At 41.6% G+C, this 127,885-nt stretch overlaps 10 protein-coding genes across 17 annotated transcripts; 1 reads left to right on the top strand and 9 right to left on the bottom strand.

Moving 5' to 3' along the window:
- Window positions 1–29,460: 29,460 nt before the first annotated feature.
- On the bottom strand, window positions 29,461–31,181 carry LOC135494148 (uncharacterized). The gene is made up of 4 exons (XM_064781963.1): window positions 31,070–31,181; window positions 30,794–30,888; window positions 30,547–30,631; window positions 29,461–29,992 (listed from the first exon to the last, which is right to left on the bottom strand). The coding sequence occupies exons 1-4, from the start codon at window positions 31,095–31,097 to the stop codon at window positions 29,625–29,627; spliced, it is 576 nt and encodes a 191-aa protein (XP_064638033.1). The 5' UTR covers window positions 31,098–31,181; the 3' UTR covers window positions 29,461–29,624.
- A 304-nt stretch (window positions 31,182–31,485) lies between these two features.
- Window positions 31,486–35,033, bottom strand: LOC135494077 (multidrug and toxin extrusion protein 1-like). The gene is made up of 11 exons (XM_064781827.1): window positions 34,785–35,033; window positions 34,526–34,627; window positions 34,200–34,268; window positions 33,889–33,937; window positions 33,443–33,585; window positions 33,202–33,344; window positions 32,884–32,981; window positions 32,519–32,703; window positions 32,116–32,224; window positions 31,813–31,888; window positions 31,486–31,585 (listed from the first exon to the last, which is right to left on the bottom strand). The coding sequence occupies exons 1-11, from the start codon at window positions 35,031–35,033 to the stop codon at window positions 31,486–31,488; spliced, it is 1,323 nt and encodes a 440-aa protein (XP_064637897.1).
- Window positions 35,034–36,053: 1,020 nt separating this feature from the next.
- LOC135493385 (integral membrane protein 2C-like) lies at window positions 36,054–38,197 on the bottom strand. The gene is made up of 4 exons (XM_064780705.1): window positions 38,045–38,197; window positions 37,434–37,625; window positions 37,100–37,213; window positions 36,054–36,712 (listed from the first exon to the last, which is right to left on the bottom strand). The coding sequence occupies exons 1-4, from the start codon at window positions 38,045–38,047 to the stop codon at window positions 36,383–36,385; spliced, it is 639 nt and encodes a 212-aa protein (XP_064636775.1). The 5' UTR covers window positions 38,048–38,197; the 3' UTR covers window positions 36,054–36,382.
- Window positions 38,198–39,218: 1,021 nt separating this feature from the next.
- LOC135493475 (sulfotransferase 1C2-like) lies at window positions 39,219–42,976 on the top strand. Of its 2 annotated transcripts, none has more exons than XM_064780840.1 (3): window positions 39,219–39,306; window positions 40,765–40,946; window positions 41,237–42,976. In XM_064780840.1, the coding sequence occupies exons 2-3, from the start codon at window positions 40,778–40,780 to the stop codon at window positions 41,974–41,976; spliced, it is 909 nt and encodes a 302-aa protein (XP_064636910.1). In that variant the 5' UTR covers window positions 39,219–39,306; window positions 40,765–40,777; the 3' UTR covers window positions 41,977–42,976. The 2 variants fall into 2 exon arrangements, with proteins under 2 accessions (XP_064636910.1, XP_064636909.1); XM_064780839.1 differs by lacking the exon at window positions 39,219–39,306 and adding an exon at window positions 40,032–40,159 and having other exon boundaries at window positions 41,237–42,975.
- A 3,818-nt stretch (window positions 42,977–46,794) lies between these two features.
- On the bottom strand, window positions 46,795–102,246 carry LOC135493596 (myotubularin-related protein 6-like). Of its 7 annotated transcripts, none has more exons than XM_064781055.1 (15): window positions 102,165–102,246; window positions 84,608–84,724; window positions 82,593–82,758; window positions 75,206–75,226; window positions 69,154–69,308; window positions 55,910–56,038; window positions 54,109–54,243; window positions 53,366–53,419; window positions 52,118–52,250; window positions 51,112–51,344; window positions 50,488–50,741; window positions 50,148–50,282; window positions 49,692–49,818; window positions 49,113–49,526; window positions 46,795–48,715 (listed from the first exon to the last, which is right to left on the bottom strand). In XM_064781055.1, the coding sequence occupies exons 1-15, from the start codon at window positions 102,186–102,188 to the stop codon at window positions 48,521–48,523; spliced, it is 2,292 nt and encodes a 763-aa protein (XP_064637125.1). In that variant the 5' UTR covers window positions 102,189–102,246; the 3' UTR covers window positions 46,795–48,520. The 7 variants fall into 7 exon arrangements, with proteins under 7 accessions (XP_064637125.1, XP_064637123.1, XP_064637121.1 ...); XM_064781053.1 differs by lacking the exon at window positions 102,165–102,246 and adding an exon at window positions 99,679–99,831; XM_064781051.1 differs by lacking the exon at window positions 102,165–102,246 and adding an exon at window positions 95,344–95,549.
- Window positions 102,247–104,235: 1,989 nt separating this feature from the next.
- Window positions 104,236–105,629, bottom strand: LOC135493963 (neuronal acetylcholine receptor subunit beta-3-like). Its single transcript, XM_064781659.1, has 2 exons — window positions 105,088–105,629; window positions 104,236–104,758 (listed from the first exon to the last, which is right to left on the bottom strand). Exons 1-2 carry the CDS (start codon window positions 105,584–105,586, stop codon window positions 104,259–104,261), a joined length of 999 nt encoding a protein of 332 aa, XP_064637729.1. The 5' UTR covers window positions 105,587–105,629; the 3' UTR covers window positions 104,236–104,258.
- Window positions 105,630–106,033: 404 nt separating this feature from the next.
- Window positions 106,034–108,185, bottom strand: LOC135494076 (acetylcholine receptor subunit alpha-like). The gene is made up of 4 exons (XM_064781826.1): window positions 107,683–108,185; window positions 107,268–107,401; window positions 106,513–106,557; window positions 106,034–106,147 (listed from the first exon to the last, which is right to left on the bottom strand). The coding sequence occupies exons 1-4, from the start codon at window positions 107,768–107,770 to the stop codon at window positions 106,034–106,036; spliced, it is 381 nt and encodes a 126-aa protein (XP_064637896.1). The 5' UTR covers window positions 107,771–108,185.
- Window positions 108,186–108,194: 9 nt separating this feature from the next.
- LOC135494075 (neuronal acetylcholine receptor subunit beta-3-like) lies at window positions 108,195–111,836 on the bottom strand. Its single transcript, XM_064781825.1, has 6 exons — window positions 111,743–111,836; window positions 111,054–111,187; window positions 110,508–110,552; window positions 110,214–110,323; window positions 109,329–109,900; window positions 108,195–109,203 (listed from the first exon to the last, which is right to left on the bottom strand). The coding sequence occupies exons 1-6, from the start codon at window positions 111,834–111,836 to the stop codon at window positions 108,710–108,712; spliced, it is 1,449 nt and encodes a 482-aa protein (XP_064637895.1). The 3' UTR covers window positions 108,195–108,709.
- An 815-nt stretch (window positions 111,837–112,651) lies between these two features.
- LOC135493682 (NTF2-related export protein 2-like) lies at window positions 112,652–114,504 on the bottom strand. The gene is made up of 4 exons (XM_064781190.1): window positions 114,487–114,504; window positions 113,976–114,068; window positions 113,655–113,799; window positions 112,652–113,415 (listed from the first exon to the last, which is right to left on the bottom strand). The coding sequence occupies exons 1-4, from the start codon at window positions 114,499–114,501 to the stop codon at window positions 113,252–113,254; spliced, it is 417 nt and encodes a 138-aa protein (XP_064637260.1). The 5' UTR covers window positions 114,502–114,504; the 3' UTR covers window positions 112,652–113,251.
- Window positions 114,505–115,137: 633 nt separating this feature from the next.
- Window positions 115,138–121,422, bottom strand: LOC135493672 (ganglioside GM2 activator-like). The gene is made up of 4 exons (XM_064781167.1): window positions 119,908–121,422; window positions 117,439–117,643; window positions 116,882–117,062; window positions 115,138–116,347 (listed from the first exon to the last, which is right to left on the bottom strand). The coding sequence occupies exons 1-4, from the start codon at window positions 120,038–120,040 to the stop codon at window positions 116,213–116,215; spliced, it is 654 nt and encodes a 217-aa protein (XP_064637237.1). The 5' UTR covers window positions 120,041–121,422; the 3' UTR covers window positions 115,138–116,212.
- Between the last annotated feature and the right edge of the window lie 6,463 nt (window positions 121,423–127,885).

Here is a 127,885-nt window from a genome sequence, read left to right as displayed (position 1 = left end):
ACCCGAACGTAGCTACATTCCAATAAAATGGTGTAAATTTAAACCAGGTTTCAACATCTCTTTTGTTGTAGCGAAGCGCTTCAGAGAAAATTCGAAAACACCTGCAATCGCTGACTATAACGGGTAATGACTCACGGGTATTAGACCCAAATGGCTCTTCGCCTCCACGCATGCGCACTTTCCGGGTAATTAGGGTTTTGTTTTATAACCGGTGCTGCTAACACGATATTTCATAGCCTTGTCAGATAGGTGCAGTGGGACCTTGTTCATCCGTCCATGCATTACTGCCTTCGTATCAATCACCAACTGATTTTAACACTCAGGTGATTGGTCCGAAACTGAGTTAACTCATTCTGTATCTGATGTGAACTAATACATCTTCGGAAAATATCCGGCAACAAAAATGAGTATGCCCAGTCGAGATATGAGCATCAATCGAAGCATTTTTGTTTTGTTTAGTTTTTGATATCTTTTTCTTTGAGGTGAGAGATCTTTGCGGTCATGGGTTCGATCCTCGGTAGGACTATTTCCTCACGTGGAGGGCGACATGCGTGTACGTGTACATGTAGATTACAACTTTGAGTAATCATCTCATTGCATCTATCCCCCAGCTAAACTTGTTGACACATAGAGCTCGAAACTCAATATTTTCATCACGATCACCAATAAAACGCTAACACGGTTGTTTCGATAATCAAAACCCAGAATGAACACTGCGCATGCTCGAGGTCTCGGAAGTCGGTGTTTCACCGCAACAGTTCCTGTTAATTGCTAATAATTGGCGAGTGGTTCGTTAATTGTCGTTTGGTTGTCCGGCGATATCAACACAGGGTACCTGATCGGCCCTAATGAGCCGTATTGAGATCTAATCCACAGATATAGTCTGGTTACCGGGGACGGTTTCCGGCAACTGTGCGTTATTGTGATCTTTGCTTCCTGTGAGCAATTCAATACCGACGGAAATATCATTATTTATTTATTGGCCGATATTATGATGTCATCGGCGTAGAGTAGGTTATTAAAGGGACAACTGCCTCATAACCACTGGTATTTAGACGACCGTCGGACTATGTATTCAGGTTTACTTTTGCGGCATTTTTAGCCAACACAAGTACATTTTGAGATTCTAGTGTTTTATTTTCATTTCTCTGAAAAATCTCAAATGGGTGCATATTTGTGTTGGCCTAAAAACCTTTTAAAAAGCCCAACATTTTTTTCCAAAGAGTCTAACAAATACATTGTCGGCGTCAGTATCTGGGGACAGGCTATCATTTGGAGATCACTTTTTCCTGTCTGATAGCGTGATAATCCAGATCACGCGATTCAGAAAGCTCGTTTTACCCTCTCCACTCAAGTGGTGTAATCAGCCAGAGTAACATCTTCAAGCTACTTGACCGAGTCTGAAAGACAAATCAATATGGTAACAGGAGCGCTAAGCCTGAAGGAACCAACGACAGACTTCATGAGTAGGTTTGGCGGCGACCAGGACGACTCAAGCAATAGCGACCCTTCACCGCTTACCTTGCTACAGAGGATGCTCACTCGTTAACAAATCTAGTTTGCACTACACTTGTATCTTTCGGCGTTCCCATTCAATTCGGGGAACACTCAGAAACGGAAACAGTCGAAAACTTAACACCGGCCAAGAAAACTTTTTTTTCACTTGAAGTAGCAGTTACGTTTGGTCTTATAAAAGATTACTCTAAGTTGACTTTCTTTTTAAGAGAATGATATACTGTACATGCAATTTCTCAACTTTTTTTCCAATGTCAACAGTTTTACTTGCAACACGTCCAGTATCCATTGTGGCTGGTCACGCTCCGCCATTTTAATTTGAAAATGAAAACCTTTCAAAACACGTCAAGTGTCATTCCAAATAAACGATGAAGAAAAACTGCTAATTACAATTTCACTGCCTTGAGCCATGTGATAGCCACTTCAGAAAACGCTTTGTCCTGCTGGCATTGTTCTGGTTTCACCTTGTCAGATCCGTAGGAGTTTAACTAAACCTTGTATGCCATCAATGCCGTCGAACTGAGAGGCTGCGAAGAATCTAATATGAAATAGGATGAAGTATCAAGTTGGACACGTGCTGTGAACAACCACTTGGTGAATAGCAGCATTGATTCGCTTCTGTCGAGATTACCATGTCTAAATAGTGTAAAATTACGAATCTTGATTCTTATGCATGTTGTGTCAACCAAGAGTTGTCGATTTCAAAAGTTTCAAAACACGATGGCGACAGCCCGCTTTTCAAATGTGAGCGCCTCGTGACAATGCTATCACACGTGCTACCTTCCCGCGCGCTCTACCTCTTGCTTTTGACGCACCGCAAATTAGCACAATAAGAATTACAATATCCATATTGAAACAAGGCGCTCCGTGTCAGAACATTTCACATTTGCCCAGCTGCAGGTTACCAGAATTCGCCAAATCGATAACTCGATGAATAGGCAGAAATCACCCGGTTGAGTCTTGACCATTGTTTCTTCGCCTATCGATCTCAGCTATTCTGCGCTACCTGCAATGTTGTTTTACGGGGTCCGTGGGTCTTCGGGCTACACGGTTCAACCTCCCGGTGCGTCTAAATATTGACCTATCTCGCCGCGGCTTTCTATACTTGGTGATTAAAAACATAACGAGACTCACTGATATTTGGTAAATGCCATGTTTTTTACAAGTGCGCACGTCGACACGTTGTGTTGAGGGTATGGCATGTTTATAGTTAAACCCTTAGTGGATCCCAAACCTATCATCCAATTTTAAGACTTCCTAAGCTATTTAGCTATTTAGCGTCTCTACACGAAGAAAGGAAGGAAGTGTGTTACATGTGTTGGCTTGTCCCGCCCACTCTAGATCTGAAGTCATCATGTTCTTCTGACCCATCTTCACCCACCCATCCGCTCGGGGCATCTTCAGAATCTGACCGAGATCTTCCAGTATTGTCACCGCATTAATCCAACAAACACGGTGATAAATATAGGTCGAGATGACAATGGTTAAGTGTGGACATGTTGTCCTGCCCGGGGTGGAGTGTGGAGAGGTTACACTACTCGAGAAGCCGGATTACATGGGATATCCTTGCAGCCTTCAGCGTCGCACCTGCGTGGATTACAGACGCTTCAGTCCATTGATTCCTGGGGAAAGTAATTTGTCTTTTTTTGCCCAAATGCATTTTACGGCGATTACGATATTTACAACAAAAAGCTGTTTATATATTACATTTGTTGTTGTAAACGGGTCTTCTTATCAAACCATTCATCAGAAGTACAAAATAGTACATAAAGAAACTAAATAAGGGCCGAAAAAGGTTAGCAGAGCGTAGTTTCGATCTACGGACCTCTGGGTTATGGGCCCAGCACGCTTCCACTGCGCCACTCTGCTGCATTTGCTTACACTTTGAACCTTTAGACCCAAAAAGACATTGACGCTTATACTTATAATGATAACCAACTTATCATCACAATTTTCGATATTTTTTCTTTTTTCTTTCTTAATGTTAGCCAACCAATAATCAAATAAGTCATGGCAAGCCTTTGTTTTGTATTGGCATAGATACTTATCATGAGAATTAGACAGCAGAAGATTCTTAATTGCTGCACCACTTTCTTTCAGCATCTTCTCGAAAAATTCACAGCAGTTATCGGAACTTGTTTACAGGAGTGTTTTATTACCGAGTTGTGTCAAATGGTAAGGACAGGTAGTTGGGTAGTTGGGCCATCCGACGCCGTAAATTTCGCAGAGGACGGACGGTCAAACCCCTAGGAAACCAAGGACAGTCATAGCATGGCTGTATCCCTAAGAGACGGGTGGCGGCCGAACGGATCCATGGTGGTCTGCGAAGCGCAACAACGTCCAACCGAAACGCTACAATTGATCAATTTAAGATACATCCCATCAATCATAATACTATGAGTAAAAACAACGACTGGTTACTGATAGCGCCAAGCAAACCGTATCATCGGTCATGGCGGGCCAAATAAAACCATATGCACTCCCAGGGGACAGCGCCAGTTCGGCCAAATTGATTACGGACCCTGGACTAGCAATTACTCCGAGGGTGCTCTGCGATGATGCCGCCCGATTGAAACTGTCATCAACTAATAAAATAAATAATTTGGACAACCTCAGCTGGTTTATATGGTTTAGAAACTACGTCAAAAAAAGAAATAAGCTGATGAAAATCGACGAAAATGTTAGCAGAGCGTAGTTTCGATCTACGGACCTCTGGGTTATGGGCCCAGCACGCTTCCACTGCGCCACTCTGCTGCAGTTTGAATTCTCTCCTTTTCACCTTTCTCATATGTCTAAAACCACGAATCAGGTGTATTATGACTTTCATGATCTGAATCATTTTAACCACGCTCATATTCAAATTCAGTCACTCCCTCACTCCCTTGAATAGGCTAAATTATAGGACAAGCTTTTGTAATCGCCAAGATACACCGGGAGAGTTTTCAGTACATCCTGGAGATTATTTCATGCTATAGCGAAATACAATGTGCGTGTCTCCATTCTTTGATAGATTTTTCAATATTGGCCTTTTTTCAAAGTAGTGATGACGTTCAGTGGAATCGAGCACGAATGTTCTAGAATACGAGTTTCAGCACAATGACATCCACCGCATATAGCGACAACTACAGAAATCAGCGAATCGTTTTTACCGATTTTGTTTACCAACGGAACAAACTTTTTCAATTGTAGTTTCATTTGTATCATCATTTATTTTGCTTCATCAGCAGTGTTAACTAAAAGTTGCAGTCTACACCCTAGGAAAACCGCTTTCTCGTATCGAGATGCTACATTGTAACTGAAGAAACCTTGAGGAGAGGGTACCACGAGTCTATTCCAAAATGATTACGAAATAGATGGCACTTCGTGTATGAATCGAAGAGATGGGATTTAGTGGCCCCAGGCTTGACTGTCACATCACCTGCCGGCGATTTCGAAAGCGCTATTATAGAAATACACCACATTATCTGGTTATCGGGAGACAAATCGACCAACATTGCAATTTCTTAAAGATGTTGAAAGAGGAAGAGCATTGCTCGATACCATCAGCGGATGATAACCCAGGGTTTTATAGTTCTCAAAGCGAAATGAAATAGAAAATTACACGGTTGGATGGCATTTTACGAATCTGCTCCGCATGCCGTCCGATATTGTACAATGGTTTGAGCCATGCACTGTTCACCGGCGCGAAGGCATAAAATATGCAATCAATTTTGGCTTCGATCGACTGGGGGCCCGTAGGGAGCTGTTTCGGTTGAGATACTACTCTACGGATGGACATCAGAATGAGCGTGGATGGGTAGGTGGTGTAATGGCTCCAGTTCAGTTTTATATCCCGAGTGAAATTGGATTTATCGTGGATGATTTCCATTTTAGGATTGGAATCGATTTCAGTAGGGTTGGCGTAAATATGTTTCGGAATAATACTTTTAGGTTCATATTCAATATCAGCATAACATAATGGGATGCACTATTGAATCCAATGGTCATATCATTTCGGGAATGGTAAATTTGGCTGACGACGTAACCAACTCACATTTCGATATTATCCCACGTTTTGAGGTTTTGAAAGTAATTGACAGACTGGTTGCGTAAAACAAATCGTTCTCAAATAAAAACAAAAAAAAGAGTGCTGAAACCCTCAGTTTGTTTTTCGAATCAGCCAAGTAGTAGGTATTTCGGTCACCATGCAGGTACATGCATTGAGCCATGGCAATTTAAATTTAAGGAACACATGAATTGTACTCAGAAAATACTCGAGATTTCAGCAATCGAATCAAGCTGCCACAGCCAATGACATTAAGTAACGTCCCCTTAACTTCTCTCTGATTAGGAATATGAACTGAAATCCCCAGTGGTACACCGCCAACTCTCGCATTGAAAAGCTTCACAAATTACCTCACCGGTCATTGATTTCTCCTTATACGCACTTAAACGCCGTAACCATGTTTTTACCTGACAAACCCGCAATCGAAGAGTTAGTTTACCGATGGCTGTTAAGTTCTCACAATGTTTCCGGCATATCGCCGTGACAGGAAAGCTCTGAAAGCGCTCTGTGTCGAGAGGGAAGCATGGCTAATTGGGTATTCCGTTTGGTTGAAGGGGATTTCCTATTCGGGTCGTCTTGTGACAAATCTGCCATTTGATGGGCGAGGATTTTTTTCAGATTTTGCGGCAATCTGTGAGCGGTATTACGAGAGAAGTTGGAACGGCGTGATGATATCCAAAATCCGCCGACATAGCGACCGATGAAATACGTGATGATGCCCTCGGTTCTGATTTAGTAGAAGTCGCTAAAACGGAAGCGTGACAATCCACCTCGCACATTACGTTTATATGCCCTTGCCGGCCTAGGCTTATCACCCCCAACGAAAGCTCTTTCGTGGTGTCGATGTTATCAAGATTTTCCTTGATAAACCTTTGAGATAGGGTAGTCGGTATCATGGGCCGAGGTGAGAGCAGGCTTTGTTCAAAGGCAATAGACATCATGAATTCTTTTAACGGCGAGGTAAGGTGCAATAAATGTAGTGATTCCACATGTATCAAAAAAAGTATTTTTTCATGGAAAAACAACAGTAAGGTTCCCTCGATATGGAAAATTACTGGAAAATGAGATGCCCCGTGATTCTCACAATCTTTTTACTTTATTGATCGGTTCTTTTATTACATGACTTGGTTCTGTCTTTACGAGCGGCACCTGCCATTATAGCAAGGAACCATTTTAACCCATTCCTGGCACGAAACAGATCCGATCCAAAAAAGGGTAAAGAGATACAAGGAATGAATTGGTCAAGAGACGAGGAGGCGAATTGAGTATCCACTGTCAATAAAATCGTTCCTAGTTAGGATAAGCAGCAGCAGAGTGGCGCAGTGGATGCGTGCTGGGCCCATAACCCAGAGGTCCGTAGATCGAAACTACGCTCTGCTAACATTTTAAAGTTTGTTTTTCGTATCTAACTTCATGAATAGTCTGTATTTCGTTAACCAAATGCAAAATAACTGGACCCCGCGGCTCGAGCATTTTTTTCAAAATACGTGGCAAGGCACCTTTTGCTCAGACAATGCCACCTTAAGCTAATTGAAATGTACTTTTAAAATCTTTAGATGTATGAGGGTGCTTAAATCCATTAAGATATTCTTTAGTATGGTGGAAAAAGATACACTAAATGCTTGAGGTTACGTATGAATATGCGTTACTGGGAAACTTTACCTTTGAATGTCAGTATTTACAACATCCACCTTATTTTGAGTATATGTAAACCAACTCGAGGTGGTATTCTTTAATTCTCAAAAACGTATTAGTTTAAAAGTAATGCGTTTTCGGTAAACAACAGGTTAACATTTGCCTCAAACGCTAAATTGATATATCCTGCAGAACGTTTCGCCATAAGGTAACATGTACCTAGACTATTCAAACTGTTGACCTGAATACGTTTCGATCCATCGCAAAAACTGATCAGCTATGTCTGTTCGTCATGGATTTCTTTCTGGGGGAAAAGAGATGTGACATTAATGTAAAGATGACAGTCTACATCTGGACTTTTGACCACCGTCACCTCGACCACACGGAGCTTGCTGGATCAATCTACCAATTTTCCTATTAACACATTGTCTTAAGACATGATTTGATTACAGGCAATAACACAGTTAATGGCAATTGCCCATCTGTCGGAACTCCCAGGCCAGCCAGGTGGTCAGTTGGGTGAAGGTCTGCTTCTGACCAAAAAAATGAGGTCTTGGCCGCTATGAAGATGGTCATTCTGCTGTGGCCTTTGACTTGGTCTCCCAAGCAAACGGGCCAAGCGGTCATCTGGTTGCAGGTTGCAGCCAATACAGATGACATCGCGATGAAGGTCATCCACACATTCTCGAATATTATAGTAGAGTACAGAAGAATTAAAAGCACTTTTGCGCGAGGCACTGGGCAACTGAGACAAAGTTTGGTTGAGCAGCAGCTGACTTGCCATGAGAATAGTTCTAATTTTACAACGGATTTAAATGTTACCCTATCACAACATTTTGTTTGTTTGGAATCATCGTGGTGGTACCCAAATATTTGCTTTGACAGGAAATCTTCCATATGATCAAATCTTATTGGAAAAGAAACAGTTAAAGTACTGGAAATGCCATTTTTGTTTGGAAGGAACAGGGGACTGGAGGCTGCTTATAACATTTCATGCCACTCATCTCACCACTTTGTAATCAATCTCGTGAAAGATCTTACGACATAACGTATTCTGGTCTCGATCAGGAGACCGTTCACCCGTTGCGCTCTCGCTAATTCACTCCGCCACGCATGGGCAGTGGGGCTAAACTAGCACCTGACTTTTGATGATAATCAGCTTCGGGTCGCTGAAGGAAGTGGCGGCAGGGGAATCTTCTGATTAAACTTTTCCCTAAGGTAGGCGCAGTTTCTCTAAGAAAGCAGAGGATGCTACCCGTGAAACGAGCTCTCCGTTTCCAAGATTAGTGAAAGTGACACGAGTTTTGAATTCGCAAGTCTGTCAGTTCAGTTGCTGCAGTCATTTCAATTCAATGTGAAGGTCACATCATTCAATGACAGTAGAAGAAGTGTCGGAAATGTACAGTTTTTCTTCTTCTGCCATGTCTGCGCTCAACTGGTGAAACTTTATTGTAATGTGTGGATCTCTGTAGGGGCCCGATTTTTATAGCCCCGCCACTGGCTGGACCCTGTCGACTTCGGATAACTTTTACGGGCATCTACTGCCTGGGTTTTATATCAATGTTTTCCTTCGAACTGATTGGCGACAGAGGCTATGGAGGGCAGTCTCCCTCAAGAAGTGTGCACTGAAAACGATGATGACATCTGAATGTCTTGCCCACATTAATCATTGATGCCATGAAGCGGCGGGAGAGATGACTCGCTCACCATTCAAGGTCAAGCGATATTCAAGGGTTGGACTTGACACTGGGACTTGACCAGACCCTTATTCGGCGATGTTTGGCCCGTGCATTTGCCAATGGATACTTCTTGTTATCTTTCAAGACACAGTTGCTCAGTTTATGGCTTTTTACTTAGCGTAATTACATTAACTGTTCTTACTACTGGTTATTGTAAATGTTCATCGGCATATTAGTTCCAATACAAACTTGCCTAAACAACGCGGTGGTCCAGTGGAATACGACATTCCCGAGCATTAATTACCGATCCTACTTCGGCTCTTTCCGGTCGGAAACGAGGAGAAAAAAGCTCGTGTCAATAATGGAAGAATTAAGCAAAGTACAATTGGTCGCATGTAATATTCATTTACTCTTATTAGTTTAGCCAAAGAGCAATGCAATCAACACAGTCATAATTGGCGCGAGGGTTCATATGTCAATAACGAATGTTAGCTGGGGAGGCTTAAGTTAATTTATATGTGATGAAATATTAACTGAAGTCCCCAGGCAGAATTCAGTTGGGTATATGTGTGTTTTATAGCGGCTTGTAACTGGTTTTTGCATTGTGATTAAGACTCGCATTCGCTAATGATGGCACCAGTGGAGATACTTTAGCATCTAAACATATTATGAATCAACGGAACATTTTGTTTGACAGAGGAGAGAGATCAGGACGACCAACAAGCATCTCTGACTGGGCCGAGTGCACAGGCCACCGATCATACAATACGAAACTGTGACAGCCACATGGACTAGTATCATTTGTTTTGATACGTTACTGTCAACGTTTTCTTTTTAAACTACATGTATTTCCGTCTTTCCGCAAAATTTCAAATTCTACCTTACAGACCATGAATGTCATACGAAATAAAGTTCGCATCACATGATGTCACTCGAACGAATATACCGTTTATTGGTCACAATAGACTCGTCCGAATATATTATCATATGAATTTCAGAGGGGTGTATTACACCCCATGGTACCTCATGGCACCCCTCAAGTTCGCCAGCCACAAACGATTGGCCTGATCCATTGCTGAAACTAACAAATAAACAAGCCGTATGAGACTGGAAATTGCGTTGTTTGAGTATGGAGAGATGAATAGTCTCTCGGCAAACAGACGAAGGGAAGTAAAATATAATATGTCACGCCATTCTAATAAGAATAACTGTCCCTGAACATATCGTAGAAGTCGCACTTTTCTTCCAACGCGCGCGGATTCCATCATATCTCACGTCATCGCGAAGCTTCCGCTTGGCTCCCCCGGCTGCCTCGGCATGTAATTGTTTCGCCCTCTCATTTCATGCTGCCGTGCCCCATCACAATTCAACTGGAACACGACGAGGTGCTAACACACGGACCATTGACACCCGTTATCTTTATTGACCGATGATTCTGGGAGTTTTTTTCAGGGTCATGAAATATTACTTTGGGAATTGCCAGGGCGGAAAGATTGAGGAGTTTTCTTCATGGGCGGAGGATTCTGCTTTGATTTTAATCGGTTATAGTTTCCGTTTGAGAGGCAGTGTCGCGTCTTTGGAGTTGGCATTGTTGTTTGATGGGTAGATGAGGAAGAGGGGAGGGCGTCACCAAGTTACCACAGTGCCACAGCAAATCCACTTATTTCTATATATTTGAAGATGGTACTTTCAACATCAATGGCTGGACCATAATTTGAAAACGAAACACTAATTCCAATGATAATCATCCCGACATCCAAAGAGCAGTGATGATACAAGCGTATTTGATTTGTCATCGCGTCTGTTCAGGCAAGCGAAAAAAGTATAACCTTAGTTCATACTCGATCACCTTTCCTATCAGATGTGATACAAAATCTTTTACCGTTGGTGTGTTGATGTTTATCGGTGATGAAGATTGCTCTAATTGCGAGTCAGTGGGATAGAAGGAACAACTGGTCGGTTTCCCAGGCAGTCCTCTGACACCAAAGCGGGAAATGGTTTCTTCCACTTTGAGTGGCATTTCAGATGGCTCATCCTTTGCGTCTTTTTCGGCTGCAGATTACTTCAAGGTAATCTCTTTATTGCCGGCCGGGTATGTCGTGAGGTGTGGATGACAATGTATAAAGTATTCGTGACTTTCTGTATCTTCAGTTTGATTTGCCACCACACAAAGTACCACTCATTGTATTTAATACAATTCAAATTAAATCCCCTCACACTAAATATCATTGTCAAAATATCATTTGCACGCGTCGCGGACTCCACTCTAATATTCATTTTTACCAGTAAATAATTTGATTCCAGTCAATGGCTTGCCGATTTTCCACCGCGGACTGGCAAAATCCTAACTTTCAAAACAGTCCGCAAAGGAACCATTGTCATCCCTGCTCTTCGTTGTCAATTGCATCCTAGTTCGCCACTCACCGTGTGGCGGTGTATTGAACAGACTAGGCGTGTACGAGAGGGTGCTTTTAATAATTAATCCGACTGAAGCTCAACCCATCGCAGTGTCAGTGGCAATCCATTGGCATCACTGCATCAGGGAAGCACGGTTGCCGCGGGGTAAGTATAGAAAAAGAGAAGAATGCTATGACACGTTGGTTCTCAGACAAAAGCAGGCCTGGCGAAAAATCAAGGACACGTCAGCATTTATTTTCTTTGAGTTTATAGATGTGATGTTGGGAATAAATTAATGGGATTATAATCATATATTGATATATCGAGACAGAATGTATCATGAAATGATGATTTTGAACATGTAATTATACAGTATATTTCTTGGGTTAAGAGACAAGATGGGCTTGAAAGACCGAGATTGGTCTCCGTGGTGTTATTTCTGTATGTAATATTCTCTCTATTCATTTTCTGTGGGTATGATTTCTTTCTCTGAAAGGATGCTTTTTCAACATCTGAAAAAAGTTTTAGGGTTTTGAGACAGCACAAATATATACTCCCCGGGGGGTTTTCAGGAAATTCAAATACTGATTCCCACACTTAGCTACACCCGAAGCCCGTTGAAGAACGGTAAATGATGATAGAAACGATAAACTGTCTTCGTATACTTATGACGGCGGCTACTTGTTTGTTGTGGTCAAATTAGCCGCAGCTTTCAGAAAAAAGCCAGGAATGGTTTCCCCCATTCTCCACTTTTAAAACACAATACTAGTAGACATTGTATGCATAACGTACAATTTTAAAATACCTGTTTTACAATAATGTAAACGTTTCCTTTACTGTGTAAGTCTGATTCCATCACCTACCTTGTTGTTTGTCTGTTCAGTGTACTGTGGTTGATACAGCATCTGAAGAAGAAAATTAGAAATTTCCTTTCCTACTCGATTCGTTCAGAAATTTGAAACAAAATTCAAATTTGAAAATTTATAATTGTGTAAACATGCACTGACCAATATAAACGTATTTTGGGAAAATTTGACAAAAACCAGGAAATATTGTCACGATGATTTAGAATTGATTTCGACATGTCTGTATTATTTGCACTTCACGCTAAACATCATTTGGATCCTGTAACCTCTGTGAAAAATTGCGAAACTATGAATAAAAAGGGTTATTGAATAAAAAGAGTTATCAAAGCGAAACCCAAACAGATGGGGAAACCGAAAGGTACCTGCTGGTAGCATTGTAAAACACGTGCCATTCAAAAGAGACCAGCAGCAACCTCTCCATGCCGACGCCATTTTGTTTTGATACGTCACAGCGTGACACGTGACTGGCGCGCGCGGCCGACCAGACGACATGTTGTGTCACGTGGCGCACTCTAAACAATCCATGCTCGGCACGACATGACATATGTTGGTCTGAATCTCGATGTAAAAAATACCAATGATTATATCACTGTATCAATGAGACTGTTCAGCCTATTTACAAATGAAGGTATATCATCATGATAGTAGGGTCGCACCACCCCACCTCCTGATGTTAGCTTTTAGAGCTTTTAATTTGATTGGAAATTGAATGACCTACATGTACTCCCTGTTATTGAGACCTCATTCGTAGAATTGTGAGCACCGCATCTTTACTAAAGGACTGTAAATTCGGTATTTACCCCCATCATAAAACTGATATTTTAAGACCCATCCGGTATAAGTGTAATGTGACGACAATCGAAAAGTGAGAAAGACTCTCAGCCACTTTATACGCTACCATATTTTATTACCAATCAATTCGAAATCGCTCTCACTTTATTACCGTATTTATATCAGCTTTAATTGAATAAACCGAGAAAACAATGCAAGCCAGCCTCAGGGGTGTCGTAAACCTTGCGACTGGATGCCAAGGGGTTTCTCTGCGTCCCTTGGCGTCACGCTTACAACTGATTCATCCCATTAGCCACGCTGTCCCTCTTCTGCCATCGGCTCCAAAAGTGATAATTCAATATCGGATGATGTTATAACACTTTCAGTCGCCGGGTGGCAAGATTTCATTGCTGGTTCGCCCACGCAACAAATGTCATTCAGAAAGTGGACTTTGGTTCTGTTGCCATTTTAACTGTTTTTTGGCCCAAGTTGGCCTGTACATGTATAAGCTCCATACTCTTTTTTACGACGCTGGCGTGATTGAAACAAATCAGCAGGTCGATATACTTCACATGAACAATTTAGAATCCCATTCGCCCAAATGTTATGATAGGCACATTCTTGGTTTTTAAGCTTTCGAAAAACCTACGAATAAAAACTTTTTTGGCAAACACAAATAGAGGTTTTTCGGAAAAAAGAAAAAACCTAATAGGTTTAGTGGTTTCTGAAAAACCTCTTAGGGTTTTTAATTTTTCTGAAAAATCTCTACGGGCTGCACATTCGTGTTAGTTGGCCGAAAAAATGAAAGGTTTTGAAAAGCTGAAAAACCTTCATTTCTATGAGTGCAGGCTTCGAAATCCGTACGAAGAGCTACGATGTACGAAGTCTCTAAGTGTATTTTATTCCCCGATTCCTCATGCTAAAAGCTACACCTTCGAAGCAAACACTTTAAAACCAACATATTTGAAAGTTTAATGACTAAGGGGGTCTCGAGTATTTACTAACAGTTAGTCTAAAAATGTCAACTACATGCATGGATCAAAAATGTATAAGCGGAATTGATGATGACTGGATGTTTCAACCCCTTTCGTTGTATATTTAGCCAGTTTTCCGAAGTAGGGGAATAAGGTTAACCATTAAAAAAATTCTCTGACGAAGGGATGCCACTTGTAGCCAACACCTCAGCCCTCTGTCAGTGTGAGGACTCATGTACAGACAAGAGGCCTGATGTTCTTTGTTTTTGAGTTCCGAGTTTGCTGCTTCGGATTTAACACGAAATCAAAATTGCCCACTTCGGAAAACCATCCACAACTGGCATGACACGAATATATGAAATATGCAGAAGGAAGATTTGTTAATTAGTTTAGCTATTGGAAATATGGCTCTGTAGTGATTCCAAACCATTTCGTTCTGACTTCGGAGCGTTGTTAACATATTGTTAAATCTATTTTTGATATTTCTTTACTGACAACAACGTCAGCTAAAAATATTAGCAATAATGATTACTGCTGCTCGGTATCACGATATATTTAATTATAAGTACATGTTTTCTTATTTCAGTTACTTAGACTGTCAACGAGGGCCGGGGGATTGTCGCACTTTCCGATGGATCCGATGACAAACCCTTCTCACCGGCTGCGGCACGCCTGAGCGCCCCTACATTTCACCAGCCTCCCTTCTATTTACCCATCCCGCAAGGCGCTAAATCCTCTGATATCCACCTTAGATCGAGCCGGTTTCTTTGAACAGCCAACTCGGCTTACGACCATCGGATGTGAAATAGAGAGTAAAATGAAATGTTCAAATGTTAATCTTTTATTTGCATTTGAGGAGCAGGTTCATGGTTCAGTGAACTTTTATAAGGGATTTGTTTTTAGTGAAGGTTTGGTGAAGACAAAAATCGTCTGGTATCAAAAGCCGCTTTCTTTTGTCTTAGATTTAAAATTAAAAAGTTGAATTTGTGTTTTTTCAGCCATCAATATACTCTAAGTATTAATTCCAACAGAGCCGTTGTCTACACTGATATAAAACCAGTATGTAAGATAAGGTGGTAAAATTATAGCTTACATTGTGTGTAAAAAGTGTTCACAAGCGAATGCTTTACAATGCCCTGCCTTTGAACGAGTGACACAAAAAGGCCTGTGCTTGCGCATGGACACCCACATCACCACCTGACTTTATGGCTGGATATTTTCCTGAAGGAGCTGGCGGCTCAAGGCTGGTGAAAAGGACTCTCAAAGTGCCCGAAGGCCAATTTTCTGGATTTAAATTTGGACAAATGGTGGCAATGACCAACATTTTCAATATTCAGTGCAACGAGCAAGTACCTTACCATGATGTAATTATCATGTCAAAAATTAAGTTACTTATATTCAAGCATGCTTCGAACTGGGATAACCCTGCCCGTGATGAAAAAATGTATTTATCAAATTGCTTAAGCACTGGCAATATCGTGAATTCGAGAACTACATGTTGGCTGTGAAGAGGGCTACGACCTCCAGACAGTACCTTAAGGCATTTTCCCCTGCGAAAAACTTTATAGATATATGGATTTGTGTTTTCAAATAAGTTTTTGTTACAGATTTAACAACGAACTGTGTAAACAACTAATGAACATAGGTCTAGATGTAAAAATAAATTGTGACATTTTGAGAAATGGTAAAGGGGTACACCCCCTTTCAAACATTTGATGGACATTTTTATATTCGCGATATACACAATGACCATTTTGGATAACTATTAGTACTCCACATTAACTTTAAAATGTCAGAGGCAACTATTCATTCCATCGGTCTAACATGCAGTGTCCTTCGACATGGATAGATATACGTCTGTCGACGAGCACTATTCACAACGATAGCGCTTTTGCAACTGACTATAGCTGGGTCTGTATCAAAGCGCTTCACAACACCTGTCAATACATGTATATCTCCGCTGAGGCACTCTGGGGTATCAGTGGCAGCCGTCATAGACAGTAGATACCCGAGCTAGACTTGTGGCCGACAAAAAATAAGGAGAAAATATGGAATTGAATTTGGGTTGAGATCTGTAAACAAATTATCTTATTCAGCCCCAAACTGTCAATAACTAAAAAAACAAATACGTAAGCTTTACGTGTATTTATCAATATTGGGTTCAGAAAGATAAACTTTAAGTTTTCAGCCTAGGAATTTTTCTATGTAGGAAGATTTCTATGGATTTTTTGTTGGTATTTTTGCTATCTAACAATACGCTAAAAACTTCCCATTTTTCCAATTCTGGATTGAAGAATTTTACAATTCAGCTCCGCATCAAATATTCATTTTGTGTCACTGTTGTTAAATAGTAAACCAAAATGATGAATCATCGCTCAAAAGTGGCTGCGCAAAGAAACAGGGATGCTGTATTTAGATGTAAATGAAGGTATGCAGAGAAGGTTTGTCACATAAATTAGGTGGTGAGATCTTGTCCATCAAAATAACAAAATATAACATCATTTTATGTCTCTTCAGTTCTGTGGTCTCAAGGTAGATGCAGTTTCTAATCAAACTGCCAAAAAGTCAAATACATGTAACAACATATGACATGAATTATATTAATATACGTGTATATACTTGGATATTCTTATAACCCGCCGCTCCTAAAGCTAAATAATCGTGTTTTTTTCATTGGGATCGCCTAAATGAAAACTCTAACTTTAAGTGTGATTTCTGTGATCTTTTCTTGTCGCCAACATGTAGATCATGAAATGGTGACTGCATGGTAGAAGTCTCAAATATGGAAAAAAGGCCCCCTCTCCTGCTGTCTACTCGATGTCTGCCATTGACGGATTGCTCCCCATTGGTTAACCAACTATAATTTTGAAGATCTCAGCAGAGAGCGATTTCAAAGGTAGATAGAAACCACGTGGTATTGAAGAACGGCAAGCAAATAACAACGGCAAGACAACCAATAGTCCGTATAAGTCATGATGAGAAATTGTAAATCTCCAAGGTTTCTCGTAAAATCTTATATCAAGTGGACCAAACCGAAGACAACCACACAACGGACACAAGGGGACCACCGCATGGGAGAAATGTTTATAAAATGTATTCCTTTTTACTGTCAAGGCCAGAACTCCCAAAAGATCCGAAGAACATTTGCCTTTATATCGAAAACTGAAAATGCTACGTCGTCAAAGTTTAAATAGCCGTAGCATATTGAGAGAAATGCTATTCGTAACTAGCAAACGGCTCAAGCATTGTGACACTTTCGGTTAATTATTCACTCGTCGTGAGGACACAGGCTGTGAATTAATAAAGTGACAATTGTAGAATTGCTAAATTAGTAACTTGATACTAGTGCCAGAGCATTGAATAAATAAAGGAAGATTGAATGAAAATTTTACCTGATGCGGATGGTAGAGTCCGTAGGATGACATGTTTCTTGCCATTCCATGCATTTGTGCCGTCTGCATCCAAGCATCCGTTGTTAAATCACTTCTGTTCCGCCACAGCCGGGACCTCTCCTTTTGAATCCGTGAATCTTGCCGCGCGGCGGTGTAGAATTTAAAGAAATGTGCGCACGATATTTCGCCAGTAGTTACTCAGCAGACGATACTTTTAGCCAATTACCATAAATGAATTGATTGGAGAGAAACAAGAGAGTGACACTAGCGATGTCCCACTCAGGTGATTTCATGGCGCGTGATTCTCGATTGGTTGAATAGAAAATGCGAACCGATGGCGTGGATCGAAACTCGGCAGAATACTTGACGACGCGTGGAGAAGGGGAATGCCTAGTAACCAGGAATACTAATTCAGTTCTCGCTTGGCGTTCGTAGGTTGATTATAAATTCATGATTTGGGAAGCAGGGATTATGTGCTTGATCGACATATACTTATGTATACTAGTGTACGTTTTTGATATCTCGTACGATTATCGATTGCATCATATTTCAAATTGCTTAAAGGCTAACTCGACATGTATTTCATAAGCAGCGAATTTATTCAAAGTTGACAGTATACATTCATTAGAATGAGCGAAAATAGTCAGATACATTGTATATACTGTATGTATGTTTTCACGGTTTTTTTGTTTCTTGACGTCCTACACCTGCAGATGGATCTTCTATTAGCCCCAAATCAAAAAGAAACACCTGACGTAGGGCGAGCGCCGACAACTATCAACTATTCGGGACAAACTGATACGTCAGACGTGTAAAACCAGAACTTGATCGTCAGTCGTGACACCATCATTCAACGGACGTTTTTGTCGAAGTTCCCTGCAGGGAATGAAAGCGTACTCGGTAAAACTATGCTTCGAAATACAAAATTTCCGTGTCCAAAAAGTTTAAAACTCGCCTCCGACTGATGCCCATTTCCCCTCACGATCTATACATCAGCCACCAGGGCGTGCAGAAGCTCCACCACGTTATCGCTTCTCTCTCCACAGTCCTGAAATATTAACCAGACTTATTATTCCCTCTACAAAGCCACAGTCCCGTGGTATTCAGAACGAAGCTTCTTCTCGATATGCCATTCAAGATTCCACATCAGCGTCCACACTAGGATAAGTCTGGCGTATAGACGCGGACTCTTCTGGAAATGGTCTACATGTTTTCGCCAATGACAAAACCACAGATATACCGAGTTCCATTCAAAAGCAGTATGTGGGGCGACTTCCGGTCGTTTTTGCCAATCAAATGTGCTCAAATTTGCATCACCGGTGTATGAGGCAGAATTATTATTATTGTTTTTATCATCATCGATATCATTATCATTATCAATATTATCTGGAAGAATTACAAACTCAGTTTCACCAAGCACTCAACCGGGTAAGTTCACCAGTGACAAAAGCCGTTATCGCGTCAGATACTTGATCTGGGAGTATGCAGATTGGTGATCGCTCCCTGACCTACCCTTTCGACCTACCCTCACCATCTCCAAGGATCCTCAAGGCGTCCACACGGTCCCGCCTCCCTAGAACTCGCCCCGTGAGACCACCAGCGACAATCGCTGTTATCGCATTCGTTACCGGCGGTAATTGCTTCACAAAAACACATCTAACCAAATTAATAGAAAAGTAACGTGATTTGTTCCGATACACTTGCTCCTGATGATGGAGGAATATAGTCAACGCCAGAAGTAAATATTACATATCTTTCTCGGCTTTTACAAACTGGTGGATGGTCGGATACTGCAAATTCACCCCTCTGAGACACCCAAAATGGCCCCCCTGAAAAGAAAACTAGTGATTAGGAAACTGGAACTAATAGGAATGTGCTGGGTCGCCAAATAGGATTCAAGAAAACCGACCTCTGATGAAATCCTTTGGATGGTCCTTGCACAAGACGAGCGAAAAGGGTGTGAGACATTTGCTTATGGCGACGACTGTAGGAGTAAGTGAGCCGGAGGAGCATTAGGAGGAAGTGAGGCGGGCAGGGGCCAGCCGAGCGCGGGATCTTAGAGCTGAAGCAGGCGGGAGAAATTACCGGGAGAATTCGCGAGATGTGGTCTCCATAATTCATGAGGCAGACGTCAATCATTCACTCGTCGTATCGTCTGCTTCTGTTTGAGGCGCAGATTGCTTCTTGAGGAACGAAGAGCAAGATTTCAATGGTTGCCTGTCTTGCGACTTCAGCCATCCCGCTGTAACAAACATACCATTTCCCCCTGCATTCTATTCGCAATCCGTCCCTTGGCGCCCATCAACCCGTGCATTAATTTGTCATCCTCGTTACCAAGGGTTTTAAACTTCTCGTTAGTTGGTACAAGACGTTGGGGTGAAAATAAACTGAATCTTTGGGTGAAGAAAGTACACAACAACCATTTTCAGCATACCCCGCACTACGGTGCCCATATATAGCAGCAGAGTGGCGCAGAGGAAGCGTGCTGGGCCCATAACCCAGAGGTCCGTAGATCGAAACTACGCTCTGCTATAACATTTTTGCCTTCACAGTCACACACCTCAGGCATTGATCACAAATCTCTCCAGCTTCTCTAAAGCTTTTGGTAAAAAACCTAATGGTTCGTTTTCGAATGTCAATTGTTTTCCGGTGATTGCTTTTTTTGCCGTTCCTGATCTCAGACTGACAAATTTCAGAAGCAGGAAACTCATCCATGTCTTGACGTCTTACACTTTGTGGACTTCCTCACGAGGGAATTCCAGCCAATCGAGGGGATACATCTAGCGTTAATCTGATGGGTAATTTCTAACAGCAAATTACATGCTGTCGATGACGATTCGAGAGTCCTCAGAGGGAATCCCCGGGTGGTGATTGTCGCTAACATCAATATCAATAAACTGAGGAGATCCGCCAAGATATAGGACCAGTTAATTCTAAGATCATTTCCCCGCCACTGAGACCGCGCCAAATTAATGGTCATTGATCGTATGGGTATATTATCAAGAGAAATTGCTTTGGAACTGCGATGGTATTTCCAGGAGAGCCACCTTAAAGCGTGGAGCCCACTGGCCACCAACTCCGGCGTCCAGAGGGGTTCAACTGAACGCCTCTCGCCATTCTGAACCAGCAGAGGTACTCCGTCCGTAACCTTCTCTCAACGGAGTCCGGGTCGGCGGAGTCCACGGTGGATCCAAAACTTGAGGGACAAGATTGGCCTGAGTGCGCCAGAGTGGGCCGCAAGAGGATCCCAATGAGAGTATGGCTACCAAACACGGAATCACATTTGTCCGGCCTGCCGCCACGTCTCCTCACCGCCGATCAGAGACAAGGGGATATTGATTGAGATTGCTAAGATATTGGGATCAGCAGGAGGTCAAACAATAAGCTGTAATGATTCTAGTACCAATTTCACACTCAACAAATTGCCGCCAGTTCGTCAGCCGGATGACAAGTGCTCAATCTGGGAGACAAACTGTTCTGGTAATAGGAAATTTAGGGCGGTCACTTGGGAGGTTGGCTGTGACTTCATTATAGATTCTGGACGATATTTTGTCATTCGTGGCTCTGATTTGAGCTTATCACAAGTATTGTCATTCGATATTTTGTAATAGACTGGGGTGTACAGATTTTCGATAAATAGTAAAAAGAAAATATGTATCGTAGCCTAATAAAAGCATTAGCAGAGCGTAGTTTCGATCTACGGACCTCTGGGTTATGGGCCCAGCACGCTTCCACTGCGCCACTCTGCTTTACGACAAATGCATAAACTTGTTCACCGTTAGTGTCAGGATTTTCGTCGCTGCGGATGAACTTAGTCAGCCTTTCATAAGAATGATTCTTTCCCCAGAAAGGCCGAATCTCGAACGTTGTTTCCCAACTACTCTAAATCGTCGAATGTTCGTACCTCTTAATCATTGCGATTTGCGAAAAGTTTCTGAAAAAAAATCCCAATATTTTGGCGGGCTGTGACATTTCTTTCGGTTTTTGGAATCGATGTTATTCGCGAAATCCGCGAAAAGTAATCCCTTGTGCAGTCTACAGTTTGCTAATAATTTCAAGAGCTCAGCAGCACTAATCGAGACTTAAACTGATTTCATACTATCATAATGACATTGGCACAACTTGCTAATGCAGCTAATGAGCGAAAACTCGGAGGTTCATGGCGCACAGGGGCAAACAATTAAACATTATCACCGCTTGACCGGAGCATTAACTCAAGATATTTCAACAATTATGCCCAATCAGTCATGTTGAAAATGAATTTGGGGACATCTCTGATAACGCGGGTCATCATTTATTTACCCGAATAGGTAAATATGTGTACTGTTAATAATTCAAGTCCTCGAGAGGCTCATCTTTTCGCATTATCGCTTGCTCAGAGTGCCCCAGAAATATGGTCAAATCACCCGATGACTTCTGTGTGCGCATGAAAACAGGATAAGCGTTGCGCGATGAAAAATTAACAAGGTTCTATTTGGCTAGTGAGTCTGGAGATTTATATTGGATTGCTTAAGTCAATCTGGGCACGAACTGCCCAATAACACGGCATTATTTTCATATCAATGCATAATTTAGGTTCAAATATGAAATTATATCACGGACGGGCACGCGAGATGGTCGTCCTATTCTGTAAGATCGATGAGGATAGAAAGTTGGATGCCATTTGTCTTGAGAGCTGCCCCGCACTGACGGGTAAAGTGACGGGCCATTGCAGTTTCATCTGCTCCACTCGGAACTGACACGCACATGACGGAAAACAATCATGGCGTACTCATGTCCAAATATGGAGCATGATTCTCCCTCGGTGGAGATTTGTTTTTGTTCTTGTTCTTCCCGGATCGAACCCGGGGCCCTATTGCGAGGTTGCCCATCGGGCTGCTATGTTTCAAATTGATGGAGACTACGTTATGACTCTGTTCAAAATTTCTGAAAATAGTCATAATAGCCAAAATATATGTAAGCTCGCCTTATGTATTTTTGATGATAGTAAAGAACTGACATGTTTCTGAAACGCTTCTGACCATGTCAGTTTGTATTTTTCCATCCGATACCTTATGTATAAGGACTGCAGTGTTCGGAGTAAGAGAAAGAAATTGCTTTCGTTCTTTCCATTAAAAGGGTTGAGCGAGTTGAGAACAAGCGGGATACATAACTCATGAGCCATTAAGGTGTTGTCAATAAGTATAAAATAAGTGTGATTCTTTAGAAGAGGCTACGGCCTGGTGATCAATCTCAATTTCGACAAACCCGCTTCAAAATTAACCCAGCACAAACTCGTCACGTTAGAAAAATCACAAAAGTTACATCAGAGACGAAGGCTTTGACAACTTCACGCTGCACATCTAATATTTATCTGTTTATTGCGAAGATAAACGCATTAAATCCTTTAAAACTTTGACCCAATATTTTCATTAGCGCTCAATGACAATTTAAGACCAAGTAACGACGGGAGCTGTTAAAACATTCATGCCTTCGCGAGGAGGGACATCCATTTTAATTTCAGTCTCTGAGCCCCAGAAGACGGGATCATGTCGGTTGACGCCTTTTAATGCATCCATGAGCTACCGCTTGGAAACTTGTCGCTAGGCCATCACGTAAAATCAAATTTGTTTTTAAGAAAGTGTTACACGATAGAGGCGTGACTTGCGTTAATTTGCTGCCGCAACAAAATTCGCGTGATTCTCCCCATCAGCACAGCCATCTTTGCTTACGCACATTATTCCAAAATGGCCGGCGAGACTTCGTCAATGTGATTATTTGTCAATATTTCAATATGTTTTGATAAGAATATCTCTCGAGTTTTAAAGTTTTTGAAGTTTTTGGTTTATGTCAGTGTTTTCAAACTGAGATGATGTGTGGGTACTTATAAACTTAATGATATGCACTTTTCTGCTTTCAATTTAAGTTCAGCATGCATAAATGACATCTTAATAATGTTCTCTTACATGCAATCATGAATTGAAAAACTTTGGAAGCGAATCAGATCGAAATAAGTGTGATCACAAAAAAAATCAAAAGAAAAATGAATTGTGCATCGACAGAGAAATTAATTTAGCTGTGAAAATACGACTCTGATGTTATATTCCTCTTTGTTGCTCCTTTAAAGATCTAGTCAATCAATCAAATAATTTATCACTATGGCGTATCTAATTGATTTATAGCGTGAAAAGGGACGCAGATCATATCAACTGTATCGTAGCATCATTAGAATTAAATATTTACTAAACTTATTCCTATGATCGTTCTTCAGAATGATATTTATAACGGCATTCCATGCAGAACTGAGAAATGAGTTGTCGCGATATTAAGATTAATCAATTCAAAGATCATCACATGGTTAAATGATTATCTATGATGTTAACTCTTTGTAATGAGCATCGTGTAAACTGCGAATGTTTTGTGATGATCACAGTGTGATTAATACAACAAAATTATAAATCTTATCCCGATATCTACTACTATATGAAGGGTATTTTCGTCGCCTCCTAGCGACACCGTCTAAAACCAGTAAACAATGGCACCTGTCGGGACTAGCACAAGGGCAATGACACCCAATTTGTTTTATACCAAAACCTCAATTTCATGCAACGCACGTTCAAAGTCAATATCCATGTTTCAAGTGGGCCACTCTTTGAAACCGGTTCCCTGAAAACGGTTCGTTATGTTTATTATCCGGCTCTTCACCGTGGAATATTTTTGCCCAATAACACCAGTAAACCTCAGTTTCGATAATTTTAAGCAAGCGCTGGTGATTTAGCGGCGGGGAGCTTGTGTTGTGAAGTCCGGTGCTGTAGAGGCTGGGCCGGTCGCGCGTCCTGTACCAAACATAGGGCACTCGCCCGTGTTTGTCTCACTCTTCCGAACCCCCTCCTCCCGGTCTCGCACCAAACGCCGTTAAGCAATCAAAAGCTCTCATCACGATACTTTACGCAGCAAAACAAACACTTAGAACAGGTTCTTCATTCAAATGTCGAGATGTTGGGAATGGAGCATGTGTTCAATATTGATGCCAAGAATGAAAAGTTCGGATTCCGAGTCCCAGTGTTGAAAGTAAAGTTGACTCTGCTCGTCACTGCCATTGAGTCACGTGGGAACTGAAGACTGACGGCTCTTTGACAGTTCCGATCTCATTGAATTCTCAACAATCGGAATACAAGGTTTTTATTACGGACTTGCATCCAGATAAAACAAGTTCCCTCTCATAATCATGAGCGATGCCGGGTTTATTTCTCCCCACACTCCTCGATCTCCGAATTGAAAACTGTTTCCATGGTGTTAGGATGAACGATGGAAGCAGGCTGCATCGCGGCGACGGACGGGGGGTCCGTGTAGGACCGTAAAGAAAGTGTACGTCTTGAACGTTAGCTACTTGTAAGACAATATCCTTCTCAGAACCATTCATGATTCTGGCTTCAATGGTTCTGAGAGCGAGAGAGCTCTCTCTTGCATGTCTTATTATCCATGAAATGTAGCCACCGCCTGGACTGTCTCGTCGGCGTCCGTTTCTAGGTCAGAACAAAAGAATCGGCGACGCAATGAAGCAGCGATGCAACCTAATAGCATCCCGCGAAGTTACTATTTATAGCTCACAAGGTCATTTGCATAAGATATTGATGACGTTTTAGTCACGTGACAGTCGGACATCGACACTTATTTCTACGCATTTGAGCTTATTTCAAAGTCAATTATCTTTGACCCTGCATTGTTTTTAGCATGAATGATACCACAGAGTCAGAGAGAGAAATATTCAGAACAATTATGTAGTATTTCCAACACTCGGACATGTGCCCGATTGAATCTAACTGCCCTAGTTAGAAAGCCTGAATCCATTACGAAACCGCATGTTTGTCCGACATTGCCTGTAATTCAGCGATGGGGAAATAGAGGGCAGGAGCTGCAGTGACGTCATCTTCGCGGAATGTTATTGTGCATTGGTCATACTTAGCAACATTGATTAACACTTGAAATGAAATACTAGTACAATTCTTCGATTGCTTTGTGAGGTCCAAATTGAAACTATGGGCATCATGAGAATACACCCGACTGGTCACAGTTGTTACTCAACTTGCAGAAGTGCGATTATCGACTCTTTATACGGTTTAAAGTGGTACCTGTATTCAAAACTCCTTTATGAAGAACTCGATTACACAATGAAGTACATTTTGAGTATATTTTGGATTATTCAATGTGATATAATAAGTATATTGCAAAGTGATACTATAGTTACTAGGCGGTGGTCATGGACGCCTTCGATACTTGTGTCATCGTCGTTTGGAGGTCGTTGCCATAGACGCAAAGTATGACGGCAACGCCTCGGTTTTGCCAAGGAGACCGTTTTTCCCCAATATCAACTTCTATTTCGAAAGTAAAAGAATATCGGAGTCCTTGCCTCAGAAACAATCGTACAATCGTGTTTAAATATTCAAAAATATTCGAAAATGTTGCTAGAACCGTGCCAGATTTTGTAAGCTTTTATCTCCATGACAATATGATATCCTCAGTCAAAATATTCATGCAAACTTTTCAGTTCCTGACAGCTTTTATGGATTCCGTCTCCTTCAATTGCTCCACTTATAAACATCGCAGAATCCTCGAAACAACGCGAGTCCTCACACGGCCACGCGATACCGCGTGATTTCATCGAACGATTCACTTGTAAAAACCTCAACTAATTACTAATTGATAACTCTCCCTGTTGTTCGGTAGACCACGGAAGTTTTCAATTACGTCCTATCTCCGAAAAATACCCTCGAATGTCAGATGCCCCACGAATCGATCTAACTGGATACTTGGCTCGACACCCCTGTCAGACTTAAATGCTTCTAAAACAAAAACATGACGTATTTACCATTCAATAGCCTCTCAAATGGAGGGCTTTACCACTTTCAACATAACAATGTCCGCTATCATTGTCGAGTGTGCCCGTTTCAATTGTTTTAAACTTGTAAGTGAATTCTGTTCATTTCCAACATTAGCCGCCCACCACCGCACCGCACCGTAAAGTGGGCTATTTTTCAAAAATCGAAAATGGCGTTTTTGACTCATTTGATGCAGGGAAGTGAAATACAGCCTCAACAAGGTCGTTTTTGAACACATATCTCCCCGCCTGGTTGACTTGTAGGAACCCTCTCAACGAAAGTGAATTTTACGTGAATTTCAATTTGAAAATTAAATTACGATTACTAACATAATCTTATCAGATGAAACATATACCTTTACGGTCCGATTTATTATAGCCGGCGCATCTCAAAATCTTGTGTAGACATCTGTGAACAATCTCGTGAACTAACTTCCACACGCGCCGATTGTCCGCGGCGAAACATACTAGCGATATTTTCACCATCCAGCAGAAACAAAAGGATGTTGCATCCTTCGCTTACACTCAGCATACATGTAGCCAGGTGATGCGGTCCCTGTGCCTTTCCGAACTGAAGATTCAGTACAGAGAGATTCGGAAGCCGCTGCAGCCATTAGTGTCACGTCAGTTTGTTTCTCATCTTCTTCTAGTAGGCATATACATCTTATATCTTTAGAAATACTGTCTAGTCTATCAAAAGTAGGTACTGTCACTTGACAACCAACTCGTCATTATAGCTAATGCTTGTAGTGGAACATGGCCACAGCAGGATCATAGCAGTAGGCCTGGTAATGGCATGGTGTCAACCATCTACTTTTGAAGAATTCATTTTACCACGAATCATTTTCTCAGTTCGCAAATCCGTCAGACTCGTTTTGCGCTGATGCAAGGCGGCCATCTTCTTTTCCACTTCGCTGCGCCTCCTTTCGGCCGCCTCTTTCCTCAATTCCATTTCCAGTCGCCGCTCAGCTATTTCTCTGTCTATTCTTAGCCTTTCTTCTTCCAAAGCCTTTAGATCAAGGCCATCATGATCGAAACAGAACTCATCCACATCTCTTTGCGAAGCATTCTTTTCAGTCGAAGTTTGATCCTCATCAATGTCAACTGGGTCAGTAATGATTTTGTTCCCTTCCGAAGTCATATTGACGTACACGAATGGACTGAATGTATCCTTTTTCGTTCTGCACAGTATTTGGATAAATGGAATCCAAAATTTCCCCGATAAATTGGGATCTTCCTTTTACAAGCAAGCTGCTCATCTGTAGCCGAAAAATGTGATTTTACAACAGCGATCTCAAAACGCTACAAAAGGCGACCATCCGTACTCCTAGCCGTGTCAATGCCAGCGTCTCACCAACGTGAAAGCAAATATATTTTTACGCAAAAGATTCATTCAAACTGCCTCGTGCCGACTACTGTACGGCAGAAAATGTTTGTGTTGTTGAACGTCACAGCTAGAAAATATTGCAGCCTTCCTTAATATGATATTAATAAGAATTTATACCCATTGAATTGGTCACTGTTAGCAACCCGTAACGATAATCTTCTGACACACAACGTTCAAGTCAAAAGTAAATTGACAGGTACATGCATCGTTAGTAATGATCCCGTGGTTGAATATGATCTGAAGCATTGGTTTCGTGCTTGACGGTCACAGGACGTTGAGAAAATCCGGCATTCTTCCGTGCTGAGTTTGGTTCGGGAGTCATGTGTCCTGAAAAATGGCAAAAGCAAAATCAAAGAAATTCCGACGTATAATTTTTTGGCAGTGAAAACCACTTTTATAACCTAACTGAACATCGTTGCTGCAGAGACCCTTTTCCCCGGCCCTTATCTTACCTTCGATTTTCTGACACAACTGTACAAAATCCCTCACGGCCTTGCATGTTCGCTATCCCTTTTCAACATCATATTCGCGTACCCTGGGAAAGCATGTGTACTCCGTTGACACTGGTCGAGCTTCCACTCAAGCATCCTGAACTTCAGGGCCTTTCGCTCCGCACTAAAAGGATATGCGAGGGAAGGAGCACGCAAATGACCCCTGGTATTCGAGAAAAATTATCATCTCCTAAATGAGCTTACCCTGTCGTACTCCCCTGGCTCACCTACCTTATACTTCTCTCGTGAGGGTCTGTCAAACATAGTAGAAGATCTAATCCAATCGTGTCCATGTCATGTTTTCCTCTGAACCCTTACACCCCAAATTACGTTTACTGCTTGTCAACAGTAGGTTCAAAAAGATAAAGCGTAGGCCTATTAGCCGTTCTTGGTCAAGTTCAATTCGTTGCTTGTTTACGTATGATATCAAGTTTACTTACCGTTACGCCGATTAGCAAACTTACCGAAAACTCGTTATGTTGGCCGTTATTTATGGTCCTCACTGTTCTTGAGTCAGGCCTACTTGTCGATATGCCTACCGCGAGTTCTGAGAGCCGCCGAAACGCAAGTACGATATCATAGACAAAAAATTCAAGCAGCAAAATCATATCCTGACCATTGAGCATGACAACATACTGGTTCTCTATTCAACTGTGCTTTCTTCCTGATGAGACATGTTTCTGATCAGACCCAAAATGAGAAGACGAGACCAAAACGAAAATCAGACAAGTAATGAAAGTAAAAGCCTCAGCCCAGCCTTAATCCTTTGAAAATTCCTACGAGCAACAATTGTTATTCCAGATTATTCTTTAGACATGTATGCTTTCTCAATCTATATCGCCTCGAGGTTCCGTTAATCTGTCCAAACTATCAATTTTGATGACACAGATTTGTTTAATCCGTTAATGCTCTGCGATTCAGTGTTAACCCTTGTAAAACGATATATCCATTTGGCGAAAAGACGCTATAGATTGTTTGTGAAATGGGGACTTTTTATATCATAGGTCGATGATATCACAGACCTATGATATCACAAAGGTCTCGTGCAGGTTGACTTAAGTGCCCAATTAAAACCTACTGCGTGTGCCGCTGTTGAATTCAACATCTACAACGTTGATTCTCCTTATACTGATGTTGATCACAGTTTTCCTAATCAAAGTCTATTGATAGCTCTCACCGAGTTGTTGATCGCTAGCAGGCACTATTAATCAAAACAGGTTTTTGTAATGCGAGAGGTTGATAGATAGTGTCATAACGTCGGCGAGATATGGTCGGGTTTTCGACCAAACGTTAGCAGCAGTCAGACAAGAAGCCCCGCTATGCCCTTCTCACCCACAGAATTGACTGCACCTCCCATGTCCAGAGTCGTGTGCACTGAAGGATTCATGAACCAATTCAAAAATGTGTGCCAACATCTTTGTCTTTATTCGGCTTCATATTTACATTGACTAGTTTGTGCATGTCATTTCTAAACTTTGTAGCCATAAAAAACAGCAGCAGAATATCACAACAGTGCTACAAAGTCGGCTACAACGGAAACAGCTGCGCTCCTAGTGGAAAGCTTCAAGTGTGGAACCACATGTAAAATTCATTTTCTCTCCTTGATGTTGACATCTCATGTGGTTGAGTCCATGGACCAAGATGTTGACAGATTGTATAGTGTTGACGTCGAATTAATAATGAATGGAGCCAAGGTTGAGGTGTCCATTGTAGAAATTGTCGTACTATTTGCACTATCATGCCCAGGTGCCTCTGATATTCGGAATACTAAACCAATTACAAATGTTAGCACCATAAATAAGACGAATAACACGCGCGTGGCGATCAGTTTAATGGTCTTCTTGTCCAGTTTCTTGTGCGTAGACTCCGAGGGGTCACTGATGAGGTTGTGTTGGCTGCCGTAGTTTCCCATGTAGTCCTCGTACCATTCGCTCGAGATTGAACACGTGCGGCCCCTGATGCTTGATCGCCGGGAAACGATTGCTGAAGAAGGAGAGGGAGATGTCAGACAAATATTCCACAGCATTTTTCAGTTTCAGCGGTACATGTAAATTATAACACCGAGTTGTTCGGGAAAAACCTTCCTCAACCTCAAGGGTTTAACTTCATACATATTTTCAATATGCACTACGTGTACTATATGGATAATATGCGTCGATGAACAGAAATATATGCACTAGCTGCAAAAAAGAAGGACATTCCTCGCTTGTAGATGCAGAGTAGGTCTGTCAATTAATAAATCGATCACCCAATTAATCGATTAAACGCCAAGTCAACTGAGTCATCGGCAGCAACCACCAGCAGTCATACGGTGATAAAGTTATTACATTTCTCACTGACGGACTAATTCTGCATTCTTTTGCTTCTGATTTCAGCTCTACGTAGCAGAAAAGAACGACCTGCCTCGGACGCGAGTAATCGCTGATTTAGATCACGCACCCTGCATACCATCCTGAATCTAATGGTCAAATACTCGTAGCCGGGTATATCTTAATAAGATGCAAAAACATTGGTGGTCAAGATGCCTGCATACTTACAGTTCGTTCTCTCGCTGTGAGTCAGCTCAGGGGCTGGACCCAGTATCTCCATAGCAATCTGATCCGTGCCGGTTCTTATCCTTGCCTGAAAAAGATATGGGGGATGATGACGGACCTGGATATTTTTTATCTTTACCTTATGAAACCACTGGCTTTAATGGATTTAGTCATTCATCCTTACATTCTGGCGCAGGCAAGTAGGCCTAATCAAACGACAAGGATACAAACCAGAAAATGATGTTCTTACCTTCGCGACCTCTTTTTCCCAGTTGATGTACCAAATCAGGAAACAGAAGACGCAGACGACAATACTCATTCCAAGGATGAGACCAACGTAGTACCCTGAAAGTAATGAATCAGATCTAACATTAAAGCCCACTTCAATGATTGGCTTGCCCATATCTTTGTTAACACAAAAGATGGTTTGATACTCAGATTCCCCAGCTAGAAGAAAGTAGGCCCACTCATACCTGACAGTTCCAAATGAGTTCCGATGAGAGAAAAGGAAAGTAGGCCAACTTACCTGAAAGTTCCAAAGGAGTTCCAAACATCAGGGTCACCGAAATTGGAAGAGCGATAACATAAAAGCCTATGAACGTCACTACAGCACCGGCTACTTGTCGACCACATCCTCTCAATATCCCCGCACTCACACACTGTAGAATATAGCAAACATTGACGAGAAAGTTTTAAAATGAGGGCCTGTGAAAACTTTATGTCATTTAGTCGTTGTTTGGAAAGGAATCAAAGAATGATTGGAAAGAGGAAAAATTGAAGATGTCTTACTGACGAGCTTCTTTTTAAGCTCGGACATGGTCCGATTCCGAACAGTTTCAAAACTGAGTTAGCGCTGGGATGGTCGTTCCATCGCAGCTCGATGTCAACTATTGCGATACGAAGCAAAAGCAATGTTTCTTTAAGAAAAAGCACTGCCTTTCCTTATGGGAGTTTATGATAGTTGTTGCTCACCGCTATTGAGTCGAATACTTCATATAAGGCGACCATGAGAACAATGTAACCAGCGTAGTCTATAATCGCTCTGAAAAAAGGAAGTATCGTAAGAATTTCAACATTCAGCCGAAAGTGTTTTGTAGAGACAAAATGGCAATATGCTCTTGTCGCCGACCGACGTCGTTGCCGCTTTTCTACAACTGACCAAATGGCCAGTGAAAGGCTATGCCGGTGGCAGGTCAGTCGTAGTCGGTCATTGATCACAGTATGAATTCGTCCTTAGACGACATTTAGATGAATGTGATCTATACTTACGGGTCAGTGGTGAAGATCTTCGGAAGAAGTGTATGGAAAGCCACCAGAACTAACCCAACCACGCATTCACAGAAGACTGGAAAGGTTAAAGACGTATCGTTAGAATCGTTTTGGTTGCTCGGTTCTCTTCAAGACTTCAACTTGATAAAACGATGGACATTTATAAGTCGGAGGTAAAACCAATCACAATCTTTGGTGTCAATTCTTGTAGCCGTACAAAGACTAACCTGTCACCTATTGTCTTTCAACATCAATCGGAGAAAGCATCAGAGAAACTTAAAATCGGCACGGGGAAATACCTACCGGCCAACGCAAATGTCACCTTGATTGCCCGCACAACCTGCTTGTGGTCTTCTGCTCCGAGCAGGTGACCAACCCGTATCGTACTGGCAAGGGATATACCAAGAGGAACCTGAAACAACATGGCACTTTTATTGGGAAGTAATCGTTTCATCATTCTCTAAGTAAACGAACCTCAACCCCTAATGAAAATTCGGAGATTATTATCATCTAGAAGAAAAGATGTTGGCTATAACTGTACGTCATCTGAAAATATTGTGGGGTCTAAAGTAGCCCATCGAGAATTAAATATTTTACAATTTACTTCGACTACATCAAATAAAGAAGTAGGTTAATCGTGCATGCATTCCTCTACTCTACCGCCTCCTTGGTTGATATCCAGATTGGGAAGAAGACTTTCACCTACCATGTATACGACGGAGAGTAGTTGAAATCCGATCGACTGCGCCCCAAGAGAGACCGGGTCGAAAACACCTGAAATCAACGTGCCTATCTCAAAGGTCCACCACTCCATGCCCAGCATCAGCATGCCAGAGACAGCTAACTTCAGGAATACGCCCCAGTCCTCGAATACGTCCCTCAACTTCCACCCTGAAATCATACAAAAAGGGTCAAGTCAAGACATACCGAATGTCCGATGGTCAAGGTGCCTACAAATGAATCTAGCCTGAAAAGCGCGCGCCAGACTGTGCCCGTTTGAATGCGACCTGCCTCCAACTCACTACGATCTAAAGCTACACAATCACACCCTATGTCATTTTGTCAACTCACCTTCCCATGTTTCCTTGTAGACGCCCATATAGATTATGTAGGCAATGAGAGACAAGGCCATGAAGTTGAACGTGATAACTTGGGCAAGAGCAGAACCGCTGAAAGACAACAACAGTTAGAATACAGCGAAGAGTCACCTTTCATCAAGAATTGATAAAGACTAGTCTATAACAATTCTTGCTTTCATGGAATACGCTAATAAATCTAGCATTAGCAATGTCAAGACAACGGACGAGATGCCAAAGACACATTCTGACCATCGAAACTGATTATTGGGATGATGCATGGTGGCACTGAACTGATAAACGATGAACCTACTTGCTTCCCATTCCAACTACAAACAGCAACAGCGCATGCACGACTGCGTTGACCACCACCCCTGCCCCTCCGATCACGATCGTGGGAAAGATAATGTTCTGGCACCGTAAGTATTGCATCAGGATCTCCATGACGAACACACCCTACAAGAAAAAAATATGGATAACTTATGTATCCTATATTGGCAGGCTCTTGTCATGAGTGCACTTAGATTCAGCCAAGTTGGAGCCAAAATACGTACCGGCATGGCGGGCATGAAGTAAGCGATATATTCCCCTGCGATTCGGGCGACTTCTTTCTCTTGGTCGAATTTGAGTAGGAGTGCCTCGGCGTTCAGATGTATGGCCCAGCATGGCAGTATGAAGAGGAGGAGGATGATCAGGCCTGAAGCAGACAATGTGTTAAACTTGAAAGACCGAGACGAAAGCAAGGTGGTGACCGCCAATACGCAGATGAACGGGAAACGTATCATCATATCTAAGAAAAAAATCACACATTGCTTTTTATTTCATGGGAGTGATCGAGAAGAATTACAGATATTGCTTTCCTATGGAAAAAATGTCTATGAACAAAATCACAGATATTAGTCTGTCTGAACAAAATCACACATTGCTTTAATATTGCTTTTGCTATGAAAGAATCACATATACATGTTGCTATTTCTATTAAATATAGACAAATACTTACTGCGCAGAAGATAGAGACCCACCCGCCCTTTGTTGACACTTCCGTAAGACTGAAAGAATTACTATCATTAGCTCAGGTAGTACAGTTGTATCTATGATATAAAATGCATGTTTGTAGTATGTTTTCTTAACGTCATCAAAGATGGCTTGTGTTTAATTGAAGTAACCTTGGTAACCGAATGTGTGTGAGCTTTAAGAAATGATTTTGACCCACATTTTCATTTTACACTTCAATGAATTACTGAAAAGTCTGTCTGGTGTAGCCAATAAAATAACATAACTACAAATTATCATCATGAAATCTTCACTGACCTGTGCGAAAAATGTCCCACACGCCATGGCAAGCCCCATTGCAATTGAAATGCCTGTGACGTTGATGACCTGAAAGTGTAACGAATAAGATACCGAGAGAGAGGTGGTGAGATCAGTATGGGTATCGATTCACATGCTTCTGATAGGGTTATTGAAAGTGTTCATATCCATTTAGTCTTCGATTCTTTTTACAAATTATTTTTTACTTGGCAGTTTTTTTCTTCATGGTGTCAAGTAATTTTAAGGTCCTTCACGCGTATCAGCTTTGCTTTTTAGCCTACTTTGTCATAACGGGCTGATCAATTCATCTTCTGGTGTCGACCTACCGTTAAGGCCAAAGCGACTCCATCCATTGCCTTCGTACCGAGATGCCCACAGAATGCCAAGCTCACAGGACCGATGAGATAACTAAATACGGCAAGCAAGAACTGGAAAAAGTAACAATACATGTACTTGGGTATTGCAGGCATATCATGTCACAGGAAAGCGAAATTTTCAGCCAATATTCCCAGGTGACAGTTATCGTTTCTGCTGTCGGCTGAGATTTAAATACTATGCTTAGTAAACCCACAAAAAATCACTTACCATTGACCAAGAGAGTGACGCCATTTTCCGAAATTCATCCAAGAACCAATCAGGGCAGCACTTCGGCCAGCAGCCGCGGGAGACATCTTGGGCTGCCTCTGATACCGGACTTTCTTCGTCTTTGGTGGCACCATAGTTAGCTATATTGTCCGGCGAGTTTTCCGCATTTCTTATACTTTGGGTTTCAACATCTCTGCACCCCAGTGGGCTGTGGTAGCCGTCATCCTTCGAAAGCTCTCCAGATGCCATTGATCCAAAGAGGGAGCCCGGTTACAGAAGGAAACAGATCAGTCCAAAAAAGACCATATACGCGCAAAAGGTTTAGAGAAATATCTGAAATTCCCGATATTGTGGTGCTTATTTAATAGGCAATGACACATCTTCTGGCATACTGCGTAACTCTACGCACGCGCATCGTCACCAGTTTCATTGTCGTTATGTATGACGACGTTCATTCTATTTACATCATAGTCCAACGCTGATAAAATCTATTAACGCTGTTAGCATTTTTCCTAAATGCATTGACTGCCATAGCAATCGTACCTGTAATTATGTAATAATATCTACATGTATATATCTATGACATATATTAATATGAGACAGGGCGTAACGGGTCATTGAGAAAATTAGCAGTTAGCTCACCACGTGCGGCAGACGCGTGTTGTGTAACAAGTTGGTCAGTGATTACGCATGGGACACTGGTGTCAATTGACATAACTGCCTTTGTGAATCAATGGCTACTCAGAATTCACGGAAAATTGTCAGAGGGGGGTGGGCATTGTCCTTCTAATGAAGGAGGATGACACCCGAGACCGATCATAATGGCCAACTCCAAACTCCATCTTTGGTGGCATAATAATAAATATGAGAACAATACACTGATTTAGTGTAAACGTGTCTCTAACAAGCTGATAATATGTACTAGCGTAAATCCATCCTGGCACCAGTTGTTTTCGATACACTCCGCCTCTCGATATGTCATGACGTAGGAGTGAGTAACAAAAACTGGAGTCCCAGGATGGCATAAATCAGGCACGTGGATGTGGTGCAAGTCCGGTATCCTCCTTGATTGGTCATGGGCTACATAAATGTTGAGCAGGTAAACCATAATCCGTCAAAATACTATATTTTTCCAGAGGGACATATTTTACTTCTACACCGACATTGAGTCGCTTTCTACATCTTTTTTGAAGAGGTCAGATTGATAAGTCTCTGGCTAAATATGGCTCTGCCAAGAGTGCACACGAAAAGTAAAACTCAACGAAGTGATATGTTTTTGAATGTAATTTTATTTTTTCTTATCACAGATTTAGTAATCATTTTGATGGAATATCGATAGTATATCATGACAAGTCGCGTCTAGTATTCATTAAGAAGAGATAATCATGCAATACAATATTCAACAATAACACCATGGTGGAATATTTAAGGTCAAATTGGCAGTGTTCAATGATACCTTTACGTGTAATTCAAAACATTATCATCACATCAATGTACATGAATTAAGTTCTTAGAAATGAATGAGCTGATAACAAAATAATCTATTATGGCAGTGTCCTAGGAATCACATGAGATCGTCATAACTTGAGAATAAATGTTCAGTTTCCCTCTCCGCCAGAGCTGCTGGATGAACCACCTTTACCGCTCTTAGAACCAGCATTGCTGCTCCCACTGTTGGAGCCCCCGCTGACGCTTCCAGAGGCGCTACCGCCACGACCGTTGGTAGAAGCCGAGGCGCTGCCGGAGAAACCCCATCTCCTGAAGCGGCGGCCAGACATGTTGAGGGTGCTCTCCTCCTTGGAGATCCTTGCCCAGAAGGTTGGAAGGCCCTGGCAGAGTTGGGCGATCTGCTCTCCGACCTCAGCATCCAAGTTCACCATTTCTTCTTGGCTGACTTCAAGCATGACGTTACGGTTGGAGGGGACGGTCTGGAAAAGTGAAGGATAATGTTCATTTAGTAATGCAGACTCAAGCAAGTAAGCACATATGACAAGTTGTTTTTGATTAAGATTATCTTGTTTCATCTGTTACTCCTATTTTATTATAACAAACGGGACTACTGCCAGTGAGTACTACTTAATAGGAGACAACCATTGTTCTTTGTTCGTTCTTTTTCTAATTTCACGCTTCCTTTCTTAATTCGGTGCAAAATATACAAGTAAGTTGTAGACATAATGTGAGTCTATGTAACATACACTCTAATTGTACCGAAATCAGAAATGGAAAAAAGAGTGCTTTACTGATAGAAGAGTATCTTATCGTGCAATGCTGTTTCGAAATGCGGAGTCCGCTTTCAAAGAGACTTTGACCCTTACCTCGGCAGGTGATTTTCTGTCCTTGAAGATGAGACCACGGACTCTGGTCAACATGTTGTTCATGGGAATGACGATGCAGCGATCTGTGGTCAGATCCTTGAAAGCCGTCAGCCTCTGCAAGACAAGAAATGAATAGTTAGAATAATGGAGTGCGGGTGTTTCTCACAAATCCAATCCCGCAGCATTGGGCAGAATTCGAGTATGGGCTTTTTCTCAAGAATGGAAAATATGCTCTTTGACATTATCCTATCGATGATCGTTGTAAAATACTGCATAATACATGTAATCTGATTTATTCGATATGTATTTGTCTCATAGATTTTGCATTACTTACCATTTCAAAGTCGTGCATGATGACGGTATGGTCGGAGAGTCCTTGCCTGGGCACAACAACCACTTGCTGGTCCTCGCCATCTATTACAGTCTCGGTGTACTTCTTTCCATCCAGGCTGAAGTCCAGCTCGGTGATGTCTTGGGCAAAGGCGCCAACAGCGGCCAAGGCCAGGAGAAGGAACAGTTTCAAAGACTGAAATAAAGACAGTACAAAATAATAGCTTTGCAAATTGATAGAGAAATATGAAGTGACAAAGCGCGTTTCGGAACTGCAAAGAAAAGCCAACACTGCAATGTTAGCTAGCGCTAGCGAGCTCCAGTTAGCAAGTATCATCTTGGCTATGATGACCCAACAGAGGCTTAGTTAAGGAGATAGCTCTCCCAGAATTTCGTAAATTCTAAACTGTTCGCCATAGGAAAGTTTAACTTCAACCGGTTCCTCACAGGGACTTCGCTAGCGCGGCGTCATACAATATACTGTACATGTACCTTACGCTTTCACAACGTACGGCCACTGTCATTTTCCGAAGTGGTGAAGCCCCATCTCTTCTAAAATCTTAGTCGACCAAAAGAACCAGTAAATTGATTGAAAATATGAACTGAGGTACTCACCATGATTATGTTAGAGTGTCGAATATTCTTCAGTAAGTCAGAGTCTGTGTAGTTGTCTCTTGATGCTAGAGGCTTGGTATGATTTGCTTCATCCAGAGAACCGCTTTATATACCATGATTTGTTCCTGACCTCTGTCATAACACTGATTTCCAAAAACATTTGCTTGTCGAATGACTCAGTCTAATTCTCAGCCGAGGTCAAATTTCTGGGAATTGTTTTGATAGTTCTTAACGATAAAGCGGACTAGGCCTTGATATTTACGAACTTTAAAAAGGAGGTCAAGGAAAAACAATCAATTATACCTTCTTTATAACATTAGTATCGTACGCAATCATCCGGGACTCAGTATCTGTCCCGGATATTTGGGGAAAACCCTTGTCTTAAGACAGTGATGTGGCACAGGCCAAGGACACCCGTCACAACACAACAGGCTGTCACCCTCTGGTCTCGGAAACGGGTGATTTCCAAAAGGCGGTTATTTATCAGGTATAGAACAAAAAACATTTATTACGTCTTTCGATCCAGTCCTCTAAAATCACCGCATCTCGTAAGTTTTGTAGCAGACAATGTACTTTTGTTCTCGGGATGATCATTTAATTAGGGACAACCTATTAGGTGTCTCAGGCTCTACATTCCCACTTTCTCTCTCTACATAAGTATACTCAATAGACGATGAAGTTATTCTCAGGAGAATGTTTTTACGGAAATAATGAGTGAATGTGTCACACCATTTCAGCCCAATGCCTTTATATTCGCACACGTATTGCATCTCTATCATTACTCCATGGAGAAATGGGTCACCCAGATAATCATGACGACAGTCGCCAATGTACCTTACCGGTAACCCGGATTCGATGGGAAATCCCCAATCCACGTTGCTGTTTGTCTAACTGCAAAGTATCAGTGACCCAATTCATCGATTACTCGTAGATGTTGATCAAAGTTCTTGTGATAAAAGGAAATAGAAAACTTCTTAGAAACTTTCCGGTCTAAATCCGGTAAAAAACTGGCTTTCAAATTGGGAATTTCTCCTCTGATTGTCCTTTGAAGAAGCTGATTACTTTTTGCATGATTCATTTGAAAGAATCATGCCTTAACCGCCTCAGTGGATGATATTATAACATGAGACTATTGTCGTTTCAAATAGTTCGTTGATCTGAATGAAGGTCATCCTGACTCTCATGCGTTTGCGTCACTAGTATCGAGCTCTTGGGTGAGTGACTTAGCGATCTCAAAACATTGTGGGTCAAGATGAATGAAGGTACGCACGTCGTTTTATCGATCATGGTTTCAGTAGAATAGTTTGTTGTCCTCGGGATCAGAAAAGAGGTCATTTCTGTGACCGATATCAAGTCGGAGCAAAGACTGAATTATTTCCCGCTGACAGCCTTTGTGACTGGAGATAAAAACTGATCGACCGGTTTTATGTGGAGCCATACGATGAATACGTTTTGTGATTAAACTCTTTGAAATACGCGACTTGTAATAAGTATATTGTATAAGTTTATGATTTGTGAATGTGATATTTAGCAGTGACGCCATATCAATATCTGTTGATTTATTCATTTTCCGTATGGCTTGATTTGATCTTCTCTCAAAGGGTTCCTATGCTGAGGAGCCAGTCATGCTAGCCAGACCAACACATTACGTTTGCACACCGTCAATGCGGAAATATTAGCCCCACGGACGCGACACGGCAAAGGCCCATACCTGGGCCACGATGCCTTTTTGATGATGATGATGATGATGATAAAACATAGGATGTGTATGAACATGTTAGTGCTGTTATGTCGAATTCTCTCAAATCTATTTATTACTCTGCTGACTGCACAATAGGCCTACGTATATCGCGAACGCGGGGCATGATTTATTTACGAAGACAATTTCAAAAGTGTGTCAGGTTTTGTAATGAGAATTCGTTTTTTTGACACCACCTGTCAGTATGGGGTGGTAGACAATAGAGTCTACCTTGTAAGAGAGAGCAGACAGAGACACCAGGGGGAGACATTCCATCGTGTTCACTACCCTTTGCTCGGGAGTGACGGTCTATAGCGGTCGCTAGGAAAAAGAACGAAGAAGAAAACGTCACAGCCCTTCGCTGAAGAGGATTTTAGGTAAAACTATATTGTCACGTTGTAGAGCAGGTGTCTCATAATTCTTCATGCAGTTATGGCGGTATATTCCTTTTCTACATTCACCTGTTTACTGGTGTTATAACGATTTCACTGTCCGACCTTCAGCCTAAACAGTCATGGTTGTCATCTGATCTGGACTAACATTTTTAAAACATTGTTCATAAAAGTGGCGGGTCCTTGCGACCATTTCCTTTTAATACAAAGTTCTCAGTGCTGTAACGCCGACAGTAATCCACGCAGTTCCTGTCCTTTTTTAAAACCGATCGGTACCAGAGTCGGTCGTATCCTCCTCCCCTCGCACACGTTGCAGAGCAGCGGAGAATGCGACTTGATGCGATTTCTCGTTAATTTCACAATGTACATGTAGTGCGATTTCTGCATGATTTTGGCGCAGGGCGTCGTCGTGAAATCTCAAAGCAATCGGCTGCAAAATGCGTTTTCGCAATCGCATTCAGTGTAAACCTATCCTTGACTAGTTAGTTGTGAAATGAACCAATCTGGTATTTTGCCGCTCTGTACCCTGAACCCGTAAAAAGGGGATGTGGTCATCGTAACCTGAGGATTTGACCCATTCTTTCTTTCAGAAACTCTGGTGAGATGTCTCAGATAAATAGTCTTCCTGATGGAAATGCTTACAAGGTTCCCGGCCAGTACATCTACGAGGGTATTGTGATGGGGCAGTACACGCCACGTCATCATCTAGACAATGTCAAGGCCATGGAAATTGTTCCTGATGACGTCATTGTCTCTGCCTATCCAAAATCAGGCAAGTTATCACATCGATTTACATGTACATGATAGATGTATGGTAATTCTTACATTGCCAGCCTCATTTTGAACCCCAATAACGCAGCCTGGTCGGAAGATCTCCTTCGCTGGTTGGAAGATTGGTTCCCGCGACGACTATATAAGGCCTTCTTTTATCTTGAAAGAACATTAATGTGCCTGATATTTTACAGCTTAATAAAACTAAATGTAGGCGTGCGGTTTTTCTTGCAACTGGTCATTCCCGGGCGAGTTTACTTCACAATATCAATTCAATGCTTTCCGTTTCAGGCACAACAATGCTCTGCGAAATCGTCTGGCTGATTCTCCATGACGCTAACGTGGCAGAGGCGAACAAGTGCCAAGCACGGGAACGCATCCCGTTCATAGAGTACGTCTTTTCAGATAACGATGACGGCCTCGTGAACGCAAGAAATACGCCAAGACCGCGCTTACTCAAAACTCATCTACAGCGCCGTCTGCTTCCGCTTGCTGTAAAACCAATGAACATCAAACAAATATCCATCCTACGAAATCCAAAGGATGTTCTGGTCTCCAATTACTATTTTTACAAAAGCACTGTGACGTTTGGTAGATTTACTGGAGATTGGGACGAGTTCTTTGAGATGTTTATGGCGGATAACATCTACTGGGGCAATGTTTTGGATCATGTTTTGGAATGGTGGGAAAGCAGACAATTGCCGAACGTGATGGTGCTTTTTTACGAAGACATACTTCGGAAACCTTCGACAGAGATCGGAAAAGTTTCGAAGTTTCTTGGGAAGGAGCTTTCCGCGAAGGATATTGATAACATTGCCTTGGCAACTAGTTTCAAAACCATGAAATCGAATCCAATGACGAATGCGGAAAGCTGTCCGGATGAGGTAGACTGCACTATTTCGCCGTTTATGAGGAAGGGGACAGTTGGTGACTGGAAGAACCATTTCTCTGTGGACCAGAGCAGGCGAATGGATGAGATAATAAAGAGGAAATTGGGAGGGGTGGAAATAAACTACCAATACGAACTGTGATAATGTGGAGGATATCTTCTTCATTTTTTTGGACCAACACTAGGGGCATTTTGATATAACCGCTCAAAACTGTCCATTTATTTATTATTTATTATTTATTTCTATTGCTGAAAGGGAAGCGCAAAGTCACCACCCGACGATCTCACAACCCCTCATCCCTTAGGGTGGTCTTTGTTGTTTAATCTTAGTTTTCGCGGACGTTTATGGACATTTTTTTCAGGTTGATTGACTACCGGGGGAGGTGATAGCATTTTATTACTATTCAATAGTACCATCCTCCCACAGCAGACCTTTGAACCGTTTCATAACTCTTTCACTTGACCTCATATACACGAGCATGTGAAGGTCAGAATTAAGTCATTCCCCGGCAATGAGCGATCATCGGGCCTACATGTACACACCTCAACCTAAGATGATGTCAGTCACACAATTACACAGTTACACCTCTGAAAGTTATGCTAGTTTGCGGCTTGCTGAAACAGAGGTGATGAAAGTGGATTTAGGCCACCTTCATGTAGCTGCTGATACGGAATTATCTAATCAGAATAGGTTGCTGGGTCCGCTCTGTTCAAACAGCATTGTTTAGTCAATGACATTAAAATTACATATAATCAAGAGTTAATAAAGTCTTGGCGAACTTTTGATATAAATGTTTAGTTTAGTGTTGCAAATTTTAATGTCAACGGGTTATTACCGATTGAAAAAACACCCGATTTGTATTGAAACGTCCTGCATACCAAAAGAATATGATCAAGAGTCCCAACTTTCGGAAAATATAGCTTTGGTCGTTTGTACACAGTGCTCGTGCGCAATCGGAATGATCTACCGATCAGAGGAGATAAAAAACAGAGAAGTGATCGGTTGATCGTTCCGATTCGCTCACAAGCCTTTATTATGCTTAAATGTAGGTCAACAGATCTTGAGAAGGTATATTCAATCTAATTTTTCTTTTTCAATGCCTAAGGGTTTCTATCGATTGATTCTTTTCTCAATACAAGGCAATGTAAAGAAATAATAGCTGCTTCTAAAATAGGATATCGATAATGCACTTCGAGGGAGGGAATGTATTACAAAACCACTCGACATAGGATTTTTGCTGCAGTCGTATTGTATATTACGGTAATCATTTATCAATCAGTGAGGTTTTTTTATTAATGATGTCTCCAGCAGAAAGTGCTAGTTTAATCTGCCGAGCATGGGAAAATGCTCAGAAGAATTTGCGGCTGTAACAGACTCTCGTGATGTCGAAACGTGACGTAGTGGCCAGGTTGTGACTTCAGCGAAGGACAGGCTGTGATAGTCATTTGCAGCAAAGGGCTGCTTGAGACACCCGGGTGGACGCTCTGGCTTCACAGCCAAGACCAAGGTGAAGCCAAAGGACTAGCTGTGACACAATCAGCTCCTTTTCAATACAAAAATGTGATTCCTAACAAGGCGCATGCAAGTACCTGCGCTTGATTGCGTCTGTCGGAGAGCGCCTCTGCCACAGGGAGGCGACAGCGATCGATCTCCAGCGCCGGGAATTCGGCATGGCCAAGGACATGATCGACTTCAGCTCGATGTTCTGCCTCCACCGAGGATGCAAGTTGTGACTTCATTCTTCGACAGGTTGTGAGACCAACGAAGTCCATGCTGAGACAAGCACGATGTTCCACCTCCACAAACAAGACGAACAACTTGCCTCACTTCGACTAAGTTACCGAAGATGGCGCGACATTCTTTGGTGCGACCAACATTATTGTCCCCGAGTTAAACTTCAGGCAATGTGCACTGGCGCAGAATTAGATAATGTCCCCTTGAATATTAACGTGCCAGGTCCCATTGTATTCTGACGGATTATGGTATATGGCTCTTTATTGAATGCCCGCTGTTTCCAAGGAGCCCATGGCTGTCTATCCCCGAACATTCGAGAGCGAAGTGAATATCAACAAAAATGACCGATGTTGTCACAACCTGTCCAAGGCTACATGGAGTCACAACCTGCATTGTCTGGACGCATCGATCACTGGAGTCCCAGCCTTTCTCTTCGTCCGTTGAGAAAAGCATCAAGGGCCGGATGAATGACAGCCTGTCCTTCGCAGAAGTCAACCTGGTGTTGTCTGTGGAGAGTGACCATGTAGCACTGTTGCGTCTTTTGACTGGACAATTGGTGATATGAATATGAACTAGCAAATACTTTTACTTCAATTTCATACAGAAATGTCTAGTGTAAATATTCATATCACCCAATGTCACAGCTATAACTGCAGGCTTCTAAATTCTATAATACAATCAGAGGTCTTTATTGAAAGACTCTGATACAACAGACTGATACTATGATTTGATATAACTATTCCACTGTGATGTTTTATCGATCCATGGATGTGACCAAGCTCCACACTCAAGACCATCCTGAGACTTCATCGAAGGACAGGTGGTGACACTCTTGGCCTTGGATGCCTTTTTCCACTGACTAGGCCATGGTCCGAGTTGTAGCAAAGAACCGTTCGAAACACCCAGCTGGACGTTCTACCTTCACGGACGAGACATTGGTGAAGGACTGGTTGTGACCAGCCGAAAGTCCTGTCTGAAAAGGCGCTCAAGCCGACGTCAGGGTGAGACTCAAGCTCGATATGGTGTCTCCACGGGCGATTTACGTTTTGACTTCAGCCTTGGACTGGTTGTGACACCAGCTTAAAAGCATATGATGATAATCATTCAATATCAGAGCCAGACAATTTTGGGAACTTTTCATTACCAGCCATTGCTTCTCGACTGTGGAGGTAACAAATCCAGTTGGTGTCTGCACAACCCGTCCTGGACGGAGGTCAGAAGCGGTGTAGAAGTAAAAAATGTCCCCCTGTATGGCCCTATCGTATTCAGATGGTTTATGGTAAATAGTTCTTTAGAGGCCGTCATCATCATCAGCTCACAGATTAAAAGGGCATAATAGAATCCTTTCTTCCCCGGACATTCTACCCAAGGACATTTCAAACTCCTACACTTCTCCTATAGAGGTATAACATTTAGCTGGTGTCACAACTTGTCCCAGATTCAAGTCAGAACTAGAGTCCCGCCCTGTCGAGATTGAGGTCCAATCTGTCCGTGGCTGGGAACGTCCTTTTGTATCGGTTCCAGCTGATGATGTCGCAACCAGTCCTTCTCCGCATTGTCCGTAAATGTAGAGCGGCAGCTAGGTGTCTCAGACGGTCTTTTGTCACAGCTTAAACCTGGCCCTGTCTGTATCCATGGCCATGGGTGTCACAGCCTGTCCTTTGCAAAGGGTCCTGATGCTACGCTTCTGTACAAAGGAGCATATTATGTGGACCTAAGTATGGTACCCAAGTATACCATGCTGGATGTCACTGTCTTCAAGAGCACATTGAGACTACAACCATTGCAATTCGTACTGATGCTGTTCTTCTGTACCAACAACCATACTTGGACTCACATATGGTACCAAGTACTACACTTGGCCCCAAGAACATGCTTGTTGTGACTGTCTGGAATTGCACATCGAGACCACAGCTCTTTTCATTGCAAAGTGTCCTGATGATGTCCTTCTGTTCCAAGTGCTGTGCTTGTCGTGACGGTCTTCAAGAGTAGATTGAGGCTACAGCTCTACATCCAATGCAAAGGTGCCTGATGTTGTCCTTCAGTTCCAAGCATACCATGCTTGATGTGACTGTCTTCATGAGTGCATTGAGACAGCAGCTCTACATCCAATGCAAAGGTGCCTGATGTTGTCCTTCAGTTACAAGCATACCATGCTTGATGTGACTGTCTTCAAGAGCACATTGAGACAGCAGCTCTACATCCAATGCAAAGGGGCCTGATGTTGTCCTTCAGTTCCAAGCATACCATGCTTGATGTGACTGTCTTCAAGACCACATTGAGACAGCAGCTCTACATCCAATGCAAAGGGGCCTGGTGTTGTCCTTCCTTACCAAGTATACCATGCTAGATGTGACTGTCTTCAAGAGCACATTGAGACAGCAGCTCTACATCCAATGCAAAGGGGCCTGATGTTGTCCTTCCCTACCAAGTATACCATGCTAGTTGTGACTGTCTTCAAGAGCACATTGAGACAGCAGCTCTACATCCAATGCAAAGGGGCCTGATGTTGTCCTTCCCTACCAAGTATACCATGCTAGATGTGACTGTCTTCAAGAGCACATTGAGACAGCAGCACTACATCCAATCAAAGGGGCCTGATGTTGTCCTTCCCTACCAAGCATACCATGCTAGATGTGACTGTCTTCAAGACCAAACTGAGACAGCAGCTCTACATCCAATGCAAAGGGGCCTGATGTTGTCCTTCTGTACCAAGTACATGTACCATACTTCGACTCATATTTGGTACAAAGTACCATACTTGGCCCCAAGTACATGCTTGTTGTGACTTTGTTGAGTTGGACATCGAGACTACACCTCTAGAGATTCATTGCAAAGTGTCCTGATGTTGTCCTTCTGTTGCAAGTAATGTGCTTGTTGTGACGTTCTTCAAGAGCACCTCAACATATTAATCTGTTTGAAAGTGTCCTGGGGCTGTCCTCTGCATACATACCATACTAAGGATGGACCAAAGGACACCATGTTTGATGCGACTGTCTTCAGGAGAGATGCAGTCTCGCTCTTGCCACCAGTCTTGGATAGCACTGCTGTCTCTGCTTAGTATTAAGTTCCTGAAGACAGAATTGGGACAAAAAGGATTTTTGTAAAGGTTAGCCAAGGAACCACCCAGCTGGATGATCAGGCTGTGACGTCATCCGACAGGGACAAAGGGATGATTCATTTTAATCTTTTCTCCAGTCCAGGTAGAAAGGAAAGAAGTGAAGGTTGATGACCTTATTAACTAGTTTATTATACAATAACTTTACTTTCTTTCTACACTTTTTACACATAAGTCATTGCACATAGATAAGTACAGCGTCACTGTGCTGGATTGGGGAGATGCCCGGTCAAAGACAGCTCTAGGTTCAAGCCTGTCTTTCATCTTAGGCCACACCAATTTAATTCCTTGGGACAGCAGGCGAGAAGGCAATTTGTGCGGCCTTACTTTAGCCTGGACTTGTTGACCAGTCCATTGCCCAAGGTGAAATATTGCCAATTTGAATGACAGCAAACCTGTCCAGCTGACCATTAACTAGACCGGAAATCAAACACAAACTAGACCGGATTGAAGACAAACTATCTCATATAATACACCACAGTGACTGAGCGTTGCACAGGATTTGGAAATGAAGGTATCACCATTCCAAATCTCAATTCAACAATTGCCGCAGACTTATAGAAAGTATTTCATCGTGTAAATTGGAAAGGCAATACCCACACAAACCAGTTATTCTCTTACATTTATTCTCAACTAATCAAAAAGAACCCTCTTTAACACAAACTATTTCTGGTCCTTCAATGTTTATCATGTTTATATCATTTAGAAACATTATGTACAAAATGTGATTGAATAATTTAAGTATTAATCATTGTATTCAGAGGTTCACCCCTATCGTCTGCTCTCGCAGTCTTGATGTATCCCCACCGCTGTACTCTGGGGGAAATTTTTCACCTCTTCTCGCATGAGCTTTCCTATTCTTGTTCAGCATTTGCTCTGCACTTGGAGGTGTCCAAAGCGAGATGAGCTTTTTATACATCAAGATATGGCCCCAAATCATAACAGTGAGGATTTTATAGTACCCTGCAGAACTAAACATCAACAGTAAACACAACAATTTGAGCCAAGATGCCGACCGCTTTGAACGGCATCGCTGAGCTGTAATGTAGCTGACTAACACAAACATGCAGTGACAAAACAATTTGGTTTGACAAGAATAATTACAACTCAACCAAATACACTGATGACTCTTATTTTCGTGATCGGTACTGAATAGTCAAAACACTTCGACGTTTTTGTCGCAACGCACACAAGCAAAATTCAACACAATTTTGAAATGACAGGTAGACACTGAAAAATTAAGTATTGTCCCGAACACTCGCTCCCTGTTTACGAGTACATGAAAAGACAAATGCCTGCCCTGATACTTGAATCATGACATTACTCAAGAAGCATCACAACCTATTAGACAATGTGTGTCTTAAAGACTATCACATAACCCATTCTCCCCTCCCCGGGCTGGTTTGACTTGGCGGTAAAAATGTTCCTCATACAAGCGTAAATAGTGCTGATATACTATGAGATTGCAGAGACATCTATCACTGACCTATTCTGTTGATAAAGCCCTTTAACATTGTTCAACCAATCCACCTAATTCAGTAGAGTTTTATTTACCTTTGCAAATTCAAGGTAGTCTACCTTTCCCCCAGGAATGGCAAAGTTCCCACCCAGGTCGCAATGTTAGCTTAATACAGTATGACAATTGTGTGTTCTGTAGCAAAAGCACAAAATGGAAGTGTTCAGGTGGTAGATATTCTCGGATTTTCTTTGAAATTCACTGATGTCCTGGCACTTTCAGCCCAGTATGTGCCACCAAAACATCCTATGATAACGCCTCGAATGAGAGCGCTCAAGTCTGGGCAAATTCACCCGAGCCTGTGCCACTAAAACATCCTATGATGACGCCTCGGACGACTGTATGTTCTGCGGGACCAGGACCTGGAAGTCAGTTAGCGACGGTGAATGCTTGATCTCCTTGTAGCACGTCTTGCAGACGGGCACCGGGCGCTGGCTGTAGTGCCCGAGCAGTGGTACGTGTCGGGCAATGCAACGCGTGCAAAACACGCTGCCACACTTCCAACAGTGATACTGAAATGAAGAAGGAAATCACATTGTAAACAAGCATAGCGTTGAAAGTCCCCCGTCGCTGTTGGGTGTTTTTTGAAAAATGTGTAGTTTGAGTCCGTGTGGTGTTGTTGGCTGTCATTGACTGAAGTTTATGGTTCAGTTGGGTGTCCCAGTAACGTGACACACCAAATTTCAAGCCAAAATATTTTGTGGTTCAGAAGTTACAGAGCGGAAGGGAATTTTCATGATTTTCAGGAAGTGCCCCCTTTGTGCCCTTATATACGTGACAAAACCAACTTTTTCTCATGAGCCTAATATTTTTGCAAGAAGGGTACAATCGTCAACTTTAGAGGCATGATAATGTTTTAGCTTGATAGTTTTATCCTTTGAAAAAAGATGCTCTACTCGCCACTCTTACCTTCTTACTAAACGTATCAAACGGTGTCGAGCAGCTACACTGGCGAACATTCCTAAATGACTTCCAATTCACAGACACAGAATTGATCTCAGTCAGTAACTGTTCAACAGACAGCGTATCGGTGCTGGACGATCGCTGCAGGAACGTTGAGTTCTGTAACGATCCAGACTCTTCCAGCAACGACTTCCCCATTTGAGAACTCCCGTCCTCGAATCCCGACTCCGTATCACTTTGTTTCGTATCGTTTTCACCATTGACGGTGTTGTCGGTATTGTCCAGGGGACTAGTTTTATCCAATAAAGCACCTTCAAATGCACTAAGTGTGTAGAGAGATTCGGAGGAGACAAGGCCATCTAGCTTTCTCTGAATCGTGTCGTCTGGTTTGTCGAGGAGCTTGCATATACTTGTGACCCGCTGAAAGGGAAAGTTAGAGTTTTAATTTGTGGGACAGCGATCATAAATTTACATCAGAGGACATCAGGAGCTGCAGGTCCTACAGAGGAAGTGGACCTTAACGGCTGTCCAATTTGACAGCCCCAACAAAATTTCAACTGGATTAGCGTCTGTAGTAACATATACCTTTTCAAGCAGTTTGATGTGATCCTCCAGAGACGTACTGTGATCCTTCATGGCACTCACGATATCCATTACATTCTCTCGCGGATGAACGCCGTTCTCAAACCGGTTATACATGCCTCGCCAGAATCTGAAGACGAAGAGGTAACATTTAGAGGAAAATACAATAGCAAGACAAACCGAGTTTGCGCTTCCCGAGTGAGAAGAACACAGGAGTGATTGGTCTTCGGCCAGGAAACAGTTTTCTGTTTATCATATGCTTTAAAATGACACTGGCCATTTTTGACTCAGTCACATGCAAGGAGGAAGAGCATGTGCATGACCCTGGTATGCATTATGTCTGATGCATGAAATGTACTCCTGTCACACAGTTCATGGTCCCATTTTCTTGACTTCATTTCAATATGTACCAGCTTTTGCCTCTTTTTAAATGAACACCACTCTTTTGTCTGTACTTACGTGAAAGACTGTGGACTAATGTCAGGTTTAAGTATCATATGCGTAATCTCGTACTCCTTCTTGAAAAGAGGGTTAACGTAATCATTTATGTTCTGGTTGAGGTATCCCCATAGGGAATAGGTTCGATCGGCTAGTCTGAAAGTCAAGCATAGTTTTATCAAAAACTTAGTTCATCAAACCATTGTACTCTATAAGTTACCATTGTTTTTTAAAGATATTCCACTTTTACATGAAAGGGAAAAGGAGAAGTTGAAATGGAGTGCAGTAGTAGTTTATATTCATATTTGAGATCCTTGTTAAAGATTCTCAACCTATTTGCTAGGGGAATACTCGCACTTACCTTAAGTCTATTCGGTCCTTCTCACAGTTACCAATGAACGTACCAAACTGGCAGGAGTAGACGTGGTCATGGATAGTGAGCAAGTAGCGATCGTTGAACTGGAATGCGCACGGGAACTGCTGCTTCATCTGCCAGACACTCTCGATGAATTGCGTGAAGACCGGCGAGACTTCCTTGGCGTCGACCGTCTCCAACAAGCCACAGCGATCGGTGAATTTATGACCGAATGACAACCATTCTTTATCAATCAATGTCTGAAATGAGAAGTTTGAATTTGATAATCTTCGAACATCCACAACCTTTCTATCAAGACACTGCTTAGGGATCAGATACCAAGGTCTGAAAGAGATAGCCAGATTGCCGATGCGGAGAGGTGTACAATGGTATGAAACTTATTACTCAATGCTGAAAAGCTCTCAAACAGCATTGCCCACGGTGATGAGTTGGTGTAACTGGGCACCAAAAGAGAAGAGAAAGTTTTACATTCTGCACAGAACAGCCGAGTCGCTCATCAATTCAGTCCAAAACGTAATTCTTATCATAAGACTGAGAGCGATAACAACACTGAACAGGGTTGAGATAAACAAGTAACCTTCAATAAGCATACAAGCTTTTTCTACCCACCTGGAAACCTTGGATTGTTCTGTAATATGGGTCTAAGATAAGACAGGATATAGAGCACGTCTGCGCGGTCCGATCCCAACCATCTGAGCAATGAACCAGGGTACTAATGCCCCGCTCCGCAGCCTCAGCGATGAAGAGGGCCGTCTCGACCAGGGACCTGATGTGCTTCATCCAGCCACTGTTCTCCACACCATTTAGGAAGGCGCTGGAGGAAGGATTCTTTAACTCGCAAACTGAAATGGTAATTAGTGACATTTAGATCACAGAAGGAGCCTCATGGCCTAGTGGTTTACACTGCTGGCCACCACGCAATAGGGCCCGGGTTCGATCCCGGGGAGAACCCAGGATCGTATGTCTGGATGAACCGGCGTGGCTTTCAAGGAACTAAAATTCCTGGCTCTTCACAGTCCTTCGAATGAGACTCAAAACCGAGGTTCCTTGTAGCTGGTGTCTATGCCAGGGCAAGCTAAGACCCCACCAAGTGAGAAACATGAGTAGCTTGCGTGGACTCTATCTCTCTCGCCAAAGTCGGACCACTAGGCCAATAAACCCAATTGGCGCCTAACCGTAGTGGCACGCAGGATACGCTCATTCGCCTTGGAGGAGGATTACTCCTAGGAGAATGACCCCTCCAAGTGCAGAGCGAACGATGAAGAAGAAGAAGAAGATCACAGAGCAGTGTCAATGGTTCCATTTTGTACCAGATACATCCAGTTTTCTGTTACGGCTTTTTGGGCCAACTATATGGGTCCAGGGTGAGAGAAGGCCAATAATGAGACAGGTGATCAGTCCAAAAGTCTCTGTTCAATACGACAATCAAAGATTTGGCTTATTTCTCTTGATTTCAGGAGTTTTTAAGGATTGACTTGCAAGTTGTAGCGACAGAGGTCACTCATTCCTGAAGTAGTTTAGGTTCAATTTTCTAAGATTAAGGAGTATGTCGAGAAGGTGGACAAAATCTTCACCATTTGGCCTAACTTAGAGAGGTAACATAATTTTCAAATACCATCTGTAAGTTTCTGTAGACTGTTCCTCATCACGTGTATATTCTCTATCCCCAGGAACTGGAATTTGATGTCCGAATAGAAGTTTTCATTCTCGTAACCTTTTCCGGCTGCTTTATTTGCCATTGCGTTGATCTGGAATGAAACGAAGTCTGAGGTTAAAATAGAGTAAAATATTTTGATGATATTAACAATGAGATTCTGGTGACTGAAAAAAAATGGAGAAATCTTTTGAAAGTTTGTATCATCCCCATCTTGTCAGACTATGCCATGAAGAAAATTGGGCTTCTGTGCCTAAATGGCACTGCAAATGTCAGGAGAGACACAAGGTTCTATAACAGAGCTGGCAGAGGGGAGGGGTTGAAGCAAGCAAAAGGTGAAAATCAGCGATGGACGGTTATCTATTTCAGCATCACTAGGAGTATGGCTTCTGTCCATCTCAAACTTAGCTTTTGAAGGTCAAATAAGAAATTAAAACATGCTCAAAGTGGACATCGTTTACATTACTGAAGTGATTACTGATGCAAACAAAAACAGCACAGACTGAAATAAATGAAACAGAATTGAAAATTACATGCGATCACTGCATTGAGACATTCACATCAGGCAAAACTGTAGGCAGAACGGATAAAAAATAGCTGTACTGACAGTGACCAAGGCACATGCAGAAAAAAAATTGAAGCATTCTAATTATGCTAACAAAGAAAGCGATTCTGAAAGACCAGCGAGTGTGTGTATGTAAAAAAATACCCATAAAACTTTGCTGAGATTTTATGACAGTCAGTATCTTAGACAAATGTGGATCGAAATAAAGTTGAAATGCATTTTTTCTAAGATACTAGCTGTTCCAAGGGACACCACTCCAAATTACCAAAATCTGTTAAAATATTTATGATCCATAAGTAGCATAAATGAAATATGCCCCTTTACAAACATCCTATTAGGATGGAAACATATTTCAGTAGCAAATGCTTGAATGGGAAAAAATAAAACCGCAAAATTTTTGTAGACATATTTATTTCCATGTTTTTTGTGAATAATCAAGATTTGCAAATATGAATGCATGAAAAAAGCTTTTTGACCGAAAACCCTCCCAAAAATTCATAACAAGCCAAAATGAAAACCGCAACATTTTAAAGAGTGGCAAAAATTTAGCAGTTTACATTATAGTCAAAAATGTCTAGTAGTTTGAAGTCTGTCAGTACAGCTTTTTACATTGATATCGTGTATGAAAGTAGCCCATGACTTACAAGGGTCATGGTTTGGAGTGTGGTCCACATGGAGCTTTGGTCACTAAGGTTCTGCTGCAAGCAGAAAGAGCACAGATCACACCTTGGACCGACCTGCATGAATTATGGTATTCATGGTTGACGATTCCACACTAGGGATTCCAGCGCTAGAATGTTTTCACTCTCAGCGTATTTTTAGAAGGGAATCAATGCGTCTGAGCCCTCGGGAGTGATAAGGCCCATAACAAGGCTGGCGTAATATATCAGGTGTCCCTAGCGGCCCCGATCATCAGTCATACCGTGTTTTATGTCAAGATTCTGGCTGATTATTCTTTGTCGAGTAAAACTGATATGTCTATATATCAGCCCTTCTGACGTATTGTAAGATTCGGAACGGTTACTTATTATGATACAGAAGAACTTCGACAATATGGGCATGCACCCTCTAGACTGACTGACAAGAGAGGTCAATTTGAATGAAACCGACCAATTTGGGATCAAAACTTGTATCCTTGGTAGAGAAGATGTCCTTAAAAGAGAGGTGTCCACTAAGGGAGGTTTTGCTGTAACACCAGACTAGCAGGACTCTGCACCACAGTCAATACCAGCATCTGTCAGTCTCAAGGGTGTCCTCAATAGAGAGGTTCTCTTGTAGTCTGCTTCTAAATATTCTTGGCCAACAAATTTATGTGCAGATGAAAACGAGATGAAGACCAAATCACACAGTATATCAAAAGCCATAAAAACGAACAAAAGAAATCTACCTTTGGTCTCGTGTCCACGACGTACATGAACTTCGACTGGGGGTTGGCCTTGAGGATCGCTTGCAGCATCTGCTCATCCTCGACGCACCGGGCGCTGAATCCCGCCAGCGGCTGGCTACATCTGCAGATGGCGGCCTGGATGGAAACAAACAGATGGAAAACTGGAAAATATCTGACGGGAAATCAACCCCATTAGCAAAACTTCCATTAACACTGCAAAAAAGCATTTAGCAACAAGCTTTTATCAGAAACATTGCTGATTCTGACAGCAGCTGGCAACATCACCTTTATAGCGTGCCTTAAAGCGAAAAGATGGATATTTGGAAAAAAATATTGAATACAAAAATTGTTGTCGTAAGAAGTGAAAACTGTTCAGCATTGGAGATGTCAAACACTTTAAAAATCAATTCAGCCTGGGGGGAAAACGTCAGTAGGATTCTTAATTTTACTTGTCTGTGTTTCTGAGTCGATTTTTCAGCATTTTTTTATCTGCACAAACTTTAATCTGATTGACAGATTTCTTAGATTCTGTACATTACTTTTCTACACTGTCGATTTCTTTGAAAGTCCAAATACTAATCTATTGATCAGCACAAATAGAAAATATCTCATACAATATTGATATTTCTTTTTAGAAGATTATCAAAGCTAAAACAGAAAGATATTGACACTTGCATTAATTTCAACTTTCCATCACAAATTTTTTTTTTTTAAATTTTAAAAGTGCTGAATTTCTTTTTTCATAACTGTCATAATGTACAAGTTTGTGACAATGTTGAATGCCTTCAAAAAGATCTTATCAGTTCCGCCCTGAACTATTGAAAAAAAATTCAGACGATATTGATTGTCAATCTTCAGAAGATTTAGGGATAACATCACTTTTTCAATTGAGTGTTTGCTCAGCTGATGTGACTCATCTTCAACTGGCATTTCTCCTGTTTTTCCTGATACTGAAATGTTTTTGTAAAGTGATCAAAAGGATATTGATCAGCAGGTTTGAGCAAAATCTTGAATTATTCACTTGCTCTACTAAAAGTTGGTTTGTGGAAGTTTTTTCTTCACATTTCAAACCCTCAAACATTCTTCGCCTCATAATCAAAATTCACTCGGAAATAGATTGCATTTTTAAATATTGCATGATTAGCAGCTAAGATGTGGCAGTTGAAAGTTTTCTTTCTGAGATTGCGACGCATGACATCCCAAATTACTTTCAAATAATTCACCAACGGCTCCAACAAAGAAAGTTACACGACTTCAACACCACCACGTCCTCAAAAAACTTCGTAAACAACTAATAAAAGACATGCCTGTCAAACAGCATGTGCAAATTTCTCATTAATCTAAATCAAAGTTTGCATAATTAAAAAAAGACTGAGACAGACTCGAGGCAGAACGCAATCATCCTTCCTCAAGTCTTCTGCTCGAAAACGCGGAATTCTTCAAGCACATAATTGAAGTTTCAGCAAACATCGTCGCTGGCAGCATCTTCATGCCAAGCACCACTCTGACCTAATCATCTATTGAAACCCTCTCTAAACAAGACACACCGTAACTAATGAACTGAACATCAAAATCCTTCAATCAAGAAACTTCATTTTGATTACGACTATGATTCTGTGTGATCAGCCGTTCAAGGCCTAATCAACATATACTTTTAAGCCGAGTTTCTCAAAAACGTCTGGAAAATTGTGTTTTCAGAGTGTTCTATCAAAACGTGTCCATCAGGTAAGAAGTATCTTCCATTGTTTTCCATTTGTCCTTTGCCAAGTCACTTAACCTTGCTTCTGTCAATGATACGTACCCTATTTTTGCTGTGTAAGTACGAAAGGACTGGCAAGCGCCCTCGACTTCTAAATCGTGAACTACCGATTAAGACGGCGGTGGAGGCTGGCTGTGGTACGTACAAGTAACGTGGGTAAGTGTCACAAATCTGTAAAGATAGAAGGAAGGAGACAATGAAATTCTGAACTATGGATAAAGAATTAGAGACGTCACTTGAATGATGGATGAAGACGCTGAAATGGAAACTGAGCGAGTCTGTCTCAAAAATCTGTTGAGATGATAATCAAATCTCTTGACAATGTACCAAATGGATGGCGGTTGGCACTCAAATGTTAAGGCAGAGGCTGGAATGGAAATTGCTCTATCAAAATTCTCCATTCTAATTCATCAAAGAAGACATTCATTTTGTAGAAAGTAACGCTTACAACCAGGTTCTTGCACGAAACCCTTCAAATGAATACAAAACATTACTTTGATTACCTTTAAACTTTAACGGAGTAGGATGAATGGATTTAACTATTGATCCAACACATTTGAAATCAAATCAAGTTCTGATCAATCATCACAAATTTGGTCCATTAAATTGATTGAACTGGGAATATTTCAACCGTTTTCGAATGATTTTGTCACATTCGAATCACGGATATACAATCTAACCTTTCTGATGGAATCTTCAAGTGATAAATCATCTTGGTTGACAGTTTCCATTAAATTTCAGACGTAAATTTGCTAAAGTCATTCTGTTTGATTTCATGCGTACTCAATTGTCGAGACTTCACTGATTTGGTATGTTCGACTGGTGTGGCAGGTCAATTGCAGTTCTGCGTTTCGGTATTCAAATGGGCGAACTTCTGTGGGTAGAGGGCAGGGGGAAGAGGTTGGCAGAGCAAAGGGTGAAAAACAGAGAGTGTTTTTAGTACTTGGCACAGTGTTGAACAACTGCTGCAACTTTGATCTAGTGACAGGTTACCGGCAGTTCATTGAATGTTTCATGTGACCAGAAAGCGACATGCTTGCCTTGTCACAAGATCGCGTGCCAGCTATCCCTTTGAAGTCGCCTCGGAATACATTTAGAGACTGTCTGCGAGAAGTCTGATTCTCTTGCGACAGACGTGCATCAATTTCCACCAATTGTCACAACAGACTTATATGACAACTTCTCGGGTGCCAGCATGCCATAATTCTGACGCAGCTAGACGCTTATAAAGTTCCAATAGCACGCAATCCAAAGAAAGACCACAAATGTCGACCATTTTACTCTGAATAGATTCATTAGCATATTCTGATTGACCAAACTTTCTGTTTCGGAAGTTCCTAAATCCAATCGTACCTCATTCAGATTACTGTAGTGAAATGATTGATTTTCTCTGAAGGATGAGCTATTGGTGAAGATATTGTCAATCAAATCAGAATTAGGATTAAATAGGGATTTAAAGCGGATTCTAAAGTAATATTCTCATTGAATTGTCGGCCATTTTATAACAAGAATGTTTAGGTGAGATTCAGCTGCACTTCCACCTGATCGATAACACTGGCTACGAGTTTGTCTTGACTGTGATCAAATGTCCTAAAATGTGTCTTGGCTATTGTGCTGCTAAAGTTGGAGTCTGCAGTAACTCCATATTCCCACCAGTCCAAGTCACCCTGTTTCATTAAAGGGAAACGATACTATCTAATCAGGGAACCAATTCCAACATCACGATGCAATAACCAGGAGCTAGCTAGATCTCTCTTAATTAGTTTAACTTTTAATTGAATCAGACTAGAGTAGCTGTGATCTTGACAAGGGAGAAAATCAGCCAAAGGGTCCAGCACGGCACATCTATTAGCTTGAAGGAGTTTCTAATGAAGCTAGTAAACAAAGACAGTCACGTACAGTCCCAATCACAACTGACATCCCTAAATTCATGTGAGCTGCAACTTACCCAACCTTTTAAACAGTAGGATTGCCATACACGAAAGTGTTTTTCTGAAACCTATACACGGCAATATGCCTGCAGCCAGTTTACGCAGCACCAGAGCGTTGGTATAAGACAGCTTAATAGGCAGAGCAGAGGGTATGTCAATTGTGACTGGGACTGTACTCTCACCTCTGACTTTTACCTAATGAAGAATGAAGGAGTTAATTTAATTAAATCAGAATACTTGATTGGATTTGATTGAAAACGGCAGACGCAATCGATCAATCCAATAATGGCACTTGGCTGCACACGTCAATGATCTACATGTAGGAGGTAAACATCCAAATTGAGGGTTAAATCTATTATCCTTGATCACAGGGGAAGACAACTTCATCAAGTTCACCCTGATGAAGATCACGCATACCAACAACTCGATACCTTACTGAATTAAAACCAACATATCATTGAACCGGAATTCTCTTGGGAACAAGTGCTTTACTGATTAATCTAAATTGTAGAAGAAGTCATGGAAATCACACAAATTCTGAATAATAGATTGGATGAATCATCATTAGATGTTTCCCTGGTTCATCCCAGCACCCTAATGTGTGAGAGGATTTAATGATGTAGATAATAGATCGATATTTCACAATGCCGATTGGAAAGGCTACATGATCAACATCTCTTCATTTCAGAGTTGTGTATTGGATCTCGATGTGATCCTGACCTTGACCTGTACATGAATCGAATTGCAAAACTGATTATCAGAAATTCAAGGGTTTTTCGTCTTGGATAATATCTGTTTGAAGCAGTGCGGAGAAAGACCTCGCTGATGATGTCAAGATAGAACTGTGGTGAAATGGAGGATAACCTGAAGACTACACCCAGATTTGTAAGAGTTTGATGCTGATGCCATATGCTCCGTAGTAGAAGTCATGGAAAGCTGTAGACCGGTAGCTCCAGACTTCACCGACTATGACACCAAGCGGTCAGCGTTTGCATCTGTTCACTACATTAGTTTCTAACTGGGATGCTAACTCCACACCCATTTCCTGAATGCTGCATCCTTTGTTCCTCAATGTCAAGGTCAGGCTCCTCAATGTCAAGGTCAGGCTCGTCAATGTCAAGGTCAGGCTCCTTAATGTCAAGGTCAGGCTCCTCAATGTCAAGGTCAGGCCAGGGAAAGCATCATACGTAACCAAGCTATGGATTTCGTGGCCTAATTGCTTTGGACCAAAAGCTTGAAACTCTGACAAAATGAAGAGAAAACACAACCGCAGTCTTTCTGTTGACAAGGACAGAGCCTTGCTTCTAATGATGGTTTTGAAGCTGCTGCACCTCCCTGGAGAGGTATGGGGAACAAACACATCTGATGCCAAATCTCTTCAATCTATTTAATCAGACCAGGACGTGCCTCCTCAGGTCCGCGGAAAGTAAACAATGGTACATGCCTCAAACGGCAATGAGAGAAAGATATAGACTCGAAGAAGAGAATATGAGATGTGTCAACACCAGAACTACAGCAGAGTATGAAGCTGGTTGCCTAACATGATTTCATCCACAGATCCTTGGAGAATTGGTACAAAGCCTATTCCAAAACTGGACTTAGCCATTCTTGAAGTCGGGCCTTGAAAGAGAATGGTATTGGTAAGTCCCTGTAGGCCTTTTTTCAGATGTACCATCCCCAGCCAGAGGGGGAGGGGGAATTACAGCCTTCAAATGTAATCAACAACCTGAAGATCTCTCATATATATCACACTGGGGGTAAATTACTAGCTTCAAAAGTAATTAACAACTTGACGATTTCTTATATTGGAAAATTCAAAGCTAACAGTCAATACTTAAATCACTGATTACACGCAAGGCAATATTAAACTTCAACCAAACATTCTTCTATTACCCTCCTCAAGATTGAAATCAATCGACGCAAAAAGTAATAACATACTTTGAAGCGGGTAATTTGCGACGTACTAGCATTTTCAAATCACACCTGATTGGGAAGCGATTTAATCAGCAACACCCAATTAAATTCGTGTATCGGATTCTGGGACCGTAACAGTAATCACATCTAGTAGGTGAATCAGGATGGTGAAATATCAGGGATCTACACTTTTAGCCCAAAGCGTGATCCCCACTTGTCACCACCTTCCAACACTCTGCGCTTTAAAAAGACAAAAGAGGTCATTTCCTAATCACATCTTCCTGTTTTAGTCCCAAATGTGTTGTCACATTTCACTTGGAGAGCATAATGCGTTAGTCAATTAAATGATCGTAAACTTCTCTCGAAGTGGTGATATACCTGATGAAGTGAAGAAATCGACAATGGCTTGTCAGTCGTTAATGACCTGGCGAGCAACTGCTCAAGATATCGGTTCAAGGTCATCCAGTTATTCGATATTCAAACGAGGCAGTGAAAGCAACATGTTCAGCCTCTTGAGGACAACTGGAGTAAATTTCATTTTGGCAATTGCCCGTGACTTTGAGTAGAATTGATAACTCTCATAAACGGTGCCATGAAATCAAGGGACCTTTCACAGTCAGCAAGGTAGTTCTCTTTACGACGTACTGGTTGTTATAAAATGCTCAGAGATGCTATACCAAATAAGATGCAAAAGCCCTACAATAGCCATAACATTTTATCCATGGCCACAAGAATGAGTAATCGCAGCATGACTCCCTTGGCGGCTAATTAGGTGGATAATGTCCTGGTTAGTTTCTTTGATGGATCAGCGGCCAGGGATGTGGAATGACCGAGGGATGGAGAGAATACCGATCATGTCCAATATGGCATCACTATTCTACGTCAATGTGTAGGAAATTACCAATGGAGGCAGCTATTCCTGTTAATAGGAGGTGTTATCTTGTTGACATTGACCTCATAGTATAGGATATGGGCCATTGTCAGGCTTTCATCTGAAGGAGACTTACTCAAAAGCACAACTCGGGCAGTTGTCGCTGGAGCAGCCTTAGCTGACAAGGCATCCAGGAGATGGGAAATTCCGAAATAGAAGCTAGACTAGATTAGCCTTGGACAGAACTGCATCTAGAAGAAGGAAACTCTGAACTCAAAACAACTGCAACACATTCCCAGGCCTGGAGTCGTACCTGGGTTGCGAAGATGGAGGCACAGATCTTAATAACTTTATAACTAGATCGAGACACAGACCTACACCGTGACATATTCACCACAAGTTGATCAGGTGCAGTCTCGTGATGTATTGCTAAAAAACCGCATCCTTTTTGATAAAACATGATCTCCTATGAATTAGCTCGACTAACTGTCATCTGCTTTGTCTCGCACAACCAATTACAGAAAAAAACTCTGATAAAGGAAACGATTTCGTTCCCAGATAATGTCCCCATCAGATGATTCGTCATATTGACAAGACCTAAGAGAATATCTAAGGAATATCATTGGCTTGGTTTGAAGGTTCCACTATCACAAGCTATAGAAGTTCAAAAATCAATGTTTTTCAAATTTTTGTCTATAAACTACAAGACTTCATCAGGCAAGCTCATCAAAGCTCATCATCTTTCTCCCAAATATAGCATCACAGGCGAAAAGAAAGTTAAGATCACATTAACAACAAATATCTCATTTTAAGTATAAGCTATCAGGAGACAAAACCAATTCATCACTTCTGCCCTTCTTTTGGTGATTATGATGCACAGCGCATAGGAGGTGAGGAATAAAAAGGTTCATCATCAATTATCAACACAGATAACACATTTATCTCGGTAGTTGACACGTCGGGGTAGACAAGGGCATGAGCTCATTATCACGATGCACTTAAGTCAGGCGTGGGATTGAAATTCTCTAGTGTGGACGGATTCCGAAAGTAACTCTTGTCATTTTCCTCTCCCCCAAATACTCTGTCATCAGGACCAGCAGCGTTGATCAAAGTTGTAATAAACAACAGTTACATGCTGGAAAGAAATTTTTAAATAGATGATTCAACATGTTCAAATGTCATTATTCTTGCCAATGTTTACAAATTCTCCCCAATCTCTATTATGGTGACATCAGAATAACAGGACTATTTATCTTTATCTCCTTCAAACAGAGCTCACCATCGGAATCCCTTCGCCACAATCTGAGAGGGACGCTGCACCACACAGTGAACAATCCAGGTTTATACCTCCCTAAGGCAGCTTTCCTCCATTTGGTGGTGATGAGATTGCTCTTGGTCAATTGATCAATTCTTTGAGTTTATAATCATCATCACCATGCCTTGCCGCCAACTCATGACTCCACGTCCCATACATACCATTGGCAATCACTTCAGCATACGGAGTGATGACCGTACATTTGAGATTCTACTCAGACAAACTGAAATGCCATAGGCCACATCTGTGGTGACTGGTTTAAACACCAATGAGACGCCAACAGTGCAGATCCACACCGGATGATCTGTTTATTTAGTATGACCAATGACACATGACAACAGATATGATTTAGGACTCATCAACAAGCAATAATGTGTATCACCCAAGCAAACAACACGGACTGGATATGTTGATAGAGTCAAACCATTTGCTGTAAACTGCCGTAAGGGGCTGAGTTCAGTTGTGGCTGCTATCCTCTAGATTCTGCCAAAAGCAAAAAATCTCAAAGGGTCCATTGCTCAAATGGCATGCTGTGTTCCTTCCAAATGGTATGAGGGACTGCTTCTTCTTTCTGTCTAGAGACATGACATTGTTGACAAAGAACAACAAAAGCATACAGAATCGTGCCTTATCTGCTGGAGCAAAAGTTGGTCAAGTCAGGAAGGATGATGTGTCTGTCTCGGCGTTCATCTTTATCTCTATTGTTGAGGCATTATTTTTCGATAGCCAACTAGAGGCTAAAACGAAGAAGAAAGGTTCCCTCTTTTTTTTTTAAGGTGAGACATTGTACACATGTATTGTCAGTAGTCGAGAATTCTGTCTGTCGACCTTTCAAGAACTTCCCCACCATAATGTGAACAGTGCTATCAGTATAGCTTTGAAATGATGGATACAACTTAAGCCTTAAATGTCATTTCTGTTTCATTTTTTTACCATCCTCCTATTGAAAAAGTGTGAAAACTTGTTCATATCCAAGAATATGTTGATAATAGTTCAAACATAACCCTGACGCAGTATCAAGAACTGTCATAGAAGATTGTCAGCTATCGTCTTCTGCATCTTAAATACTCTATCGTCAAGAGCAAGATTGTATATCCATGTCAATGTGGATTAGTCACAAGGAGGGATCAAGGTTACTGACAAGGAAAATGGAAGCAAAGTGAAAGGATTCAAACTTGATTCGTACCAGAGCAAAATTTGTTATTGCATATTCAATGATAATCTATACATCCTTGAACTCGTTTCCCCAATCTATTGGAGTGAACAGTCTGGAAACCGATTATGATAACCAATATTTGAGCAATCACTCCTGCCTTACAAAACTAATTTCCTGCTAACGATAATTACCCTGTTCCCAAGCACAATGCGCTACAATCAGAGTGAAACTGATAACTGAACCTTAGACTATCAAGAGAACCCACTACTACCAGACATGTCATATAAGACAGAAACCGCCACTCTCTACATCATCCGTAGCCCCCGAAGTGAGCAGACATGCCAGATGCATTCCTTTCATTAAGGAGTCATCAAAGTGGAGAAAGTGGCTTGATTTGATCGTAGAATATGTTGGACCAATTGATCAGAGACCGCGATGAAATTAGGCAGAGTTCCTTCTATCGTGACGACTGGAACATGTCGCAATAAATCAGAGAGATCATCTCGTTTCCGTTCAGTGAATGTTACTATCAGGCATTGGACATGGGCAATTATGCCTGGTTATCCCCATGTGGTAGAGAGCAGCAGTGGTTAAACAACCAACAGCACATAAAGGCGATTTCGCATGGCCAGTGCTTTAGTCTCCTTACATTTTCTCCGCCTGAGCAAATGTACCTTCTCATTACCTGTTTGAAAGTCTGGTGCAGATCAGTTAGAGAGATTTGCCCTGATGAACATGTGGAGGGCATGGAAAAGGGTTTGAATCAGAAACTCATATATGACTTGATTAATCATCAATTGCTTTGATACCGACTGTGGTGCTGGGAGGGCAACAATATTGCTGAACCAAAATTTGTTTAACTGGCAGAAACCATGATTGGAGAACATATTTCACCAAATCACTGTCATTTCGAATCGCCTTAATCTTTTGTGTCCCTAAAAGAGGGGCACTGTCCATCAATTTGGCCTCACAAACGACTGCAAATGAATATACCGCAACAAAAAGCAAATCTGCTTAGTAATCCTACTCCCATCCTTCTTTCCTCACCTCATCACATAAATGAGAAATAGGCATAAGAACGTGATAGACAGAAAATATAACGGGGAATATAGTCTTGGATTAGCAACCATCGGAACACATTAGGTGATTACTTCTCCGTATTGACTATCTATGATACCACTCCTCATAAATACTCCGCCTCAATATCATTTTTCATTGCCCAGCAATCCCCCATATTCTATCTTCTCTTAGCCAGAAGATGATATCATTAATTTTATATACGACTCTCTGATCCATCAGTAGGCCACAACAAATATTTGTTTCTTTGGTCACTGGGCCAGACAAAACAGGATTTCTCATCTTTTTGGGGCAGTTTCTTCAACACGTCAACAATTTTTAAACAGAGATTTAGGGATAGAGCACACAATGATTCAAACTTTATCAAACCATGTTGCTGAATTTCTCCTGACACCAAAATGGTATTTTTCAAAAACATGACTTTCTGAGAGCTGCTTTGTACAGCATAATCATTATAACTCTGCTGCTCAATCCACTCTGCAGGCACTCCAGCAGAAAGAAAGTGGTATCACATGCAACTTTAATAGCCATCTCTCTCCCACACACTAGGATTCATGTTGAAACTGAGATAATTAGTTTGTAAAAGAGATCATAAAATCCTTTGATGAGGAGTTTAGGGGTTGAAGCTAATCAAAGACTCTACTTATAGCAGCATTCAAAAGCAGGACGAAAAGGGTACGCATGTGGTTCTTTGAGAAACTGTTAACCCGGCAATGTTCGCGCCCATTATATTTCGCAATTTTGTGAAATTTCAACTTTTGTGTAACTTTCAGTTTAATATTTTGAAAACCCTGTAACAGAAATTTGAGTTAGATTTTCCTTTTTCGCTGCCACACATTTTCACCATTACCTGTGGAAATAGGCACACAAAACGTTCCGGGCCGAATTTACGAAGGGTGTTTGAGAGTTAGACGCGTGTAAATTCTACATAATCAGTTTCAGGGCCTAATGCGGTTTTCATGAAGAAACCCTGCAAGGCCCTGACTCTGTCTATTCAGACATTAAACGCTGTTTTAAGCAAACACCCTTTGTAAATTCGGCCCTCCTAGTTTACAGTATCTAAAGACTAAGATTCAAGAACTTTTTTCAGCCTGATTCTGTGATGAAACCATCTTGGATGAAGCAGCAATCATGTAAGTGGGGAGAAGTGGAGTTGGTCTGAGGAGGGAGATTGTGACATCCAAGAGTATTGCTCGATAAAAAGAGCACGGTGAGATGGAGAGCAAACCTCTCAATCAACTATGATATCTGACATTCGCACAAAGGATGCTAAACGAAGCAAGATTTGATATCAGGTAAAGAATTGGTCTATAAGTAATCCGAGCCATTCCCACTAATGATGATTGAACACAGTTTACAAGACATTCACCATAAATGTTCAATAAATGTAGGCGTATCTTCAAAGAAAAATAATCTAGATTGTTGGTATTACCGGTATGACTATCATTATTTTCTCTGATCTGGATAATACAAAGTAGTATGGAGCAAATTAAGACAAAGTTGATAGTGTTGTACGGCAATTCATTACCTTTTTTTAAAGATAAACTTTTTTTATCAATCATATAATTGGCCAAATGATCGGAAAAAAACGTTTTTGGGGAGTTTTTTCAACACATTATCTGTAAGACAACGGTCATATATCACTTTAACGAGAATTTTAGCCATCAGGTGTATAAACTAATGGATCGAGCTTTCCTCTTTGATGAAAAAATTGAAATGGCCAATTCTTTTGCTCACAATCAGAATACATCAATTCTCATAAACAATACCATTGGAATCTCATGATCAAACATAATTTTTTATACAAAATTAATCATAACCAAAAGAAACTAGAGACGACAAGACGGCAAAACGAAAATGGCCATCGATCAAGCAAATCTTTTCGGCCATCCGATAAGGAATTGATTTACATAAATAATATTAATGGAATCCCATTGAACATCAATACTCTAGAGTAGGATATTGTTTTTATTGATAACGTTTAATAAATGTAGGGTTGCAGGTGTCAGATGATGGATCTTAGTTTTCCATTAAGAAGAGGTATCAATGCTAGAATCCTGCTGCCTAATGTCGTGATAGATTTCTTTTTATGTCGACAGTGTCCATAAAGGAAAGAATTCAAAATAAGATTTTTGCCATTGCCATTTATCTTGAAGATTTGTCAAAAAGGGAAGAGCTCATGCACTGACAGACCATGCCGCAGGTCGAAGTGATAAGGTTAGCTTTTGAAACACCAGATGTCACCACATTCAAATTTCGGCAAACTCATTACACAGGACTGGACCTGTCACAAAACGACTTCAATACATGCAATCTGGTGACACAACCCCCACTGTGTCATTCTTAACAGGCATTTTTTTCTTTTCCTTGCGCAAAAGAGTTCCTTTCAAACCATTTATACCAAAGACACAGCAATGTTACAAGCTAACGAAAGCATATTAGATTCAAATGAGATATTCCGCGGCCGCAGAAACACGTCCTTACGGCATTGACTCCGTTAGCACCGGAAATTGGTGTAATGTCCCCGGTTGCGAAAGAAAGACCCACGTCTTTATCATATTTGTGCACGAATGATGAAAAACTCTTATTCTGCAATAGATTATTCTTAATGGACATTCCCTGCGGAACGAAGAGGACTATCGGAGGTAGCAAGGACTGGTATTGGAAGGAATCGTCCACAATCTGTGACCGTTGACGACTTGTTCTCATAAATCATGTAGAAATGATGACGTTTATGCAGATGGCTTGGGTTTCATCTGCTAGGGGAAGTCGACTTCTTATTATGACACAACAATAACGAACGGCAGAAGGTTTATTGCAACAGTATATTGTGTCTGGATGTTTTCTTGACAGCTTTAGCACAGGGCTTCCGCTTTGAACCGGGACGATTTCCGGTTCTCTTAACGGTGACTTGGCTGGCATTGATGACAGCCAGGGGAGATTTTCGGGGCTGTACTAGTCGATATGAGGGACCATAACAGCATCTCAAAGGTGGGTCTCAAATGGAAAGAAGACGAAAAGGAGGGCGACCAGAAATCAATGAAGTCATCAGAGAACATTCATGTAAGAGCAGCAGACCATTGGGCTGTCCTGTGGGGAAGAGCATGAGCTGACTGTGACCTCATACCCTGCTCCAAACATGAATTAGGAAAGTGGACCGAATACCTCTTAGAACTCTGCACAAGATTGAGACAAGACCGCAGAAATGATTAAAATGTCAAAACCAACTAACTCTCTCTTAAATCATTTAGCGATTCAGTTTTTGAATAAAAAAGATATTCTTTATACCGTAAATATCGATGGATCAAAGTCGGAATTGGATCCAAAACAACTCGTGCATGGAAAGTCACAAGCATGTCTGAGAACATATTATAAAGGGTAGAATCATTTATCATACCATAATGGAAGTCGCAGAAGAGAATCCCAGTTGATTGATGGGATAATCGAACAGAAATAAATCACATAAAAGAACTTTTTATTGAGATTAGTTTAACTTTGCTATTATGGCCGAGAAGGAATTTCGACTACCTGCTAACTTTTCAACTCGCACTTAATTACTTTTGCAAATGTTGAAACAGGAACATCTGAGAAATTTCCCAAAAGACATCAGTACAATTAAAGCTGGCATAACTTCTTTGTGTGATTGGCTGATTTTTTGAAACCATGTCTCAGCCTGACAAGATTATGCGGAGATGTGACAGCAACTAATTTCAAGACGGCACATCTTGGAGCATTCTCTGTGGATTATTTTTCAAATTAAACCGGCACATGCCAAACAAAGACAGCATTTCTTTTGACCGAAATAATTGAAAAACTTCACTCAACAGTGTGTCACTACATTCTGACAACTTATTTTGTGGTAGGAAAGTCCTTTATGGACATAAATTTGACTTGAAATGAAAACGTTGCCTCCTGTGCCAAGTCAGCAGAGCTTCAGAGTGTTCCCACATGGAATTGTACTCTAGGGTTCACACTAGATATAAGGCCTTTCTACACGAGGACAGTTGGAACCAGCTTCGAGCCAGCTCGAGGCGGGTCAGGATAATTTTTACCGTGTAGAACGAAATAGAACCGTCTCCAAGTGACCTGACCCGAGGCGCGTTAGCACTGCAGTCTCGAGTCACTTGAGGCAGGTTGGAGCCACTTCAAGACGCTTAATCTCTCGTGTAGAACCGATCTGGCCTCGAGTCACTTTGCGCACGGTACTAAAATCGAGTATTGCGCACCGAAAGAAGAGTCACATGCGCCACCATGCGACGGGTTAGTGATTTAAGTGGCCTGAACTGACCTGGGGCCGGCGATTTGATCCGTCTCCGTGTAGACAGCGCAAAGCCAGTTACAGGTGATCTGGCTTCAAGTGGCTCGAGGTGAGGAGGGCTAAAACCGTCCTCGTGTAAAAGCAACTATAATCAGCAGTGTATACTGTAGCCAAAGGGCTTAACATTATCAACTGGGCTAATTACATGTAGGATTGTGATATTTCTCATTTTGGCCCCAAGCTGAAAAATATTGCCAAGGAGAGAGATATTGAGCCGTAAATAGATCGATGTCTGATTTCCAATTTCCAAAGCAATATATCCAAAATATATATGGCTGGTGTCAATTGTGTTATAACAGCTGTATCGTATAAAAGTAAGAGGCAGCAATATATCCAAAATATATATGGCTGGTGTCAATTGTGTTATAACAGCTGTATCGTATAAAAGTAAGAGGCAGCAATATATCCAAAATATATATGGCTGGTGTCAATTGTGTTATAACAGCTGTATCGTATATAAGTAAGAGGCAGCAATATATCCAAAATATATATGGCTGGTGTCAATTGTGTTATAACAGCTGTATCGTATAAAAGTAAGAGGCAGCAATATATCCAAAATATATATGGCTGGTGTCAATTGTGTTATAACAGCTGTATCGTATAAAAGTAAGAGGCAGCAATATATCCAAAATATATATGGCTGGTGTCAATTGTGTTATAACAGCTGTATCGTATAAAAGTAAGAGGCATTTATTAATACCTACCTCATAGTCTTTATTGATATGCGTGAGCACCCAATTCTCGTTTGGTACCCCCATCCGAAGGTATTCAGACTGAAGATCAAAGAAGTCCCATCCATACGACTTGGGTGTGGTGAGCTCAGGGTTCGTGTAGTGGAATGCATACAGGTCTTCCAAAGCTAAAATGATAAATACGAACAATTTGTTAGATATCGATGACGCTAATTGCTTTTTATGGAATAGCTGGATAATGCTTCAAGCAAATTGGATTCTGTGTGCAAAAGTTCAAGCAGATACAGACTGATAGACTGATGATATGTTGGTAAGTTGGCCTAATACATGAATGCGACAGACCCCTCCCATCGTAGCGTGACAGCGCTGCAGAAGATGGATTATAGTTTCTGTCTCGTTTCAATTAACTCATTCCCTGATTAATTATCCACAAAAGCGCCTCTCGGGAATAGATGAATTGCCAATGGACAGTTGACATGTTTTGGTGACAAGTATTGAATCGACGCTAAAGAGGAATCGACATGGCTACGCGCAAATGGCCTCGGAAGAGTTGAAGGGCAACAGAATTGGAAATGGTTGTCAACACTGCCAAGTGACCCTCAGGTCATCAAAGAATGTTATCACCTTTTACCATATCCGTTATGAAAACTATGAAACACAGAACTTTGCTGATAACATCCAAGAACCCAAGGCAAGAGATGTAACCAATGGTACCAAACTCCTTTACGGAAACATTAGTAGAGGAGATATCTAGGCACGGACAGGCCCTCCTCTTCTTATTCAACTAGCTCAAGTCCAGCTAAGATGGGAACATTTTCCAATGACATCTGAATGCTCCAAGCAAGAGAAAGTAAACATCTTAAACCTTTTCAAAAGCCAATAGAAGAACAAAGTTTGTTTCAGTTGGAAGAATCCACTTTTCCCTAGGAATAGCCAATCTGGTGTCTAAGATATTATTTTTCTTACAAATTCTAATATCTTGCTTGTTCTCTGGATATCTCCATATCTCTAGGCAAACACCAATATCCAATATTAGAATAAGATTTCTGGTCACAGACATCCTAGAGAACCGGTGGTTGGATTTCTCACCATAATATCCTCATCCGCTTTTCTTTACGAAAGATGTTGTTGTCTTTTAAAGCAAAACAGAACTTAGCCCTAGATCAGGTTACCAGGTGCTTCATATTGGTTTATCGGCTTAGTTAGAGGATGAAATAGTGACAACAACTCGATGATAAGTAGGTCAAGAAACATGTGCAGATGAATCACAAGCCTTAGGCATTTGAATATCAAACCAACAGCCCGTCAAGTTCCCTACCCGATCAGGTCACCTTCCCAACCCCCATAAAACCACCTCTGCATGCTGAATCCAGTAAAAGTAAATTGAGGGCTAAAGTAGTAAAATAATCAATCAATTTACCTAAAATTTCAAAGACAAGGAAGCCATATCGCGTATTGATAACTCGATCGGTTTTTCTTTGCTAAGTGTTGATTTCGCCTTGGGGATGAAGAAACCTTTCAATTATAATGGAATATTTAGATATTCAACTTAATATTGACTTTATGATTCGTTATCGGATGCCAAAAATAGCAGAGCAAAGTTTGAGCCAGACACTTACTAGAACTTTCTCGAATCGGTGAGTGGCATACATGCCTCCTTTAAAAAATGTCCTTTTTTTCTATTTTAAAAAGCCTCAGCCATTGTCATAATTACAGCATAGCTTTCCAACTATTACTTTTGTGCCTTGATAATAATTTTTGCAATTCGCAAAAACTTCATTCCATTTAGTACAGGTTCCACACAGCCGCCAAGGACAAAAAGTCCAAGAATGTTCCACAAGCTAACAGCAGGCCTCGGAAAATCTCACCATCCCATCTTTTTTTCCAAAACAACTCAAACAACTCAAGTCCTGCTGAAAAACATACAAACATTACAAACTAACCGCAAATAGGTTGAAAACCAACAACATAACCTGTATATTGTTTACCAACAAACATCAATCACTAAGCTATATTGATTTCATGGCTCAAGGCGGCACACAATATGATACCCAACACTTTATTCTGGACTCATATTGAAATCTATAATATTGATAAGGTACACATTCAATATTTCTACAAGAAATGGGAAAGAAGAAATTGTTGACATCACACCTCCAGTACCAATTAAGAAGAAACTGCCGATTGGGCGAGTCTGTTTCCAGAAGTGTTCTAATAAATGAGGCAGGAAACAAGTAGTTTGTAGTTAGGCCCCCCTCCCAAGAAATCTGAACCGCAGAAAGAAATTTTTACAGCCATTCTCATCAATGCTTATGACAGCAAAGTCACTGAATACAACCAATTACATTACCATTGATCTCATCCACAAAACACAACACATCGTAAATAGACTGATTGCATGTCAAAAATTGACGTGATCCACCCCACATACAAAACATCATGATAACACGAAAATCCGTAAATACTCCTAGAGCTGATACTGTATCACTCCCACTGATGCAGAAGATCAATTATCTGCAGGATTATTCAAATATTTACCATCAACATGACCCGTGCTTGTTTTTGATTGTATCATTCTTTCCGCTTTTATAAATAAGCCATCAATACGACATCACATTGGTTTTCCACCTCTCTGCTACGTGAATTTGTAACAGTCGCGTAATTTGATATGAACTTTGTTATTCACTGTTAATCTCGTTGAACTGTTTACCTATATTTTTAGAGGAGGTAATCAGTCGCATGAAAATGTACGTGCAGAAATCTCGAACACGCAACTGTCCTCAATCTAATCAGTTTGGAAAAAGCTCCATATTGCCTCTGAAAAGAAGGCTGGCAATCCTCATTGGAACTACTTCACTGTGCTGGTTGTACATTGCAGTTCTGAGGGTACAAAGGAATGATCTTGATCAGAATTGACAGTCTACAATTTAGCCATTTGTGGCAATTGGCGGTCCAAATTTCATTAATGGGAGAACTCGTAATGGAATCAATTGGGTGTATGTATGATAGCTGTTCGAAGCCAGTACACTCCTTATTTTGATCTATAAGGTAATGACAGTGCCAGACAGACATCACTTTGATTAAGAAACATGATGGGAGTTATCATGTCTAACATTTTCAAGGAGGCCACCTGCCTTAATTGGCCAAAAAAATCACTAATGATCATGATAGACTTCATATTTTAATCACTGAGGTGAGAGTGACTGTGACACCATAGCAAATGGCAAACATCTAAGTAATCTCTGGTCATTTCTCCAGCCCCAGCAAGGCTTTTCCTGCAGCAATCAGAATCTTAACCCTCTCACAAATCACACCAAATCTGATAGTCAAGGTGTATGATGCTATTTGGTGTCTAGAATTCCTCCCAGTTTATATCTCCTTTGATCTATCGCAGCCATTACTAAACCACCAATGGCCACGTGTAAGTGATCTATTCCATCAATTTGGCAAGTATGGTCGTAGATTGGAGATATTTCAGATAAATCAGCCGTGAAATTAGCCAATCTCCTCAGAGGAGCATAAGAGCTGCTTAGTTTGCTCAAGACTCTGAAACAATTACCCTGCTGGCCCCATCATCATTTCTCCTTTCACTTCCAAGTGCCATTTCAAAAGCAATGCGCCAACCAAAAAGTAAACAAATTTATCACTAAAAGTTAGACAAAGGCAAGCTGATCTATTGCTTTTTGGTTGAACCCCAATATTTGGAGCCCAGTCCTTTCCTCAATAACCGTCAATCTAATTTGAATTGAACCTATCTCTTTCTCCGTGTCCAATAAAAAAGTGGGAAGTCAAGAAAGCCAGTATTCTTTAGAATTCCTGGCAAGGTTTTCTTTAGTATTTTTCTATTGGTGACAGACTTAGAGATTATGTTGGCGACAAAAACATCAAAAGATCTGAAAAGAATATCAGAAAAATTATGGACGTACGTGTTCTATGATATCGCGATATAAATAGAGATTGTCGCAATGGGATATATTGGAGATGAGGTTACACAGCATCTTCTGGAACTGACCTTGCATGAAAACATCAGGGATTTGCAGCCAGGAATAGAATGGTAAGAGGAGAAATAGCCTACGTGCCACCACTGCACAGACTGATGCGATCGAATTCTGATGCCAAGTATCAGAATTAGGCTACTATCATGCATTGGGGTAAAACATCATCTCTTTGGGAATAAAATATCATGTCACGAGCAATACTGGGTTAAAAAATTATCAAGTCATATGTTGCTGAGGGAGACGTATAGCCTCCTTAACCTTGGCTGGCAACCTGGGATGGAAAACTGTGATATTAATCCTCCCCAGGATTGTTGAATAGGCATTTTGGGGTGGACAGGAAAGCTGGTGGCATGATGCAAAGACGATTAAGTTCCTCAAAGGTATAAATGAATGTCATTTCCCAGGCACGGCCGGTGATCTTGTTAAAAAGCGATCACCAAGAACTTGTTCAGCATAGCGTAGAAGTTTTAAACGTGCGACACCAAGAGTGCAACAAATCATTATTATAAAATTGCCTTTCAACATTGTTCAAGCAACAGTCTAGAAACTCCTCATGTCTATCATCAAATATTAAAATCTCAATCATATTCGAAAGCCAAGGGGAAAAGGAAAAATGACTTTCATTTCTTGATTTCTGACTGATGAAATATAGCCTCTGACGTTTCATACGTCCCACATGTCCCAGGGTAGAATGGCAGCTAGACCAAACAATTTTGCACAGACAAGAAGGCCTGAAAACATCTATTGACATCGACAGATTCGACATATCCAGTCTTCAACTAGCCTATAGTAGTACTTCTAGTCTTCTTTTCCTTCTTCTTTTTCTAAAAACAACGCCTACTACTTCAAGTTTCAGCATATCAAAGCACAGACAAGAAAGTCTTCAATATGATGATACTAAATGTCTCGAGACTAAAGACAAAATCCTCCAGCTCTCAAAGAGCTAGAATACTGCAACCCTGGGGTCTTCAAAATTCAATCCTTTCTAATCTCAGACAGATTAAGTAGTACTGAAATATCAAGAGAGATACCCAAGAGACTGATTATGATTTGAAGCAGAATTTTAAAGTTTATTTGAGATATCTCAATGGGTTCTGCTGGGTTACAGAGACATTTGAAGTGGTTAAAAGCTCTTTACTGAAGATGTTTTTTTCTCAGAACAAAATAGTGACAGAACACTGTGCAATAAAAAATCCTGGAAATTGGCATTGAAACAGTATTAACATCTACATCATCTTACCAGGACAGGGCCTCCATTTTTTCAAAACAAGCCGTCAGACTTATCAATAATTGACCTTAAGTAGAAACAAGAGTGATACACGCTATTGCCGTACATGATATTGCCATGTATGCCAAAGAAGAGCAACCCGTTAGTAGCTAAAGGAAAGGGCATTAGTAATGATCATGTACAAGGAGGGAATTTAGCCTTCTAAAGGGACATAGGCTTTATCATGCAGAAGGTGCGCTAACTTCTTTGTTGTTGTTGCCGTTGTTGTTGGTAAAGCCATGTAGCAACCCCCTCAATGATCCCCTTCATGACTTTTGCCCTTGTGTCAACAATTACATTTTAAGGTATGATATTGTTGACACCTTTCAGGATCCCAGATGTCAAGGCAGCTAGTTTGGTGCAGGCATGCAAAGTGAAGAGGACTGCATGCAAAAATATACTCAAGATGTCTAATATGTACAAATCAACTGTTTACATGAGATGCTGTTAATGTAAGGAACTGGGTCACCAAGAAACCCCGAAAAATGAGAAACTGTTTTACCAGTCACCATCAAATCATCCCCAAAAATAAAGATAAATTGACAAAAATATGCCTTGTATAAGCCACCACACCACACCATCCACTTCAAAGTGTGGAAAGGTGGTTTAAGAGAATGCAGACCATGGTAAAATAGTCATTTCCAAAAAATAATTGTTGTTTACCCAACACCAATTGTTACCAATGATAATTTTCAAGGATTCTATTTAAAAATCTTTTGGATTTTTCCGAAGCCTTATAGCATTGAAATTCTGATAAATGTATCTAAAGGTGCTAATTTCACAATGCGATAAAACTTACTTCTTGGGGTTTCACCTATTCCTGAAAATCAAGCACTAAATGGTTAGATTGGAATATCTAGCTAAAAGCGACATAGCCACCTTTTGCCCCCAGTTCAATATGACCAGAGTCTATGACTATGAGAAGTTTCTGACATTCTGAATATAAGTTGTCAAGAGAGTGTGCGTTGTGATCGATGGTGACTGATAATCAACCATGTTTCTCCTTCAAATGACACTATTTATCATGGAAATCTGAATATTTTGAAAACTTTCTGAGAGATATGATATCAGTGGACAGTATCCTGATATCATTGAATGGTATTCAACATCCATAATCTAATGTAAGTGCTAACAGCATTGATGGCGATAGATCAATCAGTTGTCTCGACACCAAACGATCACATCACAAAACTTTGCGAAGATCAATCGTGCTGAAGAGATTAGTGACTTGGAATGACACCAGTGATGTTGGTTCTAACTGAGTATTGACAGTGAGCCAATGTATCAATGTTACCACCTCAAGGATGTGGCCTGGTGGTGTCCGTAGGAGCCTGGGATCTGAAACTCCAGCAAGTGCCACAAATATTGCATTGGCTATTGGGAAAATGGCACTGATGATGTAGTCTGGCAGAGTGACATTGGTAAGGTCAGTTCTAATTCCTTACAAACATTGAGCTGTGGTGTCAATGTTTCCCCAAGGTTAGGCGCTGACATCTCAAGGGGCTAAAGTCAGAAACCTTTACAAGAAATGATACTGGTGATGTATTTCCTGACAGAGTAAGGAATCAATATTCCCCAGGCCAAGGTCGTGCCTGATGGTAGTGGTGTCCGCAATAGCCTGGGATCTGAAACCGAATAGAAATGACACTGACGACGTAGTCTTGGACAGGGCATTGGCATCAAGCTGAGGCTTGAATACTCAAAAGGTCAGGCCTGGTGGTATCTTGAGTAGCCCAGGGTCTGAAACTTCTGAAGTTGTTATACTCTGGTAGAATGAAACAGGTGATGTTGCTCCTGACAATACCTTACGCATAGTTGCCATCAAAGGTACCTTAGTTTCCAATCACAACATAATTGCCATCATCAGTATGGAAAGGGATCCTGTGAACACAATTCCCAAGTAAGTCCCAGAGAACAAGGAAGACAAATGCACCATAATGGACACTCCATGTTGGATGAACATGCCGGGAAGAAAGACAAACTCATGACATGCCAACAAGACCCATCACTTTGTTGACCATTGATACCAAGATGCAGTCATGTATTTAAGTGTAGAACATTTACTTGAAGAAGAATATGGAAAACGAACTTGAACTTTTTCTTACAGGCTTTCTCATTAAACTTGTAAATAAATCATATTCTTCATGGTGATCAAAAACAACACTTTCCACTCCTCACGCCACATAAATACATGTAATACTGCTAAAAGCTATTGTGTTGAAAGACTTAGATAAACTTCATAAATAAAGTCTTGTTTTGTATTTATATTTCATAACGAAAATTCCAAAAGGTCAAACACAATACTTTTGACTATATAGAAAACGTTGGCCTAAGGCAGGCAAAACAGAAACTGGTTAAGAGTATTGGGTTCCTTTGAATAGGTTCACGAGTGGGAGGGATATTAGTTTTCTAGAAAGTTCACCTTGGAGTTATAGATTTTTGCATCCTCCGTTTCAACTTACAAAGGGGTTGGCAAACAGACAGATTAATCAACTGAATTAGTAGTTTTTTGAAGTGCTTGGAGATCCAGAAAAGCAAATGTTAAACGAATTGAATCAATGATTGTCTCATATTATTTGCTTGACTAGAACAGAGTAGAGAGAAGTGGGAAGTGGGTCTGCAAACTTCATGAAGAACTCTATAGTCTATATCATGATTTGTTCCTATGAATATCTCATAAATTCAGAGCGAAAAACCATAAAATCTGTATTTGCTATGCACAAATGTTGTCACTTGCGGGATTTGGCTTAAAAAGTCAATCACCCAGCCACTTCTGGCCTGGATTTGAAGCCAGTGCCAAATAAGCTTATCTTCTTTTACCCAACATCCAGCTTTCAACAGGTCTTGGGCAGTTTAAAAAGGATCAAATCATCATGCCGAGAGACCTCTACCCGACCATGAATGGACCGTGTAGCAGAAAGTATTGATGCCATTCATGAGGTGAATCGACTTGGAGTTGGAACCTGGAACTGGTACAGGTGGGTTGACAAAAGAGTTTTCTTTGGGGATTTGTAGGCGATAAGTCTATACTGCTTGTATATCAGAGTGCAGCTTTGAAATCTCTGCTACATTTAGCGAGGCATTCATTGAAACATGACGAAATATACTTTGGTTAAACAATAAGCCCCTACACATGTAGAAAACACTCAGGATTGTAGTATCAGACATAGGGTCTATATTTGGGAAACACTTCAATATGAGATTGGGTTACAAACATTTTACAGGGTCTCATTTACATTTTGCTGTTAGTCGTTTATTAGCAAGTGTAAAGTTGCATGCTAAGAAGTGGTTTATCTCGCAATCGCTTTCCAATGATCGGTTGCCAAGAATGGAAGTAGTAACATAAGTTCTGCTTTGTAAAAAGAACTTCCTTTTTCATGAGCAGACGATACGTGACTAGCTCCAGTTGACAGACGCTATCACAGTGGAAAAAACATAACAACTCCAGTATTTTTCCATACACCAATGATGTCTCGCTCATTTATTCTACTTTCCCATGATCGTGCTGATCACAGGTGAACAGAGTCAGGTGAATCTCGATCAACTACACAAGCTTCTTTTCATCCGAAGACAACTCATTTCTTCTTTCTCAAACCTGGAACAGATAGCGAAGATGCTTTACTGAAGTCGAGCTGTCACACAGGAATGACTCAATTGCCTTGTCAAATCATTTCACCAATCCAGGGGCTGCACAGTCTCTTTCCTGTTGAGAGCGCGGTCCAGAGGGTTGTGTGCTCTCCAAGTCACTATATTCTGTGCTTTGTTTTTTCCCTTAGATTGCCAACAGTAATTCCTACAGAGGTCCCCACTTCCAAGAATGACACCCCAACGGACGCGAAGTGCCATGTTAACTGAATTATTCATTTATTGATTTAAAAGCTGCAAGGGAAGACACAACCTATCTCGGGAGCCCTTCGGGGTGTACAGCCAAGGGCTGGTCTACACTGTGCATACTGTCAACAGCGTCAACACTGTTGTGGAATACAAGTGAGAAATCAGTCAAATTACCATTTATCAACCAATCTGAGTACTGCGCCGACTTCAAGATGACTTCCTTATTTCCCTTGAGCTTCAATCAGCAATTGTAGGTGTTAGGTTCCACTGACTGGTGCATGATGGATCAATCGATGATCAATCTTATCTGAAGGAGAATGGTTGCTGAAGGCAGCTTCCCTACCCAATTATCCCTTTATATGTCGACGGAGGGCTGAAGTCTGTATACACAAACAAGTGTGGTTAGGAGCCACAGTGGACCAGTGGCTCCAACTTGGCTGGCGGTCAGGAGTCCCTAGTTCAAAACCCTACAATTGGCTTGTCTCTGCACCATGCAAAGTATATCTTTTAATCATTTGAGTTGATTAAAAGGTACATTTGACGATCCACCTTGATTTGTACCCGGCCAAACCTGTCATAATGATGTTCGGAAGGGCAAGGGCTAAAATAGGTAACAGCCGACAACACCAGGCAAATGAAGTTTCACCCATAAGTCAGTGAATACAGATGGTTCCTAATGGCAGTACAACCTACTTTAGAAAGCAGGATATATTGCTTACGGCACAGCTACTCACCAAGTGATTTTTGGTGGCAATCAGGAGCAGGTACAAGAGATGATGGGCGCTTGAGGCAGCTCCACCTACTTTGGTAGAGAGGACGATGGCTGAAGGCTGCTTCCATTTGCCTGACAAGTGGTCGACTTCAAAGGTAAGGCTTGGTCATAGTTGTCAATTTTTGTCACATCAACTTGTCTAAAGGTTATTAAGATGGAGTCTGTGTCAACTGAAGTAGACCAAAGATATTTGCGCTTCATGCAGAAGTTAAGCAGAGCGCTTTTGTTCAAGCGACAGATCATTGGTAATACTTTCTTCTCAAGGAACCAAACTTCGGAACCTTGCTGCTTGAGAAAGTTGCAAATGCGGGAGGCCATGAAGTTGAAAACCAGGCACAACTCTTGAGGAGCCAGAGGAGAAAGTAAGGTGCTGTTGAGACTTGAATGTTTAGAAAAAGTAGTAAGCAAAACCATTACTTGCCAACCCATCCAAACCAGGAGATTGGAGATGGCTTCCTGCGGCCATACTGAATATATGGTTCAAGCCCAAAATCAATGGAACCATGCTGAAATATGTTGCAAACGATCCATAAATCAATGCTTAAAGCCATCCTTGGGGTTATTTATTAAACCTTCTCTCATACAGGCTATTCACACAGTTACAATGGGAAGCATCTGCTACAGGCAAAGTTAATCAACACTAAATCTTTGAGGAATCACCTCAAAGAGTAAATGGGAAGTACCAAACAGGATATCCACATTGTCCGGTGATAAAAATGGTAACAAATTGATGGAGAAATCATGTGTTGCCTGATCAGGAAAAACGCTTCCAGAATGGGCAACATGTTTCCATTTCTGGTGATAAATGAATCTCAATTGCAATACGGAATTTCTTATATCAGGCATGATCTGAAGAAGCCAATAGTTTTCTTCCATCTGGCCGGGGAATACTTTGTAACCATCGCTTGAAATTACCACCTTCTCCCTATGAAATATGACCACATTAATTTGTGGAATATCTGGTGTCATCAAGGATTACACATTCAAAAGCAACTGCTCTTGGAAAGGGAGTTTCTTCAGACTGATCTCTCATATAACAACACAATTAGCTGATTACTGCAGAGATGACAGTCTTTTCAAAGCTTTGGATGGCAACTACTCGAGGCAGGAGCCAAAGTAGCTTCACTAAGGAATTATTCTTTGAGAAGATGTAAACAACTATTCAACTATTCGACCAGTTTTGCCAATGCAGCCATTTTAATGATACCAGAGGCGACTGACGAGATATTCGTCAACCTATTGCACACTTTGATGTCGACATCTGGCAGCATAGTTGTCCAGCCGGCCAAAATTGACATGACTGTACAAGCTCTTTAATGAGAATGCCACATTATCAGCTACATCTGACAAAATATCACCATCTATAACTCATTCCTTGCGCTGACCACTCTTTATGAATGCCATATTGACCAAACGACCGCCTCAACCAAACCTTACCCATTCAGAGCAGAGAATGACTATCAGAACTCATTACAGAGAACACTGTTACAACTGAATGACCACAATGACAATCACGGTACGAACATGAGATTATAGCGCCAAGACTGGTCGACTATTGCAATATCTGTATAGACACTACGGGGCAACCTGCCAGCCTCTTTCACCCTGAGTCAGGGCTTGTAATATGATTTATGATCGAAGTTGTCATTGTGACATCAAATAAGCCAGGACAAATAGCCGTGGTTGTGGACGAACTGACCATAATTGTCAATAGGTTGATTGACTCGGAGAACGTGCCCGGCTATGATAACGGTGGCCATTCAAAGAGTCCGTAGCAATAAGGTTGGCTTTGATAGCATTAGGGACTGTCCATGTCGGCTGTTGTGACAGCATAAGGGAGTCAGGGAAAGCTATGCTTACACTGATAAGGTTCTTTCTGACTTCCCTCTGAAATCTACAGGAATCCATGAATGTTTGCATGTGGAAGCCATTGATGTTTGTCATTTAGAACAGGAATCCATGGGTGTTTGACCTTTATGATTAAAATCAAGAATAGAATGGAATGGAACCTGTCTTCCAATATGGAGGCTGAAATAAATTGCACAGCAGAAGACATAAAAAACCTTACAAGCAACAAACCAAAGATAAAACACACCATTCATCGTACAGGTTATCTCAACCGAATGCAATTGAAATTAACCACCGCCCTAAAATCACCCAACTGAGAATACTATAATGAGCAAGAAGGCAGTTTTCAGCTCCCACCTGGAATGCATTGATAATCACTCTTCCCCCATTAACGCAATATCATCAATGACTGATCCACTTTCAATAATGAATTTTCATTGTGAGCGTCATAAGCAGCCTATTGGTTCATTGTTGCAACACAATGGCATTGATCTCACCTCACTGATCAGGCTTTAATGGTGACAAATTACCATTGCAGTTTGATGGATGACATAGACCAGGTCCATCAATATTATAACGGCTCCGTATTAAGGAGGATTCTTCTGCTAAACTAGTAAAAGTTACCAATATGAGAGTTGGCACTTCTAGCTTGATGTACTTTAAAACAAACAAACCTGACTTAAAATCAATTTTATTGTCCTGGTGTGATAGTAACATAGATATAATAGGTTTATATCACCTCTACAATAAGAGCCTCGAGTATTTTATGGATTGATTACTAAAGTACATGCGCAAAAGCAAAACACTAGCTCTGTAACATATGTTGGAACAGCGATGGCATTAAGGTTATCAACGAGTCCACCTAGCATGGGGCAGGTCTCAGATAGTTCCTAGACCACTTGGGCTCAACTCCCAGGCTCCCACACCAGCCAGATGGGACAGTATAAAACTGTGGTCCAATGTGGCCAGCGCAACTAAAGCACCCTGAAAGATCCTGGCAGCAGCCGCTGAAATGACCCTACAATATGTAGACTCCCAAGTTTTTTTCTTCATTTAATCAAGTAAAGTGGTTATCAGAACAAGATAATTTTCCAAGCATATTGTAATTATAATGCCACGCCCTGGAAAAAAACTAATCATCCATCCATGTGCAATGGGGCAGAGAACTCAATAAATTCATGTAGATGGCGCAACAGGGCTGTCAAAGCCCAACCTCATTTGGACAGAATAATGATCCCGACTTAGTCAAATTATAGTCTAACGCACCAGTATCTGAAATTGCAATCCAATACAAATCATCTGAAGCAATTATAGGAAAGAGAGTACTATCATCATTCAAACAAATTAAGGCACTTCATCGAATACCGATACCATTACCAATATTGCGGCAAGGGCGGCTGGCTTCTCATGGCTTTATTTTGCAAACTGTTTAGATGACGTCCACAGTCAATGATAGTAAGATTCACTCCAGTTTTCTGGATGAGGACTGAAGAAACATCATAGGCCAAACCCAACTACAAAAGGCATCAGCTTCAGTGATACCAGGGCTATTAATGCTTTCAGCCTAAGCCCTGGAAATTGTCTCAATACGTAATTTTGTTTATTTGGATTTAATAAATAATAATAATAAAAATAAAATCAGCTTCAGTCTCTTAAATGAGCACACAGAGATTTGACTTGGCCACCTCACTTCCCCTCCAGTGATTTCAACCAGAGAGTAAATAGAACTTACTGCCGGGCTGAGAGAGTTTGAGCAGTGTCGTGTAAACATCGTGACAGTCTCGCTCCCTGGGAATGATGAACGTCACACAGAGGAAGGTCTTGCAGCGTATCTGGAGCGGCGAGCCGGCGGTCGTCAGAGGAAGCTTCTCGACAGATGCTATGTGCATATGGAGGACCTGGAATACACGAGAAGGTGAGAGCTCGGTAAATAAACTTGGTAGCTCATACGATGCTAATGGCGAAAATGAAATATTGATGTCAAGGGAGGAAACGAAAAGTGTAATAGCTTTTTGTAATACCTTGATGTTGTTGACCAAATCATGAAAAACTGAAGCAAGGACAAACATGTGGTCAAATAACTGCCCAACTCTGGCTGATCCTCACAAATGATAGACATGGCGTTACTGACTTGGAACGCTACTCAACCAGGAGGGCAATATAATCTAGATTATTGACAATATCGATGGAGCAATGATTTACAGAGGTATGTCACTATGGTGAGCATGTCTGGACAAGTAGCAGTTATTTGGACAATACCTTTAGAAAGCAAATATGACCAACATGAAATGATATTGCTTATCCAACAAGATCCACTTTAGGTAATGTTCTTGATATAACATTGACATCATAAAACTCCAGCATTGAAGTATAAACTCCAGTCACAAATAGTGATGGCCTCAGCCGACCTGCCTGTCTAGCTGATATTTGGATACCTTTCAAAAATGATATTGGTCAGGATCCTGCAGCCACTGAAAGCTATTCCCTGACGTATGGATATTGCTAAATACAGTTACGGATGATATAGAGATGCAATGGTGCAGCTTCTTTATGTTGCCATGGCGAGCTTGGATACTTTTTACATTGACATATTGCGTGAATGATATTGGCAACCAATCTTTCTTGGTAATGACACATGGATGGTTTTGGTAAACACACTTGTTGCCAATATAGGAAAGTACAAGGAATGATCTACAACCCCACTTGTTTCTCAACTTATTCACCAACAAGATTAGACTGCTGATGAGAGACAGACTGCTGCTCTAAACCGTACAATGACGCAGTGCAATGAAAAGACAAGTGCTATAAAACATCTCCAGGGGCTAGATTAACTTATATCTTCCTTAGGAGGAAAAGAGCACTCATAAATGACTTGTAAGAGGACTTAGGCAAGATGTCATATGTGCTTAGCTCTCCAAGACAAATCGGAGAACATTTCCAATTTCGACTAGTGTCATCTCGTTGCTGTATGGATGAAAACGAGGTATCGCTTTATGAGATACAAGATGTAAGAGCGCTGTAATGGGTAAAAGGCAAGACGATGAGCAGGGCTTGTAGAGGAAGGCTAAGTCTCCCCAGCAGTCGGGCAAATAATGTCTGGTATGAGATGGTACAATCATGGTCGCAGCAAAAGATTAGGAATCGCTTCTGACACAATCGCTTCAACAGAATCGCCTAGTACACCATAAAAGAAGCTCTCAATGTCCTAATGGAACTTGGCCAACTAGCCGTCAGCCAAGTAATTCCAATAAACTCTGGCCCCCAATCAGATGAATCAGAATCCATTACTTGACAGAAAATGAATCAGGATAGATTACGAAGGCAGACAGTCTTGGTTCCTTTTAGGAGAAAACTGATATTCAATAATATTTTCAATGCGTCTGCAGCAATATTAGTATTTGGTCGACTGGATCGAATCACAATGAAAGCAAGCAATATCGGTGATATTGATGTCTGGCATCTTCAAAGGATATATTGTATGACCACAACCAATCGTTTTACCCATTTGGAAGTTGGTCAACCAACTAACCAACACAATATCCCATTTTCATCAAATACCATGAAAGCTACATTAGTGACTGAAGAAACTTAAGTAGGGACCTACATAGTGAAAGTTCTTGTGAATTGACTATCCAGATACAGACATCAGACAGTGAAAGCACTCTTGAGAGTCATAGTTAATTTAAACCTCCTTTGATTTAAAGACAGACCATCCGTTCCTGGAGGTTCAAGACCACTTCGACTTACCCATGTTTCTTTCTTCCCAGCCGGGTCCACGAATATCAGGTGGGTTGCTGTCAGGTACAACGTACCCACGGCAGGTTTCCTCGTGTTGAACCGGTCAAGGAGACGCACATTTTCAACCTGGAAGACAGGAAGGAGAAGAATGTTGTGAAAAACTGAAGAAGATGGAGATATAAGTTAAGATGGCAAGATCTGTTGCAATATCTTCTTGTGCTGAGATATGGATTTGGGTTCATCTATTCGGAATCTTCATATGAGGATAACAGGAGTCACCAAGGTTTAGTATGGGGTTTTGATGATTAGGGTCATCTCAGCCCCGTGGATTCTCCAATTCAGAGCTCGAAGACAGCAGACGATGGAAAAGATGTCTCATGTGATACCACTCAAGTGATCGCCAATGAAATGGTAATCGATTTTTCTGCTTGATTTTAACTGTGGCAAGAAGTAACAAATGACCTTTTTCATCCTCTCGAGATAAGTAATCGATACACAAGAGCTATCGATATCAGTGAGAGTCAGACTGGTGGTTTCTAATACATCAAATAGGATCAATACTCCACACTACCATCACACAGACGCTCAGGAGGCTGACTAAGACAATACTGTACATTGTCTGTTGTATTAGTATTAGGGTAATCCCTTGGGGCGCTGGTTTGGGGTTCCGGTACCATGCTTACGTCAGGTCATATTATTTATTCCCGACACATTGGATGGATCGCCTCCATTAGTCCATAAATTTTTGATCAAGGCCAGACTGGCCACATCATGAGAAATCAGTATTCATATCACAAACAGCAAACAACTTCCAAGTGAATTGCTTGGCGTCCGGATTGTCTCAGCAAATCACAGATTTCGTAAGCTATAACCATTGTTATCAGTCAAATAGTTCATCAATAGTTGAGTAGGTCTTCTCTGGCCTTTCCAATCCAGATCAGGAAAGGTTTCCTATTGCGATAAGGAAACGTTTGATGGGAATACGCCAACCGATATCTTTGTTTATAGCGCAATCAGCCAAGATACTAACAGACAGCACATCCCAAATGACAGGAATTGTGTGATAAATTAATTGGCAAACACCAGAGCAGTCAATTTGAATCGGTTACTGTCAGGTTGGTAATGAAAAGAGAGCAAGGAAAGGAAGCTATTAGGTCTACTGTGACAGAGAAATGACTTAATGACACTTAAGCTCCCTTTATCACACAGCGACATTCGTTTGGTAAAAACAATTGAGTAAACGTGCTTGCCCTGATTTTTGAAAAGTCGTGAAAATATATTTTTATATGAAAAACTGAAACTTCAGCAGATTTGACTTCACAGAAATTCTATTGAATTTATTCAGTACCAGACAACCTCTTCACCCCCATAGCAACACGTACATGCCATCGAATACTTAAGACCTGCACAATTTATTTCTGCATCACTCAACAATTGGAGGAGGCTCAGAAGGGATTTCTTCAGGAGACATGAGACCTTATTGAATTATTGACAAGCCAGAATTGATTGAAGAAGGTTTCCCACACGGAATTATAGCATCTCGGTGTTCACACTATGAGAACATTTTAACCATCTTTTCTCTGCAGATACGTACTGGTGCTATACTGAAACGGTAAAGAAGCTTTTTTATGATATCAGTTAAATGAAGTATCTTCACTTGGCCACCATCAACATGATCAACAAAATTTAAAATCAGACCTTAAACATATCAGGGCCAAGACTAATACACAACCTCTGCAAACGCAATGGCAGTAGAATTCTCCTTTGAAGACTTTTAATCAGGGCCACAATCGGCGGAAGTTGGAAAAAAATATCGAGATTTTGACTTTGGTTACGCATGTCCATGAATGACTAGAGTTTGTGAAACCGAATACAAATTGGTTCCAACTCCTGCCAACTGCGGCGCCGATTCAAAATCCTCCATGGATTATCGCCCATGGAATGGTGAATAACCAGTATCAGTATGATCATTGAAGGCTATAGGTTTCAGGGAAACATATTGACATCCCCATCCTCATGCCAAGCCATGATGTCATCATAAGAAGAAATCATCAAATAAATCTTAATAAATTCCATTATACTGCACTGTAACAACACCTACATGTACATGTACAACAGCAGCAGATGGCTTCGAATGTAATGTTGTAAATTTCCAATTTCACATATCGATTGGATTTGTCGAAGATCAAAGATCGAAAGAGGCAACATTTTAGAGGGTACATCAAAAAGGAGTAATTGGATGGTACATGTACTAGGTAATAGGGTAAATTTACAGATACTGACAAGTGAAGGTATCATGAGATCCAATCCCCATACTGACATTCCTTCATACATCCCTGATTTAACATAAGCATAAAACATGCGAAAATGTCCTCTGGGGTCGACGGACGGGGTGTAACACATCGAGGAATGCGGACCAGCTTTGATTCATCGTTTCAAACCACAGAAAAAAATTTCATCTCACTCCATTGAATATCGACCAATCTGACATGCACAATATGTTACAAACACCTAGGCCAACCTTTGCCTCTGGTCCTCTCTCCTCCTCCTGTGATTTCGTTTCCACGGAACCAGCATCGTCAATACTCCCAATAGACTCGCGGTGATCATCGTGGAAATGTGTCACAACCGTTTGAGGTAGAATTGAGATGATTCGCCGTTTAATCCTTATCCAGTCGAGGTCAATGTTCATGTTCTTCGCCCTCATTCTCATGATGGCTTAACAATTACACATCGGGAAATCCACGTGCCTGCTTTGGATATTCACCTCGTGTATCGACGATCCTAGGAAACCCCTAGTCAGGAGTAGACACCTTGAGTCTGGGAAGCAACCATTAGACACAGTGTTAGAAGACGCTTCCCTAGCGACGAGCCAGAAACCTGCCTACAGTACAATTCCTTAGTGACACGCCACAATCTGCTTCACAACCGCAGAATGTAATAGATTGCCGACAATTTGAACACCGCATATCCCGTTTATGAGCCATACAGTTATTTTTAGTTACAACTGCTGGGTTGCTGGCCAATTTGGAACCTTAGAAGATGGTGGGAAGTTGATTTCAGACGTTCGGCTGTCAAAGAAGGATTACGAGAGCATTGACGTTCGTTCGAAAATTGACGCTACGTAAAAAAAAAGCTGCAGTGATTTTCTGTAGTTTCCATATTTCTATGAGGCAATTCCGCACCTATGATGTAAAATGTAATTTTAGACAAATTATTGACTCAGTAGACAGTAGTCTGCCGAAGTAATACAAATTTCAGTCCATCAGTAATTAATGGGTTCCAAGCAGCTGAAATAATGAAAACAGTAATTCCATTGTCACAATTCCTTGTGCTGGAAGAACTGATTTATTGCCAAAGATTGTTATGTTGTCAAACAGCCCACTGAAGATATAATGGAGATGCTTTTTTGCCATATCAATGTCAGCTACATGCAGTAATTGAGAGGCATCAGGGGTTGAAGAAGCATATTTGTGAGAAAAATGAGTGTCATCTTCAACCACACCAGGTCTTCTTCAGGACAGACCTGGTATGGGTCGAAAGCTAATCTCCAAAAATACCTAGCTGATCATGTAAAAAGGTGTTACAGAATGTTATCATCATTCTATCGCTGATCAACACAGCATCCATCAAAAAATAAAATCCATTTCAGGAAAAATTTGTAGTGACTGTGAGCTTTTTTACTCCAATGAGCAGAGGTGAACCAGAAGAAAAACAATAAATGGTCCCAAAAGGGATAAGAGAATGGTAGAGAGCGTATTCCAAACTGCCTGCAATATGGTAATTCATCCACAGTGGCAGAAAAAAATCACAGCGCTGTCTGTGTATGCGCCATGTCATATGAGTATCAGCAATTGAACTTTGCTTTTCCAATGGCAGATACCATACATTGGCGATCCTCCTGAGAACTGAACATTCGGCGTTAAAAGGATACAGAGTGCTATCACTCCCGTGTTCCAGCTGTTAACAGCAGAATCACACACAGGGGTGACATTTTTTTCCCCTAATATACAGAAATAGACGAAGTGGAAAACCGGTCCAAAAATTGTGGCGATGGATCCAAGTGAGAAAATGTGACGAAAGTAAACACTTTTCGGTAGTCCTTCAAAGTTTTGCCTGATTCGTATCCTGATCAGAGCATGGACACATGTGATGCTCCTGAAAAAGACTGGTATTCTGAACAGAGCGCAGCAGAAATGACAAGGGCAGAAACTTATCCTCCAACGAGCAAGCTCACCCACACCAACCTCGAGGGAATGGAAAACATCTCATGTATTCATAACCTCTATTTATTAAGATGACCCCAGGCCATTGCTATTGCCTTTGCCCTTTTACATATTGCCATATGCCATCACCGACTCAACATGTTGATATGTTTATCCTAATAGGATTCGGCAGACTAATGCACGAAAACCCTGCAGGGAGAAGCACGCTTTCATTAGTCATTACTGAAATCGAAAATGGGCTACAGCCTTTAGAAGGCTAATTCTTTCAGTCACGGAACACCTTTTCAAATGATACAAGATTATCCCTTTATCAATAACGGAGTGGGACTTGGCTCAAATTATCCCTGAAAGAATGGTATACCTATTAAAATAGAATCACAGTTCAAACAATTAAAATGTCACTCGGTGATATTTCCTCCTATTGTAAACAAATGCTGACGTAACCTAGATAGTTTGCTGGATTTGTCAACAATTTCTTCTGAAACGCAAACAGCACATAAATCATCAATTCCTATGATGGATAATTACCCCAAAAGGAAACTACTGGAGGAATCCATAAGGTTCCATTATAAATTAAACCTTCAAAGCAGAGACAAGCACTTAGCAGGCAACCTATGGATTTCTCCGCAATCGTCTAGGAGACAATCGCATGAAATAAAGCTGGGGGTGGGCAGAGTTGTTTTCAAGTCTGACTCATAATGTCACAGTGTGATATTCTGTAAACTGGAACATTTGCCTACTTTTCAATAATTCATTCGCATTCCAATTCAATACAATGATACGGCTGCTGTCTGCAAACCTAAATGCTTGTGAAAGAAAGGCTCAACAACTACCACTGATTGACAGGCTGTCAATCACACAATCAATTGGAATTAAAAGTTGCATTTTCCCAAAGCTAGTAAAGTGTTGCAGCGTTAAGAGCAAGGTTTTTTTTAAGCTTCCATTTTGCTAACACACCAGAGAAAAATACCTGACCGAGCTGATCCTTTGAGAATAGATCGGCTGCTATCAGCAATATCGCCAATAAAAGCAGATTTACTGGACCATTCCAGATACTGATGGGCATGAATCTCTGAAATATTGCAGCAGTGTCAATCCATTGACCAAACACAAATGGATGCCGCTTATAAAGTACGCCGAATCACGCAATACGCCGTGATAAAAACTAATCTTTCCATGTCGCATTGCATTGGCTACCTTTATCGGGTTCAGGACAGGCGGTAGAGCAGCGAAGGAGAGTCGGCCTCATGATTAAGAGGTCATGGGTTTGACTACCGGCCAGGTCACTGCTTGGTTCCCCTACTGGTCAAGTTCAAGTGAGCGCCAGGGTTTCCGCCAGAGGGGGGATGGGGGATGGGGGGATTCATCCCCCCCTAAAATATTTCAAGGGGGGATATCCCCCCTTAATTTTTAGCACTAAAGTTTGTTTTACTGTCAAATTAGTAATTTTCATGATTTGATATGTAAAATAAGAGCATTTGGGAGCCAATTGTAGTGGTTTTAGGGCCAAAAAACGTCTCAGGAGGGGTCATATACCCTTTTTAAGAAAAAAAAAATTTTAGAAAAAAAATTTTTTTTAGAAAAAATTTATTTTTTTTGCTCCCCTCAAATTTGACCCTGGCGGAAACCCTGAGCACCATCCTTTTCGCTCATATCTCGTCCCAATGGAGTGTGCACAGTAATGGTCTAATTGTGTCCTACTAACTAGACCGAGGAATCACTACGATCCAGGGATAACTGCATCATGTTACAGACCCGAGAGGACTCGGAAAGATAATTAAGATGTATGGGTTGGACTAGATGAACATGACAAATAATGCCTGTGCATGCAACAAAAGCAGAGTACATTGGAATGGATGGCAGTCGTTACAATTAGCAGCCTTGATCCAGTAATGACATCAAAAGTCATGTTTTCAGCCATTTAGTTTCATCACATCAATTTCCCCTGAAAAACTTCGATATGAAACAATTGATTTTAAAAAGCGACAGTCTTGAAAACCATACACCACACATCAGTTACAGGAAACCATACGGCCTCCGTCTAAACCACGAACAACAAATAAATTCAAAATTGGCAATGTCATTACCATGATTACAGAGCAAGCAAAAACCACCTAAAACCACTCTATTTTAAATACGATTAGATGAAATTGGCCATAGACGAATTCATACACAAAATGACAGTGTGGACAATTTCTGACGGAATTGCACCAGGACGAAGATCAAAGCCGAATGTAATTTATTTCAAAGTGGATTTATTGAGCTCATCTTCCTGGTCTACTCTAAGCATTTTTCTTCAAATGAAAATCTCAAAATAATCAATACTTGTCAATTACACTTTGAGGTTTAAACAGACTTGCCATTTCGTGGCGATGCTTCAGGTGCTGAGGTAGAGATGCTTTGAAATAAATATGAACTCAATAACATCAAAAACATTTGTCAATCATAAATCTATGTTGTTTATGAAAGCTTATTGATGTACATGTACATCATGAATATCAAAGACTAACCTCCCTTGATGTAAAAGGTTGTATACTTTGAGGTAAAGTAGAATGAAGACAACTTACATGACTTAGTTATTATTCATTAACCTCACCATGTCCTACATTCGCAATGTACTTAGCCGTCAGTCAAGAAATTGCCAGCCTTTTAGCTCAACATTCTCTTAGGGAGCTTCCTGTTCACAGAAACCATAATCTAATGATCTCTCCAAAGCTGCCCATGAATGGTCAGTCTAAATGTCTATCTCTCTTCAGACTTCTCCCATTGAGGTAAGGAGCAGTCATCATAAACGCCAAAGGACACCAATGAGGCCAAATCTTTTTGGACAATACGAGACGATCATCCCACCATCATCATCATCATCATCATCATCATCATCGAGTAACAATTCCACCACAGCTTGACTAGAAATAGATGTGCAATGATTCAGCTTTCTGTACGACGTTGCACAGGTGGCTTTGGCAAACTTTAATTTGGATGACTCATCAGCCCGTACTCCATCCGAGGTCAAAACCAATCATCCCCAGACTAGAAGGACTGAAGGGGAAAGAAACCAAGCCAATCTCATTCGTATTTCATACTTCAATTCATTCGACTTGTCGAGGGTAGTTCAAAGATGGCTTGAAGTAAAGCCAGAGAAGCATGACATTAGTTCGGACCATTTTAAGTGTGCTTGGATAATTTTGGATCGTTTAGGATAGGAAGCTAGCCAACCATCTTGAATTGGTCAGTCACCAAGTATTGGCAAGGAATGGGGAAAAGTCTGACCACTTCAGAACTCCGAACTTCGCACAAACATTCTTGTTGGGTCGACTCAGACTATCACACCAAACAGATAAGGTAATAATCTAATGGGCAATGGAAGGACAGCCGCAGAATGCTGACAAGGAAACTATTGATCAGCCAGAGAATGACCTCCACCTCCCTCCAGCCTCTTGGGACAACAATTAAGTCAAGAGGAAAGTCACAAAACCCTGCTGACTGCATGGGGTCAAGAAAATGTTTGGAGTCACTGGATGATATATGAGGAACCCAGGCGGACCATAATGTATTGACATGTCAGAATAAATCATATACTGACATGTCCAGCCAGACTGACCCTCCTGGGACTTAGCCTGTGGCACCAGAGTCATTAATTCGGGTAAGGCTAGGATGGGCTTTTATAGAAATTTGGCAAGATCAATGTGACACATGCATTGAGCTCACAGCTCCAACCAACTAACAACGAAAACAAAGATGTGAACCCTTACATTTTATAAGCACGGGGTTTTAACAAAATGTCAAACCAAGCCCTTAGGTTCATATATACGAAACAGATGTGTGCAAAAAGTGTCAAAAGTGTTCTTCGGAAAATATGAAATAGGATGCTTTTTACAATGTTTTTTTAAAACAGAACCTGAGAGATGACCTTTAACGCAGAGATTGTTGGCATTATTAAGACGGCCTGCTAGCTTGTTCCTTTAGATAACACGATACCTCTAAAACAAGGTAACAAGAAGTGTATCTAGTTACCGGCAGCCGACGAAGATTCACCTTTGAAAGAAGGAGGAAAAACATAGGTCTTGAGTTGCAGCAATATGAGGTAGGTTGGTGATCTTACTACTTGGGAAGAGGAGCAAGGCTTCTATTCTAGACCACCCTTACACAGAACAAGAGCTATGTGTCCAGATACAGTGATCATATGTCACTCCATTCACATGGGAAGTAGTTTCTTCAACTTCGAGAATGCTAGTCATGAGGGGATGCATCTTCTGACTTTTTGTAAGAGACCTGTTTTTAACCAGAGAGGACATCGAATTTCTTCCACACAGATAAATTTGGATGGAAAGATCGACGATATGCCACAGTCACTGAAGACGTTTTAAAGGTTTAGTGCAGAAAGGTACTTTGTTAGTCAATAGAGCATCTGTCAACAACAGCATTGTAAATATAGTATCATGCCTGCAACATCACTATCAAACTCTGTATGGCATACCAATATTATCTTTGATGCAGCATCACTTACTTTGTCAGGGATACCAATATTATCTTTGATGTATATACGCCTCAAAGATCAACTCATCAAGTGTTTTAGTTAGAGACGACTTTAGGCTGGGGTTTTGAGTTGCAAGTATTACACTTACTTAGACACAAAACTCTAAATGTTAACGGAATCTTCACAAAGTGAAACGTTCCGCAAATCACTTCAGCCAATCCGGCTGAAGAAACCCCAGCTTGATGATAGCTGGGACCAGCCAGATTTGACTTGTGGAAGGACCATCCCTGCTTTATGACGGCAGTGGCATGCAAAATGCTGATCTAGTATTGGAGGAATACTCTGAAGAAATTACTACAAAGTGCAATCGCAAGACTGAGCCAACACTTAAGAAGGATCCGCTCAAGTCGAGCCGATGTTTTGTTGATGACTACCCTGGATTTGGTCCACGGGAAACCCCTATCCTTCCAATGCAGTTGCCCGATTTTATATCAATGGACAGCAAAACATGATCGTAAAGAACATAAAAGTGTACACAGTATATTCAGTAGGCATTTGTGTCATTTTACCAATACCAAACCTACATACAATTTCAAAGGACATATCTATCTAAAAATGTTCCTTTGTATTTCCATGGTTACTACAGTGACAATATGAAAAGCCAGATATTCAGCAGGGAGCTTGGCAGTACATGTCACCCACTCAAAACAATACCACTGGTGTGATCAATGCCCAAAAGAATCACACGCCGCGTTGACGAGGAGGACACAACCATCGCTGCCCATCTACCTAGAGGACACACATTTGTAAACATCTCAGCCACATCCTTACCCCTGATCAATCTAATCTTGGTCCAGTCAAGTCCAGCAGACGGTAGAGAATACCATTACTCACTTAATGCTCCAACCTTTTGTAACATATTCATTCATGTTATCGGGAATCTCGCAGTGCGATCTGATCGATAAACTTTCTTTGGCAGGGGCGCCCCAGAATAAGTTGCGTCGCTGCATTCCAATGGAACTCATATTGATCTTGGCTGCTTTTGGATTCATTAGGAATGTCACCAGAGATTGCACAAACTGACTCTTTCTTACAAAGATTGCTCTTGGCAAATATATGTGCATCTGAAAGTTTAATAGGTGGTGGAGAATAATCTGATGTATGACATTTTCTCAAGCATGTTGGTTGCTTACGGCTGTCAGGGGAAGCATAAGCCATTAACGTCACAACCAACTCATGTAGATGTACACGCAGGGATGGGAATAACATTTTACTTGTCCTAAGCATGAACGAGCCAAGTGATTTCTGTACTGTTGATCTGCAAAAATGAAAATTGCAAGAAGTAATCATGCTCGTGAGAATGGCAGATGTGTGGTACCAAAATGTATCAAAATATATTGCTGTCAGAGATCTCTGTGCTATAGGACAACTGAACTATACAAAGACCCTAACCCCCACGCCATCACCACCACCACCACAAGTCCACTTACAGCCAACATGTAGACAAAATGTTTAAAGATACTCTTCTCTGATGATCTTATCTTTATGCAAATAGAATGCATGATCTATTGATCAGCCCACAGTTGATTTGTAATCCAACAGTTACCGATATGGAAATCCCATGTGTTATCTCATTTGTCATGTCTGTCAAACACTTCTTGAATTCAGAATTCTGATATTTAAAATTGAGCAGTGCCGGTAAATCACTGCAGGTTTTGAAATGCTGTGGAATGAATTCAATGACAAATCGATGTAGCGGACGAACTGAACCAAACATAAAAAATAACTTGACAAGGCAAACAGAGTGTGTGTCTGGTACAATGTAGTGATGAAGATGCACTGATTCTATGGTTTACATCCAGGTCCAGTACTTCCAAATATGCCAAATGCAAGGAGAAAGGGCCAAAACACAACCCCAGCTAAGATTGCAATGCTTTTCTAAGACAACTTATACCCTCTATCCAATACTCCAGTAGACGTGTTTAGGGGAGATCCTGGTGTCTCAAAGAGACAATCCCCTCCCCTCTTAGTCGTATACCAACCTGAATATCCTGCTGCTCAGAGAATACTTTGCGGATATCTCCGATGATATAGCCAAGTGTTTCCACCACAGATCCAACCAATCCGGACATACCCGTGCCAAATATCTCAAGCCAACTTGATGTACTCCATGGCTTTACTGAAGGAAGGAGACTGTAACTATATTCCATCTGTGTTCAGGCTTGATTGGCGATACGAATTCACAAGTACTAAAGCTGAGGATCCATCCGACAGTACCTCAAGATGTTCCTTCAAGAGTCTGGACATGGATTTGGCCTCTCAATCACAAAATACCCCTCAACAAGTGCTAGCGGAAGCAGGACAGACTATCAGACGTGTGTCCAATTAGAATATATGTCCTCAGTGAATATCAGGCAACGGCTGACTCACTATGTGGAGTCCAAGCAGTCCACAGAGCCTGCCTAATGGCAACGAATTTACCAAAATCCACAACATCAATATAAGGCTACGCGAGAGTAGTCGGGCGTCGAAACTGAATTGATTCGCGGCTCGGGAGTTAGAAAAACAAATCGCTATTCCAACGCATCTCATTTACACCAGTCAAGTAATCACAAAATAAACAGTTTCCTATTTGATGCGAGCCAAGCGGGCCAATGCTCGCCTGAAACCGGCAAGATTAATCCAGGGGCTTAGAAACTAAATCTATCCATCAAAAGTGATGAAACTGGACCGAAATTCAAGCGGAGATGACATACTCCTAAGCTTCATCAACTGACTGGTTGCAGAAAAACCTCCCGACTGACTGATCGTTTATGTATATGACTCAGAACAACAGAGAATACTAACATTACTACAGCCATCACTGAAGTGATTAGCCAGTTATACATTTGCCAGATAAATATTTCCCCATCATGAAAAATTCACAACATCAAAACAAAGGTTATTCAACATTACAATGACGCTATTTGAAGGGGATGTGGCAGTCATTTACGCAATGTTAGCTTGGTGTTACTCCGTCCAGGATCCATCGATTATGGCTTATGGTTACAATGTCCTACAGAGAGGCAAATATAATATTGATATAAACTTGAACTGTCATGAATTAAAAAGTATTCTTCTCTCATGGGTATGCGATGATAAATTACGGTCATTTTTATTTATACTATAGTGCAGAACTCCTAAGAGGACCATCAAACTAATATAACTAATGTAACCCACAGGACAACAGAATCTATGTAGTTCATTCAACAGTACACCATTGCTGTGGGTTGGTATTCTAATGCACCATCACATCACCATGCACTTTTGTGGCAATGGCGTGATGCCATCAGTTTTCACGCCGAATGTGTCACATGAGTGCCTGAACCATATCGACATCAAGATAGTCAAGCACCCCGTGTTACCTTTCTCAGAAACAACTGGAGTGACATGGCAGGAAGCTGTCAAGGCAGTACTAAAAATGCCAACAGAGACAGCCAAGCTGACAATAATACATGGTGCAAATTCTACTCGATCATCACACGCAACGATGCTTCTTCTTCAGAATTTGCTCTGCACTTTGAACGGACATTCTTCAGGGGGGCAATCCTCCTCAAAGTCAGGATGAGTATTTTCGCATGCCACTCTGGCTAGGCGCCAATTAGATTTACTTGTCAAATAACTCAATCCTTAGCCCGAGAGGAGTCCTGCCACTGATCTTCCGTATGCAAGGATGTTATTCATCTACATGTACTACTGACATAGGCAATAATCAAGCCAGAATGAGTAATCAGAGAACTAATGAGCACCATCACTGGTTAGCACAACCCAGGTGACATGCGGCCAAGAATCAAGCAAGACGTTCCTCGGGAGGACCCAGTCAAAGACAACCCTTCAGGCACAAGAACATGATGAGCCATAACTTTTGGAGTGATCTCAACTCTCGGTCGTTAAGTAGGTTTGATGGTGGCTTGCGGCTTTGGGAAGAACTGATCATACAATTTATCATGTAAGTTAGCAAGGCTAAGTCTGTTGGTGAATTGCCAGGTATGACTTAGGCTGAGGTCGTATCTCTAGCTTTCAGGCTTGGTGGAACACAAAATTTTCGATCCCAATCAGCTTCCTAGGACATGCATGTGGGTCAATGGGAGATCTCCTTCACACTTTGTGCTAAGTCGGAGTTATTCATGCATGCTATCATCAATTCGCATCGATACAAGCCCGATACGTACTGATCTGATTTACACTTGGGCTAGATGGATGTTAACATGCAATGTCATTGATTTGATAATGGTTCCGACCTTATTATTCATCAGTCCTAATTCGATTCTGATCAGCCTAATTCAGCTGCACAGCTTTCAGATTACGTACCAACAGCATACTGCTGCAAACCATTAACCAAAACTTAAGAGTTTCGTCACGGTCAATATTGGATGAATATCAAGTACTCTTACAACCGTGCTATATTAAGCCTGAATCTTTTCACGTTATTTTAGTGATCAATAGCTGTTTGAATAAATTACTTAATGCGTCCAGGAATCAGAGAATGTGTGCGAATATATGGAAATATTTCGGACTCTCACAAGTAGATGTCGGACAAGGAGTTCCACACCATACACTGTTCAAACCCACTTCTCACTCACAGTTGTACTGGAGCCAAATTCAACCACCCAAAACCTCTTGATAACAGTGCCAGTACCACGTGGAGTTGGAGGCTTTCAAAGCCATCACTTCAGAAATATGTCACTCTGCCGGAAACGCTTTACAAGTGTTTCAATTGAAACAACTGAGGAACATTGTACTGTACCAAATTTGACAATACATGTAACTAGGGTCTGGTGGTTAGATAAATGGCAAACTTCTTGCAATACTGACTGACTAGGTGCCTAACGCATCCGGCTTCCACCCGTTCCAAGTGTGAAGATCATTACGTGACTTTCACAGTCCCAAGGGAAAGTGCTCCAGATGATCGATATTACCAATCACTGGCAGGACTATCCGCTAATACATATACCAGATGGCTCAGCCTATGAACTAGGTAGGTTGCCCAAGGATGAGGCCGGTGCAGGATAACTCATCCATAGAGCTGGACTCTTGGAAACTAGAGCAAAGAGGCTTAACAAAGGAGGGCATAAAGGGTGAATAGCTTTCTGTAATTCCTTTTGATATCTTACTGGGTTACATTGTTTCCTTTGGCAATTTTTGTACGTTTTCTTGTCAGAATCTTTCCTCTTTTGTAAGGATTTCAGCATCCTTTATATTTAGACAAGACTCGCTACTTGCTGGAGTAGGTTAGGCCCCCTTGGCTACGAAACTCAAAAAAAGTTTACCAGGGCTCACCATTTACATTCCACCTGTCGCCAACAAGTCACTACATGACGACATTATTCCCTTTTCCACCGAGAGAAAAGTAATAAAGAGGGGATTACAACAGCTTTCCAGCCAAGAGAAACCAACAAGATAAAGTATTTGCCTGGGGCCAAGAGCGATGCAGGAAGCTAAATTTTATCATGGCAAAGAAATCACTAATTCCAATGCCTGGAGGACTGACAAGTTGTTTGGATGACAAGTCCCTTTTACATACTAGAAAACAACATTCTGCCTATGTTTGCAAGTTACCGGTGAGAAAAAATTGAATTTGTGGATCATGTGATAGTTTTGGGTTTGTGAGATTGAAATGGCTTCCGAGGTGAGTGAGTGTACATCATTGGTTAAAGTTTGTGTTAAAAGGTTTGTGTTTTTTTGTAATTTTGACCTCCCCTGCCAATTTGGATGCACAGCCTTTTAAACGATGGGTATTTGGTGTGATTGAGAGGCCTCTCATTGGTTATGTTTTGGATAGCTTGCAGTTCCTTGGATGAAATAGAGTACATGAAGACATGTTGCAAATTCTTATTTCTAATTGAGACACCAAAGAAAGACAGCCAGATTTTCAACGATGGCTGCAACGAAAAGGACAGCCTTTACCACAAATCAACTGGAGAGTCTGATCAGGTATTCCAAGCAATTACTGTTCCTTTGCACCGCAAGTCTCCAGGATGTCATCAGGAGAAGAAAAGTCACAATGAAGGGAAGCATACAAAGGATTTCATGGAGGCTGAGCAAGAGAAGTATCAATGAAGGGATGCATACTATTACCAAGGAGGCTGTGCAATAGAAGTCACAATGAAGTGATGCATTCCAGTGATTCCTCAAAGGGCAATTGTCGAGCTAATGACAAACACAAACACGACAGAAGTTCTTTTTTGAATGAATATAATAATGAGAAAGTGGAAACTGATGTAGCCTATCAAAGAATTTTGTATTTGGGCGTCACAAGCTCACAGACGAAGTTTCCAACAAAAGTTTTAAATGCAGAACAAACTTACAAGTGCAGTAAGATAAAAGAAGAACTCTACCTGTATTGTCCCCTCAGCATCCAGGACACTCCCAAACGATATCGGTAAATTCCCCATCTTTGCCACAAGGCTACCTCTGGACCATTCGTATATCCATTGCGAATGAAAATATTGGCTAACTCTTAACGCCACATCCATGTGACACGTGCGAGTGATGGCCTCCATCTAACACAACTGGTGCAGTCATCATAGCTAGTATACCCTACGCTGACATCTTTATAATGACCTGACTCGCCGTTAGGAGGTGAGAGCTTACAATGCACAGAGGTGGATGACTAAACAAGTATTGATTCCTGCTGAAATTGTGAACTATACAATTCGCTGCATATTAAATAGCATGCAGCATTGATTGTCATGTAGATTTATTCACGTCGATGGCATAACATCGAATACATGATTACATCATTATTTTATGACTCTTCGTTACAATACTAGAACAACTCCATCCCTGTAATTACATGTCACTGATGAACGACTCTTACTGATACATAACATGTACAATACCGTACATGGAAGCGTCAGTTTATTATGATTTTGATAGTAAATGACATTAGAACACCTCTAGTATAAAGACACGCTTAGGACTGACAAATTCTCCTGATGCAGATGACAAATTAAATTGAAACAACCAATTTGGGACCAAAACTAGTGTCCTTGGTGTGATGGTTCCCAGGCTGTGGAACTCTCTCCCTGTCTCTTTGCGCGAGCTTGCGGACACCAATGCATTCAAAAAACGCCTAAAAACTCAGCTTTTTATAAAATGTTTTAGTAATGTCTAGTCAACTTTTTTATCAAAAATGTCAAAAATTGTCTTTCAAAATGAACTAAAATCTACTTCTTTTATTTCTGTCACACTTATTTTACGTCTTTATATATATATTATCTTTTGTAAAGTGCTTAGGAAATGATTTTATTCGTTATTGTAGCACTCTAATTTAATAAATATTATTATTATTATTATTATAAGTAGAGAAGGACGTCCTTAATACCGAAGTACTGCTAGGGGAGGTTCAAGTGTTTGTTGTACATGAGAGATATTGTTTATTTTTGTATGCCTTTACTATTTTTAAGCCCCAGAGACTCTGTTCGACAAGGATACTGGAACAAATACTCGTACAAAAGTCGAAAGTTTGGAGAACTGTTTCCAGATGTCACCACTTTCCATTGGAGAGAAATGGGGATATTTCATTCAAAACCACCTTAGCAGCAGTCAATTTAACTACTCCCTGGTCGACACACCAATTCAGTGTCGAATTAGAGCTGAGTTCTGAGCAAACAATTTTTTCTGCCCATCAACCAAAAAAAAATCAGTGATGATTACCTGTTCACTTCTTCACCATTTTTAATACATTACATGTAATAAAAATATTACTTAAATCGAGAAAAATATTTGGAAAATGTTTTGAAACCCCTGGGCTGAGTCGTTAGCAAGATTGTTACCTCCGCTCCAACGGCCCGTTATGAAGCCCTTAGCATGCCATCGGATTGAACAAGCCGTTATGTTCAGTTTGTTGTGGCCTTCAACGGCTTCCTCTGACTGGTGTGAGCCCTGTCGTGGATATCCATACACTTTTTTTATGATATTGAGAATGATCTTTGGTATCCAAAAAGTCTCAAGGTTTATTTGGAGAATTTTGGTTTGTGTAAAATTGGATGAAATTTGAAGGGTCTTCCAAGTTTCCACAGTAATTCCCAACATGCATTGTGTATGTTTATCCATGAGACAGTGGTGTGAGGATATAGATATAGCCTTGGTGTTGGTCTTTGATTGCCTTCATGGAAAAGTAGAGAAGACAATACTTCGAATTGACCATAACAATCAATGTAACACTGGTTGGTATGATAGAATTATGCTATCAGCCTGTTAACAAGCTCCTTTGTTGATGCAGCATGCCGCCTATCTCCAAGAAATGCAGACTGGACCATAAATAAAGTCCATACCAAGTGAAGTACATTTCTTCTACCTCAGTACCGGGTCCTAAATAAATGTGACTCCGTTGGTAATATTGATTGTTATGGCGAAATCTGCGTATCATGCCATTGGCCTCTTAACAAGATTCTGGCTTTGTCGATGTGGCCTTGGCCCTGGCTGCCAGCATGATAGGCTTCTACACTAGTCTATAAGCAAGGGCCATGGCATAACATTTAACAGCATCAAGTCCATACCAGCCAGTGCAGTACATTTCATTCAGGTAGGCCTACTTCCTGAAAACAAACTGGCCATTACTGTTGATTGTTTTTGGTGAAATCTGCCTACTGTCACAAGGTCAGGTGCACTAACCCCGACTCACTCGTCTCAGTGATTGACTTTGGGCTTGAAGTTGAAACTTTGGCACAGATTCGCATTCGCCGATTCGGGAGGTCTTTTTTTGTCAAAATAATGAATGAAAAAACACTATTATAACGAAATTAGTGACGCAAAACACACGAAATTTGAACTAATTGTGGAGATATTGTTGCTTAACATAACCAACGTCTTCACAAACCTTTGGAGTCTTTATGATTTCCATATCATCAGTTTTTCTTCATGCAAATTGAAAAATTTCGTTCATTCATCCGCCATTTTAGACAGGGGATGAAATGGTGTCATGTGATCAGTGGTCTGGTTGGGTGAACTATTTGTACTAAATTCGAGCACCAAATCTTCTTTTTCTAACATTTATAATAGGAAAAAATCTACTATTCTCAATATTAAACCCATCTAACATTTCTAGAGTCACTTTTTACTTTAAAAATGCTACATTACGCATACACTGCTAAAGAAATAATAATGAAACAAGACCATTCATCCCTGGGCCAGCAAAATTAGTATATCCTAAAGCTGTTAGATGGCGATACCAAATAGTAACAATCAATGTCTTCGGCTTGTCACAACCAGTGGAGAAGACCGTTGTCAACTGGGTCCCAAAGATGGGAGGGATAGAACTGTCACAGAACCATGGGTTTCAACAGGGGGTGCACATGACCAGAATGTTCCAGGTGATCGGTGTACATTAGGATTTGTGAAGAGAAACAAGACTCATCAGGGTCAGAGTACGTGATGATTGCTTTAGAGAAAACAAGACCTATCGGGGACAATGATTTGTGTTCCGAACGTGCACCACCACATGCATTATTGTCTGTGCAATTGTGGAGAAGGTATCAGTAATGATTATCTGTATCAATACGAAGAGGACTGTTTTACCGACCCTAGGGGTTATGGTGCAGGCGTTGATCCAGATTATAGGAAGAGGGGGTGCAACCATTGTGAAAAGATACTGTATGTGCTGGCAATGCCCCCACACTGGCAAAAGCGCACCCCCTGTATCCGATGAATGTTGACAGAACATCACTGCCATCTCGGGGTCATGATGTTTTGCATCGACATCCAAGTCTCGGGACTAACACGGTGCGGCGGTGGACTGAAGAATTTTAGCTATTCATCGCGTCTTGGTACATCGTGATTACATGTGGAGAAAACAAGTCTTGAAGAACGTCTTGAAGACAAAGTCTTGGGTTGATATGGTGATCCCTGTCATCTAAAACACGCAAGAACGCCTATGAGACGGGCTCATTGAATAAATGACGAAACGGTCGAACAGAAAGGAATATGATAGAACATGATAATGATCGTGCCTAAAACAGTAACACAGATGTTTTCCAGCCGCTCTAGGGAGGACTAGCGAGAGATAATGGCATGCTTTCTGCATATATACTGAACGTAGCCTCAGCCCATGGACGTGCGTTGTCTTGAAGCTGAATAATGTCAATATGTGGTACATTGAGGATCAAGATGGCTTTCTGTGGAGAGGGCGCCACTTATGTACATCTGTAATTTGGCACAAAGTGTTGGCCATGGAAATGCATGCTAGAGCTGCCCTCTAAAGAGTAACTCTATATCATCATTCGTGTCGGTCCGGCATCATATCCCACTGATTGAACATGATTTTATCACGTTCTATTATGGTCCCGTGTATCTTAATTTCGCTTATTCCGTTCATTCGATGTAGTCCAATATTGGACATGTTATAAGTCGGTTTGGCTGTATCAACAGCAGGAATGACGTTGGAAAATAGTAGTCATGTAAAATAGGGACGTTTATTCAGAGAAACAGATAAAAGAAGATCCAAGATTACTTGAACAAATGCGCGAGATAGTGTCTCTCAATTCAAATTTATTTGTGCGTCATAACACGTGGTATGATACGTATGTGCAGACACTTCGAGCATGACAGGGTGATATTCAATCAGACTAGGAATCGTTTACAGTTTCGATTATATATGGAAAGTATAAAGTTTACATCGAAATCGAGATAGCACGGCAAGGATTCAATCACATTTCGTCAAAACTCTTATACATGCATTGTTTTCGTCATTGTCCGTTGAAAGAGCCAACTCGGCCAAGAAGGTGATGGCTTTTTCTTCCACAATTAGCTCACAGTATAACCTGACCGTCACGATTGCGACAGGCACAATCTGATATTTATCATGCAACGTCATGTAACATCGGATCTCAGGGTCGGACACTAACACACATGTGCTAAAAGACAAAGAACCCCCCCCCCCCTCCGCACGCACACACACACACTTGAGAAACGAAACTCATGAGTAATTCATAAAAGCTTCAAAGAGACTGGAGACGTACAAATACGGCATAATGAACATGATGGCACCTGTCAGCGCGAGAGTAGAACACAGAAAGACAATCATGAAGAACCGGTCGATGATCTCTGCCGCTAGTTTCCAGTGAGGCCCATACGTCCCCTCGGAGTTTCCGTCAGGGCTGATGACATTGCTCTTCTTTAGAAGATCATGGAGATCGGTGATTGAACCCTTGCTCGCGCCTTCAACGAAGGCAACCTTTGGATGGGGACTTTGCAGGCAGATGGGTTGCACCTGATTCAATTGGTCGGGGGAGTCCACCAGGCCAAGTTCACGCACGGCCTTCCTCTTGCACGTGATGGTAGCCAAGCAGTTGAACACCAGGGTCTTCATCCAGCTGGGGACGGGCTTGTTGGGATCATGGTGGTGAAGGTTAAGGACGAACATCGCCAAGGTCACAGCAGATGCTGACAGCCCCGTCAGTAGGGTCAGATAGATAGCTGCAAATATACAAAGCAAGGGATCGTTAACAAAATGCTAACTGACCAATCGCTCGAATATATTAAGTCCGTGCTTGAACAGAGTCTGTTAAGGGGTTTTCAGCCAACACAAATATGCACGCCGTAGAGGTTTTTTGGTAGAATGGAAAAGGTCTTTGAGATTATAAAAAACCTCTTACGATTCTATCATTGTCTACGGGCTGCAGCCGAAAAACCATTACCATTACATTTCAAAAGCTGAAAAGCATTTTATTTCTAAGAGTGGACGACGGCTCAATGTTTTGCTTTCCCAGCAAGGAGTTTCAGTGCGTTGGCGAGATTATACTTACATAGTAATGGCGTCCTGTCGGAAGACCTGGGCAGGTTGTCCGCTATGATCAGTTGGTAGACGGTAAAGGCGAGCAAGACGGTGACGCTGAAGGAGAGTTTCTCACCGGCATCGCACGGCATGTAGAAGGTCATGGCCACGAGGAAGGAGCAGCACATGCACGGTGTGATCAGGTTTACCCAGTAATATCCAGTCCGCCGCTTCAAAGTTAAATCTACTCTGTACACTGCTTCCGTCCAGTTGTAGACACTGCCCGCATCATTGAATTCAACCGACATTGGAACCACAATTGCCGAATCGGTAAAATTCACAAGATCCCATTCAGTGTTCGGCATTGCGAATTCCCAGGTGGAGTATCCTGCCTTTTTGTAATATAAAGAGCTTCCTTTCTGGGTAACAGATCCGAATGTTGCTGCGCAGATTTGTGTATCAAAGGGAAAGATGGTCATGTCGAACGTACAGCTCACGGAAAATGTCTTAGTAACCGTCCACTGCATCATTCCATGGCTATGAACCTTTATGTCACTTTTCGAAGATTCTTTGAAAAAGAGGTCCGCATCATTAACCCTGGAAGACAAATAATAATCATTGATATCTTTAGTCAAAGATTAGTTTATTGGTGACAGATAATAGGCTATCACCAGCGCTGGGAATTTGGGAATGTATCGACGTTCGGTCTTAGTTTATAGGATGAGCCTCTATGATTGACGCACACCCGGCCGCCGACAAATCGATATGATCGGAGCCCGGATCGGAGCTGCCTTACTTCAATAAGACGGTCGTAGTTGCCAATGAAAAGTGTTTTTACTTTGTACTCAAACACTAGTTGAACCCATCTCCACGCACACACCCTGGATAACAACGACACAGAGACAGATTGCAGAGCATTCCCTCGACTTTCTCTCTCGATGGTGCTTCTTTGAGAGTTAAGAGAAGGTAAGGTGTGCTTACGTGTTGAGCAATCCAGTATCGGGCCGCCAGACAGACTTGCAAGGGAGTTGCACTTCCGTAACATTACCATACTTTGCCGGGTTCCATTTTAGATGAGAGTCCATCCACATCTGAAAAGGCAGAATGGAGTGCAACCCAACGCCAAGATCCTTGTAGACTATTGCTTATAATGCGGGTGATGTTCAAATATTCATTTACAAATTCATATGAGTTCTCAATAAGGATATTTCTCGTCAAATGATTTCAATGAAAAACTTCCTCGGACCAATTTATAAGCCATCTGAAGTTCGCGTTCTCATATATAGAGGTCCTGTTGCGTTCTGAGATGAGATCGCGTCACCAATCATATCACCATTGATTATCAATAAACCATCAAAGTAACCGAGGGCATTATTATCAATCTGTAGGTTAGCCATGTCACCATCCACAATAAAGTTGAGGTCTTTCTGACAAACATATATATTCTGTGACTTACCATGGTCAGCATTCCAGTGAAGCTCACAGTTTGTGTACGATCATCCTGTTAAGAAACGAAGGAAGAACAGATAGGCAGCAGCTCGGCAGGTAAGATAAAGTTACACAAAGTCACCAATAGCGGTCTTTCACATCCTCACAGTACGTCGAAATGATTCACGCTTGTACGATGAATACATTTAGTGCTGAATCTGACATGACCCAGGGCCCTTACTGTGTATATTAGTCACCAGAAGAAGGCTAAATTAACCCATCTGCTCCTGCCTATTGTCTTCCTTTAAGACCCAGATAGTAACCAAAGGCATCTTGCAATGTTTGGTGGTCAACCAGGAGCTTCGTGGACTTGGAGGAAAATTCGTGAAATTCGTGGAAAATATTGTAAAGGTCATAGGCCTATCAAATGACTGTGTGTTTGTAACTCGCTCTCAGCAGCATCATGACAATAACAGGCCATTTCACTCGATACATGCTTACTCCCTCAATGGAAACATGCGTAAGGAGAAGTCGTGTAAAGGCCCTGTTTGCAAGAGGGTGCCTCAGCAGTAACTTTTCGGAATGCTCCGCCAGTGGAGAGCAGTAATGATTAGTGGGTGGCTTGATATAATAATACAGACCTCATCTAATATAAAATCACACGGGAATGCCAAAGGCAGGGTTTAACAAATCTTTAAACTCGATCGCGCGGTTGACCTGTCATCTGGGCGTCCATACCGAATTGCATGGTATGGAAATTCCACATCCAGACTGTTAACTTACCACTGATAAAATGGTAATCAGCGAAAATGATGTTGTGATTTGCATGCGCTGATTTGCAGTGTCGACGGGTTTGGCATTCGGGTTGTAGCCGTCAAGAAGATCGGCTAGAAGCTCATCTTCCTTAGTTGGTTGGCCTAAAAAATCAAATGGAAACGACATTGATGCCTTGAATTGGCGCACAAATAAGATCTCGAAGCGGTGTGGTGTACGTATGACAAGCGGTTCAAAATTCCCACTCCAAATACGGTAAAATACCGCACTTGAATCAACACCGGCTGAGAGAAAAAGCCTACACCCCAACATAACTTACCATCAAGGCAGAAGCAGTGGTTTTCAATATACTGCGCCTGTCGATATTTTATAATTTGTATATGACGAAGAAGTAAAATTAGCCTGGTCTCAAGATGTGACTTACCTGCCATATCTGTAAGCGCCACCACAGCCTTCAAAGACGACACCCCAAGTAAAAGGAGAAGAGGTATCCTCACTCCATTGAAAGCCATTCTGGCAATTTCTGTTTGCGGTGCTGGTCAAGATTCTGACGGCGTGAATCCGGTCTGTGAGTGGATAACAACCTCTTTAATGGAGGGTATTGGTAATGTACAATCTTCGAAGAATGTTCCACGTTTACGTAAGTAACCCGTTTGATATAACCATGAAGGCCTGGTTTCCACAAGGGCGGCCTCACCGCGGTCGCTGCTGAGTGATGAAATGAGCGATGAAAAAGCAAGCGAAGTGGGAAAGCGCCGCGGTTTTTTTGGTTAGCAGCAGTGTACGAAAATCCTTTAGCAGTCCTAAATTTGTCGCTATAAACTCGAATATTCCATTGACATGAGACAGAAAAACATAACTTGAGGCGTTAGTTTCCACTTCAACAAGGCAACTGACACAGATATGAAGAATCAACTCATTTATTCATTACCGGTATACAGCTATTAGTTAACTGCCCTTAAAGGCAACAATTTGACCAGAACATGCGAATCAATTTATGCAACCTATTGATATTAACCTAACTCATCAACCTAATGGGTCAGTATATTGACGATTTTGGTTGTCCAGAATAATATATTGACTTTCCCACCAGCTCGGCTAGAGGCAAGACCGGACAAAACATGTAATCCCCGCCCAGACTGGGTGGCATGGTACACAAATGAGTCCACAAAATACTTAAGAGGAAATACATTCATGGAGCCGAGTAGTTGCAATAAAGATGATGACATGCTGACAATAGTGAGTTCTTTGCGCTTTTCACTGTATTATCTATACTGTCTTAAAGCGCTTAACAATCACAAACAATATACAAAATGTATTACAAATACCCAGCCTATATCCAGAAACCTATCTGGAGAACCAAGGGCAGCCACAATCTTGCACACACAAGGACATTTCAAGCCAGTTAATGTAGCCAACAAATATCAATGTTGTTCTGGGTTGTTGGTAAGTTACATCCAATAATCAGACGCCGAATAGCTAATGACGTAGAAAGACGGGATGATGAACATCACAACGGCAGACAGGGTGACAGTGAAAATCAAGAACGAAATCAAGAAGAATCGGTCGAAAATTTCTGCCGCCAGTTTCCAGTGTGTCCCATACGCCTCATCGGTGTTTCCGTCAATGTGCCCATTAAGAGGATCATTTCCGAAGGCGTGGAAATTGGTACTTGAGCTTTTACTCGCGTCTTCGACGGAAGCAACCTTTTGGCGGGTGTTCTGCAGGATTATAGGCTGCACCTGATTCGACTGGTTTAAGGAGTCAAGGCCAAGTTCTCGCACGGCTTTCTTCTTGCACGTGATGGTAGCCAGGCAGTTGAACGTCAGGGTCTTCATCCAGCTGGGGACGGGCTTGTGGGGGTCATGGTGGTGAAGGTTAAGGACGAACATTGTCAAGGTCACCGCGGAGGCTGAAAGACCCGTCAGTAGCGTCAGGTAGATAGCTGTAAAAACAAAAGACAATGATGTTTGAGCGACAGATTGATGTTCGAAAAGCCCTTCTAAGTACAACATGTCAGTATCAGTTGCTTTTATTACACGGGTACTCATATCCACGTCTTCAACTTACACAGCAGTGGCGTCCTCTCCGAAGATCTGGGCAAGTTGTCCGCTATGATCAGTTGGTAGACGGTAAAGGCGAGCAAGACGGTGACGCTGAAGGAGAGTTTCTCACCGGCATCGCACGGCATGTAGAAGGTCATGGCCACGAGGAAGGAGCAGCACATGCACGGTGTGATCAGGTTTACCCAGTAATATCCAGTGCGCCGCTTCAAAGAAAACGTTAGGTGGAAGTTGGATTCCGTCCAACTGTAATAAGTTCCAGCCTTCAACAGAATTGTGTGTGGAGTTTGAGTACTTTCAGCAGCAAACTTCACGAGATCCCACTCTGTGTTGGGTATGGCGAATTGGTCAGAGCTTTCTCCAGATGATGAGTAATATACAGTATTTGCTTTTTGGGAGAAAGACCCGAAAGTTGCTTGGCAATACTGGCTGTCGAAGGGGAAAATAGTCAGGTCCAACTTGCAGCGGAAGGTGTAGATCTTACTGACAAGCCACTGGACCACCGAACGCGTACCGTAACTAGTAATCTTCACGTCATGTTTAGCGTGTTCCTTCAGATGGAAGTCCGTATTATCAGTGCTGTAAAGTAATAACAGAAAATCATCGGTAGAGTGGGTGGCGGCAGATATCGAATTCTACGACTTTTTCAGAAAAGAACGCAGCTAACAATAACTTAGCGTTAACTTTAACCACGCGTTGCCTCCTTCAGTTAAACCATGCCTTAGTTTACACACGCCAAGTTAAGGTGAGAGACTTAAGTTATTTTGAATAATTGGATCCTGGTGGATGCAGACAACAGAACTAGTGTGAAGTAGCTATATAGCTCGTGCTGTGGCCTTATGTCTCACAAGGGACGAAGAGCCTTAAGTTAAATTAAGTTACTGCTGCTTACGTTGACATAAGCCCTACGTCAGGTCGCCATACGGACGCGCAAGGGACGTTAATCTCTGTTACCCCACCGTAGTCAGCCGGGTTCCACATCAGATGAGCGTCAGTCCATCGCTAGAATAACAACGGATAAGTCAAATGAAACAGATAGTTCAGGCCGATCTGTATCGTGTAGGCTTTAGGAAGAGAAACACACGACATTAAAGATGGCTGCCATAGCTGCCATTTTTGTGAAAAGGGCAAAAGGCCACCATTCTCATCATATCTCATTCTTTGCCACAAACCTTCAACAACTTACCAGGTTTAGCACGCCAACGACGCTAACGGTTTGATCACGATCATCCTGCAAAGAAATAAAGTGGAATTATGCGGGATAGGATAGAAAAAGAAAGAGTAGTCATTAGGCCGAGTTGCCAACTATGGCACTTTCTTAATACTCTGAGAGTGTTGATAGATTTAATTAATTCAAAGACATCGTTCCTTTTCCTGCCAGACGAGGGAAGGACGAAAGAAGCTTAAAAAGGCGGGGCTGATTGATCGTCAAATTCAACATCCAGCCATCTGGAATATATATCTCTAGCGTCCGTAGCGGCGAAGAACCAATGCATGCCAAAAAGGCTGGGTTGCCAACTATGGCACTTTCTTAGTCTGAGAGTGTTGATAGATTTAATTAATTCAAAGACATCGTTCCTTTTCCTGCCAGACGAGGGAAGGACGCTGATCGGTCGAAAGAAGCTTAAAAAGGCGGGGCTGATTGATCGTCAAATTCAACATCCAGCCATCTGAAATATATGTCTCTAGCGTCCGTAGCGGCGAAGAACCAATGCATGCCAAAAAGGTTTACCAAAGAGGCAAAGGACATCAGTGAGAATCCTATCATTATTTGGATGGGCTCCGAGTCGTTCCAGACCGGTCGGGCATTTGGGTTGTAGCCGTCAAACAGGTCGGTAAGGAGCCGATCCTCATTATTTGGTGGTGCTGCAACATCAAAAGGGATAGATTCAACTATTGGGGTAAGGGTGATTGTTTGGGACGACAAAACAGTACATATTATATTTGCTCACACTTTACATGCTCAGGATAGTTGATTGCCTAAGCCCGAATGACTGAGATCTAATATTCATTAATTGATATTTTTCATCATTCGAATTAGTAGTTGAGTTCATTGTAAGATTATTTACAGCAATACTTTGAGTTTAAAAAACCTGCCGAGGGTGTTTTGTGTTTTAATAAGCATACCTTCACACCCAAGCAATGAAACTTCGACACTCGCGCGAAGTACAGAGAGAAGAATATCCCGACCGGCGTAGTCCCGGGCGTATTGCACTTCCAGAAACAATTCATTAGCTTGGAAAACCCGGGAAAAACCTTTTAAACCTTTTAGAATTTTTCACTTTGCTGATGGTTTTTCAAAAGCTCAACAACCGTTATCTTCCAAGCACGTGCCCTGCTTATGTGACAATGAGAGATGCTATTAAGTAGACCTTGTGCATAAATTATGTCATCGAAAACTTGAAATTCGGCTAAACTTACCAGATATATTCGTTAGTCCGACCACAGCATTCAAAGACGAGATTCCAAAGAGAAGAATAAAGAAAATAGACACGCCTGTTACACTCAAAGCCATTTTTGATTTTTGAGCAATAAAAATTGACATCTGGTATTTTTAAGGGTCAAAATCAATGAGGACCAACCAAGTGTAATACTAACAGTTTGATCAGTAATTATTGCCGATCGTGATATGTCAACATTTTCCTGTCAGTCAAAGTGCCCATTATTAGCACTCCAGCCTTGTTGCCCTACACTCCAGACGCAGTGGACCGGCCTCGTCCATCACCATGAGGAGGTCCAATTAGGATGACGCAATGGACTGCCCTGGGAGTTTTCGTTGCCAAGAATATTGTGTTTTTTCCGGCAGACCGGAAAAGACAGGCATGCAGCATTCAGAAAAGTTGGTCAGTGATCAAATGACTGATTATGTCAGAAGGACTGATGTGGAAATGGTAAATTGATGAAACCGACTCCAATAATAAGTAAACCTAATAAAATGATTAGCCAGCAATAATGTAAATATGAGATGCCATTATAAGCTAGGAAATCAAATAACGGTGAAACCACACGTCCTGCTCGAGGCAATTTTTCCCACGCTGCGGTTACAGGATGGAGTCTCTGTGGTTCCTCTCTTGTGTTGGGATTTGGCTTGTCGATCTAACCTCAGTTCCTAAAGATCGGATTTCATTGGCATCTGCCCCCCCCCCTCCCCACCCAGCAGGAGGAAACGTTGCTTTGCCCCAGCAAGTATTTGTTAAATTCAAATCACGATGGGGAAGGGGGACTTTGTAACAACTCTTATTGTCATGCAAAGAGCTTATCATCCAATGCACTACTAGAATTGCTGGAGTTCGAAATTGGACAAAATTGACGAGATCTGCCTCTTTTAATCTTACATATCATTTATTGATGATTTGTATAAAAAGGAAACACACATACAGTCTGTTTTACACAACTGTTGACAAATGATACATGAAGCTACAGCATCAATCCCCACTGCCTTCGGAAGGTGAATTTTGTGTTTCTTCTGGATAAAAATAGAAGGGCGCAGCACCCTAGCCTGCCCCTAAAAGTACTTTCTCCTTTTTCCGGACAGATAAATGCATTTTCTATTACAGAAAGGCGCTAACCCTGCCCATTTTATCACTCCACCATGCCTTTTCTTGGCCAATTCCCATATTCCCTGCCCTTTCAAATTTCTAGAAGAAAAGCTAGAATTGCACAGGATTACTATTGTAAACTTCTCAATGCAATATTTTGAGTTAATCACCAGATGTAGGAAGATCAGTCCATCAAATGGGTCAGTCCATTACGAGATGATTCCAATTCCATGTAGGATAGCCTGAAGTGGTACTTCCGCTTCAGGACAACTTTCAATTCAACATAGTCGGTTTTCAAAGTAAGGTCAATCCGTCCTCTCGCCAGGACGATGAAATTTGGCTGAAGAGAATAGCAACGCCAGTTCTTAACACAATATTCCACATCCTTTCATCAAGAAACTTCCTGACTGCGGAAATTGTCACTCACGATCTTCCACACCTTCCCTTGAGACGTTAGAACAAAAGTCTGCTGGAAAACTGAAGGTTTGTTGCCTTTGAACTTGGAGCAGCCCATTGTCGTCACAAGAATTGCCAGCTGACCTTGAGTTGCACTATCTGAAGATAGGAAAGGAACATTACTGTTAACTTTCAAATAATCTCTCAGTTTCATTTTGTGGAAGACTGAACTCTACATTTGCTGCAAAAAATTTAATGATCAATACAGTTTGAACCCTACTGGCAGCAAACTAACCAGCCAAATATGAAAGAGCTACAAAATGTATCAACAGGACTTGAACCTTTGGCCTTCTATTCACAAGGCAATTGATAACTAGGCCATCAGGATCTATACATACTTGCAATAGGCTGGCAGTCCACAGAGTCAATGGTGTGCTCGCATGATGGAAGATTCTCATAGAACGATAAGATGTCAGATACACCAGTTACTTTGTTGCCATTCCAGACAAGTATGGCAGAGTCCATATAAAGTTTTTGCAGTTTCTGCAAAACAAAATGAAAATTTTTAGACAGAATCAAGACGAAAAGCCATTTCAGGCTGTCAGAGTCAGAGTGGTATAGTGGGTTGTGGTTATCCCAATGTTGATTACAATCATCCATATCAATTATTTTGACACTCGCTTCGGCTATTTCAAATTATCTGATCTATAGTTACAAACCTTTGGCCTTTGATCAAATGTCTCATAGTACAGTTTAGAAAACTCAATAGCTGCTTCACAGGAATCTTCCACTCTGAGCTTCCAGTCGGGAACCTGCAATGAAATTCCATTGGACAAGTTCACGTTTTTTTCTACTAATAGTATAAATAATAATAGGCCTTGAGGCCCAAACAAAAGTCAAATACTGAAATAGACCAAGACAGTGACATAAAAATCCAAAACAAACTTGGTGGATGGGGGTTCGATAGCTCACAATGTGGACCAACGAACTATATATGGACTTGATGGTTGGTGGTGGTAGACCATGCACAGCCGCTATGTACGCATGTCCTGCACTCAGAATTGCCTCCAACAAAATTTGATTTCTCTCTATAGACCACGATCCACGACCTAACTTCCGACCTAGTGAAAGCTCGTATATGCGGTCACATGTTTGATGAAAATATGATGCAAAACTATCAAGGACTGAGCAATAATTGAACATTATAACACGATTTCTGAAAAACATTACCTCCACAGCCGCCATGTTTTTCTTGGGAAATCCGCTGTGAAAAGGGAATCCCCGGATGGTGTAACGGGAATGATTGTCCTCAAAAATCGTTGATATTTTTGCAAACTCGGCCAGGAACCGTCAGAACTTCAAGTTGGGAGGCAACACTAGTGTGCAATAGAATATGGAGCTCGCCAGTGAAACAGAACTTAGTGTCCTCCAGAAAAGTGTGTATTGTAGGCCTGCTAGAAGCGACACATTCAATGTGGCAGGCCATAATTGACAATCACGAGCCGTCGTCCTCATAAAATCTTCTTTGCCTGAATGTAACACATTCATTTCTAGGTAGCTGCAACCCATGTGTAGTTACGGAAAGTACAGCACCAGAAAAGAGATGGTGTCGGCCCTGGTGGCATTCGAGGTAACAAATATCCAGTATGTTGTTATGGTTCACACAACTCGGCCAGGAGCCGTTGAGACGACTTTCACTGCAGGCCTGATTTTCAATAAAAACAAATACATAGCAATGATGTTTAATTATGTGTCATTTTGCAATATTGATGCAAACTCAGTTGTCAAGATCCGTTGCTGAACGATTGGATTCTTACTGAAAACAACGACTTCACATAAAAAACACACGGACTTGAAATATTCTATATACACAAATCACTTTATTTTTCCTTATTATACACAATGATTTACAATACTAGCGTCATGAGACAAGAAGATGTTGTCATTGTCTCCATGTAGGCCTAGTTGCGCATTAAGCCTGTGCGGCTCCTTGGACCAGGTCATCACCTCACATCACCTCGACGTGGGGACTTTTCTTGAGGCCACTGTTGCGATGTGATACCTGGTTACTCTAAGTTTGGTGTCATGGGTATGCTCGCTGCTTATTACGTTCAACAAGGCGCACTTTCTGAACTTGTTCCCCGATTCATAGACAATATAGGCCTACCACGATGCATTACGATTATTACTTTCGTCCCATTTGATACGACGACACTACGAATTTGGACACACAAACAGATCCTACATCAGTCAACGTTCCGACTACAAAACTTAAAAAGTAAATGCATTTTCACTGCTAGAATAAGGTAGCTTCAATACGGTAGCTTCAAAAGTCTTGTTGCCAAGACACACAAGACAGGCTTTGTTGGTGACCCATGGGACGGCATCCCCCGCCCTTCTAAAGCCACAACCCTTCACAACCGGTACCATACCGATAGCCAATATCTCCAAAAGCAGTTCCTTTTTGGTACCGGTACTGGTAAACGAGAATACAGTACATATCGCAGACCGTATTCCTCTTCATTCTTTGCTTCATTGTCTCTTCCACCCTCTTGTCGCAATCGACAGAAAATTCCAACTTTTAACAGAACATCATTATAAATGTTTATCCTTTCTATTAGGTTCCAGCCTTCCGAACGACTTTCAGTCTGCTACACAGTGTTAAATTTCATGTTGGTATCGCACCCGCGGAAGTATTCCCAGTTAGGTTTGAGTCTCTATGGTCTCAGTCCCCCAGCTGGACAACCATGGACACGCTGGTATACACAAAACTATCACGCCATCTAATGCTTGAACTCGTTACGTAAGTTCCTAGTCGGTCATACGCCGTCCATCCATATTGGGAGTCGAGGCGTTACCTGTATGGCTGCTAACGGCCATATCTACCAAAGATATTCGAACCCGTACGTCCGTTACAGTATATAAAACTAAACCGCCAGATCGGACCGTGTCATCCCTATCTAAACCGTCTCCCAAAGAACCACCCTGACCGTCGCTCTTTTCGTTTCCGCAGAGACACTTTCATTGAGATACAGCCGAGTTGTTCACGCGTGATGTCGTCTTGGATCTGCGCTCTCACCTGGTAATCACCCTAGAAATGGAGAAATGAAAATATGAAATATGCGACATCCCTTTTTCGAAATGCAAAATACACAGATCTGAATAATCTTTCGACTTTGACTGACTCGAATTGCAGAGAGTTACATGACATGATTTTCTTTGAATAATCGGGAGTCGACGATGACTGTCTTTTGAATTCGGAGTTTATTGACAGACATGTATTTGTCTTCGAAACTGGGAGACGTTGACATGATTGTCTTCCGATCTAGGCGTGGTGGACACGGTTAACTTCAGAATTTGAAGTTTCTTGCTGTGTCTTTCGAATTCGGAGCTTCCTTGACATCTGACCGTCTTTCGAATTCAAAGTTGTGACAAAATTATCTTTCGAATTCGGACGTGTTGACAGGATTATTATTCGGATTCGAAGGTGCTGACATGATTTGGTTTCGAATTCGGAATGGTAGGCATAGCATGTACATGTAATTAGCATTTGCGTCGGGGCTGATTCGGAGTTGGTGTCATGAACTCCTAATGAACCTGTTGCTATGATGAGAGGCTTGTTTACCTGGGCCAATGTCCCAAGCATGCCATCCAACTTGGGTATATGGATGTCGACGTTGTTCATTCTGTAATCGCCTGGCTGTATCGGACACGTGCAGGGGATGCCATTGAGAAGGAGCGGATTCGGGCAATCGCAGTTTGACTCGAACCGGGAATTCAACGAATTACACACGTCTCTGTAGATACTGGAAAACAATTGAAATAGTGATGTGTCATTCATTAGAATCGCGCATTCGTCACTCACTGTCGGGCCGGACATCCATTCTCTAGCGCAGTGATAGTAGTGTGGTGAGGCGGTCCTACTGGTTATTATGTCTGCTTAGAGTATGGAAGACACCATATAAGATACTGGTTCCTAGGTAATTGGTTGTCTCCATTTTTAGACTTCTGTAATCAGGACTTCTTTATAAAGACACCACACTAAGTCCCTAAAAGGCCGAGTGTTCTTGTGAAAGAGAAGTTTAACATTATATTTCATAGCAGCGAAGCCCCGACTGGATTAACAACATTGTTGTTGGGAAATTGGGAAGGAAAAGAAACAAAGAGAACTCTCAGTCTTACCACGTTCCATAACGTCCCTCAATGCAAGGTACTTGGAACTCAAACCCGAATATCCGCTTGATGACTGTCACGTTGAGCATGAGGTTCGCTGGAAGTTGTTCGGTTATGTTGATTCGGAAGGAGAGGCGCAGTCTGCCCGGGGTGATAATGGGCATTGGGTGGGCGGCCAGGTGTAGGAAGTGGATGGGGTTGGAAGGGTTCGAACCTGCAAAAATAGAGTTGGAAAGTACATTAAGTTTTTGGGGAAAAAATAGGATGTATACTGATTTGGCCATTGGATGCATGACAGATTATGATTTTACTGGCGAGAAACCCTCCCGTTTCAGGGCCCTCATTCGGTACTAACTACCTCCTTTATGTAATTTGGGCGGGGGACCACTCGGATACTCAAAGCGAGGTTGCAGTATGGAATACATCTGCCAAGACACACATATATATATATATATATTCATTAAAAACATCATTTTAGCATCAGTTTGTAGCGCTGACAGAGCACCTCGCGACCGAGTTCTATTGAAAGGTTTCAGGATATATATACACCAAGGGAGTAGGTCGAATGATAACCTCCGCCAAGGTTGAATGTTTGTCGGGTATGATTACCTTTATCGTTGATTAGTTTATGTCAGACTATAAAACAAAACACGAAAATAGAATTCATTACTTTTAGTAGTCTTCTATGACTTGGAAAAACTCCACTGATTACTCGAAGGTTACAGTGATGGCGATCTACATAGAAGAACTCAGGTGTAAAATTGAATTCTAGTCGACCAATGTGTGTCAGGGACGTATTCCCTCAATCGTTTCCCCACTCACCCCATTCCACACCGATTTTGAAGGGCGAATATTTCAACTAAGATTTGTCAGGAATTTCAACTTATCTGGTTCGCACCTTGTAAACGAGGAGCAGATATTTGAATCGCCCGCGTAGCATCATGTACCATGCCAAGAGGGTAAGAATGTATCTCACCCTTAGAATGGCATACCCACCTGTATATATACAGTGCTCCTTACGAAACATAGACAATTCACGTCAGCTTACATTGAAGCGGTTGTTTTTTTTACCGTTTCAAAGAATGCCTTTTAGACATCTGAAAGTTCCTTTAAAATCGAGGAGGTGGCCACTTTGAACTTTATGAGAAAGATTAACATTCCTGACCTCTTCTTAGTGGCTTCTGAAGAATTTATGTTTCAACCGAACACACTGGATGCTGACTGTTTAGCTTATTGGGGATTCGAACTAGGAGCAACTGGGTTAGGAATCCTCCCGCAGTTAATCACACCACCGTGATCACACATGCTGAGTGCCAGACATTCCTGAATGAACATGACAATTTCAACTAGCAACAAAACTTCGACCAACCAGCAACAGAAACTCAAAATAGCGACCAACCAGCAACCAAAACTCAGAACATCGAGTTACTGAGGATGGATGTATTTTAACAGTATGGCTTCCCGTAAATTCATCGTGTGGGAAGATGGGAAAGTGTTCGTGATTCAATTGGACTTCTGGGAAACAGGTTTCCTGATTCATGGTTTGTACTTCGCGCCATTTTGATTCATTTGATAGCATACCAGAGATGTTCCAAATACCTTCACAAGTAGCAATGCTCAACCGCCAATCAGCATTATTGACAGTTTAACTGATAAGAAATCGATGAGTGTGTTCGAACCTGCCCGCGGCGTGCCTCGTGGTACGTCTTACGCGGCCAAGGTAGGATTTCATGGAATTACCGTAGGACTACTCCTATTTTTACTAGAGTTTGTAAGTGAGAGAATCAATATTATGTACACCTCACAGCTATAAACATGTATCTATTCGACAGGTGGGCATTCCTCGACTAGGGTGGCGGATCTGGCCTGCACGTGTCTCGCAAACATATGGCAAATCTGGGAAAATAATCAAGTGATGAAGTATTCCAAAACTTCTGTTTAGCAGCCGATCGTTATGAGATACAGTCAAGGAACAGGTTTCCTTCAACATCTGGTGGATTAATAGAGCGGTTTAGCAACGTCCAAAACGCTTTTTTCTTGCTAATTTCTTTGTCGTTGTTGGTGATGCGTTTGTAACGGAAACCATCAGCACCAAACGCAAATAGAGGGTCTGCAGATTCTACAGATAGATAGATTCTTGAATTCAAATGGACCCCACATTCACAGGCAATCTTCCCCATAAACCTATTCGGTCAAGAAGTTTAGAAAGACTCCTTATTAGAAGAAAACGAAACTGCCTTCAGCCCAATGTCGGCAAACTTTATCGAGTGTGGTTTTATTCATCTAACTGTCATAGTCAAAACTTCTGTTCCTCTAAATCCTAATGAATTTTGACAACTGCCATCAAATGATAGGCTTAGTTCTAATTGGCCGTTGAATTTGCACTTGTGTCACATCACGAGTGTATATATCTAGCATGTTTAATGGACAAGATTTTGTAACAAAACGTTTTAAAAACTGCAAAACGAAGCAACTTACCACAATCTTCATAATGCAGGTGTTTGTGTTCTCTCTTCCGCCGCGACCTCTTGCCACACGCTGCCTCCACCCAAACCGCCTGTATGATCACCAGCACGTGCAGCATCAACTGAAGCTTCGCGTTCATCATCATGTGGTCCACGCGTCCTTGCGTAAATGTGACAGGTAAATGTAAAAAGCAACCCACGAGATCTTGGGCCAATCGATATGAGTTGTCACACTGGTCAGAGGTGATGCCAAGTCAGGACTGGTGGTTTTTGCAACTAGTCCGTTCCAAATGTTATTCCTGTGAATTATCGATAGTTCGCCAGAAAAATATATCAGAAGGCTTATTCTAGTAACCGATTAATGAATTGAAATTTTTACACTGCCTCGTACGTATAGTCCGGTTGTCAAATCTTTGCTTCTCCAGTTCCTGTATAAATTTTCCAATTTTTACCGAAATGTATAATCAAACTGTTAGATTGCAATGATTCCACTTAGATCCAATAATATCAACAACTGTAACTGGAATCTCAGTCCAAATCTATGAAGTCGAGTCCTTCAGGAAAGTATGATTAGGGTAACATTGAGTAAGATTGCAATGATAAGTACCTATCCAAGTCAGGTCAAAGAATGAAAGGATGATTCTTGCAAGCCTTTATATGAGCCCTTCCTTAATGTCCTAGTCCATGCTTCTTCAAGCGATCTCAATCAGATACAGAGAGGATACGCTTCAGTTCCTCAGTATATGTCAAAGAATGCCTTTGTTGTAGGGCATTTATTTGTCATGCCCACCCAATGTTACCGTATGTTATAACATCCTTTACAACACGAGTGTAGGCGTCCTTGAAAGTAGTGTCACCTCCTGATGCTGAGAATAAAAGCTGAACGGGAAGATCAACTCTCAGTGGTGCTTGAGCTGCTTATACGAACGATTGAGTAGGAATCATGAAAACTGATATTGACCTTGGAAATCTTGTCTTATATATCCTTATCCTTTCAAAGTTTATAACAGTATCATAAACTTTTCAACACTGGCTTGCCGTAACAGATACAGGAGGCGACTGTCGATAGAGTTGGGATAATGATAGCTTGTTAAATGTTCTTTTTGAAGCAAATTTCATCAGAAGCACTGTTATCCCTGCATAGAATGAAAGCGGTGAATAAGTCTCAAAGAATGGTAATGAAAACGCGTACCATTTGCCAATCCAGGTCCCACGACGCCCTCGCTTTAGGGAGAAAAAAACGTGATGGGGAAAATGTCCAGAAGGTGTTAGATCACTTAGAAAAAGGCGTTAAGAAATCTCGGCTGGTATGTGTCACGTCTGTGGACGACACTTTTTCTCTCTTTCAGGTTATGACACGGACAATCTGACGTTCTCATAGACACTGGCAAGGCGACCTGATGCCTAGCTATTTACTACGAACGCCAGATATCGTAGATTCCAGGAGATTGGCGCGCTTCGCCCGACCAATGAGGCAGCGAGATTGAAACAGCAATCACGGCTTACGAGTTCGATGAATGAATGAGAAACAATCGTAATTCCCTCGCTTCTTGTGAGGTATAAGTCAGAGAAAAGGTGGGTGGCCTTCCAATCCCTCTTACCACTTTTAACGTAAATGCCCCCTAGCGGCCAGGGGCTATTCTCGCACAAAGACAATCTCGCCCCGGGAACAAAAGCGCTGAGGAGTCTGTATTGTTTCTTTGGTCTGTCAATGTAATCCTGTTCCTGGGGATAAGTATCCGCAGCATTGCTTGGCGACTGGATCCTGCCATTAACTTAGGATCATCATTTACCACTTATGGGACCGAGGCCTTTTACTTTCATCTAATGATTGCCCCTTTTGTGCCACTGCATTGGAACCTTTAGCTGCCAATTAAGAGATTCCTCAGTCATATATCTTTATGTCTTACTGTACCTACTTACTAGTGACGTGCTGACTTCATGACGGTGCATTTACGTCCACTAAGCAGTCGGAGGCTTCCTCACATAATAGTAAAGGAATTTGACAAAAAAACTTTTGAAAAACTTCACCAGTCGTCGCCTTGTAGATCTCAGCTCCCGGGCAAAGCAACATCAGTTCAAGCATGATGGCATCACCTTTCTCTACCCTGGATCGGCTGACAATGGCTTGAGACAAGAGATACGGGGCCGAGACAACGTAACAACTGATGTCATCCTGTCAAAATTACGCGCGACGAAAACATCAAGACTCTCCAAAAATGCTTTTATTCTGAGAAATCCCTGCTCAAAGCGCCTTTGGGATATCCTAGTAATTACCCCGGCCTGCACAGAAATCATCATGATGCCATGGGGTTTCTAGGAGCAACCAGAAGGCGCTCACATTACTAGTATGGCACTATCAGCACAAGACACAAGAGAGGTTCTGATTTCTATCCGAGAACGAGAACCATGCGGCATTTTGACAACAGATATCGCATTACCTGTAGTCAGAAATGCAATGAAATAACTTGACTTGACTTGATGATCACTCAGCGAAAACTATAAGCCCTTCGTTCACGTTCTCGGATCAGAATCTGAACCTTTCTAATGTCTCATGTCCTGTTAGCCAAAAACGAAGGTCAACATTACTATAAGCACGCCTTGTTGTGGGGGGTCTTCTGAATATGTTCCCACAAAAAACTGCATGTATATCACCGGAAGTTAGGACACGTGTTTGGAAACCTCTCGTGACAATATCATTTCATACGAACCCACTATTAAGGAGTTCTTAATAATACTCTGACTCGTCTTCTTTCAACATGACAGACAATCAGAGATCTTATCTAGCTTGGCTGGGACAACCTGACAATAGCTACAGGGGATCGGACAACCTGTAGACGCGCCGGTGCAAAATCCGTCCAATTTTCACATCAGGCTATACAAGACATGCAAAGGTTCATGACAAATTTTTCCAAATGGCGAGTTCAATCTGGCAATACTTTTATCCTGCCTCGTGACTAATATTTTGATGAAATGTCAACACCCAGCTGCGTGAACGTCAGCGTATATACATGGCGGATTGGAACAGAATAGATCCATCCAGCGATCCAAGGGCCTTTCACTCGCCATTTACAGACCTGACCCTGGAAGTCGGTGACGACATTTCTGGTGAACCGGGCGTCGTCTGAATCCACCCTGTAAGCCCTGATTAATGTTGCATCTTTGACAAAGCGCCACAATCAATGCAAGATAAAGGCTTCGTTCCCAGAATTCTGGGTTGGTCCCTGTCGTAGTCACGACCAAGATCTATATGACACCACAGTATGGGCCTACATCATGTTCGTTTTCATCGTAAAATCTCAGCGCCCGTTTGTTCAAAACAACTTTTGTTACTAACGCTGGCGTTAACGTCACTTGACGTTATATCCTTCAGTTAAGCACTTGGACTTATTGCCAGACTTTTAAGTTAACGACAGCTTCAACGATATTGGTTACAGCGGTGACCTTGGCCCACCATGACGTCACAGAAATTCCAGATTATGCATGAGTAAAAGGTCGTGTGTGCCATCTAACAAATGTATACCGTATCCTTTCCATCCCTTTGATTGATTGCATTTAAGAGGCGTTGCCCAGCACACAAACGGCGGACTAATCGCGGGATGATGATCGCCCATTCTACTGCAACAAGCTTCTATTCCTAGAAATTTGGGCTGGACACTCTGCCTTCGCGTCATCGATCGTGATATATTGCTTTCTGTGTCATTTTGTTGGGATTTTCTTCAGCGATGGTTTGACGAATGACGATTGGAGGAGTGAAGGTTGTTTCCATTTATCGGTGATGTGTATTTCTCATCCTCCAGTAAATTAAAAAGAATATGTCAAGTGGTAACGCCCTCGTTTACCATCAAGGCCGCATCGCTGCCGTGGTAATGACGGTGATGTGGAAGATGGCTCGCTCTTGTACTGTAGGCTCGACAGTTGTGTTTATTCGTCATTGATGAACCATTGGTGACTTAATAGACTCGTCACTAGACTTTTGTGACATTTCATGTTTTACTACAGAACATGTATGTTTTCCGGTAGCAGGGCGCAAGATTTTCGCGCTCTTATCTTGCCACAGAAGGACAATGCCTAAGCGCGCATGTCTTACCCAACTCATCGCAATCTAATGCGAAACCTCAATTTGTGCTTTTTCTCTTTTAAACCTCAGCCTTGAAAATCCACGTTTTGTTATTATTCCCATCGCATCAATATTGAAAAGCTGTCAATACCCCAATTAGCGACCACCTACAGTTATTAGTTTTGACGTTTCCCCATAAAAACCGCCTTTTTCAAACAATCCAAGGAGCGCAGAGACAAACATCACAATCACGTCACGCGAAAGACAGGCACATCTTGGCTTATTGTCCTCATTGTCGCGGCAGACAAAGCGTCACAATCTGAAGAATCCCCTGAAAAATGTCCTTCCCCTTTGACCAGGGGGTATTTGGTAATAATTTGTAGCTATTGAGGCTTGTGTTTTGAATCAACTGCCATGGTTGTTGACTTGCCCGTCCCCCTTCATCACCGAGGCCAAAGCGATGTTTTCTAGTTTTGCGGGCGGGTACGCTCTTCTGCTTGTATTGGCATGCCTCGATCGTCCTTTCATTTTTCACTAAGTGGAGGGATGGATGTAGAGCCTCCGTGGTGGCCGGCTCCTTTCCCTGATTTCTGGATCCGCCGCTATGATATCTCAAAAACTGATATCCTCACCGTCCAAGAAAATGACACTTGTTTGGCCTGGCTTGTGGTTTTCCGAATTAGCCCATTGGATGCGCACCATCTCATGACAATAGCCTACCGAAGGACTTCTCAGGAATTTAAAATGCTAGGATGTCCTTTTACAGTTGGGTTGATGACGCAGATCAGTTTGTGGGCGTTGCAAGCCAGGTGCAGTGATTGTTGCCCCGGGTGTGATCCCGGCTTCAAGTGGCTAGGAATGTGGCGCGTGAGAAGTTAAGAGTTGGAGTCTGGACTTGAGGTAAGCCTGGCCTCAGGGATCAGGCAGGACCTACCTGTCATGGACATCTCGGAGTAATTGAGTAATCATGGTCTTAAGTAAGTTTAGAAACAGAAGTTAAAAAGAGAGGGTCGTTGATGTATCATTCGTGTTTACCATTTCACTGAAGGTTTTGCAAATCTGACATAAATAGATATAAAACAAAAAATCAATGTTGAGGGGGTTCTAATACGAAGTCCTTTTCTTTCTTTATCATTTTTTACAAATCGTAAAAATGACATTTAGAAGTATTGTACTTTACATTGTAAGTGTCTTGAGAATGAGAATTTCAAGCAGAAGAAGCCACATCTCTCCGCATCCAAGAAAAATTCTTCATTTCAATTTCGACTCTGGTGGCAAGGCTTAAAGTATTCAAAAGTAAATAAGACCATTGTTTTCTCCGAAAGATATCAATAAACAACAGATGGCGTGTTGGGAAAAAAAAGTAACTCACCTCGCGTAAATTGGGCGATATTTTTCCTGATGTGGCGGGTTAGAGCCAATTTAAAGTGCTTAAATTCTCATTTGGTTGTAAAAAGGTGAGGTTTATTGATGTATTTCGTATCGTCTTGGATGTTTATTTCATTCTCACAGTCTTTTACTCGTGTTTCTGGGTTTTCAACGAGTAGTAGAGATTTTTACGGCGGGTGTTCGCACCATGGGCGCCATGACCTTGGCCGCTGCGCTTTGAGCGGCAGGTGGGCGAAAGATGCCTGACTGCATTATCGTACTTGTATCTGGTGGAGTTCTGGCGCGATTCACCCGACAAGGAAGTAACTCTCCCTCAGCCCGGAAGACTGAACAATACAATTCAAATTAAAGAAACATCCCGCATTCCATCATTTGATAATTAACCATTGTCGCGGGATAATGAAAAAGACAAAATCCATTGGCGTCAGGAATTTTTACACAACTAAACAATTTGAGACAATCTTTTGCTTCTGTTGAGTTTCGAAGGTGAAATTTACAATCCGGCGTGATGCTATCGCGGTTGCTACAACAGTGGCAGCAGGTCTGGTTGGCGGACGTGGTGTGTGGTCCGCCACACACGAACTCAGCCCCGATTGCCGGCTCCGCTTGGCGCGAATCCTATTCAAACCAGCGCAAATCACAGATGAAACATTTTTACAAATGCCATGCTTTTTAATCGCAGGGTCTTTGGTCATTTTTCGGAGCAAGTCCACCGTGACATGTCTCCCAAATGAAAATCCTGCGGATAATATTTTCATGTTTTCTCTTAGCGTCCGTGAGATCCACGGGAACCCTGCGATGTCGTTTCAGGTGTTCCCGTGATATTCCTACCAGGTGCATTAGTAAACAATCAAAAACAAGACAACTCCTGCGAGAGAATTAAGAAATTCGGGCATATTTCGTTAATGGTGTGTGTAGTGTCACGTTCTTATATGTTCCTGTCATAATGTCACGATTTACTGCTGCGTGGGATGGGCCGGTCCGTGTACGGACACGGACGAGCTCCGGTTACCCCGAGATCAGCTGGGGAATGAGTCAAGGAAATGAGGAACTCAAAAGTTGGCGATATTCATGCCATTCTTGACTGATTGGTTTAATTCATCTTATATCTTGAGACTGTGTATGTCAGGGTCTCATCTAATCGAATTTCCGTTCACTTTTATAAAAAGAAGACAAGGCAAGATAGACTTTGAGTTCATTTGTGTTTTTAACATCATATTCCTTCGCTCGAAATATGAATTTTGCTCTTGATTTAAAAAGTCTATTTGTAATCTGCTTCTTACTTTTGCCTCTCAGTCAGGAAAATTTATCTTCGAATACATCTTTTTCAATTTTTCCCGTAACTTCACATTTTTGCTACGTTATGTCATGACATTTTGTCTTTTCAAAACTTGACCAAAAACTGTAGAAAACAGAAAAAAATCAAATCGTCTCCATTTTCGTTTTGATACTGGCCATGTCTCCATCACCGGGAAGATACGGAGAGGGTCACCCCACGCTCAAGTACATCTTCTCATGCATAAGTGCCTAATTTGTGCCGCATATTAATCAAATTGCATGTTCATGTAGGCTGGCGTGTGTCATTTGGTCGCCTTCTGATAGCATTTTGAAGTGTAATGGTAAATAAAGTTTAAAGGTCTGGTTCATGAGAAGAATTCGTAATTTGAAATTTTTTAAATCATGAAAAGACTCATTGAAATTTCAACAATGTCGTTATGTGGACCAATATAGAAAAACTGCACATGCCAATTTTTATCGCGCTGGCATGGGTAGTTAGTCCGCTACGGCCATGGCCATCTGCAACTAAGACCGATTGGACAATGCCCGTGGCGCGAGCCGTTTAGATAGTGCAGTTTTAGATGAATATTGATGGGTTACCTCTGGACGTGTTGAACCTTGATAGTCTATAAAAATGAAGAGTGAAATTTTCGAGAATTTCGAAGACAATTAAGCCATACTTGAAATAGTAAACACATGCCTAGCTGTGTCAAGTGCATGAGATTCCAGAGGTATGACGTCATCAGGCGACCCTCACAATGATATTCTCGGCCGAATGAGAGTTGTAATGTTTTGGAGACAAAGTCACAACAGTAATTCCTATTTCATTTAGAGGTGTTGATGATACACTCTCTACGCAGCTTCCTTTAGTCTGGTATCATCACGTGATCAACATAAAATGTGACGTCATAGCTTCGACAGCAGCACAATACTGAAAGGAACAAAATCTTGTCGAATTCCTCAAGGGCAAAACAAAAACAATTTTCACCTCTTCGATTCACACCTGGCCGGTGAAGTATCACAAACTCCGCATTCTTGGCGCGTTTACAACATCTCATCACCCCGGGCTAGTGACATAACCTCCATATAACAACCCGGGCAACAACCTGACGAATTTCCTCAACATTCCTCGCCACTTAATACCTTGGCCATTAAACGTCAAAATGAAAAAGTTCGTTTTCCTATAATACATAATATCTGTTGTATTTGCTCATCGACGATCGACAGCCCCAGGACGGCAGCCTAAATGAGGAAGGCTAATATT

The sequence above is a fragment of the Lineus longissimus genome, chromosome 9 (assembly GCF_910592395.1).
Source record: "Lineus longissimus chromosome 9, tnLinLong1.2, whole genome shotgun sequence".
NCBI lineage: Eukaryota > Metazoa > Nemertea > Pilidiophora > Heteronemertea > Lineidae > Lineus > Lineus longissimus.
The sequence above is the reverse complement of the archived record's forward strand: the minus strand, read 5'-3'. Positions and strand labels throughout refer to the sequence as shown.

Excerpts from the sequence above, each read along its gene's own strand:
- LOC135494148 (XM_064781963.1), bottom strand. The coding sequence starts at position 31,097 with ATGTTTGGAACTCCTTTGGAACTTTCAG. Across the intron at positions 30,632-30,793 it reads GGGAAAAAGAGGTCGCGAAG|GCAAGGATAAGAACCGGCAC; the intron begins GTAAGAACATCA and ends TATCTTTTTCAG. Across the intron at positions 29,993-30,546 it reads TCACAGCGAGAGAACGAACT|CAATCGTTTCCCGGCGATCA; the intron begins GTAAGTATGCAG and ends CTCCTTCTTCAG.
- LOC135494077 (XM_064781827.1), bottom strand. The coding sequence starts at position 35,033 with ATGGCATCTGGAGAGCTTTCGAAGGATGACGGCTACCACAGCCCACTG. Across the intron at positions 32,704-32,883 it reads CTACAAGGAAACATGGGAAG|GGTGGAAGTTGAGGGACGTA; the intron begins GTGAGTTGACAA and ends GTATGATTTCAG. Across the intron at positions 32,225-32,518 it reads TACTCTCCGTCGTATACATG|GTTCCTCTTGGTATATCCCT; the intron begins GTAGGTGAAAGT and ends ATGTTGTTTCAG.
- LOC135493385 (XM_064780705.1), bottom strand. Across the intron at positions 37,214-37,433 it reads TCATGCACGACTTTGAAATG|AGGCTGACGGCTTTCAAGGA; the intron begins GTAAGTAATGCA and ends CTTGTCTTGCAG. Across the intron at positions 36,713-37,099 it reads ACAGAAAATCACCTGCCGAG|ACCGTCCCCTCCAACCGTAA; the intron begins GTAAGGGTCAAA and ends TCACTTTTCCAG.
- LOC135493475 (XM_064780840.1), top strand. The coding sequence starts at position 40,778 with ATGTCTCAGATAAATAGTCTTCCTGATGGAAATGCTTACAAGGTTCCC. Across the intron at positions 40,947-41,236 it reads CTCTGCCTATCCAAAATCAG|GCACAACAATGCTCTGCGAA; the intron begins GCAAGTTATCAC and ends TTTCCGTTTCAG.
- LOC135493596 (XM_064781049.1), bottom strand. The coding sequence starts at position 87,311 with ATGAGAATGAGGGCGAAGAACATGAACATTGACCTCGACTGGATAAGG. Across the intron at positions 53,420-54,108 it reads TCGTGGACACGAGACCAAAG|CAGAACCTTAGTGACCAAAG; the intron begins GTAGATTTCTTT and ends TTCTGCTTGCAG. Across the intron at positions 49,819-50,147 it reads ATTAGTCCACAGTCTTTCAC|ATTCTGGCGAGGCATGTATA; the intron begins GTAAGTACAGAC and ends CTTCGTCTTCAG.
- LOC135493963 (XM_064781659.1), bottom strand. The coding sequence starts at position 105,586 with ATGATGCAGTGGACGGTTACTAAGACATTTTCCGTGAGCTGTACGTTC. Across the intron at positions 104,759-105,087 it reads CGACAGGACGCCATTACTAT|CTATCTATCTGACCCTACTG; the intron begins GTAAGTATAATC and ends GTATATTTGCAG.
- LOC135494076 (XM_064781826.1), bottom strand. The coding sequence starts at position 107,770 with ATGGCTTTCAATGGAGTGAGGATACCTCTTCTCCTTTTACTTGGGGTG. Across the intron at positions 107,402-107,682 it reads GGCGCTTACAGATATGGCAG|GCCAACCAACTAAGGAAGAT; the intron begins GTAAGTCACATC and ends TTGATTTTTTAG. Across the intron at positions 106,558-107,267 it reads TGATTACCATTTTATCAGTG|GATGATCGTACACAAACTGT; the intron begins GTAAGTTAACAG and ends GTTTCTTAACAG.
- LOC135494075 (XM_064781825.1), bottom strand. The coding sequence starts at position 111,836 with ATGGCTTTGAGTGTAACAGGCGTGTCTATTTTCTTTATTCTTCTCTTT. Across the intron at positions 110,324-110,507 it reads TCGTTGGCGTGCTAAACCTG|CGATGGACTGACGCTCATCT; the intron begins GTAAGTTGTTGA and ends TTGTTATTCTAG. Across the intron at positions 109,901-110,213 it reads GACGTAGGGCTTATGTCAAC|CACTGATAATACGGACTTCC; the intron begins GTAAGCAGCAGT and ends ATTACTTTACAG.
- LOC135493682 (XM_064781190.1), bottom strand. Across the intron at positions 113,800-113,975 it reads CATTTGATCAAAGGCCAAAG|AAACTGCAAAAACTTTATAT; the intron begins GTTTGTAACTAT and ends TTTGTTTTGCAG. Across the intron at positions 113,416-113,654 it reads GGACTGCCAGCCTATTGCAA|ATAGTGCAACTCAAGGTCAG; the intron begins GTATGTATAGAT and ends TCCTATCTTCAG.
- LOC135493672 (XM_064781167.1), bottom strand. The coding sequence starts at position 120,040 with ATGATGATGAACGCGAAGCTTCAGTTGATGCTGCACGTGCTGGTGATC. Across the intron at positions 117,644-119,907 it reads CCTGCATTATGAAGATTGTG|GTTCGAACCCTTCCAACCCC; the intron begins GTAAGTTGCTTC and ends CTATTTTTGCAG. Across the intron at positions 116,348-116,881 it reads TGCTTGGGACATTGGCCCAG|GGTGATTACCAGGTGAGAGC; the intron begins GTAAACAAGCCT and ends CTCCATTTCTAG.